The 144179-nt window shown below is 47.5% G+C and overlaps 1 protein-coding gene across 2 annotated transcripts; it reads left to right on the forward strand.

The window, feature by feature from the left end:
• Positions 1-24296: 24296 nt before the first annotated feature.
• Positions 24297-89130, forward strand: Nuak1 (NUAK family kinase 1). 2 transcript variants are annotated; one of them, XM_051206247.1, is made up of 7 exons: positions 24297-25151; positions 53485-53605; positions 70590-70741; positions 72390-72455; positions 83930-84049; positions 84253-84385; positions 87950-89130. In XM_051206247.1, exons 1-7 carry the CDS (start codon positions 24909-24911, stop codon positions 89101-89103), a joined length of 1989 nt encoding a protein of 662 aa, XP_051062204.1. In that variant the 5' UTR covers positions 24297-24908; the 3' UTR covers positions 89104-89130. The 2 variants fall into 2 exon arrangements, with proteins under 2 accessions (XP_051062204.1, XP_051062205.1); XM_051206248.1 differs by lacking the exon at positions 53485-53605 and having other exon boundaries at positions 25002-25151.
• The last annotated feature ends 55049 nt before the right edge of the window (positions 89131-144179 follow it).

The raw sequence follows: 144179 nt of genomic DNA on the forward strand, positions 1-144179 counted from the left end.
TTAGTTTGCTTGTTTAAAGATGGAATGGAATGTAGGAGAGTTAAGAGAAGGAAAAATGGGAAGTGGACTGGAAGTTACAGCTGTTGTGGTCTGGTCCGAACAGAGTAAAGACAAGGGTTCTACGGAGCAGAGAGTAAGACGAGGGTTCTACCGAGCCTCCTGTGACCATTTTTCTCTGCCTCTGTGTATCGGTTTCCTTATGTGTCAAATGACAGGGTTTTAAGCCAGGATGCCTTTGAGGATGTGTCCTAGTGATCCTCCTGTTCCTCCTGGGTCTCACTTCCCCAATGACTCACACACCCAGCTGCAGCCCAGTTCTTGCCTCTGGACTGTGAGTCAGGTACCCTCCCCTCAGGGTGATGGTGTGGATGCTGGTTGGTGCTGGAGTAACGTTTGAGGGTGTGGGCACCTCCGACATTCTGAACGCTTTTTGTTTGCTTCACTGTCTGTGTTGAGGCAGGGTCTCATGTAGCCCGGGCTGGCCTCAAACTTTCGATGTAGCTGAGGTTGGCCTTCAACTCCTGACCCTCATGCGTCCCTCTCCCAAGCGCTTGGATTACAGGGGAGACTTCTAAACGGTGCTTTGTAGGAAGAACAGGCCCTGAATCTCTCCATTACGCTTCCCAGTGGTTGTCTCGTTCGGCTTAGTCTGGGCCTTCGGATGCTAGGTCAGTGTCTTTTCCTTCCACAGGGCAGGAGACGCACACAGGTACCCTTTAAAGAGAACCCTCTTTTGTCTCCCTGTCTGCCTCGTGTATGCTCACCATTAAGTAAGCGTGGATGCCGCCGAGGCCTGCCAAGCGCAGGGGTCCTGGGATGGTGGCTCTGATAACGGTAGTGACTAATGGACAGTTATCACTGTGACCTCAAGCGCATTACAACATACAGCGTGCTGAAGGAGGAGTTCCGTTCCGAGTGGAGCGCAGCAGGAAGGGGCATGGTCTTGTTACCCTGACTGGCGGGGTAACAACTCATCGTTGGAAGCCACCATCTTTGGCCTTCCTAGACAGTGCATCTGGAGCAATTTCCTGAGGTTTCAAGGCAAGGCATCACGAAGTTGGGGCTCCCATGACAGGCGTTTATTTTCCTATAGTTCCTGAGGTTGGGAGCCAGTGATTGGGGGTGTTGGCAGGCCTGTTCTGAGCGCCGCCGAGATTGTGGTCTGTCCAAGGCCTCCCTCCTTAGATTGTGTGTGGCTATTTCTCTCTGTGGCTTTAATCTTCCCTTTGTATGCAGGGTTTGCATTCTGACAAAGACATTGGTCATAGGGCATTAAGGGTGTATCTTGATGACTGCATGCTAACTTAATTACATCTGCAAATGACCCTGTTTTCAAATAAAGCCATGTTCTGAGGCCCTATGCGTTAGGATTTCTGCCTATATATTTTTGGAGCACATTGCAGCTGGTATGAGCCTTGCAAATAGACACTTGCCTGGACACCTAGATCGGCTTTCAGGACTGGCAGGCTCTGTAGCTGCCAGCTTCCAGCTCTTAATGCAAATTGTGTGATGTTTGTGAGCCCCTTCCCAGGGGTGAGTGCACAGCCTTGAATGCGGGCAACACATGTGGGCCACCATGACTTCGGGACACTTCCACATTGCCACCTAGCTCCTCCTCTATGCATCCCGGCTTCTACTCCTGCTCAGTTGGTGCTGATCCTGAGGCCAGTCTCAATAACTCAAAGTCAGCTTCAAGTTGACTTCCTGGACACGTCACAGAGAATCCAGAGCTGAGGAGAACCGTGTGCACCCAATACCACCAATCAGCTTAGGGATGCAGACTACGTACACCTGGCTTGTGGTGTGGGCAAGAAGGAAGTCCCGCCTTCCAGTGGCTGCTATTCTCGGGCTGTTCCTGCTTCAGAGCCTGCACCCCCAGGGATGCAAGGAGCCTACTGAGGGTAATTTTCCAGATCTCCAGATTCTGTGGACACGGCACAATACATGGCCCCACCGCGAGTGTGTCGGATATCACTAAAACAGACTTCCTTGTGGATTTTACCCAGAATGTTGGGAAGTGGCGTTACAGGCGCTGAGCCTGGCTTGCGGTTGGCGTTTGGGGTGCACGGTGCTACGTCATCTCTTCCCGCCTCTGGCCTTTAGCGTCGCCAGGCTATCTGAAGTTCCCTTTTTTCTGCCTGTTCTATAAAGTTGCTCGAGGCCAAATTAAGCCCAGATGAGGACCTAAGAAAGGTCAACAGTGCTGTCCAAACCCAAGGTGTCCTTATCATGAATGTCTTTGACATTAAAAGACTGTTTTGGTCCCAGGTTGTGTGCAGCTGAGGCTTGACAGATGCTGCTCCAAATGCTCCCAGGGGCCTCTTAACCAGGGATTTCCCACTGAATGCAGCTTTCTTTCAAAAGTTTTGTTTTGAAACCAGAGAACCAGTGAGGAGCCTGGGCTAATCCTAGACTCAGGTATGTGAGACTCACCAGCAGAGTGCAGGGCAGACCTTTTATCCCAAGCCTGAACTTTTGGCTGACCTTGGAGGAAGTAGCTGCTCAGTCTCCAACACAGCTGGCCACAACAGACCACATGCAAGAGGCAGGCTTGTTGCACCTTCCAGAAGTACTGGACCGAGCTGAGCTAACTCCTAGTCGTTGTCTTGATACGTCTTTGGGAGGGGAAGTAGTAGGCATGGGGTGGAGGAGAGGGGAAGTAAAGGACAGAGTCATAGCAAGATTGGATTTGGAGGGAACTTTATCCATCTGTTCCAACCCTCCCTGATGCTAATCATGGTACAAGGCCCAGAGAGGTCTAGGGGCTCACAAACATCACACAGCTCAACTCCAAAGTGAGCAAAGGACTTCGGACCTCTCAGCCCCTTGGGCTGCATCTTACTGCTTAGAGGCTGTCAATTGCAGCCATTGAATGGTTTTTGTCAGAGCTGGAGACAGGGTGGGAAGGTTGAACCCAATTTCACACCTCAGGAACGGGAGTCCTCCCTCTGGTGTGGCTAGGTCTTTGGTAGACAGGCTGATTCCCAGCTGGCACAAAGGGAAGTGGCCTGGATACCCCTAACAGAAGTGCAAGAGCAAGTTGTAGCCAGTCTTACCACCAGAGTTAGGGTGAGACCCTGGACCCTGACAGCCCCCGAGAAGCCAGGTTTGGCCACCCACCCTCCACAGTCCAAGTAAAGATGTAATTACTGCTGAAAAGCAGGAAAAGAGACTTTATTCAATGTGGCCATGTTAGCTAGAGGAACAGAGGTCCAGTGGACCCTGCCCAGTCCACCGTTAGTGTCCTGAAAGAGGCTTATGTTTAAACGGGGTAAGAGGTAGGCACAGCTCTTCTGAACTGTTCAAGGCGTAGCCAGTGTCCAGGATCCAGAGTGTCCTGCACAGTGTCCTGACAGATGTCAGAACGGAAAAAGCTCTTTCCTGGAGAGGAGATCCTCCTGTGGTTGGCACCAGGCTTCTGGTCTGTTCCTTCACCCGTCATGAGAGTCCCAGGAAATTCCAATTTCATGGGAGCTGTTGCTTCAGTAGTCTGGTAGCCAAAGGGAAGGACACAGTGTCTCTCTGGAATCTCTTCATTTTGTCAGGACGGTCACAGTCCGCAGACTTCCCCAACCTAGAGAGTGGATCCCTCCATGAAAATTCTACTTTGGGATGACCCTCTAAAATCTGGAAAAAAAATTACTGGGCATGCAGCTGAACTCTGTGGGCAGCTAGTGTTCTGTAGAGCTGATGTTGCCTGGAGAGACATTTGCCCCTCTTGCCAGAAGCCCTTGGCCTGACTTCTAACTTGGCCCAGGCAGCCTGGATAGACCAGATAACCTCAACCTTTCATCTCACTCCTCTTATAGATGAGCGACTGGACTGGCAGGCTCGTCCCTCTAGAACTCAGAAGCTGGGGAGCAAGGGCCCAGGCAGAGGACATTCTTCAGGCCATTTCTGGGGTATAGATGGTCCCAAGCAAAGGCATGGCTCTGCTGTGTTGGCCAGTTGGGGAGGGTCTTTGCAAAAAGAGGTGGGGGTGGGGCTCTGTTCCTGATGTGGATCGAAGGGAGGGGAGAAACAGTACTCACTGATCCCTAACTGTGTCCTCAACCTCCTCACCAAGGAGTCAACATGCATTGAAACAAGAACATTAGAAAAAAAAAAAAAAAAACCACAAAAAACAAAACAAAACAAAAAACAAAAAAAGCTCATGATTATCACAGAAAATAGAGAAATTTCTAAAGAAATTAAAACCAAGCTCCTGGAAACTTGCTCAGAGCTAACTGCTGTAACTGTTCGACATGTGCCTTCCAGTATTTAGTATTTCCTGTGCCGTGTTTGAGCCTCTTGAGGGCATGGGCAGGGTGGGTTCAGTCAAAGAGGAGCGATGACCGGCCCTGTGAAGTTAAAGACCGGATGTTAGGAAAACAGAGGGTTCGTTTTGGAGAAGCTGTGGCTACAAGGGCAGAATGCGTGGCTATGAAGGGACCCACAGACTGCTGGCAAGATGGTATGAACCTCCCTCTGCTCCTTGCTAGAGCTTCCCATTGCCACACCCAGCTGGAAGCCAGAGGTCAGTGGAGCTCAGGATGGGAGGGACAGCCCACAGCGGTCACCTCTGGGGCAAGAGACTTGGGTCGGGGTAGGGAATGTCACATGACAAGTCTTTTTCTCCTGGGAGAAAGGAGTGAGTGAGGAGTCAGAGCAGGCCAAGCTGCAAGAAAATGAAAGGTCAGAAATGAGAAAACTCCTTCCAGTCCATTTTATCTGTGTGTCTGTCATCTTCTATCTGTTTATCTACATTTCTATCTATCTATCTGTCTGTCTGTCTCTCTCTATCATCTATTTACCTGTCATCATCTGTCTACTGATAGACATTCAATACATCTCTATCATCTACCTACCAAATATCTGCCAATTATTTATCATCCATCTATCTATCATCTATCTATCTGTCTTTTCTGTCATCACTTATTATATATCTATTATCTGTCTATCATATCTACCCATATACCTATATATCTACCATCTGTCTACCCTATATTTATCACCTATCTACTTTACCCACCATCCAGCTGCCTATCATCCATCCATCCGTCCATCTGTCCGTCCGTCTGTCTGTCTGCCTGTCTGTCTGTCTTGGCCTATCATGTTATCTCTCTCTCTGAATCCTGGGAGACAATCAGAACCAAGGTAGATTAATAAGTGCAGGTGTAGAAACGAACCAAGAAGGTTTGAACTGAGTGCTAAGGGGTCACTCACCACTCATGCCAGGTTCAATGGATGATTTCCTTCTAAGGCTGCTCTGTTTTCTCATGTCACAATGTGATTCATGGTGCTTAGGAGATTTAGACGAGTAAATAATAGTATTAGAAATGCTACCTGTCACACAGCAGGCAGCTGCGTCAACAAGGCATCTTGAAGAGACTGGTGAATATGTAGGTAATACTCTCTGATGGAGAAAAAGAGCCAGGCCCTATGCCCGTGGTGGGGGCAGGGGAGGGGTCTGCTTGTCCCTCACTTCTGGTGTTGGCTCACCTCAGCTTAGATTCAATAAGTAGTCTCCCTCTTCAAGCCAGGAAGTGGCCTTCTAGAGAGTTTTTTGGGGGAATTTTCTTTTCCAGTCCAGCCTTTGGGAAGAAAATCCTCCAGGAAAGGAAGGAGTGATTCTCACATACTCTGGCAGGCAGGAAGGAGCTGTTTACCTTGCCCAGGCCCAGAAAGGAGGGAAGGGGGAGGGGATGGAGCAAGGGGAGGAGGGATGGAGGAAGAAGAGGGGATAGAGGAAGGGGAGGAGGGATGGAGGAAGAGGGGGAGGATGGAGGAAGGGAAGGAGGGATGGAGGAAAGGGAGGAGGGATGGAGGAAGGGGAGGAGGGTTGGAGGAAGGGGAGGAGGGATGGAGAAGGGGAGGAGGGACCACCAAAGGGAATATTGTGTTAGTGACACAATGAGCAGCTGCCCAGACTGAGTGCTCACTCCCAGACCCTTCTCACTTCCCAGACAACCTGCTGACTGAACAGCTGGGTCACTTAATGGGACCAGCCAGGCCTGCTCAGATCCTTCTCTGCCCTGCCTGGATGTGCACTGGGGCAAATCTTATAAAAAGGTCCAATTTCCACAGCTGAAAAATTGGAATAACATTCCTCACTTGGGTTTAGCAAATTTAAATGACTAATGTCCCTGTGGGGTTGTGGGGGAGCCTGGCAGGAAATGTGGAAGAGGGATGTGGCCAGGACAGGCTGAACCAAGGAACCCAGAAATGGCCACATCTATAAGTGGCCAATAAGGAAGGACAACAATCCAGACATAACTAATCATGTGCAGAATGAAAAATAAAGCTACAGGGACTTACCATTTCACACCCATTAGGATTGTTATCATTACAACAACAACAACAACAAAAACAAAAACAGAGAAATAAAGGTGTTAATGAAGACACAGAGGAATCAGACCCTCTGTGCACTGTTGGTGGGCCGTTAAAATAGTGTAGCCACTGCAGAAAATAGGGTTATGGGTCTCAGAAAACACACACACACAAAAAAAAAAAAAAAAAAAAAAAAAAAAAAACAACAACAGAACAAAAAACAAAAACAAAAAGCAAACAAACAAACAAAAACCAGAATTACCACATGATGCACAACTCTAACTTTGGGGTATGAATGTATCCCAGCAATGACAGCAGCAGCCAGAAGAGACATTCACACACATAGGCATAGCAGTATTGCTCACAGTAGACAAAACTTAGAAATAACCTAAATGCTTATGGGCAGATGGATGGATGGATGGACAGACAGACAGCCGGACTGATAAACAAGATACAGTCCATATAAATGCTGTGGTTAAAAAGTAGGGGATTCTGACTGCTACAATGTGGGTGAAACTTGAAGTTGTTTGTTGAAGTTGATTTGACACAAAAACATATAGTAACCAAGACCACTTATCTCAGACATGTAGGATAGTCAGATCCACAGAGACAAAAACAGAATAGCATTTGCCAGGGACCAGGGGGAGAGAGATGGAAGGTGATGATGGCCGTCCAACAATAGAATGAACACTACACCTGATACAAAATGGCTAAGATGGTAAATTTTGCTACACAAATTGTATCACTGAAAGGTGATAATACATAACAAGTAGTATGATGCTGTAATTAATGGCAGTTAGTTAATCTCGTCTTTCTATTGTACATCCTGTTTATGGACATTTCTTAGCTTTGTGTGGGACCCTTAACACATGAAAACTCAAAGCCCAGGCCCCTTGAGGGTCTGTTCCTCGGGAAGTTACATCCTATGTCTCTTCATCATTTTATTTCTGGTGTCTACCAGTAGGCCAGCTTGTTAGAAGCTTTTCAAAGAATAAATAAAAAAGGGACCTAACCCAGACAAGGCTTGTCTCTGTCCTGTTGACTCCAGGGACGTGCACCTTGGCATGCACCTTGGGGCCACTGACATGGGGTAATATAAACACAGCTGGGAGGAAGGCAATAAAGAGGCTAATAGGCTATACTATTCTCCCGCACCATCCAAAGCTCCCTTCAGCTTGTTTGGATGGCCGGGCAGGGCAAGCAGAAGCTTTGGACAGAGGGGTTGGGCTTGGTTTGGGAGGATTGCTGCAGATACAAAGTTCTAATCACTAAACAGAAAAGCAGAGCAGTGCCCTCACCAAGGTCCAGTCACTCGGGACAGGACAGACGGGCTTCGTTCCTTGTGAATGACTCAGGAGCCTTCCTGTACTGTTTTCTTCCCTGAACATTCCTTTGCTGTGTTCTAATGCTGGGCTGCAGAATAGTCACTTCCTGGTAAAGCCGGGCCACTCTCAGGTTTGAGATTGGTGTGATAATTCTTTTGGAAACTGGAATGAGAGTCCTGCTCATGTGTGGGGCTTATTTTTTTCAGTGCCGGGGCGGAGAGGTTGGTCCCTTCCCATCTTGGCAGTCAGGTGATTGACCTCTAGGATAAATAAGGGCTGAGGGGAAGAGGCAAGACTGTGTCTTCCTTGGTAAGGGCAGGGTGGGTCGTCTCAGGTATGTGTCTCTGCAAGAGTCTGTCCCCTGCCACACCCGCTTTCCTTCCTTACTGTCCCCTCCATCATGTATAAACCAGGGCTGCCTGTGCTGTTAGTGAACCCTGTAACAAAGGGTTTTAAGACACAGTGGCTAAAATTCACATCAGTCCACTCAATGTACAACACTGCATTGCTAGTTTCTGCTATCTGGGTGAGCTGCAGCTTCTGGCCTCTGGCCTCTTGTATCTGAGGTCAGCTACAAGCTGACCCAAAAGATCGGCTGCGATGCTGACTCATTTGCAGACTTGGTTGTCTGCCTGCATGTCTGCGGGGTCAAGGTCGAGGAGCACAAATGTAAAGGACAGATGTGGTGGCACAAATTTATAATCTGAGCTGGGGAGTCAGAGATGTGTGGGTCCCAGCTGCTGCTCACTGGCCAGTCAGCCTACCCTTCCTTATGAGATAAGCCCCAGGCAAATGAGAGACCCTGTCTCATAAAACCAGCTGAATTAGAGGAGTTAGTATTTATGGATGAAGTAGGAAATCGAAAGCTTTGGGTAGCTACACCCAAGTTTACCTGAGGAATATTCTAGAATATTGTTGAAATGAGCTTATTTTATTTTTCATGAGGAAGTATCTATTTATTTCTTATTTGTATAAGTGTATGCATGTTTATGCATGTGCTGGTGCATTACACACATGTGGAGGTCAGAGGACAGACTTAGCTGACTTTCCTCAGGCACTCCGAATGCTGGTTTTATGAGACAGGGTCTCTCGTTTGTCTTGGGTTTGTCTCATAAGGGTAGGCTCACTGGCCAGTGAGCTGCAGCTGGGACCCACTCATCTCTGACTCCCCACCACATCTGTCCTTTAAGCAATCCATTATGATGAGAAATAAAACGATAAACTTATGGCACCAGAACCCTGGTCTGGGCTGATGGCATACTCTCGTCTCAAAGTCCATAGCCTTGGGATTTTACTTTCTCTCCATTGTTTATCTAGTGACAGGGCTATTCAGTTTCCAGGAGGATCTGGGAAGTTAGTCTTCACTCTGAGTGGGCATTCACACAGTTAAAAATCAAGACTTCCATTTGCACAGAGAAAAGACTCAGCGTGGTGGCACACACCTTTAATCCCAGTGCTCTGGGAGGCAGAGGCAGGTGGATGTCTCTCCGTGAGTCTATGCAGGGAGTTTCAGGTCAGCCAGGGTTACACAGTGAGGCCCTGTCTTCTCATAAACAGCAGCAACCAACAACACCACACAAACAAAACAAGAAAACTGGTACAGAGAAAAGTCATGCATTTACTTTGCATGACTTTTAGACCTCTTAGAACCTCAGCTTCCTCAAGGGGTCATGGCACAAAGGGTTGGCAACAATGGCTACCCACTGGTGTTGAGATTAACTGTAACAAGGGTGCCAAGTAGTTATTATTGTAATTGTCCTCGCAGGAGCCGCAGGAGCTGAGATTATCTAGAGAGAGACTCCCTTTTGCCCTCCCTCTTGCTATGGGACTATTGAAAAGGGTGGATCCCATGGAATTGGGAATTCCCCAGGAATCTCACACTGGGCTTGGGGTGGGGGCGGTGTGGAAACCTAGCCCAAGGAGAGCTTATCTCCCAAGAAGGAATTTCACACAGTTGTGAAGGTTGTCACACATCTGTGGAGCTGAGGCAGTGACATCAAGGGCAGGGTCACACCTTGAACAGCACTGCTCAGGGAAACTCCCATCTTGTCCTCCACGGAAACCGAAATCTCAGTGCCAGAGCGACTCACTGGCTGGGTTCCTGAGCCTCTTTATTTGTCCTTCCTAACCTGGTTACACTGAATAAACCTTGTTTTTATGCTTGTACTACTTCTTGTCTATTTCATTGGCGTGTTGAATACAGGAGGCCCAGCCTAGCTGTTACAGTCGTCAGAGTCCGGGCTCCCACTCTTAACGGGTCCGGTAACATTACCACCTTTTCTGGTGGTAATAGGCATGGGTAGGTAAAAGTCCCTCGGGAGCATAACATTTCTCTATTTGTTAAAGTTATTATATTTATTTACATGTATGTACTCATGTGCCCCGCTGCCTATGGGTCCAGGTCAGACAACTTGCTGGAATCAGTTCTCCTTACACAATGTGGTGCTAGGGTTGAAACTCAGCTGACTTGGTAGCGAGTGCCTTTACCTGTGGCCAAGCCATCCCTGAGCCACGGTGCCGGTCCTGGAGTGTAACAATGGTTCCTACAAGCTGTTCTACCCTCCAGTGGCTTGGGGCACAGGAAACTGGAAAGTTGTTCACCTCTGCCTTGGATATGAGCCAGGACTGAGAACCCTCCCTGAATTCTCCTTAGCCTCTCCCTGGGTTTAAGGAGTTTCCTTTAAACTCATGAAGGGCTTCAGCTGGCGTGAGTAAAATTTAACATCTCTGGGTCCCAGTTTCCTCAGAGCTGGGGAAATACGGCGCACAGCGCGGTTGCCCAGTGTTGTAAAGATTAATGATGGCAGTGCACATGGGGGATTTACTAAGAAGCTTGTGAATAGTTGGTACCCAGTATATTACTATGATATTTGGGTTCACCACCTGATACCCTACTCAGCCTCAAACTGACTTTTGATTTCTAGCAGAAAGGTAACTCTGAGAAACTTTGTTACTTCCTTAGCCTTTTTTTCTAAGCCAGATTCCCACTTGCTTAGCAGGGCAGCTATGTGCCCAGACTCTGATCAGTCCCCACTGAGAAGTATTTACCAACCCTTGTTCTTCTGGCTGGTCTGGTCTTCCTCTTTAAACTGATAGTATGAGAGAGTGATATCTAAAACCTTGGCAGCATGTCTATGCCCATGAGGTAATAACCTAAACAATGTAAAAACAAAACAACAACACAACAACAACAAACTTAAAAAGCTAAGGAGAGGAAGATTCCTACCTACACTACATCCTTGATGTAACTGCAGAACAATTTACCTCCAGGCAGCTTCCTTCTCCTTCTATGCTAACAGTCTTTGTTTACCTGCTTATCCAGTTCCTTGAGGTTGAAAACATCCTCCTGTAATTCCTCCCCCTATTCCAGGAAAGTGCATCCCCCAGACTGTTCAAACAATGTTTGAACACTGAAAACTACTTTCCCCAAAAGTTCCCTCCCATGCACCCCTTTTCTGCTGGTTAGTTAGAACTAGATATGTTGATTTTGGAAGCCTGCATTCTGGTGTATTTGTTTTAAAAAAAAATCAGCCTTTAGCTCTTGTTTGTGTGTGATTACACTTCTGGCTGGCAACTAAGTTTAATTCATATTTACTCAGTACCAACCTGGTCAATGGTGGCCAAAGCACCAGAGGTACAGGGAAAAAGACTCAGACACGATGGTACAAAAGTTCAGCACTCAGGAGAAGGACAAGTGGATGGGCGGATGATCCCAACAAAATCAGGGAAGGACTGGGGTATGTGGGTGTATGGAGGTGCTGTGGAAGTATAATACAAATCAACCGAGGAAAAAGACATTATTGCCCACTCTGGGCTGTGTAGGTTGTGCAGACACACTCTTCACTTGAAGTCCTTGTTCATCAGTGTGAAAGTTCCCTGATACCACACAAGGATAGCTGTCTCTTCTCAGTCTCCACACTACAAGGTAGCAGTTTGGACTCTACAAGTGCACCCTCTGAAGACAGCCCAGCCATAAGAGGACAAGAAATGGGCAAGGAGGCAGAGATAGCTTGGGTGTTAGACAAGCTAGCCAGGAAAAACATAGTAGGCTTGCTTGTTTGCATATGGCCAACCACAGGGAATTCAATCACAGAAAAGAAAGTCCTCACTATATAGAGCTCAAGACCCCAGGGAAGCAGACAGCTAGAGGGCATGGGCTATGCATACCCCTCACCCACTTCCCTTGGAGATTAGAGGCGTCTTCTCTGATAAAATACTGGAGTGCAGGGTTCTTGCTAGAACCTTCCTAGTTATCAAGGACTTTGACTGCAAAAGTCAGCCCTCAGTCTGTGGGTTGGCATCAGCAGATTCAACACACCTTAGACTGAAAATGCTTAAAAATGATCTGTCCCAACCAGCTTTCTTGTTTCCTGTCTCTAAACACTGTAGTATAATGGCTTTTTCAAGTTTGATTAAGCTTTAGTAAGCAATGTACAGATGACTCAAATATATGGAGGATTGACTAGGCCTTTTTCCATAACTCACTGGAGCATGGCTCAAGGGACTCTGTTCTCTGTAGGAGGCCCTGGAACCCCGGAGAATACCAAGGGAGATTTGTGTGTCTGTGCATATTAATGAGAAGGATTTATTTAGACAGCCTAGGTAATTTTTATATTGGATGATTTCCCCCCCCAAGGTTAGAAGGTGTGTGTGTGTGTGTGTGTGTGTGTGTGTGTGTGTGTGTGTGTGTGACTGAGGGGAGGACTGGGGGTAGATCTGGGAAGATTTCATTCAATAGCTAGCCACCTTAGAGCCTACCTAGTAGCATGATTGTCACACACCTCAGATGCCTGTGGCTTTGACTCAGTGCTTTGTAAAGGGACCCTGACAAATGGCTTCTGGGGTGTTTACTGGGGTCTCTGCAGCTCCACTGTCTTGGGTATCACTCAAGAGACCAGAGACACAGTTTAGGTTGGATTCCACAAGTCCACCCTCTGAAGGCAGGCTGACTTGCACCTGTGCTACGGAATGGCTCTGACTCTGAAAGGGGTGGGGAGTCTCCTTCACCCACATCGACTTTGCAAGCCTATCTGGCTACATACCAGTTTTGCATCTTTTTGGTTAAGTCAAACATGAAATCTATCCAAATCTTCTTAAAATACAGGCCTGTCAGATGGCTCAGCAGGTAGAGGTGGTTTCTGAGCAGTGCTGGTAACATTAATTTGATCCTTGGAACCCACATAAAGGTGGATGAGAAGAACTGACTCTAGAAAGTTGTCCTGTGTCTTGCCATAACGAGCATGTGTGCCATAACAGGCATGTGTGCCATAACGAGCATTCTCCCACACATATATAATTATACACACACTACACAAACAATAAATAAGATTTTAAGACATTAAAACACGTTTCCACCTGGAGGGTGTGCTTTCACGGTGAACCAGGAAAGGGATGCTCTTGACTCCCATCTGTCATTGAAGTCCTGCCAGTGGCATATGATAAGTCTGACGATGACATTTGTTTATTGCCCGGCAAACAGAGGCTTCCAAAGAAACCAAAATGCAAGTCCTTGGGTTGAATTCCAAATTTCTATGGATGATTTAAGTTCTCTGGCCTCCACTTTGCTCATCTCCATGTTGGACACAATAATGTGTAGTTCTAACATTATCCTTTACTGCTAGTTAATCTATTCAACCATGTATCCGTGCATCTGCTCATCCAAGCATGTATGCATGCATCTATCCATCCATGTATACATGCATCCATCCATGCATGCATCCACACATCCATCCATGTATGCATCCATGCATGCATCCATTCATCCATGAACACATTCCTTCATTCACATTTAGCAAGTGGTTCTTTGAAGCCTTGATTTAAAGCACAAGAAACAACCAATAATACTGAAAGAGAAATCACTGCCTCAAAATAACAAACCCATAATAAACCTCTTATTTGAGATTTATGTTTCTCCAACCTATATTAGGTATCATTCCCATCCTCAAATAATACCATATGTATGTAGGGGACACATGCATGCTGCAGCTCTGTGGTGATCAGAGGGCAACTTTGTAGTGTCAGTTCTGTCTTTTACATGGGTTCTGGGAATCGAACTTAGGCCATCAAGCTTGTTCAGCAAGCCCTTTAACTGCTGAGTCACCTCACCAACCTGTCATTGCCGTTGGGTGGTGCAGAAACTGAGGCCCAAAGAAGTTAGGTGATTTGTCCAAGGTCACAGGAGACCTGGAGGGGAAGGATTTGACTATCAGTTTTCATGCACAGCATTCTGCCGACTCCTCCACACTGGAACATTCTTTCAACTCTACACAAACTGCAGCTGCAGGCTCAGGTGCAACGCAGTTGTGTGGTGGTCTGAGAGGCCAATAATCCCGGCATTCAAAGTGTTAAATAAAAAATTCTTACAAGAATGTATTGTATATTCAACATTCCCCAACACTTATTTTTGTCACCTCTCCCCTCCTGGCATACTTTCCCTTTGTTCCTCTGAATATATATGCATATGCATATATGACTATAGAAATGACAGAAAAATGCACGCATCTTTCTGAGAGTGGCTTAATATGACCGTCTCCATTTACACCATTTTCTTTCAAAGAACATAATTTTATTTTTCTTTATGGCTTGAAAAAAACCCACTATGTACAAGTACCACATTTTCTTTAAAGAAAATATTATTTCATTTTTTCTGTATGTGAGTGTCTACCTGAATGTATGTATGTCTGTGCACCACATGCATGCCCACAGAGGTCAGAGCAGTGCATCAGAGCCCTTGAAACTGGAGTTATGATTACACATCACACTTTGTTTATCCATTCCTCTGCTTCTGGACACTTCCATAACTTGGCTGTTGTGAACAGTGCAGCAATAACAGGGTTGTACAAGTATTGTGATATATTGACTGGGAGTCCGATGGGAGATGTCATTCTGTAAATACGTTTCTCTTATTGGTGAATGAATAAAGCCCTGTTGGCCAATAGGAAAGCAAGATAGGCGGGACTAGGAGACCAGGAGGATTCTGGAAGTAGTAAGGAGATCTAAGATGGAGGATGGAGAGAGAAGAACGCCAGCCCCTCTCTCTGGTAAGATAAGACCATGTGGAAGTACTTAGATTAATAGAAATGGGTTATTTAAGACAGATCTAGCCAATAAGAATCTAGTAACTGGCTAACAAAATTATATCTAATACAGAGTCTCTGTGTGTTATTTGGGACTGGCACAGTAGTGGGCCCAGGCTGGCAGGGGAAAACCTTACTCATATCAATCCCTGCTTATAGAAGGGGGAACGGAGGCTCTAAGAGGCTGTGCTATGGACATGATGGAGGACTTCTAGGAGACCATGACTCTACTTGTCTCTAATCTAATGGCAGACACGGGACACAGAGTCCTACATTGTTGGAGTATTTTGAGTATTTCTGATTTTATTTTTTACCACTCAACAAATCTGGTGGTTAAAGCTCTGTCTGACCCTGAAGATCAGTTAGTGATAGATGTGGCCCCCTTACTTCATATTGTTCTTTCCATCTCAACACACATGTCCTCTGAGCCTCCATCAGAAGATTTGGACATGTCCCCTCACTGTGATTGACAGATGCAGGTGCTCTGAGTCTATGCACTTCTGCTCCCAGAGCTTGGAAGCAGGCTCAGACTTACCTAAATAAGCAGACATGGCTAGATTACCATGCAATTTTGATCCTGCCTCTGAGATCTGTATTGAAACCATCAAAGATTGTTCTTACTTGATTTCTTTTCCCCTAGCTAGCAAAGAGAACACCTTTCCCAGTTAGGCAGTGAACCTTCATTCATATCAACCTTTGGATTTCTCCTGAATTCCCACCCATTTTCCTTCTGCCAGCTGCTTTCTATGGTCAGTTTTGTGCCAGGGTTCACTCAGGAAACGTGCGTGCACCAGCCATTGCCCCCCTTCAATTGGGAATTTGTGGTATAAAAAGGCTCAGCCACTGGGTGGTGCTGTGGGAAGACATTTGCCTTAGTTAAAGACTATGAAAACTCAGAATGGTGCAGGCTGGATAGCTTGTGCCGGCTACATAATCAGGGAAAGCCAGATGGATGGGACAAGGGTCTCTATCCACTATATGTCTGCAAACTCCTCAGTTGTCCCAGTCTGTCTGTCCTGGAGGGGGCTGTACCATGTGTAACCTGCAGTTTCTTCATGGTCACTATCTTCTGCGAGCTGAGTTTTGGACACTTTTCTATGACCCAGAGAGAGAGATGTTCTGTTTCAATGTCATGTGATAGAGAAATAACGGAGTCCTGACTCCACATCCCTAAGCTGAAAGACCTCAGTGTGGGCTCTCAATCTCTTTGCATATCTATGAAGAGTAGGGAAGATAAGATGATAAAGTGCCCTGTCAAATGCCACTACTAGTATTAAAAGATCACTGGTAGTAAGGTGTCCTGTGAACTGTAAATTATAAGTCCAATGGCAGTGTCAGAAACCTCCAGGAGGGCAGAGACCTATTGATTGTCTTTTTATCCCAGGCCTGACATTATGACTGCCACTACAGACACACTCACTATGGCAGACGAGTGAACAACAGGCGTGTACATAGCTCCATGCAGCAGGGGACACACGGATTGGAGCCTGGCAAATGATGGCCTCAAAGGACGACCCTGGGAGAGGGAGCTACAGAAGCAGGCCCTTGAGAAGAATCTGGGTCTTGTGCTGCATCTGCTAGGAAGCGTCTAGCACATCCCAGCCAGCTATCCCAGCCAGCTGGCTTCTGGTTAGCCTGACTCTGCTCTGTTCAGGCCATCTCAGGCCAGGGTGACTTCTCTCAGAGCAGGTGGACCAAGAGTTTTGTCATTCATCATGGGCACTCTGTTGACCGGCCTGGAATGTCCTCCTTCTCATGCCCACTTTGAAGACCTTAGTCCCTGGTGATTGTAAACACACTGGATGCAGGGCCTGACACTGAGACGCCCTGGATCTGAGTGAGTTGGGGCTGAGTGACCTGTCTCCCATGGTTAACAAATACAAACAGAAACGGCTCAGGTAAATAAATACAGGCCAGTGTGGAGCAAAGCCACGTCTGAGCCTATTTTTTCCTGACCTAGTTTTTTGTTTGTTTGGAACATAATTACTTGGGAATTGTCACTGTTTCACGTGGTGCTTATGGGTCTGGTAGGAGAATCTAATAATAAGTGTATTATGTAAATAGTAGTAACAACAACTACTATTTTGTCAATGCTTACCACGTAGCTATTATGCTCTCCATAGGCATTATCTTAATTAGTCTCATAAGGTGATTGCGACCCTATAGGGTTCTCTGAGGCCACCCCGAGGACATACTACTTCTATAGCTATTTTATGGATAGGAAATTTGAAGTTCCCCTATCTCCTGGGTCATAGAACTAGAACTCAAGCCATCCATTCATCCCTCAGTTCACTGCACCAATCATTACTGAGTTTGCAGGCACTATGAACCAGCTGCCAGAGGTTCCTGTAGAGTAATGCAGTCAAAATCTTGCTCTGTGCAGACAGGAGGGCAAACAAGCAAGGGGAACAATGTAATAATACATGGTAGGAAGAGAATAAGGGAGGGAGGGAGGAAGGGTGTGGGAATGATGGAAAGGGAGGGTGGGGATGCTGTCTTGGACAGGAGGGAACAAAAGGTGACATCTGGGGAGGCTAGGTTCCTGAGCTGAGTGGATCAGAGGGCAGAACCCAGCCGCTAATAAACCATCCAGTAGGCCAAATGGTCAGATCACAAGCCAATGAAGATCTCTCTCTCTCTCCACCCCCTTTCTCTCTTCTTTCCTCCCCCACCCCCCACTCTCGGAAACAGTTTCTCTGTGTAGCCCTGACTGCCCTGGAACTCACTCTGTAGACCTGGATGGCCTCAGATTCACAGAGATCCTCCTGCCTTGGCCTCCCAAGTGCTGGGATTAAAGGTGTGTGCCACCACCGCTGGCTCCCAATGAAGATTTCTGTGGAAATCTTTCATCTTTCCCAGGGTCCATCTTCACTTCTTTTCTTGGGTCATGCATTTCCAGGATAGGAGATAGAATATTAATTTAGGGAGGATATAAAATAAATTCATATACTCATTCTCTCCATTCAGCAACTCTTCTTCCATCTACCAATCCATACATCACTCCTATCCACCCATCCACCCACTTACCCACTCATCCATCTACCCATCCACCCATCCATCCTTCCATCCACCCACCCACTCATCCATCTACCCACTCTTCCATCCATCCATCCATCCATCCACCCATCCACCCACCCACTCATCCATGTACCCACTCATCCATCTACCCACCCACCCATCCATCCATCCATGTTTGTAAAGTAATAATGAGTCATATCTATACTCCTGCTGGAGATATGAATAAGATCTAAGTCTGTACTTTGGTGTCTAGTATCAACTAGCCACATATGGATATCGAGTCCTTCAATTGTGGCTACATGATACAACAAGTTAACGTTTTATACAATGAGCTAAAATTTTATGTAAGTTTATACAATGAGCTAAAATTTAAATGAAACCAACCAACCAACCAACCAGAAAGGAATCCTAACATTCTTCTGTTACATGAAATTTCATTGCTTAGATAGCGTCATATCCCAGCACAACCATTGAATATTCACCCTGAAATGAGCTTGGTGTACACAATCAGCTTCAGAAGACAACATAAAAAAGAATGTAAGCTATTTCATCTGTGAGCCATTTAAATACATTAAACATTTAAGCGATGTTTGGATGTGCCTGCTAATTTCGGACACGTTATTAGAATGTGTTTCTTTTGTTTCTGATGTGATGTCTGGAAGACTGGGTTCCTGATGTAGTTCACACTGCATTTCTATTGGGGGAGGGCTTTACTACACCTGCTCATTCCAAGGCAGGAGGCAGCTGGGGGCAGCCAGGCAGGCTCACAATGGGTCATTGGAATGTCATGAGCTAATGGCTATAATAGACTCTGGGACTGAATGCTCTGGGGACAGAACTAAGGGTTAGTGCAGGGTCAGAGAGCTGACATCTTCTGCCAGGTCTCTGAGATGAGCAGGGTCTTGTCATTGATAGGACAGGAGGCATTTCCCAGAATTGAGTGCAGCACGTGCAAAGACCACAAGGCCTAAGTCATGGACAAGTGTCTAGAATGCGGGGTGCCTTGGTGGGAGAGGGGATGTGGCCAAAATCAGAACTGGCAGTGGCTGTCAGCCTGAGAGAATAAGCTCCAAGTTGCTGGCGACATCCCACGGCTCCAGGGATGCCGTCCCCAGTCTCCTCTCTGCCTTTCTGCGTTCAACTCCTCTCACCCCACCCTAGATCATGCCAAGGATACTTCTGCCTTAGGGCCTTTGCTCATACCGGTCGGTTTGCCCTTAAGACTCTTCCCCTAGAATCTGAGATTATCCACTTGCTGATGTCTTTGAAGCTGGTGCTCAAATGTCACCTCAGTCAGAAAGCTCTCCCTGGTCCTCATCTCCCTTATCTGCTCCCTCTTACCCCAGGCCCCTCCAGCCTCAGTAAACCCCAGGTCCCGTTCACTGAAGCTCTCTGCAGTCCCCCCCCCCCACACACAGACTGGCACATTCAGTCTCTAGGCTTTCCGGCCGCTACTCTGGTATGCCGTGAGTCTTGTCTGCTGTGGTGTCCTCAGTGCAGGGGATTCAGCACATGTCCATTCCCCTTTTTCTTGAGAGGAGTGCTCTTATTTTCTAGTACAAAGATGAAGAAAGGGAAAGAAGGGGCATTCGACCCCTTGCCCTGCTTCGCAGCACAAGGAGCTGTGTAAGGAATGTCAGCTCTGAAGGAATGGGACTGTCAGTGCTGGAGGGCCGTATGGGTCATCTCCTGTCCCACTGACAGTCCCCAAACTCTTCGAGACAGACTTCTCTCTCTGCCTTTCAACTGCCAAGTACAGAAACCGGAGGAAAACACTAATCAGAGCCATCTGTTAGGACCCTTGTATCACTCCATTGTTTTGCAGACTTTGTGTCCCTCATTGGGAATGCTTAAGGTTAGGATTGGGTGTTGCAGATTTTTATTTTCTAGACTGTGGAATATCTACGAATTCGTGACAAAGATATCTTAAGGCTAGTACCCAAGTGAAGACATGACATCCATTTGTTTCATATAACTTTACACGTATGGCCTGATTGTGTAAACGTTTAGCTAATGTTGTACATAGAACATTCTGCTGCGGGATTCCCTCCCTGTGCCCCTGTACTAGTGACCATGAAGTCTCTGACTTTGGAATTTTGGACTCAGTAACTCGAGATCGAGTCCCTTCTCCACCCCACCTATCAGTCCATGAACAGACCATACAAAACGTACTCACAGTGGGAGGCGGCAAACATATTAAGGTCTGACTGCCCTCACTGTTTTCTGCATCAACTTATAGCTCCCGCAACCTGCTTTCTGTTGTTGTGGCAAATCCAGGAGGTCATTCACTTATTTAGGCTCACAGTTTCGGAGGTTTCATCCCCACGATGGAGACTCTCCTGTTTTGTCTTGTGTCAGGGATGCAGTGAAACGGGGAACTGCTCACGCCACGATGAATCAAGGCTGGGCAGAAGGAGAGAGAGGTCCACACCTCCTTTCCTGAGCACCCCAGTGTGGGAAAACTTCCTCACCAGGCTCCATATCTTAAAGAAGACCAGCCACCGGGCACTACACTTTTCTACACCCATCTTTCAGGGACACTTGCCCAACTCCAAGAATCCTCAACCAAAACCTTTAAAATGTCTCCACTTTGAAGATAAGGGAACAGAAACAAAGAGAGTGTGGTCCAGGACCACACTGCTCGGAGGACTTGAACATGGCTGCTTTTGATTCTGAAACCTGTGTCCCAATTGCCATGGTCATGGGCCACTTAGTATGCAGGAAGAAGTAGGGTTTCTGGTATCCATTAATGAGTACAATTTTGCTTGTATCTATTCCATATTCAAATAGCATGAGCTCTCCCGAGGTTGGTGGCTGGAGGTCAGCTGGGTGCTGGAACTGTATTTACTACTCTAGACTGGTAGCCACACTATTCTACTCCTTGTTAGCCCCAACGCTGGGCGCATAGTAGGAAGACAGTAGTACTGAAAGGATTATTATTTTATTTTATTTTGTAACATTTCAATAAAACCACTGAATACTTCTCTAATTGTATCTCTCATACAAGTAATGCTAATTAAATCAAATCTCATCACCTCTAATAAAAAGCGACATAAAGGAGAATATGATTTCTTCTGGCTCACAGTTTGAAAGGCTCCAGTCCATGGTGGTTGGGGAAGGCATGGCAGAGTTATAGCAGTAGGAGTATGTGGCTGGGATTACTCACATCTCTGGGGAGCAGGAAGCACAGATCATGTGGGACAGGACCGTGATAACTCCTCAGATCCTCCCTACTGTGTCCCAGTTCCTCCAGCTGGGCCTAACCTCCGAAAGATTTCACAGCCTCCCGAAACTGCACCAGCAGCTGGGAAACAAGCGTTCAAACATGGAGCCTATAGGTGACAGACAGTTCATTCAAACCATTTGTACATATATCAGTATAGATGTGTATGTATACATACACCACATATGTGTATATGTGCATACACATGGCTTGAATTGGACACACACAGACACACACCAGGCAGAAAGGGTTGGCAATGAGGAAATAGGAATTTCTGGTGAACAGTCTGATCTCTTCTGCCACAGTGCAGAATAAGCATGTTCTCAGGAGGCTATTTCAAAGTTGGTTGTCCATCAGTTCACAGATCCAAATGACAAATGTCATAATCTGAGGTAACTTGTCAGCCCTCACCTATCAATACAGGCCAATGACATCAACTCAGGTTAGTTGTACCATAGACAGCTTGGAGCCTTAGTTCGATGGTTTGGTTTCAAATCCTGAATTGCCCTGATACTGTTTGATAATGTGCAACACGGTCAACCTTTGTGGATATTCATTTTCTCAGTAGTGAAATGGGGATCCTAATAAGATAAATAAGACATACACACACACTCACGATTAATGATAGTTGATACCATTGTGTTTTCTGAACAAAGCTTTCTGGAGACAGCAAACATACACACTTTCTTTTAAGTTGCTTTCAAAACAATAAATGTAATAAGATCCCGTGAAGGACATTATGCTACTATAGCCTAACCCGTGAGTACAGATGTTACGACATCTGTCTAGTATCCAGCAGAGAACCAGAAGCCACACAGCAGTATGATCAAACTGCTGATAATTCCTCCCAAGTCCGCAGGGGTAGGGGAAGAGGCTTGACAGTATAATAGCCATCATTTACTGAGGATACTTCCTATCCTTTAAGACCCACACCAACCTGTGGAACATTCTGTCACCGCTGGCACTGACACAGCTGTCCCCATCACCCCAGGCAGATCACAGGAGTAACACAGAGAGGAGGAAATAATTGTTCAAGACAGTCACCATGAGTGTCAGGATGGGATTTGAACCCGGTTACTTTGGCTCCAGAACTGAGACTCTGAACCTAGGAGCCTCGGCTGGTTAGAGGGGATGTCCTGTGTAAAAGTAGACCATGTATGCCCTGCAATGGCTGAGCACATGGAGGCATTTGCCATCAAGTTTGGCACTTGCCAGCAGTTTGATCCCTGGAGGCCACACGGTGGAAGGAGAGGACTAACTACTGAAGCTATCCTCTTATGTCCACATAGGTATGCATACATGCGCACATACATCCACATACAGAGTAAGCATATGTGATTTAAAAACCCGCCATTATCAATGCTACACGAATCCAGGCTTGACAGGAGCTGCTGGGCTTGGACATGAGGGTGTGACATGCACTGTAGCTGGGTTTTACCTCTTTCCTATCTAAAGAGAGATAGCCTGGTGCCTGTGGAGCAGGGGCAGTGAGGGCTGGTCTTGGTGCTGTTGTTGCCCAGTACAGGCAAAGTTTAAAATCTTACTGATAGGATCGCCCCACGCGAAACAGTCTTGGCAGCTACCTTCCACAGCATTCACTGTGGTAGGTTCTGTCCATTCAGCACACAGGGATGGAGCCCTCGCTGCACTTACAGCAGGCTATATACCACTGTAACAGACAGACACCATGTCGCTGGCTGAGCACTGCTACTTTCCCAGTTCAGCCTTCCTGGGGGCCGCTCTGTTGGCTGTGCAGCCTCAGCTTGCCCCACCCTGTACTATTTGTCCAGGTGAGGAGGGGACATGGCAAGTTCCTCCGTAGCTGCTAACGCTTCCAGGTAGAAAAAGAGTGATCATTTTTGCACTGATGCTGTCAACCAATGCAGGTTATATGGCCACATGTAATCTCGAGGGAGTGGGTAAGTTTCCTGGGGGACAGAAGAGACCACAATGCTTGCCATTTTAATTACAATTAAACAATCTGTTTACCTGGGGACCAAACCAAACCCAAACTAAAATCAACCAGATACGTATTTTAAGAGCAACCTGAAGAAACATCAAGAGGTTAAGTCTCCCAGTCAGCTCAGTGGGGACCCAGGACTCTACCCACTCGCCACTTGTCTAGCAATCTACATGCATGTCTACAGACCGGTTCGGGGATGGGGACCGGGAGTCACTGACAGGGCTGGTGGGACCAGTAGATCGAATAAACGTGGCCTTTGAGCTTGTCTTATGTGAGTGCTCTTAAGGAAGGCACAGACTGGCAGAGGGGTAAGTAAATAAAGTTTGTAAGTAAAGTAAGTAGATGAAGTTTGGAGACAAGACTAGCCAGTGAAGAAGGGAGCAGAGGAGTGAGGGGCGGTATGAGTAGTGTATTTCATTCAGGCAGTGACTCTGGCAGCAGGGATGGGGGTAGACAGGAGTGAAGACAGGAGGAATGCGGAGGGAGGAAGAAACCCGAGGGGTGCAGACAAAGCGCCAGTGCGGCCAGGCAAACTTGCAGAACACACCAGACCCTCTCCCTGCCTTAGTCTCGAACACTGTAATTTACATGATATTACTTTAAAAATTTCCCAAGGCTTCTAAATTTTTTTTTTTCCATCTTCTTATTTTTCCTCCCTCCAACTTAGGAGAATCAGGCCAGTCTGGGTGCAGCTGGGAGGCCTTCCTGCCTGACCCTCACCTGAGATCTGGCCTTTTTAGTCAAAGGAAAATTCCCAGCGCCCGAGGGGGTCAAGAGGCTTGCTAGCGGCCTCTGGCTTGGGCAAGGAATTGCTCAGCAGGCCCAGGTCCATCCTAGAGTCACGGTTTGTCCAGCTCGGTAAGGGGCCTTCTCACTGATGCTGGGCACCTCAGGGACCCAGCTCCATCTAGGCCCCCACATCGCCTCCCGTCTTCGGCGTTTGTCCCTGCCAAGGAGCCCGGCGCCCGAGCCAAGGGCCGGGTTCCTGCTTCGATCCCGAGAGAGCCCGGTGCGGGGTCCCGCAGCATCCTTCCCGGGGACTTTCCAGGTTCCGCGGTGACCCAAGGAGGGCGCGGGCCGGAGTTGGGGGCCTGCAGGGCCCCGGCGGCGGGAGGGGACCGTGACTCACCGCCGGTAACCCAACACCGCTGGGCCTCCTTTCCCCGGCCTCCCCCAGCTCTCGCGGGCCTGGTGGCCGCCACGACACCACAACAAACATGAAGGGTGGCCCAGGAGGGTGCAGTCCTGGGCCACAACGCGCACGCCTGGGCCACCCGGGCTCCGTGCGGTGCGTAGTCGCCCCAGCGGCCTCGGGGCCCCGCCGGCTTTATCGGAGGCCGATCGGCCCAAGCCAGGGGCAGATCGCTCGCGGCAGCCGCGGAGGGTGAGTGCGGGACGCCCGGGGACGGGGACGAGCGCACCGGGGACCCCCACCCCGCGACCGTCCGACCCTCCCGGCGAGGACAAAGCGCCCTGGCCGCCGCCCGGGCCTGCGCCGCGCCGCACAAAGGCTGAACGACGACGACACGCACCCCGCCCCCTCCCTGCGCGGTGGCCCGACGCGGAGGTGGGGACACCCGGGCGCCCGCCCCGCGCTCCCCTCCCGCCCCGCCCCGTCTGCGCGTCCTCCCGGCGCGGGGGCGGGGGGCGCGGCGCCCCACATAACACTCCCCTCCCTGTGCGCGGAGCCACCCTCTCCCCTCCTTCCCGCGAACTCCACCGCCTCCGCTGACACCGCCGCCACCTCGCCGGACGCTGCGCAGATTGCCGCGCCGGGCCGGGGGGCGGTGCGCCGAGCGTGCGCGCCCGGGGCGCCAGATGTGCAGTCGCCGCCGCTAGTGACCCTGCGGCAGCCAGAGCCAGGTCGGGTTGTCTCAGCTATGCTGCGGGGGCGACCTTGAACGAATCCTGGTTTCCCTCGGCGGGGACCACTCCGAGCCCCTGTGCCGGGTCCGGTCCTGCCGTCTCCAGCCCGGCTCGCCCCGCGCTCGGACATGGAAGGGACCGCAGTGCCCGAGGCAGGGGATGGCCCTGATGTGGAGCCGGGGCCGCCGGGCTCTTTACGGGAGGCGGTGGCCGGGGCGACTGCAGCCCCAGCGGAGCCCAGGAAGCCTCACGGGGTGAAACGACATCACCACAAGCACAACTTGAAGCATCGCTATGAGCTGCAGGAGACCCTGGGCAAAGGTACCTACGGCAAAGTCAAGAGAGCCACCGAGAGGTTTTCAGGCCGAGTGGTGAGTAGGGGAAATCTCTGGGTGGTACCCGCTACCTCCGCTGTGGACCCAGTGGGGTCTGGGCACACATCACACCACCGGGGTGCCTCCTCCAAGAGGGGTCTGGGCAGAAGCCCCGCAGTCAGACTCCTCAGTTTGCTTTCGTCACCTATGACTCAGGTGTATATCTCTGGAAACACTTGTTACATCCTGTCTGCACATATTTTGGGGCTTCCCCCCCCCTTTTATCAGCTAGCAAAGTAGTGTTTAGGATTCGCAAACATTTTGCAGCTTTGGAACATGGGGTCCCCCGCAGACACACCTTCAGACCTTGCGCGAGAGAGCTCCTTATTTGTACAACTTCGAAAAGACCCATACCCTTAGTCATGAAGCTGGACTCTCTCGAGTCTTGAGTCCTGGTGCTGCCCCTGACCCCCACTTCTTTCCCATCCACCCACAATCCCACTTGTCTATCTTTGCACGGAGCGTGACCACCCTGATGTTGCTATTGCTGCAAAAGAACCAAGCTACTGAGGTTTTTGACAGTTTGCATTCTGGCCTCTGGCAAGACCGACATGGCCAGGACACGGGTGGCCATTCAGACACAGAACTGGCTGGTTTGCCTTCCAGGTCCTGGCTGTAGGGCTACTAAATCGTTCAAGGCGTCTGGCTAGCTGCCCCTGTGACAGCAAAAGCTCTGCCAGGGTACTGAGCAGTGCTTTCAGGGGCTCAGCATTGCCTGGCTTTTTTTGTCTTCCCTTTTGCAGAACAGGCCCTTGGAATCCACACTGCTTGTGGCTAGAGTTGGGTTCAAAGTGACTGACTTGCAGAAAAGGTTGGTGTGGTGTATGGCAGAAATGAGCGTGGCTCTTTGGGTTAAAGCATATCAGATGTGCACTTTTGGGGGTATTCGGGGCCCACTGTTGCTTATAAACTTAACCAGTGGCTTACAGGGGGGAGGGCGAGAGACCTGTCAGGATGTTTTGGGGTTATATTTGTGCAGAGAGTTCTGTGGAAATTGATTACAGTGGGTTAGCAAGGCTTACCTTGTAATTCTCAAGTATGTGGCCAGATGATAGCGCCCTCCCCCCAGATTCACTGTCCAGATTGACACACCATTATCACTTAAAAAAAAAGTCTGTTATCAATGAATTGGGGGATCTGCTCTGCCATACATGGGTTCTATGGCAAGTTGCAAAGCAGTTGCACAGGTGTCCTGTGCTTTCTAGGCTGAGGATTCTGAAGTGGAGAGGGTGGCAGAGGTGCTCTCAGATGACAGAAGAGCCTGGGAAGCACGCTTCATTCATGTGTTTCTCCTGAGTTGAGTAAGCAAAAAAAAAAAAAAAAAAAAAAAAAAAAAAACCCAAAACCCAAGTGTAACTTCTTGCTCCTGTTGCCTTGAAATCTGGCAAAGAATGGTGCTGGGAAGTTGGAGAGCAGGGTAATGAAAAGCAGACAGAGTTTGAGGTGCAGGTTGAAGATGTAAAAATGTGAGGGGATGAAGGGGTAAGGGTGGTGTGGGGTCTGTGGCACCCAAGTGCTTGGGAGGCTCCTTAGCTGCACCGAGTCTGTGTGGCATATGCTTGCCTGCTGAGCTCCTCGGTGGCATCCAGTCAGGCGTTCCTCTAGCTGTCTGAGCCCCAAGCTGGGTTAGACTTGCGTTGGTAGGCAGGCGCCTGCCTTCCTCTTTCGGTGGGTGTCTGGCTCTTTCTTTGCACAAAACTGAACATTCTGCCAGGATTTACCCTCATGGCCACTAGGGGGCGCCCAGAGAACGATAGAGCCTCATTCCTCTGCCGCGAGAGCAGTCTGCTGTTATTGTCTAGTTCACCCTCCCATTGTGCTATTAATTTCAGCAAAATCTCTTGTTTTATTCAAAGATTATGTAAAGGATTTTTGAGCTGGCAGTTGATACAGGCCCAGAACCGACAGTTCCCAAACTGCTTCTCTATTGGACTGTTTTCAGCTTGATCGTTGAGTTGCGTGCTAGCAAAGCCCCTCTGGTGAACAGAACAGCTTGCTTTTAACAGATAGGAGGAGAGTGGTCCTCCTGGGTGCGGCATCCTCCCCCTTCCCCCGCTGAGTGTGCTATTCACAGATGGCTGAAGAGCTCAAGTGAGAAACTGAAATTGTCAGGTGGAAAATTCCCCGCGTCTGGCTGCATAGAAAATATTGCAGGCAGCAACAAATATATTGGTCAGCATTGTGCATGCCCATTTGGTGCCTGGTGACTCAGTGTCAAGAGCAGCAAAAAATTTTGTGAGATTAGTGTGACATCCGCAACTCGCCTCGAAGCTTCTGTTGAGGAAGCTTAATTCGGCCCGCTCCATCTTTGGGTAGAATTACAGTTGATGCTTTTGATCCCTTTGAGAGCAACTCTCCAGAGGAGCAGTGTTCTGTTGATATGAACCGGGTGCTGGGTATTATTGTGAATCAACTTGTCAGGTCTGCTAGGGAAATAAGCATTTCTGCCTACAGCAGGGGTCCTGCTCACAGAAGAGAGTCATTTCTCGTAGCTTAGAACTTCCTACCTGGAAAGGCCTTCTGGGCGAGACCCAACATGGTACAGCATTCCCTTCAGTGCCGACTCAGGAGATTGCAAGCAGCTGTTTGTCTCTCTGCATGGTTCAGGCCTTTCCTTTTCTCATCCACAGCTTTAGCTTAAGCATGCCTATATGCCAGGAGCTCACGTGGCTTGAGATGATGAGCCTAACATTGGGCCAGCCTCACAGAAAGGCTCTGGCCACCATTCAGACCCTTGGCTGATCCCTTACAGCGCTGGAGATTTTGGGAAGCTGTTTAATTGTGAAGTGCCAGTTTCCTTAGCTGGAAAGCTGGATGCTGACAGCACCAACTGCTTGGACTTTTGAGGATATAAAGTCTCAAAGGGGAAGAATGAAACATTCCGGTGTTCCTTCCTGGTGGATTTTCTTTCTTATTTTCATTTATGATTGCATCTATGTTTTAAGGCCATCAGAGAGACAGTTTGCATCAGCCAATCAGCCTTGGATTTTGCAGAGAGTGGGGGAGAAGCAAGGCAGCTACTCACTTTGCCAGGGTAATTAGATTAATTAGGGAGGTGCAGACATAAGAAGGCAAGACAGTCGACTATATCCAGATAGGATCTGAATGTGTTTCTACAGTGTTGAATTTGGGCCCCATTTATTACACAACCTTTGTTTGCCTGAAGTTTTGGGCTGGCTGTTGGATGAACTTATGGGTCATCTACAGCATGCATTTTTTTGGGGGAGCCAATTCCTTGGATCTTTAAGGCACACAAAATATTGCTAAAACAAACACTATGCAACACAACAACAACAACAACAACAAATCGAACCCAAACACAATTTTTCCGGGAGTATTTGACCAAAATGAATCTTACAAGCATAAACGGTTGCCAAAAGCGATTCCCTCAGCCTGGTGATGGCAAACGGTAGATCTGAGAGCTAAATGAACAAGCTGGCTGCCAGACTAGTTTCCAGACGAGCATCACGTGCACAGTGGCTGAGGTGCTGTGGTAGACTCTAGGCTCAAGTCTAGTTTCCAGAGAATCAGAGATCTTGGCCAGTGTGTCTGCCCAACCTCTCCCAGAAATGTTAAGTGACTGAGTTTGGGTGAAGAAACCTGATTCTTGATCAGGGATGCCTGTCCTCATTTTTAAAGGACTTGTAGTGTAGCCGCAGGTGTGAGACACATCTGCAGATATTGAATGAGTTCTGTCGGATGTTGTGACTAGATATCATACTGTCTGCCATGCACATGCATCATGTTAAATATGGAGCCAGGAGTGAATAACCCCAAGGAGATTACAGCAGGCTAGACGAGGGGAGGGTATAGTCCCCAGGCCCACTGTCGTCATTCAAAGGCTGACCAGCACTATAGCTCATGGAACTTAGTTCATTAAAATGAGTTTGGTCCTGGGCAGAAGCACCTGTTTCTGTTGTTAGAACAGAAGGTGTGTGTGTGCGCGCGTGTGTGTGTATGTGTCTTGTGTATGTGCGTGAGTCTGTGAGTGAGTGTGTGTGAGTGTGTGTGAGTGAGTGTGTGAGTGTGTGCGTGCGTGTGTCTGCGTATGTGTATGAGTGAGTGAGTGAGTGTGTGTGCGCGTGTGTCTGTGTATGTGTGTGAGTGTGTGAGTGAGTGTGTTGTGTGTGTGCGTGTGTCTGTGTGTGTGAGTGTGTGTGAGTGTGTGTGTGCGTGTATGTATGTGTCTGTGTATGTGAGTGAGTATGTGTGTGCGTGCCTGAGTGTGTTGTGTGTGTGTTGTGGTGTGTGTGTTGTGTGAGTATGTGTGCATGTCCCTGTGTATATGTGGGTCTGTATGGTCATGTGGTGAACATGTGGAGACCAGAGGAAAACACTGGGTGCCATTCTTCCGTGCTGTTTGTTGTTTGAAAGTGTCTCTCATTAGCATGGTAGTGGACTAGCTGGCCAGCAAGCCCTGGGGATTTACCTGTCTCTGCCTCCCCAGTGCTGGGGTTACAAGAGCATGCCACCATGTCCAGCATGTTTTATGTGCATTCTGGGGTCAAACTCAAGTCCTCCTGCTTGTATAAGTAATGTATGGACCGAGCCACCTCCCAGCTTCCACCAGCTGATGTTTTTGACATTGTGAGGTGTGTCATGCTGAGCCTAGAACTTTACAGACATGTTCCCTCATTTAACCCTCACCTCTAAGGTGTTGAACCCTAGTTGGACCCATTTTACAGATGGAGAAAATGTCCTATTAGTGGGTAATGAGTTGAGTGTCTGTCTAGGTGGAAACCCATTGCTGCTAGAGGAATTAAGAACCTTCCTTATGTCACACAGTGGTGACTCTGGATAGTCCACTCTGCCGGTGTTGTCGGCTGTGGCCAGATTCTTTTTTGAGGTGGGCTCTTGCTGTAGTTTAGGAAGGGAAAACAGAGGCAGGTCCATGGCAACCAAGACTTCTAGGGTGGCCCAGAGGCAAAGCCACAGAGCAGAGGACTATCGTGGAGGGGTAGGGATCATGTCCATGACCTCAGAAAGTGCTGGAATTTGTTGGCAATGAAAGACATGGCTGCTAACAAGTGAGGGGGAGCAGGGAATCTTCAGACGAGCAGACCTGCCCTGTACACACCCTTTGCTGTTCTATTCCCTACCAGTCAAGGGGAGGGGAGGCCAAGTATTGCTGAAGCTGTCTACGAGTCTGGGTTTCAGAAGCCTGAGACCTGGTGACATCTCAGGGCGGGTGATATCAGATTTGTGCTGAGTAGGGTGGGATGCAGATTGAGACTATAACAGTAGATAGAAGTAGCAGTTAATACTTCTGTAGTGTTGGAGAGTGTGCCAGGTACGTACTAATGGACTGGACTTCCCCGAACATCTTATCATCTTATCATCCCATTTTCCAGAAGAAGGAATTGAGGTTTGGTGAGGTTATCCACCTTGTACAGGGACACATAAGCAGCAAAGCCAGTGTCTGCACCCAGAGACCTTGATCGTAATTCTTGGAGGTCAGCGGAGCTGGATGCAGGTCACAGATGGGCTCTGTGCTTGGGGGTTTGGGATGCTGGTCTGGAGCGGGGAGGGTTTCCCGAGAATCGAGGTGTGAAGAGCTGGAAGCACCTTGGGAAAGAGATGGACTGAGGATGGCAAGATGCTGCTTCTTGGACCCAAAGTGCATGTTAACGACTCGGACCAAGGAGCTCTTCACCTGGACATGTACTGCATTCTTTTCCCCCGAAGAGCCTGTTCCTGAATCCCTGGGGGTGGGAGTGGGCTTCCAGGGGTGGACAAGTTTACTTTCTTAGTCTATAGTGAATAAAACACCCACAGTGTGCCAGGATTTCTGGATCCCCTCCTTCTTAGTTTGTTGCAAGAGGTAAGCAGCTCAGCCGAGGTTCCTTGTCTGTGTTACACCCTGCCTAACTGCCTTGAACCCATCTCGTGTTGCCACCCACCAGAGATGCCTTGCTGAGGGCCAAGCATGAAGCAGGCCTCCAACTGAGATCTGCGGGTTGGAGCTGAGAGGAATAAGTCTAGCTAGGGAATATCAGAAGGGAGGTGTAGTGACTGAAACTTATCTACCCTCCCTGACCCGAGGAACATTTACATTAGTTGGCAAGGAAACAAGATGCTGGAGATGAATGGATGAGCAGAGCGATGTCTGCAAAGACGCAGACCTTCCCTGCACAAATTCCTTTGCCGTTACATTTGCTCATGCGCTCGTCAGGGAGAGACGTCTACCCAGGGTTTGCCGGGTTCCTGGCTTTGGCTTCCTGTCCTCAGTGGCTCCACAGTCAGACAGTAGAGTTCTCATTCATCTTTCCCACATGAAAGTCTCGGAGCGTCTGTAAGTTATGATTTGTGAAGTATCTGCTTTAGGGCAGGATGCATTCATCATTGTGCGGGTCCATACGACACTGGCAAGTGCAGAGGAGGGGTTGGGCCAGATCACCCACCCGTGAGTGGAGTCTGGCTGAATTGATAAAATTCCCTGGAAACAGCCCAGGAGCAGCCAGATGTTGGCTGCGTGGTGAGATTCTTCAGTAAACTTTTAACTGTATGTTCAAACCAGGGCTGGGCAGTTTCATTTCTAGGTCTACCCAGGAGAAATATAAACACATGTCTGCATAGAAATGTGTTCCCAAAGGAACAGCTAAGTGGAAGGCTCACAAATGTTCACCTCCCTGTGAGTAGATACGTGAAACGTGGTGTGTTCACTTTAGTTAGATTATTCTCATGGTCTCTTGCATAATTTTATTTACGGAGTATTTGTGGAATGTTATTCAGCAGTGAAAAGAAACAAAGGGCTTCATACACGTGGAAGCACGGAGCAACCTTGAAGACATTTCGCTAAGTGAAAGAAGCCAGTTATGAAAGACCGCCGTGCAACACATGATTCCATGTCTGCAAAATGTTCAAAGTCAGCCAGTCCATAGAGACAGAAAGATTAGCGATTGTCCGTGCTGATGGTAGAGCTAGCAGTAAATGGAAAGTGGCTGCTAACCGGGTATGTTTATTTTGGGGGGTGGTCACGACAGTATTTTACAATTGTGATGATGATTGCATGGCTTTGAGATTAGACTACAACCCCCTGAATTGTGTCCTTTAGAATGAGTTAACTGAAGGACATGCGGATCGTATTTCAAGAAAGCTGTTACTTGAAAAATGTGGGACTTTGGGTCAAGGAGTGGTGATGACTGGGGAAGGCCCTGTCTGTCAGCCGTCCACGATGTCGAACCTGAAGTCTTAGGAGACTCCCATTTTGTGTAAGAAGCGGAGAGTGGCATCCCACTTGCCTTGGAATGCGCGCACACACACACACACACATCTTGGAAATAGACTTTGCATCCACATCTCATCCCAAACCTTGACAGCAAGGTGATAGGTCACTATATTTTAGCTTCTGCTTCCCTCTTTTTCCTCAGGAGCTCATGATGGCTCTTATCCAGTGGCCCGTTGAGAGGATTCAATGAGATGATGTAGCTAAGTCTACTTAATGCCTGGTATGGTAATTGTCATGCATGCATCTAGGGTTATCGGAAGTCTGAAAGACATCTTCTGTTCCCTTGTCCGCCTTGTGCCTACAGGGTACACATATCCATCTTGGCGAAACCCAGGTGGTAGCTACAGCTGTTCTCCACACTTACCAGCTGGCATGCTCCCCTGCTCTTTCGGACATAGAACTCATGGACCTCTCTTCCTTCCCACTTAGCAATCACCCGGAGTGATTGCATGTGTGCTCAAAATGGGCCCAACGCTGTGGGGGACATTTCAGAGGAGACTGTGGCATCTCATGCCGCTGATGTACCCAGAATTTAGAATATAGCAAGTAATTCAGCTGAAATAGCCAGACTGTAAAATCAAGGGGTTGTGTAAGAAACCAGGCAGTGGAGTAGACAGGACCCAGGTGCACATCTACTTGCTTTTCAGTAGCTGCAGGCTCCTGGGAGAGGTTAGCAAAAGTACTTCCCAGTACCTCATCTTTAGAATCAACCATAGAAGGATTTGGAAGCTTCTGCTGCAGAACCTGCTGTACAGCAGGACGTTAGACACATCAGCTGTAGTTTCATTACTGATAAGGTCTGTTGAAGCTTTGTGTCAAAAGTGGGCTGAGCTGGAATGGTGGCTCACACCTCCAATCCTGTGGTTTGTGACAGTAGGATCTTCAAAGTGCTATTACTTGGGAGAGACTGTTGTGGAGGACCTGAGGCCCGACTCGGCTCTCTGTTAAAATCCTTCCATGTGGGACTCGGTTCAGCATCATTTGTATTTGCCATGGCCATCGAGATTCCTTCATTGTCCCTCTGTCCCAGCTCAGCCTTGTCTCCTCCAAGCACGTAGGCTGGACTTTTGTGTGTGCAGCCCCTCCTGTTCATCAGCCACTAGGGGAAGGAATGGCTGCTGTCTCACTGGTGGTGTGAGCGTGGTGGGTCCTCAGTGCACGAATGAGCCCACAGCTCCTGTAGGGAGAGCGTATCAACAGTCCCGACAAGCGCAAGTCCAGGAAGGCCAGGGGCAGCAGGAAGTTCCCCTCTCCCCACCAAGCACGGCGTGGACCAGCTAAGCCTGCAGCATGGCTCTCCTTTATGCTGCCGTGTGGTTGGGAAGAGGAGGCGGAACCCTCCACAACCTGTTTCCTTGGCATTAGGTACTCACTTCTTGGGAGCTCTGCACCCTCCTTGCCTGGACCACTCCCTGTGCCCCATCTGAGCATCCCTGCTGACTGCAGGCTCTACATGCACGAGTCATCTCTGAGGTTTCCAAACCATCTCCTCAGGTTGTAAATTAAGCACTTTGGAGCTGTAAACTGGCTGGACTGTGGAGTTAGTATGTCCGGGGGAAAAAAATACCACCATGTTCTGCCTGTTCGGCTTGAGAGAAGAATCTCACTCCATTACTTTCATTGGTGACACTGAGACAGAGGAGGCTGCGGTAGAATTTATTAGCTCCTTTCCTGAACTCAGTGGCTCAACTTCTATCCCTCCGGATGACAGTTCAGAAAAGAAACTCCATACCTTCAGTGGTCCTCTCTCCAAACCTGCCTGTGCCAGGCTGAGACCAACAGTGTGGCTCAAGGACCATGGGGGCATTTAAAACTTGTTTTCTAAATAGTTAACAAATTTTACGTGTGTGGGTGTCTGCATGCATGTGTATCTGTGTACCACATGTGTGAAGTACCAGTAGATGCCTGAAGAGGGCGTTGAGTCCTCCTGGAACCGGAGTTACAGACAACTGTGAGCCTTCCTGTGTGTGATGAGAACTAACCCATATCTTTTGGAAGCGTAGCCAGTGTGCTCTTAACTGTTGAACCACCGCCTCAGCTCCCATGGAGATCTTTGACTGCAGCGAGCTAGAATGTGTCCTGGCTGGTTGTCACTGTGCTATGCCTTGGGACCAGGATGGTGACAGGGAGGCAGGTGATCTCATTTGTGAATAAGAAATGCTCTTTGTGGCCTGGAGAGTTAGCTGCACTTTCTTCACCTGTGGGAATAGCCATGAAGGTCAAGGAGATGAATGTGGAGTTCTGAGAGACATCTGTGGCCCTACTGAGTGTCTGGTGTTACTTTTGGGTGGGATGCTCTCGGGGAACAAACGATAAGGTCCCAGTGGCCTCCACACCTTTGGCAGCCAGCACACGATTCATAGTCGGTACCCTAGTGCTCAGAGCCTTTGCTTTGCCTGTAAATTGAGGGGTGGCCACAGAACGACCTCAGGGTACCTCCTGCGCTTGGGAGGAGAAGCTCTGAGATTGCGTGAATGTGATTGGTGAATGTAGCCTGCAGCTGGGCTGCTGGTGGGAGCTCTGCGTGGTGGAGGAAGGAAGTGTAGTTCAGTTCTCAGCGCCCCCCACAGAACCTCCAGCTGCCTCACAGCTGTCCTGTTTCTCAGTAGGTCTAGAGTACCGGGTCCAGGACGTGTCTTTTTCACTCCCCCAGTGTGACGAGATGGCCGGAGTGGGGCCCACTTCTCTGTTGACAGAAGGATTCGCATCTGCTGAGAGTGGTGTCCGACTCGTAAGAATGGACTGCGATTCCTTGGGGTTCTGGGAAGCCAGGAAAGAAGGTCACTCTTGTTTATGTTCTGGGGTCTTTGGTTTGAGCTAGCTAGACCGGAGGATGGTGACTGCGCTGCTCTTGGCTTTGTGTCTGAGCATGTAGACACTTGTCATTGTTGGCTTGATTTGGGGTGTGGGACATTGGGTGTTCTGGAGAGCTTGACTTCTTGGTTTCTGGTGGCGCATAGGAAAGGAGGTGAGATGCCCAGGCCCGAGGGAGACATCCTCTCTCTGGGGCAAAGGGTGTTCCTGGTCACCCTGAGAAGCAAAGGGATGGCACCAGTCATTGCTGCCCATCTCTTGTTTGTCGGTGCCTGGCCAGCGTCGCCACACTCTTGCCACAAAGGACACTTAGATCCAGGCCACACCGCTTATCACCTGGATCACTTGGATGTGAGAAAGCAACCCGTGTCCATCTGAGCTCTAAATGGTGAGTTGCTGCTACTGCTGCTGCCCAAGAAGGACCAGGAATGCCTGCCATTTCTTTTTCCTGTGGCAAGTCTCTCGCAGGTAGCTGGTTAATAAGGATTTATTGTGTCCCCCTCCTGGGCACTGGGGAGGAGTAGGTAGGGAGAAAGATAGGCCCAACGTAGCTCACTCAACCTCTTGATTGCAGAACGTGTGTCTAACCCTCGCTATTTCTAGATCTGTATCTTTACGCTCCATCCTGATTTGTCCATCTTGCTAGTCCATCTAAAAAGACTGATTCCTGGATGTCAGGGTGATCTGGCTGCAACATGTGTAGGTCACCAGGGTTGATTTGGATGATCTGGCAGGCTAGGTGGGTGTCCCCTTCCTCCCTCACCTCTCCGTGTGTGCGTCCCTCCCGAAGCTGCGTGCTTGGCCAAAGAAGATGACCTTCTCCGAATAGAGGAGGACCAGTCTTCGGTCATGGGTATACGAGTAGCTGCCCTTCCCTGCTAGAACCTCCAAACAAGCTCTCAAGAAGACTGGTCCCTGTGTTTTTAAATGTAACCTCTCAGACTTTCATCATTTCCCATGAAATACCCATTGTGCATCCTTGTCTTCTTCAATGGTGGTGGAAAGAGAAGCTTGCATGGGACCTCTAAGCAGCTAGTGTCCCTCTGGTGCTTCTTACAGACTTGAAGTAAATAGACTGTCTCTAGCTCATGGGTGGTGGGAGAAGAGGCTAATAGCAACAAGTTTGTCTGGGGAGTTCTGAGCCCAGGCATAAATGCATTTGCCCTAAGTGAAGCACTCACTCTGGTGGGCATAACCCTACCCTGAGGCTTCTTGGGAGGATCCTGTGGAGCACTCAGGGCTGGAGAATCCTGTGGAGCACTCTGGCTGGGCAGGCAGGCTGGCGGAGGGTGTTCTGGAGAGGAGTTTGGTGGACATTTCACTGAGTGGCAGCCATGGTTTTGCAGACAGACTGCCTTTCCTTCCCTCCCTCTGTCCCTCCCTCCTTTCTTCCTTTTCTTTTTTCCTTTGAGTATGTGTGTGGGAGGGGGAGGTTGCTAGGATGGGCCCAGCCCTGTGCAGACTAGGCTTTCTCTCTTCCACTGAGCAATACCAGCCCTTGATTTACCTGGTCTTGCTTTCTTGCCTTTGTGACTGTCTTAGTCACAAAGATGTGGAGGCTTAGAGGAAATGACCACCGATGGCTTTCCCAAAGTCAGATCTGGGATTCTAAGTTGAAGCCATCATGAATTAAGGGGGATCTGGTGGCGTTTGTGAAGGGCCTGAAGTGGCAGACACTGTTTGGGGCCACAGTGGGACGCTGATGATCGATTAGATGATGCTTAAATGGACGGACGGGTTTCTGCTCCCATGGAGCTTACAGTCTAGCCTTTTCCAAGGGCTGCGTGTTGTGGGTCTTTTATCTTGTCCACATATTACATCAAAGCAGCAGGAGCCAGAGTCCCTCTGCTCACCCCTTCCCTGTAAGACACACCCCACTGCACAGAGCCTTTCACCAGCCTCATCGCCCCATGTAGCTGCGAGGCTAAGAAATACAGAACCCTGAGTGCATGAGTGATTGCAATACCTACTCTGCTAATGAAATCTCAAAGCCAGACCTAGTGGAGCTGGCCTATAATCCCAGCCATTTGAGAGACTGAGAGGCAGGGGGATGGTAAACTCAAGGCCTCCCTGGACAAATTCAGTGAAACCTTGTCTCAAAAAGTACAGGAAAAGGCTAATGTGGCTCAGTGTTAGATCGCTTGCCTAGCATGTGCCAAGCCTTCAATCCCCAGCACTGGGGGAGAAATTCCAGGATATAAGTGTTCTGGAGTTAAGTGAAGCCTAAGAATAAAAGAATTAGGCTGTGTAAGCCCCTTTTCCCAGGAAAATACTATTTCTGAAAGTTTTAAAAAATGACTTTTATTTGCTTTGAAAACCGCTGTTTTTATAAATCAAGAAACTGGGGTTTCTTGTTGCTGCTAGCAGGGGGAGGAGGGTCTGAGGCAGGGAGGGAGGAGGGTCTGAGGCAGGGAGGGAGGAGGGTCTGAGGCAGGGAGGGAGGAGGGTCTGAGGCAGGGCTTTTCACTGCAAACCACAAACAAAAGAAAACAAAAGCACAATTAAAAACAAAAACCCAACGCCACCCCTGGCTTCAAGTAGGAAAAATAATTGTTTCTTAAAACAGTTCACGAAGGAAAAAAAAATATAACAAATATTTAACATTTCTCTGGGGGCAGCATTGCCTGACATTCCTTTTAGCCCCCGATGAGCTCTAACTTTATGAAATGTTTGGATCGGAGGAATTTAAGAGGCTTGCGTTTGTGCTTAAGTGTAACGTGAAGAAATCTCATAAACGCTGCCAGGCGTCCTGGACCCAGTGGGATGTGCTTGCCACGGGACACCAGTGGAGTGATGGGAGAAAGGGATCCCTGTCAGCGTTGGCTGACACCGGTGTGTCTGCAGCTCAGTCGCTGGGGCTTGGCTGGGCTGCCTACCACTTCCAACTGAGCAGGTTCCTCACACTGCACCGGGCTGTGCCGCTTCAGGGTCACCTGAGCCCAGGCACATGCGGGCATCTGGTAATTGGGTGAGAGGCACTGGATAGCATGGGGTGGGCTGTACACCCCTTGCTCACAGTACCTGCTGCCTGTCCCCACCCCATGCTGGTTTTAACCTTTCATCCGCCATAGACCAGCACTGTCAAATAGGGACACCTGTGGTTATTAAAGTTAATTACCATGAAACCAGGTGAAAGAGTCAGTTTCTTGATTGCCCAGGCCACATTTTAAGTGGCTGGGAGCCCCGTGTGCCTGGAGTTTACCACTGGGGAGAGCACGACAGATCAATCCCGCTGACCCAGGAAGTTCTGTTTGGCAGTGTGATGCTCTGTATAGTTTAACTTGGAGGTAGGGGAGGCTGCGCCTCCTCCCGACATCTCTCGGTGCCTCCCTGCAAACACCTCTTCCATTGTTATGCTGCACCCCCCCCCCCACCATGTCTAGATGGGAGCCCGGGGAATACCATAGACTGAGCTTTACCATGAATGAGAAAGTGTAGTATCACCATTGTTTGGCGTAAGCATGGAACCTTCCAAAGAATGAAATACTTCTAGGGTTGCCACTGACTGGCACTAGCTGATATTTTTAACTATGTCCTGTGTGTCAGGCAAGCCTCTGGAGATGCAGGGATGAGGTTCTTAGGTCAGGGTGCTTATGTAATCCAGTGACTTTAAATGTGGAGGGACAAGGTAGTCTTCCATGATGCCTCTGACACCCCCCCCCAGCCCCCGCTCCTGCTGCCAAGAATCTGATTAGTAGGATTGGGGTGGCCTCTGGGGCTTCAGTAGAATTTGCAAGTTAATCAGGAAACTCAGGGGCAGGAAGGGAAGGGAGCCCACTACAGTTGGCACTTCAAGAACCAAGTCTCGACAGTGAAGTATTGTCTGGGGACACACTACACTGGTTTCTTTCTGATGTCGTCTTTTATGACAAGCAGAGTGGGCAGGGACCCTCGGGTCTTGTCCTGGGATAGAAGCCTGTGATCTCTTGTTATCCTACCATGATGTGGTAATAGCAACAACTACGGAAGAGCAATTGCATACCGGTGACATTCCAAACATGCTACATCACCGACTTGCATTCACCCTCACGGGCACCTTAAGAGATGCACCCCATTGTCCCTCCTGTTTGACAGATGGACAAGCTGGGACAGAGGAGAGGGATGCTTTTGTTCACCCTTGTACGGCTTCCAAGTGGATCTGAATCCTGCCCACCTGCCCACGTCTGGATTGCTGCGAGTCCCCACAGGTCTTCTGTCTCTGTACCTGAGGAGTATAAATAATCCACTCAGAGATATTCCTGTAGGCCTACTGTGTGCAAGCCCTGTTTAATGCACAGGGGTATAACGTATACATAGCTTGATAAAGACTGAGCATATATGACCCCAGGTCATCGTGCCCCACTGGAGTGGAGAACACCAGTTGTATGCAGCGTGGGATTGCAGAGCCTTGGGGTCTGCACCCCTGAAGCTGTCCCCATCTAGGCCTGCTCACACTGGGGCCTTGCTCCTAGCGGAATGAGCCTCCCATATTGTTGCTCCTGGTATGGACATGTTTTCTCCATAGGGACCTGGTTGTCCAAGCCATGCATCCCACAGGGCCTGGGCTGAGACCTTTTGCCCTGTTGCATCATAGGCTGCCCGTAACTCGGCAGCTGGCTTGTTTTCTTTCTAGGCCCCAGTTGTAGTGACCTTTGCCTGTCTGTTTATTTCAGGGAAATAATTCCATCCGGCAAGTATTGATTCCCTGGGGGCTGCAGAGGCATGTCTGGAGGGACTTCTTTTAGTGGGGTGGCCTGAAATGGCCTCTCAGAAGAGGTGACAGCTGCTTCCTTTCGCTCAGCTCCCTGTCACTTTGCCCTCTGACATGTCCCTCTAAGGCTTAGCGTTTGAAGCCTGATGGTGATGTTCTTAGAAATATGTCTGCGTAGCTCTATGTGTCAGCAGCGTTGATAAGAATGCCCATGTGCATGCTTGGAGCATATACAGTGCTGTATGTATGTGGGCCTGGGCATTTTCCATAGCGTAAGCTCATTGCAGTGACAGTTGTGAGCATAAGTCCAAAGTCAGCTTCTTAGCCTTGCAAGGGGGAAGTTATGCTTGCGCAACAATTCCCCGGCCTTGGAGAATGCTGTGTTTCCTGATGTAGGGACTGCAGGGTTGGGGGCTGTTGACCTGGCTGGGTGTCAACCAAGCAAAGTGAGTGAGAAGAAGCAGCCTTACAGCCCCTGAGCATTCAGTCTGCCCTGAGCTGCAGGAAGGGAATGCAGGACCTGGCCCATCGGTTGTTTAATGTGGAAAGAGGAATGAGTTATAATAAGAGTTCTGGGTGCCTGTGTGTTTTCCCAAGTGGACAAAGACCACTCACTGAACAGTTCTCTTAAAAACTGCAGGCATGTCTCGAGATCTTTGTCAGAGCAGCTCCCCCCCCCCCAGAGCCCCTTCTTTAATGCCTTCAGTTCACTTCTAAGTGTCCCTCAGTAGTGTTCAGTAATCTTCATGAGTGCTCTTTATAGTGTGTCTGTCGTCTCTATCAGCTTTGAGTCCCCTTGTGTGACCTGTTTGAAGGATAAAACTCTCCTGTTCTCATAGCAAAAGAAACAGCCTGCTCAACTCCCGAGTATTCAAGAGACAGAGGAGTGAAAGATTAAAGCTAGTTGATCTGTCTCAAAACTCTCTCTCTCTCTCTCTCTCTCTCTCTCTCTCTCTCTCTCTCTCTCTCTTTCTCTCTCTCTGTGCATACATGTGAATGTTGATGTTAGGTGCCTTCCTGTGAGTGTAATGTCTGTGCTTGTGAGTGCAGGTATCCAGGCGCTGGAGCTGCCTGACACAGGGACTGGGATCCAAGCTCGGGTCTTCTGCAAAAGCAGTGTGTGCTCTCAACTGCTGAGTCGTCTTTGCATGCCCATCCTTATATTTTTGAGACAGTGTCTCTTGCTGAACCTAGAACTCACGGACTAAGGGACTAGGCTAGGCTGCCTGACCAGCAGCCCCTGGATCCTCCTGCCTCCTCATGGACAGTCATGGGGCTTCAGATGCAAGCTTCTGTGTCCTGCTTTTTATGTGGGTGCTGGGGATCTGAACTCATGTCTTCATGTGGCAAGAACTTCATGTCTCCATCCCTGTAGTTGCCATGTACCCATTTTGATTCTGTCAGAGAGGTTGTTTCTGATTTGATGTGTCCAGCTGCACTACATACTTGCTGTGACTAAACTTTTTGGAATTACTTTAACATGAAAACTCTGCATGGCTGTCTGCAGGGGCCCAGTGCATGGGTCCTGGGGCATTTCTTTGAGTGGCTTTTCTGGTGGGTGTGGTCCATTCTTATATCGGTTCTAAGAGTGAATCTAGTGAAGTTTGCTTTTGAATCACTGGATGAGCCAATGTGTGGGAAACAGGGTTCCTGGGGTCGTCACCTGGTTAGCATGTGACTGACTGGGTCTCAACTCAAGTCACATGCATGTTCTATTTTCTACCTGTGTCTTAGATTGTGGGTTACGGGGTAAGTGGTTTGGGAATAAAGGAGCCTTGGTTGTTTGGAAGATTGAAACCAGAAAAAATAGTCCTTCCCTATTTCAATCATTTAGGTTGCTCAAGTGACAGAATTTTGTACAGCTGTTGTTTTGAGGGGGTAAGAAGCAGCATTTGGCCTTTTAAGCAGGCCAGACCAGTCCCCGTTGAAACATCAGTCTTAGGTTAACTGTGAGACGGCCTCAGAAACACACTTGAAAGCAACTCACATTGCTATCTGTACATAGCTTACGTTTTATGGCCTGCTTCGAGCCTAGCTCTTGGGAAGGGTTGTCTTATTTACTTCTTCGTCTTTTCTGCAGATGCGGTGCTCACATCAGAGGCAGGCTGGCTTCAGATGTCTGCTCCAGGATGTTTTAGCTGAACTGTAGGAGTCCATTAAACAAATGTACGAGTTTGAGGGAAGAGAAAGCCATGTCTCAAACCAAATGTTTGACATGGAGAACATCTGGGGAACATTGGTATTTGTATGTATGGTACATCAGAAAGCAGCTTGGTGGGGCTCCCCTGGGATGTCCCCAGCCCCTGGTGGCTGGGTTTGACAGTTCTGCTGGGAGGGCCCCGTTCTTATGAAGCATTGCCAGGAAGACGCTGCTCCAGGAGGAGAATCTCTGCAGCTCCACACTCGGAAGTGTGGAAGTGTCCCGGCTAGCTCAGCTCCCCGACCAGATCACCACCACTCATGAACCGTTGGATAGCTGAGCTATCCCTTGAACCCTAGTCTCCACGGAAGAGAAGTGTAATAATGCCAGCACCTTTCCTGGGAGCGTGGAGGGAGGGGAGAGGAAGTTAGGAGAAAGAGAAGGGAGCTTCTTGTTCAGCTGATCTGAACAAGGGGGAGCTCATGGACCCCAGTCAAATAGCTGGGAAACCAGCATAGGACCGGCCCAGACCCCTTGAATATGTGGGTGTTAGTTAGGAGGCCTGGGCAGTCTATGGAGCCTCTAGTAATGGATCGGTATTTATCCCTAGTGTACCACAGCCCATTCTAACAGAGACTGATCTGGAGTCCATCTCAATAGAGAGCGAGTGAGTAGAAGCCACCCGCAGGGAAGGTGTGGGTCCTGTCTTGTGGAAGTGAACCGATGTTTTGTCTAGAGTAGTTTCCCCACAGTTGCTTGCTGGGGGAATGGGATCATTGCCACACAATGGAACTTTCTCCAGGCCCCCTTTCTGATTGTGCTTGTGCCCACCCGCCTGCCTTGGGCAGATGGACACTGGAAAGGGCTGCCCGTGGGCGTGGGTGTTAAGATGGAAGTGGCTTAACCATGAGTGGGGACAGGGCTTCAGCGGGTCGGTCCTGTGCGGAGATTCTGACCAAGCTCACGTACCAGCCACCTACTCCTTGCTAGGGACTGTACCAATCACAGGGTGGCTGTGATCAGGGTTTAAGAATATGGCTCCTGGGCTTAGTGAGATACATTTCTGCTTGTTACCAGCAGTTCCTTACCCTCCCTCAGGCTTCATTTACATTCACTGAGAAAGCATAATAATGTTGTTTCAAGATGTTAATGAGTGAGAGGCTGAGCGAATTAACAGAATGGTACCCGGGACCAGGCATCTTCTAAGAGCTTGATGACTATTAGGATTACTGTGAGTCACACCTCTCCAAGTGTGCTCTCTCCATTGGAAAGATGGGAAGTTCACAGACATTGATTTGGAGCAACTGGGGGTTTAGCACCTCAGAGCCATATAACAGAGGTCTCAGTGACAGGTGGTTGCAGTTGGGGTTGGTAGAATGGGGTGACCCACTGAAACAGCTTTCTATGTTTTAACCTGTCTTTTAAAATTCTTAGAGTGCATCTGAACAGTCCGTCTTTGTATGGACTATGCATTGGGTACTTGCTCCATCGTGGATGTGCTGTGATTTGGTTTGGATGGCTTTGGAGTGAATAGAATGTGTGAATATTGGTGAGGGAGGCGATGGGAGGGGACCCAGGTGTCCAACATAGGACCGTGCCTCAAGATCGATTCACAATTCTTGGCAAGATGGAAAAGTTAGCAGATGATAGGGTGTGGAAGGGTCCTGGCAGAGAAAAAGACAGGCACAGACCTCTGGAGAGATATGATCACCCTGTCCCACCCAGACCATTCCTAGAGTCCCTAGGATGATCACAGATCCCCTCCTCAATTTTCTCCAGAATGGGATGGGAAAGCGTGGATGTAGTATTGGCTCAGCCTCCACTGAGTGAAGCTTCAGGATATGCCTGCCCAAGAGGAGTACATTCCATGGGGGTCACAGTGTTGTTGCTGGGGACTGTTTGTAGCCAGAAGGGTTGCTGCCACAAGCATCCTTGGGTAGGCCTATGGAGTGATAATTAGGGAATGAGTAGCCTGAGGACCTTCTGTAAGGGGTATGAGTGGGATCAGTCTATTCATTGGAACAGTGGGCAGCAAGGGCTTCCTTTTGCAAGGAAAAAGAAGACTCTTGACTCCCTATCCCTGTGTATTATGGCCTTGCACACCATAACTATGATTCGTAACTTCTCCTAATAGCAGGAATTCTGTCGGGGTAAAAATAACTTCCGACAGATCTTTCCCTTATTTATCATTAAGATCATCCATGACAAAGATAGAAAATAAAGCTCTACTGGAAGCCTTTACCTGTCATGTCCTCCACCGCGTCCCCCACATTATAGCGTCTGTAACTAACTTGCTCATCTGGCTACTCTGTCTGCATCCACATCAAGACATGGCCCACGCTCTGCTGTAGCTCTGGGGCACACACATCCCCTTAAGCAGTCCTCCGCTTCTGTGTGTTTATGAATTGTTACGTATTTATCAGTCCCCTGTTGTGTTTCACCATCTTAAGAATCTAACGGCTTTGTTCAGACCCCCAGCCAAAGAGGGCTCAGTGGACCAATTTCCTTTCTCTTTGGGAACTAAACTTGGCCGCTGAGGTCTTTTGTGTCCTTTGCTCGTTGTTTCCAAGGTCAGTGATTCGCTGCAACCTGAAGTTAATATTTAAAACAGCGTTTGCAGAGAATGAAGCATGATGGGACCCCCCCTCCCTCCCAGCATGCTTCATGTCTAATAGCAAATCAGGCCTCAGAAATTGGAGCAAGGTTTTCACACAACTAAAATAAAAGCAATATTGCTTCCACAGCTCTGTTGACATCGCCCTGGCTGTCATCCTGTACCAGGCTGTGAAACAACTCATGGTGCTTAGGCAGAGCTGTCATTTTTTTCTCAATTTATTAATAACGCAAAAGTCCACAATGGGAGCCTGTCAGTTTCTAGGCCATGACTCCCTGCTCAGGCTGTTAGTCCCTCTCTTGTATATTACTGTTAAGTTTGGGAGCCTGGGCTTACACTTTCACTACCCTGGGACTCAGTTTACTTCCCTGTTCTAGTAGGGAGGTAGGCATGGACCATCCTACCATCCTTCCGGCTTTCATATCTACCTGTGATGCCGTGGTTACTCTATACTTTTCCCCTACTCCATCCTGTAAACAGCCTGGTATGATTCCCATCCTGGCCTCCTCAGGTTAGACCTGAGGTCAGCCTCATTTTCAGAGGACACAGAGCTCGTGACCCTAGGATGTCCCCAGCAAGTTCCTGGAAGTACCGAGGGGCCTGAGTACTGATGCTGGCTCCATAAATACAAGTTACCCAGCCTTGCTACTGAAGGCCTTCTATAAAGAGTGGCAGGAGATTAGAGATTGGGGTGGAGGTCTTCCAGCTTATAGGCTAGCCCAGCCTCGGGCTCATCCCTTCTACCTCTTCTCAGGACAGTTGCCACCTTGGAGAAAACCAGCTACACCTCCTGGGCTGGGGACATGGATTAGTGGGTATGAGAGTGTTTGCTGTGCAAGCATGAGAAACTGAGTTTGGATCCCCAGAACTCCTCTAAAAGGCTGGGTGGGTGTGAGGGTCCACCTTCAATCCCAGCACACGGCAGGCAGAGACCGGATCTTCAGAATAAGCAAACTAGACTAGCTAATGCCGTGGACTCTGGGTTCAGGGGAGAGACCCTGCCTCGATATATGTGATAGAGACTAACCAAGAAAGACAGTGGCAACCTCTGGCCTCCACATGCATGTGAGTACACATATCAGGTACCCACCCCATGTGCCCCCCCCCCCATAAGCATGGGTACTCACCACACACGTGCACCAAAAATAAATCAACTGCACTGAGGCATTGTGCTCTGGTGTGTTTGGCTTTCAGAAGTGTGCACAGCTGAAAGTAGACAGCAGTTTGGTGATTCTAGGCACAGCTCCTGGCCTTGCATCTGGAGTGCCTGAGTTAGCATCTCAGCTAACCAGCAGGTTTTTAAGGCCTCAGGCCATGTGCAGACCATGAGACACCCATCCGCTTGGACTCCTGTGGCCTTGCGTCATCCACAGGCTCACTTTGAGCCAGGACAAGTGAGATGTTTCTTGGCAGCAAAGTTTTCATATGCTGTGGGGGGGGGGGTAAATTATTCTGGGCCGCTGGCTTCCTGCAGGAAGCAGGCTCACTTTTAATTGCCCTCTATATACACGGGCAGCTCATTACCTCTGTCAGTCACTTAGTGTGTAATATGACCACTGTGTCATATAGCTACAGAATAATAAGAGGCATCAGGGTCGGTCGGTGGCTTTGGTTTAAGGTGGTAATTCTCAAACCTCAGACTATAGTAAATCACCTGAGGTTTACTTTGGCGTAGTGGGTTCCAGGTTAGCCATGGTGGTATTTAGACCTTGTCTCAAAACAAACGAGGACCTCCTTCCTCACCTTCCTCTCACCCGTAGGGGCATCCCCTGCACAGTCACTGTTGACAGACACTGTTGATCACTCAAGACTGCTTTGCCGTGTGATCCCTTCTCCTGTTGGTTCTTGTCAGGTCAGCCGTGGTCACTAGCTTGCACTTATAAACCTCGATGCAAGGCATGCAATACAAGGAGTGTAAACCTGCTCTGAGATTTCTTAAGTCCTCGATTCCCCTTCCTACAACATTGGCACTGCAGTGAGGGCATCCTCCTCGGCGCAGCCCTGGAAGGGGGGAGGTGGGTGGGGTGGGCACAGGAGAGTGCGGAATTGCTGAGTGGATAAAGACGCTCTCAGTAATTGTCCTGAGCTGGCCCAGGCCAGAGAGACCAGACCTTTGGTGTTTACATCTGGAGCTAGAACACATTGTTTTTCATAGTAGAAAAGAATTGAAATCATCTGAGGAATCCTCTTGTTTCTAACGAGAGTTTTAGAAAATGCAAGGCTGAGACAGGCCATTGAGGGCTGTGGTTCAGAACTTCTTGCAGCAGTGGGCTGCCTTAGGGCACACACATATGACTCTTGGCTTTCTCCCACCCCTTGTCTATAAAAACACCCATGTAGGAACGTGAATAAACAGGCCAGGGAGGGAGATGGAGGAGACACCTGCCCTGAGGCGGAGCTGGCACAGGCCCTTGTGTGGCCTGTTGAATCCTGGCAGCTTGCTGCTCTGCAGAGTGGAGGGTCACTGAATTGATTAGGGTTTGGGTTGCAACATAGGCTTCTGGGTGGCATTATCTTGATCCAGGCAAAGACTTTCTGAACAAAGGCTCTCTGGTGAGCAGCGGGATCTTGTGTGTGTGTGTGTGTGTGTGTGTGTGGCCCATATGGAACATGGCTTTGCTCTGAAGTCTGTCCTGGTGTGAGAGTCATCGACACTGGCTGTGCCACAGGGCCCTGAACCCTGGATGTGCCGCAGGGCCCAGGACACTCAGACGCTGGCTGTCCCCAGGGCCCCGACACTCAGTTAATGGCCGTCCGCAGGGCCCCAGACACTCAGACGCTGGCCCTGCTACAGGGCTGCTGCTCCCCTGCTGTGGACCCTGACTTGTTGGTAAGAAGACTGTGGTCATGAAGCTGCCTCTGATCCAGTGTGGAACATGACAGGTGTGAGGTCACAACTTGTAAATGGCAGAGGGGCTGCCTACTGGCTTTCTGGGATTAGATGTACTTTTGGTCTAAGTGATGTTTATGACCAATCTCCTTCTGTGAGGCTCACTCCCCCAGGGTTTCTTCAGAAACCTCACTCCAAAGGACTTCCCGATCTTGCTGGCCTTGGAGTGTTGGAGACACAGGGATTCTTCAACACTGTCATTTGCCATGGCAGTTCAAGGTGGAGTCTCTGTCCCATCTGGCCCTGCAAGCCTTTAGTTTTGAGTAAGCACACAGAGGCTTGGATCAATTATAAACTGCTTAGCCAATAGCTCAGGCTTCTTATTGACTGGCGCTCTCTTAATTATAAACCCATTTCTATTAATCTGTGTACCTCCACATGGTCTTGGCTCACTGGAGATAACCCAGTGCCCTACCTTCCAGGTAGCTACATGGCGACTCCCTCTGGCCATTGCTTCCCTGCCTTTCCTCTTCCCCTTTCTCCTAGTCTGGTATTCCCACCTGTACTTCCGGCCTGGCTACTGGCCAATCAGCATTTATTCATAGCCCGATAAGAGAAACATATTCACATCATACAGAAGAATGACTCCCATCAGTCAATGGGCTTTTTTATTTTTTTAATTTTCTTTTTGTTTCTATGTTTTGAGAATGGGTTTCACAGTATAGCCCTGACTGGCCTGGAGCTCTGTGTACATCAGGCTGGCCTTTACCTCACAGGGACCCCACCTGCCTCTGCTGTGCTGGGATTAAATCTGTTCACCATACCTGGCCCTTACCAGTGTTCATCTTACCTGTATCCACAGGCTCAGGAGTCAGCATTCTCCAGGATCAGGGTCTGGTTGTAAAGTGATGATGTAGTTAGGACCAAATGAAATACGGTCAGTGGATGTCAGTTATTGCTCTCACTAGGTGGTAAAGGCCGGTATCCTAGTCACCCAGGAGGCTGAGGCAGGCAGATCGAAAGTTTAAGGCTGGTGTGACCTACATACCTATTTCCAGGCCAGTCTGGGCAACTCAGGGAGACCCTGTAAATAAATGAATAAATAAATAAAGGAAGAGGGGTGGGTGTGCTGCTCAATTAGAGCGCTTACCTAGTATGCACAAGGCCTCCAGTTTGATCTGCAATACTGGAAAAAAAATACTGACAGTTATTGCAAATGTTGATATGTCAGGGCAACGACAAGCAGTCGTGGCTGGCTCCTGAACAGTAGTCCCTCGAATAACATGACTGCATCACTGAGCTGCTTGATACAAATCCAGAATCCCAGGCCCTACCCCTTACTTCTAGATTTAGAATAGGAGAGGTGCTGCTTTAGGATAGTCTCTCCAGGCCAGTATTGGGTAGTATGTGTGAAATCATTTCTACAAGGGGACTGCCACCTTGGTTAGAGCAGTGTCGCTCATGCCCCTGAGCAGTGTCTGCTGAACACTGGCATCCTTTCCATGGCCTCTCTGGAAATGTATTTAAATTTCGACCTGTGTCTGTCACTGTATGAGGATGGAGAGGGATGCGTGGGGGCATGTGGGGAACCACCTGCATTGACCTGCTGTGGCTGATGACACCTGGAGTGAGCGTGACTCAGGACTTGCATCACCGCATCCTTCAGCCAGGCCTGGCCTATAAACACTACCATTCGGGGAACAGATGTTCAAGCTCTTTAACCCCATCCACAGGTGAGCTGCGAGGTCTGACGCCTGTGCAAACTGGTCTCTGCTTTCTTTCCTCTGCCCTTACCTTGCTTGTCACCAGGCTTTCGGCAAGGAACAGCCACCTTGGAAAGGGTGTCCCGCAGCCTGCAGGGCAGGTGGTTTGTGGTGATTAGTCAATGAAAGAAACTCTGCCATCTCCTAAGAGAAGACTGAGCCTGTTTACCGAGAGATGGGACTTGGCTGGGCTGAGTGTGCCTCTGACAGTGAGCAGCCAGCACAGGGCAGAACTGTCATCTCCACAGCCAAGCCTGCTGCTACTGCATAAGGTTTCTACATTAAACTATAGGTGGCCTTATTTAAAAGCAGACTGTTTTATAAGTCACATGGTGCCGTCTAGACGGGGGAACATTTATGAACGTGGCTGTGGTGTGTCAGACACACGCACCTGAGCCTCTTGCCCTAAGCTCACCCTCTTCCTGTGCTGGGATGAAGTGGGCCTGGGGCGTGGTGAGATGTCTGATTTAAGACATCTGGTCATCCGCGCTAAGCCTCTGCTTCTCCCCACGACCCTTTGTAGACCCGTGAGTTGAGAAACTGGGGAGATGGGGATTCCTGTGTAATGCCACACATGGCTGCAGCTGCATAGTCCTTAGGTGGCTTGGCTATAAGAGGCGTGACATCCTTTTCCTTGCATTTTTTTTTCTCATTGCCTGTGCATCTCCACCACTCCTCGCCTTGACAGCACGGTGGACGTGTCCTCCTGCATGTGTAGCCTAGTCAGGGGCAGACGCTCAAAAGGAATTAACAGTGACAAATCGTGAGGCTGAGGTCACGGGCACTGACATTGCATTTCCTTGTTTAGCTGGTCGGCATTTTTCAAGAAGGAAATTGGGGTGACCCCTGGGTTGCTTTATGGGTTCAGGTTGTTTAGCTCCCTATCTGGTGTGACTCTGAGGATGCAGATACCAACTGTACTAACGATCAGCTATCCCAAGCTTTCCAACTTAGGTGTCGTTCTAGCGCAAGACCATAGTGCTGTCCAGGCTTGCCTTCACTTTGAGGAAAACAAACATTGTCTCCACACTTAAGACCTCTACTTGCTGTGTCTTGAGGAGCCAGGATGAATTCAAGTTTGCTTGAGGAAGGAAGGAAGGTTCTACTTATAGGACACTGACGGAGTAAAAGTGACTTGACATTTGCTGAGCAGTTTACCCGGTCCAGGCATGTCTGAAGCATCTCACATGCAGATTCTGCTGCTCCCTCACAAACGGATGAGGAAGCTGGAGCATGGGGAGGTCACATAACCTGCTCAAGACCACACAGCTGGAGGATGGTTTTAGCCAGGTCACCAAGCCATGGTTCTAACCTTTACCCCGTAACATCTGTGTATTAGCTCAGTTTATCCTTCAGCGTCTTGAGGCAGACACCCATGTAAGGGCTGTGGCTCTGGGTCTACATCTTTTACACCATTTAAAAAATGCCCTTTTTTGGCTGTCTGGGTCCTACACAAGCAGGCCTAGTATGCAGCAAACAAGCAAAGGAAGAGAACACAGTTGTTAGCTAACATCCTGCAGACGATGGAGCGGGATGGGCCTAGACTAGGGCGAGCGATGTTACTGTGCCAGCTGGAGGGGGACATAGGAACTAACACGAGAAGGCTGCCCAGATCCACAGCACACAGAGCCCTTCACGGTGTCTGTCTTCAGATGCTCAGTGAATGCTGACTCTTGGGATTGCTGTGACCGTTTTCTTGCTTTGCTGTTAACTGGCTGGCACACTGTAGAAGACTCGTCCCTGCAGTGGAACCCAGCATCTGCCTTAGCGGTCACACTGCGCCTGTGGGTGTTAGCTTTTGTTTTCCCCTGGTTTCCCACCACCACGTTTGAAATGGGAGCAGACGTGGGCCTCTGGCATTTTCAGTGGAAGATGCCCTGCAGTAGCAAAGAAGCTTTTGTTGGAGGGACAGTTGCCCTGGTCATTAACAGTTGCAGAGCCTTTTGAGTTTCTGAGGCACCAAATGGGGCTTGATTAGAATGTGGACACTTTCCTTTATGCCCAGCTGGAAGCATTGCTCTGGCAATGGCATCATGAGACCCTTGGCCTGCCCGTTGCTGGGCTCTTGCAGGGAATGGACAGAGGGCTCATTTTCTTATGCATCAGAATGTCTCCACTTCTCTGACGCTGGAAGATGAAGGAATGTATTGCTGTTGTGATTTGACGATGGGGCTTGCTTGAGGCTATGCTTAGCTCGAAGCACAAGCAGAGGGGTGGTTTCTGTCCTTGGATTGTCCTTAGTATTTGAAGGAATGTAGAAGTTGGTCCAGCAGCCTCCCACATCCTCCAGGGTCTGAGTGTGCTCACTGTCTGCTTCATCCAGGAATCAGCTCCCAGGATACAGACCTCACTCAGCCAAAAGAAAGCTTCCCAGTCATGGTTTTCCATCTGACGCAAGCAGAGGAGGCTTTTCTTGCTGCATGGTGAATGGAGTTGTCACGAGGGCCTGAGCAGCTGAGCCCGCACCGTGGCTACCAGGGCTCTTGAAGTCGGAAGGCACATTCATCTGTGAAGTTGTCTTTAACCAGCCCCAGGGTCCACCCAGGATGGGGTGCCTCTGTCCAGTGTGTTACAGACTTTCAGAGAGACCAGAGAGCAACTTCTTCATGTGCGTGTATGGGCAGCATCATCTAGTGTGTGTGCTCCCATGATTCAATAAAGAGTTTTGTTTATTCACTTATTTAGTGTGTGTGCATGCATGCGTGTGTGTGTGTGCAAGTTAGTATGCGCTCAAGTGATCATGTGTGAGTATTGCACATGTGCGTGCGTGTGCTTGCATGTATGTGAGTGCGTGTGTGCGCATGTGCTGTGTGCGTGCTCGTGTGCATCACAGTGCATGTGTGATGGTCAGAAACAGCTTCTGGGAGGTTCTTTTCACCATCCATCTTGTTTTCTGAGGCAATTGTCTCGTTTCTGCCCCTGCACTGTGTGTTCCGGGGCAGCTGGCTGTGACCTTCCTTGCATTCACTCCCAGGTACCATAGGAGTGCTGGGCAGATAGACTGTATTTGAGTCGCCCTTCCCTCCCTCCCTCCCTCCCTGTCCCTTTCTCCATCCCTCCCAAAATGTGGGTTACAGGAGTAGAACCCCCATCACCAGGCCTTAAGGCAAAGCACTTTTAACTGCTGAGCATCTCACAGGTCCAATTTCACTACCGCTTTTTAGTCTGGGGTCTAGCTGTCCCTTTCTCCTCTCTCTCTCCTTGCTTTTTTCTTTCTACCTGACGCTGCCTGCCATCTGTGCTGAGGGCCTGTTCAGGTCTCTCATGCACCAAGCTTGGGGGTTAAGGACTGGAGGGAGACACAGCAGTAGGTGAGGTCCATAGACGCGTGAAGGTAGAGGGCTGTAGAAGTGTGGATCCTGGAGAGGGACAGAGTGTGAGGAGAACCAGAGGGGGCCACTGTGCCATCTCAACCAGCTGTCCTGGAGGCTAGCAGAACCTACAATAGCAATGACTCCCCATCCTCGGTGAATCTCAAGTAGGAGTGTTTTCATTAAGGCGTGTTTTAGGCAAAAAAAAAAAAAAAAAAAAAAAAAAGTCCTTTTCCTTATTAGACTTGTGTTACTATCTGATGTCTTTTCATATGTTGAAATATGCATTGGCCCCGCCTTTTTCTACAAATTTGGATTCTCAGACACTGGCAGGGAGCTTCTGGAATTGACCGGGGGGGGGGGGGGGAGGCATAGACGGAAGCTGCCATGCCCTTTGCTTTGCCCTGATTCTTTGTAATGGAACCTGCCTGGGAAGGGAGGAGGATGCAGGAATGGTTTAACGTCTAGGAAGATGTGTGAGCGAAGCCTGCATTCGGTCTTCAGAATGAGGGCGAAGGGCCTGAACTGGCTTTGGGACTGGCCACACTGTGAGTTTTGTTTGTTTTAAAGTCATCACTGCGGTGTTACAGTGAAGTAAATGCTTAGAATTTCACTTCCCATTATCATAATTGGCCTGTAAAGCCACCTACCTTTGTCCCCTCTCTTATCCCCAGAGGGTCAAGACTCCTAGAATAAATGAATGATGCCTGGTCAAACAGCCACTGCTTAACGAAGAAGATCCAAACCCCAGGCTGTTTATAAATGAAAGGCATGCAGGGGTCGCTGTGGGGCTCTGTTGTGGGGGTCGCTGTCGGGCTCTGTTGAGGTGGTTGTCAGCTTGGCCAACGAGCAACAACTGTATTTTCCACGCCACCCCCAACAATGGCTGATTTGTGTCTGTTTAGTTCTTTGAGTAACATTTCATTTCCTGACTTTATAGGTCGCTATAAAATCCATCCGTAAGGACAAAATTAAGGATGAACTAGACATGGTTCACATCAGACGAGAAATTGAGATCATGTCATCTCTCAGCCATCCTCATATCATCAGTATTTATGAAGGTCAGTAACCCTTTCCCTATTCCTGTACTAGTTAGTTACCATTCACACACTACAGGAGCCTGGCCACTCCTGTAGTAGTTACCATTTCATACACCATGGGGGCCTGGCCAAGACTGAGGTAATGGCCCTTCTGGGCAGGAGCCAAATGCTTTGCTTCATGATATAAAAATAGCCAAGTGTTATCTCTTACTGGCTTACCTTGAATGCAGCCAGATTAATGTAGGGCAGGGCAGCTCATTGAAGCATCTCTGGTTGCTGCCTCCTTCCTTCTTCCCAGATGCTTAGCTTTGGCTGTTGCTAAGTAACCTGTCTTGTTGAAAGCCAGTATGCTAAGAGAAAAAAAAAAAAAAAAAAAAAAAAAAAAAAAAAAGGCTGCTTGCTCAGTGACCTACAGTAACAGTGGATACATTGTCAATGTCATTGTCATTCCTCAAACTGATGGCCACGTTCTGATGAAGAGGTCCCCCAGGTCATTCTCTGTGAGTTGGACATAAATGGACAGGGTCCGCAGAGGTGTCCCAAATGCGGTCCAGCTTGTAGCTGGTGTTTATAAAGCGTGGGTCATGGAAAAACCTGTAAAACTCTGAACTTCAGCTTAGCTTTGGCCCTTCACAGGAAGAAATAGAATGTCTGAGTCTCCTCTTCATGCTCTGTAAAGGCATTACACACACTGCGACTGTGGCTTACAGCCGAGATTGCAGTACAAACACAGTTAAGGAACAACTCTCCTCTCACAGTTTGACAAATAGTTCTTAGCTCATTTCTCTCTGTTTGTGAGGTTTTATTCAGGGTTAGATCACACTGCTCCAGTTATTCTTTAGCTGGCTTTTATATTGTGTATCCCTGGGTCAAATCAAGATTTCCCATAAAGACATTTTACAAGGCTTTATAATATTTCATTTAGGGGCATGCCATGATTTATTGAGTCTAACTTCTTTTGCCAGACATTACTGTTACTCCAGATTTCTGGTTGTTATAAACAGGGTTTTATGGACCTCCCATTTATATATTCGTGTCTGATTATTTTCTTACGAAAAATTTTGGTGCTTTTAAACTTAATGAGTCCAGAGTTTCCCCAATACACATATATATGTGAATAAAATGTATTTTATTTTAAGATCTATTTTAGTATATTTAGTGTATTTGTATATAGATATATATTAAAATAGGAAAGTATGTATTTATGTATATTGATTCTTTTTGAGATAGGGTCTTTCTATGTAGCCTTAGCCTATCTGTAGCTCATAGAAATCCTCCTGCCTCTGCCTCCTGAGGGTGGTTATTAAAGGTGTGCACCATCACCTTAGCCTCCCCAGAATATCTTTAAATATGTGGTTAAGTCAGAAAAATTAATTTTGTTAAAAAATGAACTTCCTTTTCATTTATGGCTCATGAAGATGTATCAGGTAAAGGATGCAAGATGGCGGCCCCAGATCTCTAGTTATCCTTCATCTGTGTCCTTCATCTTTTCTCCTGGGAGTCAACATGAGGCTTTTGTTTGTTTGTTTAATTTCCTCCAGACTTGGGTTTAAAAGTTTTTAATTTTTAATTATGTGATTATTATTATGTGAAAACAGTACCCGTGGAGGCCAGAGGAAGCTGACAGATGCCCTGGAGATGGTGTGAGCCGCCTGACTGGGTGCTTAGAATCAGACTTGGGTCCTCTGCAGAACAGAGTGCTTTCTAACCCTCTGAGCTATCTATCTATTGCCTGAGGATCTGTTTTTCTTTTTTTAAACAGAAAACTTTGCTTATTCAATCACACATTAATTTTACAAACATCTCTCTGGTGGCTTTTGAAGTACAGTGTCAGCAGCCTCTGAGTCATTTAGAGATGAGAAGAAATGAGTCGCAGGCCTTTGTCTGGGACTACAGGATGGGACACTCTGGGTGCAGACCAGGCTAGGCAGCTTGCAATTCAGCAAGCGTGAGGACTGTTGGCTGTCTTCATGCAGTGTTAAGAGGACCACATACGTAGCAATGGAGTAGACATGTATCATAACAAGAAACTACAAGGCCACATGAGCGAAGTGTTACCTGCAGGCTGAGGAGCAAGCAGCTCTGGGGTGGAATACTTTCCCGATGCGTGAGACCTTGAGCTTGATTTTTGTTTTCTAATTATTGTGTAGTTGGTTAAGTAGTATATAGTGGGAGCACAGAGGCTTTAGTGATAGAAACTTTCGTGCAAATGTGGGATGTTCTAGCCTAGCTGACTCTTAAAGATTTTTCAAGAGAAAGGTTAGGTAAAAATAGAAATCCACTTTTAAAAACAAATCTGAACTTACCTGGTGAAAGAGGGATTTCTGGGTATTCCTAGTGAGTGGATACATAAATGTGGGTAAGAGTGAATTTCTTAACTTTTTGAGGGGTTTGCTCTGAGTGGGTCCGTTACCATGGAAACCCGAAAACCAAAGTTAAGGGTTTCCTCTGTAGTGTGGACTAGGCTGAGTCCTGTAGTATGTGGACACGGCCTGACCTTGTGCATTGCCCTGATGGCTCTGTAGCCAATGCCGCTTGACCTTTGCTTTCCTGAACTTTGGCAGAGGAGGGTTTGGCAGCAGAGGGTGTAGGGAAGAAGGCCGTGCACATCTGTCTGGGGGATCGTGTGCAGATCTCCTGCCACTCACAGAATGAGAGGGAATCTTCTGGAAACTGAAGGATGACAGGCCAACTGGGAACCATGTGGATGTGTTCATTTGCTCAGCCCATTGCCTTAGGGGCTATTTGGATGTTAGCTAAGTGAGTAGGTGCTTAAAAAAAAAGCACTTACCAGTTCATTCTTGCAGTAAGGACCATTAGAATCATCCCATTCACAAATTAGTGGTTGTGTGTACATATTATGTGCATGCACACACACAGACACACACACACACACACACACACACACACACAAAGATACTCACCAGCTTCAGCGTGTTAAAACAATACTGTGTCTAACTCTGCGTGTTTAGTGATGGAGTTCTCCTGAGGGGAAGGAACTCCATGTTTAGCATGAATGGTTGGGTTAGAGCTATATGGTCCCAGAGGAAAATAGCATGGTTAAGTACCCACTGTGTCCAAGCACACAGTGCTCGGCCCTTAAAACACAAGAACACAAGTGTGAAGGGAACACTCCCCTCCTTCTCAGAGCTGATGTGCAAGAAGGGGTGATGGCCTGTCTCGCTGGCTGAGTGAAGTTTGACCACCCATGAGTCCTGCATGGAGGAGGGTCTAAGCCCTGGGGCAGGGAGTGGGGGGTGTGGGGGGGGGAGGAGCTAGGCTTTCCAGTGTGTGACTGTGTGTGTGTGACTGTATGTGTGTGAGTGTGTGTGAGGGCATGTGTGTGTGAGGGCATGTGTGTGAGTGCAGATGTGGAAGTGTGTGTAAGTGCATGTGTGTGTGAGGGCATGTGTGTGAGTGCAGATGTGTGTGTTTAAGTGTGTGTGTGAGTGAATTGTGAGTGTGTGTGTGTGTGAATGAATTGTGTGAATGAATTGTGAGTGTGTGTGAGAGTGAATTGTGAGTATGTGTGTGAGTGAATTGTGTGTGTGTGTGTGTGTGTACATGTGGAGGTTAAAGGACAACCTGTGCATGCTCCTCAGGTGCCTCCCACATTTTGTTTGAGAGAGGGTCTCCATGGTCTGGGACTTCACCAAGCAGTCAGTGAGCCCCGGAAGCTGCCTAATTCTGTCTCCTCCCTCGACACCTCTGGGATATGCAGACATGCAGTCTTCTATCTGCCTTTTTAATATGGGTTCTCAGGACTCAAACAAAAGTCCTCATGCTTGGGAGTCAAGCCCTTCACTAACCAAGTCATCTCCCCAGCCCTATCAAAATGTGTTTAACTTAGGGCAATATATTATATAAAATATATGTAATCTATTATACATATTAATATATAAAGTGCAGTGACAGAGATAAATAAGAATCGTAAACATACCTCTTGGATGGCAAATTTGGCTTAGAGACAAAATTCATTTCCCGAAGACATGCCTCTTAATGAGTAGAGAGGATTGGACTTTGGAACTCAGACAGTGACACTGAGTGACCATATATATGGTGGTCTGTGGGGACCCTTGTTGAGGGATAGCATTGCTCCTGTGAGATGCAGAGAATTCTGGCTTCACAGAGGGCTGTCTTCCGCATCCTATAGCACAAATTCCAGCTGTGTGGGTATGTTAGACGCTGCTGCTTCTGCCCATGTCTTAAGAAGAAGCCTGTAGCCCACACCTGTCGGCTCGCAGGGCCCGTGTTTTCTAAGCTGTGTACCCTCAGGCCCATGAGTGACTTTACTGAATGGCCTCTGCTATTCACCAGATCTCAAACTTAATTCCTTCCAAACGTGTCGGCCCAGAAGCAGACTCTGGGGTGAACTGTCCTGTTGACCCTGTGGTGAGGATGATTTGCCCTCAAATTTGTCAAGTCTGTGTAGACACAAACCATCACTGGCTTCTGCTAAGCTAGTGTGTGTGGGGTGGGTGGGGGGAGGGTGGGTAACCTGATCAGGAGCAAAGAGAGAAATCTCAGGCAGCATCTCAGGGTGGACCCCTGCTTCCCACTCACAGGAATTCCATTCTCTCAGCAGGGAGGCAATTGACAATATGGAAAACCAGCAGAAAAGGAAGTATAGGAGCTTTCAACTTGGTCGCCTAGAATGGAAGAGATAAGACCAGATTTTGTCTGTGGTTCTGATTTCAGGTCTGAGTTCAGACATCAAAGGCAGGTTGCCTCACCCCACTTCCCCTTTGAAAGCCCAGGAAACCCATCCACCAGCCCTCAGGAGACTAACATCTCTATTGCACAGCACATGTTGTGTCCCATCTGGCATTCGGAAGCGAAAAGGGGGGCCCTAGAGAAGATGCAGCCTGGGCCTTCACTTGTGTTTGGGGTTCTGGAAATCTCTCTTCCTGGCTAGATCTGACTGTGTCTCTTTATTGGCTCTTTTTTATGTTAGGTGAGGGGGGTCCTGGCTTCCTGCAACACGCAGAAATATTTACTTTGGTATCCATTACTTATGATCACTCGCTTGAGTAGGAATGTTTAAAACGTGATCTTTAAACTCAGGAAAAGAAGAAGGGAAACAGACACGCTCTTCTTCGATGAGCGTGTCTGTCTCCCGCGCTGCCTCGCGAGCTCTGTGCCTTGAGAAGATGTAGGAGCTCGTGTTCTCAAACATCTTCGCGTTATGAGTTCAAGTTGCTGCCCTTGAAACGTTCTTCCCATAGGCTCTTACATTATTTATTACCTGTCCTCACTCCATTGTGGCCAGGGAATTAAGGTAGAAACTCAAAGCAGCTGTGACATCCATAGTCCGGAGAAGAGAGACAATGGAAACATGGACACTTGTGTATGCTTAGCGCTCTTCCATTGCTTGCTCAGCCCAAAGCACAAGGAAGGCGCTGTCCAAGGTGGGTGGCTCTGCCCGCACTGCCCGTTAAGGTAAAGAAGACAGCTCCCACAGACAAACCCAAAGAGCAGCCTCATGTGGAAAATCCTAGTTGAGGCTCTTTCAGGTGATTCTACTGAGTAGAAGGCAAAGCCATTTCTCCACTCTCCACTCCCCACCTCCCGGGTGTGTATGTGTGTGCGCGCTATTTGCCTAGGGGTGTGCGCAGGTGGATGCTGTGTGTGTGTGTGTGTGTGTGTGCATGCTATGTGCTCATGGGTGTGTGCAGGTGGATGCTGTGTGTGTGCATGTGTGCTATGTGCAGACAAATGCTCGTTATTGGTATATATACATATATTAATATCTATCTGTCTGTCTGTCTGTCTGTCTATGTATGTTTCTTTCTCAGTCACTTGGTTTGAGTCCTAAGGACCAGTGCAATATGCACTCTGTCAAGTGGGCTATCTCCCAGCCCCAAGTAAGTATCCTTCGTAAGAGCTATCTGTCATGGGATTCGGGTAGATCCTTGTAGAATGGGATATCTCTTTTGCTCCCTTTTGAAAAAAAAATTCTATTCCAGAAATCCTAATCAGCAAAGGAGAAATGAAGACGCATGTCTGTGGAGAAGGCCGTAGCCCACATTGGGCACCACAGACCCCCCCCCACCTGTGGTCAGGGCCAGGGGCATTTTCAGAATTCAGCAGAGGTTCAGGCCTCAGAGAATGCTGCTGCCTATCCCCTGAGAAGCGAAGGTAGTTCCTTGGAGTGTGAGAAGACCCTGGTTGACTGCCTGATGATTTATCTGAGTGGTGATCTCAAAGGGTGTTCCAGAACCAGTGAAATTAGCATCAGCTGGGTCTGCCTAGTCCCTCAGTCAGAAACTCTGGCCTGATCTGCCATCTGTTCAAAAGCAGGCTGCCTGGAGTTTGCTGTATCTTCAAGTGTGAGAGCCACTGTTAAGAATGGGACTGAGTTTCTTATGTTGGTTACTTGCGAAGACTAATGCTGGAAGCACCTCGTACTTTGCAAGCTTTTGTGTGCTTGTCCAGGGGTCTTGAGAGACAAGATATGAAAGCAGGTCCTGCCGGATGGGTCTTGATTTGGGCTCCCCAAAAGGCAGAGAGATGGTTGTGTTGATCCTGTACCATTTATTTATTTGAGTAGTATTCTTTTTGCTCATCAAAAATGTGTTCCAAGTACTGTCTTGGTAGGGCAAGTGTGGAAATGACCAGTGTTGGGTCTGACTAAGCCCTAGGAAGCTGAGCCTCCTTATCTATAGAATACAGTGGGACATCATGCAAAGGAATAGAACTGCTAGGCATGTGTTGGTATCTGCTTAATACATGCTAAAGAGTATTACTTTTTATTTTATTGCATGTATAGCATGTGTGTGTTTGCATTTGTGTAGGAATGTGTGTGTGTGAGTGTGTATGTGTGTAAGCCCAAGATGTTGGTCTCCCTTGATTGATCTTACATATTGAGGTGGGGTCTCTCACTTGAACTTGGTACTCTGATACAGGTAGTCTCTTTAGCCATCTTTCTCGGGGAGATCCTATTTCTAGCTCTTTTATGCAGGGAGTCCACGTGGGACTCATGTCCATTTGGCTTTTATGCGGTTCTGGGATTCAAATTCCAGTCCTGCTTAAGTGGCAGGCAGTTTACCCACGCAGCTGAGTCTTCATCCTAATTATCGTGGATCTGAAAAGGGCATGTCTTTTCGTCCTGATTATTAGGGAATGATATCTTAAGGTGAGTGTGAGATGTCCTTTCTGGTTGGAGTAGACACTTATTGGGGTAGTGTTGAGTATCAGCACAGTAGGCTGAGACCATATTTCCCAGGTCCCTGATTGGCATATTAGGTGCACATGGACACCCCTGGCTCTTGTGACACTAATATCCGCACCTCAGTCCCAAGGCAATTCTTTGGGTGGGATTCATAAGCCATTTGGGCCATTTTTTGCATTTTTTGAACTTAGCAAAGCAGTGTGTTAGGCTTTTTTTTTTTTTTTTTTTTTTTTTTTTTTACTCTTTTGAAGCCATGGCCAATTGCTGGGTATTGATTTAATATGCCTCTCCACCACCAGCTTCACAAGTTCCCAGTGAAATCCTTGCAGCCTGGATCACGTACATGGCCCTCCTCCATTGCTAAGTCCCCAAGGGCTCTCCTCACTTTTAACTGTAGGGGTGAGCGCCTTAGCTGTGTGTCAGCACAACCACATTTTAAATGAGTTTCCTGTTAAATTAGCTCTCTAACCTTCAAGTGTATTATTTTCATTTGATTACACCCAAGTAATTTTTTTTTTTTCTAGAGACTGGAGACTAGAAATAAAACAAACGAAAAAAACTAATGTTTCTGCCTGCTTGACTTGCCTCGCCCTCCTGAGTTTCCTAGAATTCAATATTTTCTAGTGCTTTAAATAATGCCACTTGTACTTAAAGCTGATTTTTTTAAAAAAATGAATAAATAAAACTATATTGTTTTTAATGTAGAGTCTTTTGAGATGAACTGGGGTCACTTAATCATTTGCTTAGACCATCAATATCACGCATTTAGGAAGGAAGGCTCACGGAACTCCGAGAGTGGCCTTTTGCATGGCTACTGAAGGAAGATTGGGGAACCTCTGATTTCTGTCCAGGCATTTTTATTGGGGATTTGTGCTTCTCTGCACCACTCCATCCATTATGACATACCTCATGCAGTAACCTGTTATTTGTGGTACCAACCTCACTGGACATTGAGTAGCACTAGAGACCGAAACAGAGATCCCCGGTTAAGAGAGCCGGGCTTGGGAATGAGAGATAGTTCAATGGTTACGAGCATTTCCCACTCTTGCCAAGGACTGGAGTTGGTTCCCACAATCTCTATCCAGTAGTTCATAACATTCTATAATCCTAACTCCAGATCTGATACCCTTTTCTCATGCCAGCAAGTACCCACACTCATAAGCTCATATCCATACATAGATAGATACTCACACAAATATTTTATAATGAATATCTTTCAGGAAGGAAGAAAACTGCACTTAAATCTTGCAGGGGCCCAATGGAGTCTGATGTCTGTACACGTACAAGTGAATTCACTGTCTTCATCATTGTCCTCTTACCCCCTCCCATCCTTCCTCTCTCTTCACACACACACACACACACTCACTCACTCACTCACCACCCCCAACACCTCCACCACCACATCAGAAATGGGTGAAGCCTTCCTGTACAGATCTGTGAACCTGGCTCTCATCCGGGTCCATCTTTGTCTCTTCTTACACCATGAGACTTGCTGCCCATTGTAGCAGCTGGCACTGCCTCGTGTTCCAACAGTTGTGTGCCGTCATAATCTTTACAAGGAGGCCCCAGTGGAGAGTGACAAGGTACTCTGGAGGATGGCTCAGCCATACACAGTGGGTCACTCATTAGCTACACCAGAGGGTAGGTGATAAGTACTATCTTGGCTTCTCTTCCTTGGCCAGATGATTGGGAGTGAGCCAAGCCCCCACAGCAAAGCCTCCTGTGGAGGTTTGTGGAAGAGGAACCAAGGTTGTCATTTTTGGAGTCAGGGTAGCATGCTTGTTTAAGGAAACTGACTATGCCAATCTCAGGTGGTTGTGAGAGTTCAGATCTGTTATCAGGGATATGCTGACACTTCTCATAGTGACTGGTTCTCTTTCTCTCTTTCTCTCTCTCTCTCTCTCTCTCTCTCTCTCTCTCTCTCTCTCTCTCTCTCTCTGGTGTATGTGTGTGTGTGTGTGTGTGTCACAGCAATAGAAGAGATTACCAGTATGATGAGTTTGATGGAACCCATTCCATCTTGGAGCTCCACCGAGTGAGACCCTTCTTCTTCATCCTAGCCTTGTGCTCTGATCTCCTAGAATTTGGTAGTTGGCCCCCACAGCATTTATAACCCTGGCATAAGGGCAAAATTCTTAGTGATCCTTCAGCATCTCCTCTTGCTCTGGTAGTGCCCATATCTTGCTTTTCTCTAGTTGTTGGACTTTTTGAGATTAGGTCTCTCTTAACTTACTAGCCTCTCTCCCCAGTGTCCAGAGAGTCAGGGTTGTAGGCATCCACGACCACACCCAGTTACAGTATCATCCATTTTCCCTGCGTTCCTGAAGTCTACCTCTGGCAATGGGTGGCCAGCCAGGGCATGGTTCTCCTTAAGCATCCCAGCCAACAGCCAGAATGAGTGTTGGTGTATTGTGAGACAGACGTGTGTGAACCAAAAAGCCTTCCATTGTCCAAACTGGGAAGTGCCAGCCTGTGACTCAGCTCTGACCACCCCATTGACAATGGGAGCTAGTGGTGCAGCTGGATTTTCTCATCGCTGTAGGGGGCTTCCAGACATCACAGGACTGTTTTGTGAAAGCCTGGAGCCCCTGAGCTATTTACAATTTAGTTCTTGTGAATACACTTTTGAAGAACTGATGCTACAATGACTCGATGACTAATTAGGTGGCAGCCTGTTCTTTCAAGAAAGGATTCTTGTGTTTCTGAAATAAGAAGCAGACTAGGGGTTTCCATGAGAATCTTCCTTGTCTTTAATAAAAGTGAGTCCCCTTCCAGTGGAAAGGTACTTCTGTCAGTTAGAGGACATCAGTAAAAACTCGGTTGCTGTCCGGTGTGAGTAGAGGTACCTTGGACAGATAGAACCAAACCATGGAGAGAACTCTGGCCAGTCCTCTATGCCCTGTTCCTAGTCTTTAAAACCAACAATCTAATTTTCCTCCCTCAGTCCATATGAATCCGAAAGCTTTCTTTCATCTCCACAGAAAGAAATTCTTCATTTTCTAGAACCATCCACCCCACCTAGAGCATCCTGTAAATTGATTCCTAGTCCACTCTCCTGCTAAAAGGCCTAGTGTATTTGGTTTAACAGTGGCCAGTGAAGGGTTAAAAATCCCAGGGTCACCTGAGTCCTCAGTGTTTCTTCTAAGCCAGAATTTTTTTTTTAATTTAAATTAGAAACAAGCTTTTTTTTTTTTTTTTAAACATGTCAATCCCAGTTCCCCCTCCCTCCCCAGAATGTTGTTTTTACGTTATGTACTTTCCAAAGCTATACAAGTTGTGTTATTACCCTTAGGGGCTCAGAAGGAAATCCTTAAGGGTCTTGAAATTAATTAGCCCAGTTGTGAAAGCCAGACAATCCGAAGTCAGACATGAACTGTCAGAGTGCACATCTGATAAAATTCACTTAATGTGGAGAAGCAGCTGTTACTATAGCAACCGACCCCCTCCCCACTCTCTCCCTTGAAATAGAAATAAACAGAAAACAAGAAAAGCAATCCGAGTTGGTTTCTTGGAAGAAACAAGACTGACGGAAGAAAGGGGAAGTGCCCAGGTTTTCTGTGGTTGCCAAAACAACAGCAATAGTACCTAATTAAAGCAAACCCTGGTCCTTCGGCGTGTGGGGTTTCATGCCTGTTTTCTCTGGGAATCTTTGCAGAATCATTTGGATCTGCATCGCTGATCCTTCTCTCTGGTCCTCTGGACACTAAAATATCTGATCCATCCATAGTTTGGCTCATGGCTTATTTGGTAGGCTCTGTTCATTTCCAAGGAGGACACAGCTCCTCGAAGGCAAAGACTATACCTTGTATTGTTTTGTCCGCTTTAACACATAGGAGAATGCTCAGACAGCTACTTCATGGGCTGATAAAGGGTGTCCATAAAAAGCTGTGAGTTGGACTCCATCACAGAGAAACTTGGCCAAGTATGGTGCCAGAAGAGAGAATGAATAGAGGGAGGCTCACAATAAAACCGTGAGTAAGTTAGTTTTCAGTCACACACACACACACACACAAAGCCTTCTTGAGGTATCTGCCCAACAACAGTGTTTGTAGATATGCATCAGAAGATGTGTGCTCTGCACGCATGTTCCCAGCAGGGCGGGCCAGACAGACGCTCAGTTAGTCAAATGTATTTGTTCTTGTAGGAGACCTAGGTCCAGGTCCCATCAGACATGGTGGATCATAACCACCCATAACTCTGCTGGTGGCTTCCTCTCGCCTCTGAGGGCAGCTGGCACAAACCTGGTGAATATAATACATGTGGGCAAAATACTCATATACATCAAAAATAAAGTCAACCGATACAACAACAAAATAATAATAATAAATTATCCCAGCACCTCTACTTATAAGGATCCGCAGCTGGAACTGGTTCAATGTTTGTTTATCTGAAGTAGAATGGATAAACCACACAGTACCCTGCATGGTAGAAAAGTCACAGCAGCAAGGATGAAGACTCTGCAATGACACAGAACAGTGAGAATTAGTCTCACATACAGTATTTAGGGTTGTTGAAGTTACACACAAGAATATATCTTACATGACCCATTGTTTTAGACCTTCAAAAGAAGAAAACTCCCACGCCTGATTGGCTTATATTTATTTTATTTTATTTATTTACATTATGTGACTTCTCTGTCTGCACGTACACTTGCACTCCAGAAGAGGGCACCGGATCTTATTATAGATAGTTGTGAGCCACCATGTGGTTGCTGGGAATTGAACTCAGGATCTCTAGAAGAGCAGCCAGTGCTCTTAAGTGCTGAGCCATCTCTCCAACCCCCATGATATTGGTTTATTTATAATCCCTGGGAGATGGTTAGTGACAGGACACAGTGGGATGAATGAAGGGTGCTGTCAGTGTTATTCCTTGGCGGGGTAATGGTTCCCCAGTAATGAAATGGGTTAGCAGTGACGCAGGTTGGGCATCCCTGATTCAAGAAATCTGAATTCTGAGATGCTTCAAACGCACTCAGGGTTTTGAGCACCAATGTGATAGACTACACATTGAAATTGTTTTATGCCCACACTTACTAAAAAATATTGGGCAGGGTTATTGTTTTAACTCGGGATGATGGACACCGTGGGAGGGAAGGGTTTATTTCAGCTCCTGTTGCAGTCTATCATGGAGGGAAGGGTTTATTTCAGCTAACCTGATACAGTCCATCATGGAGGGAAGCTAGGACGGGAACCTACTTGGAGGCAGACCTGCAGTGGAGGCCATGGAGGGGTGCTTTTCACTGGCTTGCTCTCAGGCTGTCATCAACTGCTTTCCTTACACATCCCAGGACTACCTTCCCAGGTGGCCCCGCCCACAGTGGACTGTGCCTTCTCTATCAGTGGACAAGAAAATGCCCCCTAGACAGGCTCACAGACCAATATGATGAAGGCAATTGCTTGGCTGGTGTCTCTTGAGTTTGTGCCAATTAATCAGCACAATTCACCTTCAGCCTGTTTGTATGAGACATATATGAAATACAAATAAACTCTGTGTTTAGATTGGGGTCCCTCAAGGTATATCATTTTGTATATACAAATATTCTAAAATACAAGAAAGCCATGCCTTTGGTGCCAGGCTGCTGGTCCCTGGACCGGTCTCACAGGATGCTTGTCACCAGTCGGTGCTGAGTGTGGCATGTGCTCACTGGTGGAGAGGTAGAGACACGGTGTGACGGAAGGAGAGGAAGTGAGTTTTGAACTGCCTCTCAGGTTCAGGGCTCCTGACGCCCCTCTGGCCTTCAGTTCACTCTCTTGTTGTCTTGGCAATGTTCTCCCACCTGCTTGGCTGCCTGGGAGCTTCTCAGGGGTATTCGCCACCTTGGTGTCCCCTTCACAGCCCTCTTCCTGCTTCTTGTTCCCTGGGACCTTCAAGAGGCCGTAGCAGTACTGTTGGCTGCTTACCCACGCTGTTTGTTCCAGCAGGCCTGTCCTCTCCCTCTCTCGGTGGCGTCGTCTTAAGTATGATCTACATAGTAGGTGCTTTATGCTGCTTTGTCGATTTACAGAGAGCCAGGCTGGGCACCTCAGGGTCCTGGCACAGTGGTGTGGGCTGATTCAGGCTGAGCTAAGTTTCTATTCAGGGCCTGCAGTTTCCTGGTAGGCCTGGCATGTCAAGGGCTGCAGTTTTCCTTACCATTGGGGAGCCACCGCGCTTCTGGGTAAAACTGTCTGGCCAAGAGACACAGGCTTTCATTTTTGAGAAAGGAAACCCTTCCCAAGTGATGGAAAATAAGCTTTTGCTTAGTGACTAATAACATAAACACAGACGAGATTTCTGGGCTTATAAATAACCAGCTGTAAGAGTGCCCAAGGGAAGCAGCCCATTCTGTGAGAAGGATGGTCACGAGTATTCCTCTGTGTAAGGAGCCTCAGGTCCAGGGTGCAGAAACTTGTCATTCCTTTCTCAGTGCCAGTTCCCAAGACCTTACCTTAGCTGTTATGAGGCCTGGGCTATTCTGGAAAAGGAATAGCTGTTTTGGAAGAGCTGCCCAAGAGACAGGTGAACAAGTTCTCCAGGTGGGAACCAGGCACAGGGCTGAGTCAGCTTCCAGATCCTGTCCTCCACATTCTCTCAGGGTCATTGCTTGATGAGAGCCAGGCAGGAGGATTGGTGTGTCCGGATGGTGACAGAGGCTGAGCTTGGAGCCTGCGCGCTGATCCAGCAATTCTGTTCCAGCCCTGCTTGCCCTCTCTGGAATCATGGTGACTATTCTGAACCTTGCTTTACCAGGCGTCCCCCTCTATACAATAGGAAGGTTTAAGGACCACACCCATGTGACATCATTCACACAAAATGCCCTTTAGTACAGGGCTGGCACGTAGGTAGTAGGCCTACAGTCCCTGGAGCTGTTGTTAAGAAAGAACTCAAGAGGCTTCAGTAGCCTCCTTGACCAGTCATTATACTCTCCAATGCAGAATTCTCTTTAGCTCATCCAAAGTGAGATTTGAGCCCGGCCTATAAACTTGGCCTGCCTCGTATTGAGGGTGCAGACGGTGTCCCAGAGCCAGGCCTAGCCCCATGGGGTATCTATGACTTCGCCAACCGGGCATAACAAGGGTGTGTGTGGTTTTACTGAGGTACCATCATACCTCAGTGTTTCCTGTACTGTGTCCAGTGTTTCCTGTACTGTGCCTAGAGCCCTTCCTCTGGATGTGTGTAGAAACATGGAGGTGTCCTGGTTCGCCTTCGGAACCTGAGATAACAATCTGCTGCCCAAGGGCAGCTTAGCCCAGGCTGGGGCATTTTTCAAATGTTTCCTCCGTTTAGACACCAAGTCTTTTCCCCAACACCTTGCAGGATCTGTGCTCCAGGAAGGAGGACTAGGCTGGTTTTCTGCTTCTCGGCCATTCGATAGTGGGATGATGGAAAATGGTCAGAAGCCAGCGAGGATGGAGCTGTGGTGGGCTGAGAATTGTGGGGGGAGCCGGAGCATGCCAGAAGTTAGTGAGAAGTCTGTCACGCAGAGCGCTGTTGTAGTATGCAGGTGAAAAGGGAGGAGGCAGCCTCTGGGATAGTCCTGCCTGTGGGAGCCGCGCCCGTTCTTCAGGTGACAGCCTAGTCTCCTTCAGCACTGCTCCCAAGTCTGCGGTGAGAGGTCCTTGTTTATTCTATGTGTCAAAGCGCTTAACTCCTTCCTTCCTTCTTCCCGTCTTAAAAAAACAAAAATTAGGAAGCCTTCCGCCTCTGCTGCGAATGTCACTCCTTCGTTTTTTGCAGCTCGAACCATGTACCCTGCGGCCACCTTCCGCCTCCCCAGAACTTATGGTTAATGAAAAGTGCACTCCAGGCTGAAATCCTGGTAGGAGCCAAAGTGGCTGGGTACAGAGAGGCCAGCAGACGCCCAGGCAGCCAGTGTTATCTGGCTGTACCCTTTCCTCTCCCGACTTCCTACCTCCTTCCCATTCATTTTATCAGAGAGGGTTGGCTGGACTGGAAGGAGCCAGAAAGGAACTGGTGGGGAGGGTGACCTTCTAGCAGCCAGTGACAAGGTTTGGGAGGACATGGGACCAATTCAACCCAGTTGCTCATTGCATGTGTGTTTTGGTGCCGGGGGCCCAATGATATTAAAATAAAACAGTATCAGCCAGTGTTACCGAGAGCTAAGCATCTACCATCCTGTTATCAATACATTCTCCCAACAGTTCTAAGAAATGCTTTCTGATTTCACTCACATTTTACATTTGGTGTAATGGAGGCAGACAAGGTAACTAGGGGTCCCACAGCCATCAAGAACAAAATCCTGGGTTCTCTCAGCCCAAGCTCAGAGTCCGGGCAGAGAAAAAATGGATATATAACCAGGAAGTAAACTGTCACGGGCAAGTATGGGCCGGGATGAAAGAAGCCCATCTGTGATTCCCAGATAAACATGAGCACAGGCTGGAGGGATGAATTCCTGGCCAGGACAGGGAGGGGTGGCGGGGGCAGGGAGGTGTGAGCAGCAGCTTGTGTGTCAATGTAAGAAATCCAAGTGACAGCTCTGGGTTGCTGGACGTTGAGGTGGGCTGGGAACAGTTGAAGCTGACCAGGTGGAGGTGGGCAGAGGCAGGGTCCGGACCCTCTGTGTATTCTAGGAAGGATGCCCTCTAGATGCGTGTCGTTAGTCATGTCTTCACTTTAAGGGCTTCTTACGTGAGTGGGGTGACTGAGCGGTGCCGAGGACACAGAGACGATGTCTCTCCTCCTTGGCCCTTTCTCTTCTGCATCTGTGTTGGCCTCTGGTGTCTCCAGGTTTGGTCATAACAGCTGGAGAACGTCATCTGGGGAGCGAGCCTTGACAAACGTCTTAGAAAAAGACACCTTTGGTAGGAGGAGGCTGGGACAGAGGGGCTGGAGCCAGGGCTAGAGACGCCCAGACCCAGAGGACAGCAGGGGTCCTGACTGCATTCCAGGGTTGGCTCGGTGACTCCCTAGTCATGCCAGGAGCCACCACTAAGTGGTTCAGCTCAGCTCTTGAGGAAGCCTCCTCCAGCGGATGCACAGCAGATCTCCACCCCATCTTGGGAGCATTACCTGAGGGTTCACTCACAGCTCCCATAGGCTTCCTCTTTCAGATGGTAAAATTTCACATATTCCCTGGTGGTGGTTTGACTAAGTGAAACAGGTACAAGCAGGTCCGTCGGGCTGCGGTGTGGTGATGTGACAAACGGGAAGGGAAATGGTTCTGAGCACAGAGATAACAGATGGGGGCCAGAGAGGCTTTGCCAGCGATGTGGTACCCAGTCTGCATCAGACGGTTGATGAGTGGTTCTGTGTTGTGTCTGTGAAGTGTGTGTGTGAGTACATGTGAGCTGAGTTGTGGGGGGGGGGTCAGTGGACAACCTCTGGAGTCAGACCTCACGTTCCACCTTGTGTCCAGCAGTGTCTGATTTGGTGCAGTGTGAGCCAGCTTGGCTCATGTAGCTCCTGGGGACCCTGAGTCTCCACCTCCCACTCCCCTTGTAGAGCTCTTGTATTTGCCTGCTACCCGGTTTCTAGGGTTTCGAGCTCAGGTCCTCACATCTGGGCACAACTGTCTCCGCAGTCCTGTCCTGTGCTTGTGTTGTTAACTCTCCTCTATGCACTCCACAGAGAACTAGGCAGGGGTGTGGGGGAGGGGAGGACCGGTGAGAAACGACCTTGTTAATGGGAGTGGGGTCTGCAAAAAAGATCCGGGTATGTTTCTCTCAACTGTACTAGGCAGGGACAGAGTGAAGCTACCGTTGTCCCAAGTCCTCCTAAGTTGAATGCACAGATCTGTGACCTCCACCCCCATCTGGCTCAGTGACATCTCCATGGTCCTCCTAATTAGTCCTGCTGGCTCACAGTGTGTGTTTGTTTTCCTCCCCTCCCCCACAGTGTTTGAGAACAAAGATAAGATTGTGATCATCATGGAATATGCCAGCAAAGGAGAGCTGTACGATTACATCAGCGAGCGCAGACGCCTCAGCGAGAGGGAGACCAGGCACTTCTTCAGGCAGATCGTGTCTGCCGTGCACTATTGCCACAAGGTACGGCAGGGTTTGGCACCTTGGCTGTGGATGGCCTTCTGATGCCTCCTGACACATCTAATATCATAAAAGCCTTGTTCGTTCATTGTGACTTGCGTGGAGAATTTACCGAGTAGAGGGAGAAAAATCCCCCTAGTCAAATGCCATGTGTGATGTGTAGTGTAGTTGTGTTCATTTGTGCACATGCGCACAGAGGTCACTGTCAAGAGTCCTGCTCAGTTACATCCCGCCTTAATTTTAGAGGCAGGGTCTCTCACTGAACCTGGAGCTCACCAGTTCTACTGGACTGGCTTGCTAGTGAGCCCTCAAGATCTGCTTGCCTCTGCATGTCGGTGCTAGGGCTATAGATATGCACCCCACAACCTTTGGTTGACTTCTGTGGACATGAGAGACACTCGTGATCAGACGTATCCTCAAGTGACACCGGAAAGCACCACAGAGGGCACTTCCGTTATCTGGATTGTGTGAACGTGTGGCTCCTGTATGAATGGGACGTCCTTAGACTCATTCCATCTTCTGTCAGCCAGGAATGTGACCATGTGAACCGAACTTCTCTTGGTACTTAATTAAATGGAACCGGCTTGCCTGTTCTCTGTGTCTCTTCTCCAGGAGACCTGGTTTCTCAGTCACCTTCTCAGAGCTTGGATTAGCAAAAGCAATAGTTGTCTCTTTCCAGATAGTGATTGTGGAGATGTTAGAAGCTGTCACATAGGAAGGAAAACTGATTACAAAGAACCAACTGTAGTCATGTAGTTTGCCCAACACAGCAGCTTCCTCCGAGGGAAGCCATTTCTGCAGAGTGATGTCGGGGACCACTCCCCATCACATCCCCCAAGCATTTCTTTCTCCCAACCTACCCATCCCGGGAGACTAGCACAGGCCAGGCATTCCTGCTGGGCAGAGCCACACCCCCAGTCCTTTGGTATCCTCTTCCCTTTAAGCTGGCTGGCTGCTCTGAAGTTCAGCTTTCAGCATGGCTAGCGCTTGCCTGAATGAAAAGGGCACGCAGTATGACAGTCCCCAGTGGCTCTGGTCTCATTGGCATGTAACCACATCTCCCTTTTCATCAGCTCTGACTCCTGCAGAGTGGAGAGAGGAACTTTCAAGTCTTTCCAGCTGGCTGCTTAGGAAGTATCCCAGACAAAGCTTAGGAGACTGGGTCAGGCCTCTTTCCAGCATGAGGGATGTAGGCAGGCAGGCAGACAGACAGACATGCAGGCAGGCTGTCCCTGAAGCCCTATGCTCTCCGTCCCCAGCTGAGATGTCTGCTGTTTCCCAGGATCCCCACCTCAGACAGGGTCTGCATCGCCTGGGATTATATTGCTCTCACACAGCGGAATTACATTCCCACAAAGACTCCCCCTGCCGCTTTACAGGCTCTGGGGGAGAATGGATTCCAGTCATTTTTCCTTTAACCACACAGCAAGTGACTAATGCTCCCCTGTCACTGGACGCTGTCTGGGGAGAGTCCTGACAGGGGAGCAGGCCTGAAGGATGGAGCTGAAGACCACCGGGGCCGGTGCATTTCTTTCATCTGTCAGACTGTCCCTTCCGCGTCTCCCCCACCCTCCACCCCCCACGCCCCAGCTTTCTTGCTGTCTGTCATCCACCTGCTCCTGATCAGTTCTATCCTGTTTTCTTATTGCAGAACGGCGTGGTCCACCGGGACTTGAAGCTGGAGAATATACTGCTTGATGACAACTGCAATATTAAGGTAAAGCTCAGACAAGGCCTGGGTATTGCCGGTGGGTGTGGCAGGTGGGTGTGGCTTCCCATAGGGCCGGTTCTGAGGCAGCCACTCCCTCTGCTGGCAGGCGGGCTCTGGGAAAAACTCCCAGTAGTCAGCTTATTCAAACAGTTTAATTCAGCCAGCAGGCATTAAGGAATCCCCTCCAGCCTACCCAACTGTCCCCTTTCCTCTAGGACAGCAACTGACACATGGTCTCTGCCCTTGGGAAGCCCACAATCTGGAATTCTCCACACAAAAGCATTTCAGTTCCCATTTGCTTAATATTCCCATAAACCCCTCTTTCAGGCAGCATATGAGATGGGCAGCACTTATTTTATACCTCACATACACAGAGAGAAACTGAGGCACAGATAAATCGGCTAACACTAGTGGTTAGTTATGAAGGCTGTAGTCTGATCCCTGACAGTCCAAGTTCCTGTCACTATGCAGATATGATAAAAGGGCCCCAAAGTTATTTTAAACCTAGACGCCTTCTCCAGCCCACCCCCCTGTTTTGGCTTTTGAGGTAGGGCGTTATGTAACCCGGGCTGATCTCAAAGTTGCTTTGTAGCTAAGGATGACCTTGAACTGACTCTTCCTCTCTCTGTTCCCCAAGTGTGGAGGGTTGGGGATGATTAGGGTTAGGGTACAGGCAAACAGCTTACACCCAACTTAGAAGCCTTTCCTTGGCCACCTCTCCATGACTTCCCACTCTGCTCCTTCCTTCTCATTCTCTCACATTAGAACCAGCTATGGAATTGAGAGCTGGATAAAATGATGGTAGTATTTATTCAGAAAGAGTGGCTTGGGGGCTGGAGAGATGGCCCAGCAATTAAGAACACCTGCTGCTCATCCACCCTTTAGTTCCTAGCACCCACCTGTAATTCTAGCTCAGGGGATCGCACACCCACTTCTGGCTTCCGTGGACACCTGCACTCACACGTGCATAGGTCTGCGTGCCAGACACATGTAGCATGTACATACACATAATTAGACATAAAGATCAATCTTTAAAAAAGAAAGGGCGAGCGATGGAGTTCACTTTCTTTCTGGCTGCTGCTAAAGCTGGAGAAAGCTCTGCGGGGTTCGAGGGCCTCCCGGGGAGCACTCTGGATGTCCTTTAGACCACGACTGCAGAATAAGCAAACACCATTTCAAATAAACGAGCTTGCTGTATGGGTTTATGAAATGGACTCAGTACTCCCAGCCCTGCAGGGGCCCTCCAATTGGACACTGGTGACGTGGATGGCTCGTCCCTGGTCTCCAGATAAGGCGTAGGAACAATCTCACACCTTCTGTTATTATTGCTGCTGTCTGTCTTTGGCTGCGTGATGGAACAACATCCTTGCTTGGAAGGATGGAGCTGTTTTAGGTTTGGACTCTGTTTGTAGAACATGACAGTCCACCATTGGTCACCATTGTCCTTTGACAGTCCTTGAAAGACTCAACTCCATGACCTCCTACTCAACAGGCCTCAGTCACAGATAGAGTCTGTTGAAGCCGTCCTCCGTAGGAACAGGAAATGAAATCTCAAGGGCTCTTGTCCTTTTTGGCAAGTGCTGGATTATTCTGGAAGGAACACTGACGGGTCAAGTTAAACAATTGTGGACTGGGGTATGTTTGGTGGTGGACTACTTGCCAACTGGCTATTAAGCCCTGGGTTCAGGCCTCAGTATTGAAAGGGCGGGGTTTGGGGCAGGGGGTGGTGGTGGTGGTGGTGGTGGTAGTGGAAGAGAAACAACTTGTGGGCTATGGTGTTTCCTAGCTCTGTGACATTGGAAAAACCCGGAACCCAGTTTCTTCAGTCATAAAATAGGGAATAGTTACAGCTGCAGACTTTCCAAGGTTTTCTCTATGTTCAGATTTAAGCTGTTGGAAACACTACGATGCAGATGAGTCTGGGCAGGGGTATTCTGTGTGGAGTTGGAAGCCTAGGTTTGTGCTGCAGCTCTGCCTCTTGATGGCAGGGTTTTGGATACAACCCTCACCCACTGAACTTAGTTTCTCCTGTGAAGAGTAGGGAGGCTAGGTCCAAATCTAGGGTTTATTTGTTCATTATCTTCAATGAATTTTTCTGAGAGTTTCTGTGGGTCAGTTGTAGGCATCGCTAACAAATGTGAAAAACGGTAGCTAAAAATACAGTCAAAGAAGACAGCACTTAACTGTGTTCATCCCGAGATGGCCCCTGGAGGAGGAATTGCATGGAAAGCCAGCTGCTGGGAAAGTGGCTTCTAGGGAGTGGTGGCTGAACCCTGCTGAGATTGTCGCCTTGCCTTCTAAGGGGTTCCTACCATCCATTGATCTCGGAGACTCTGTCCATATTCTTCCTACCACCTGTCACCCAGAGCCCTCAGAACTAAATGTAGTCTTTCCAAGGTCTGGAATGTGAGCCTCCCTCTTGGGAGTTGGGTTCTGTGGTACAATATGACCTCTTGGTCCCGTGGTGTAGTCCCAGAAGTGATAAGACGCATAGCTTCCTGTGGAGTCATATAATTCCCTAGTAGAGGAGAAGAATGGCTAGAATTCAGAAAGTAATTGTAGAGGGGACAGCAGCTTGCAAGACAGCCCCTTGGCAAATGCAGTGGAGCAGTGACTATGGGGTGGACTCCTGGGGACCAGGTTTTCAGCCTGGGATCCTATGTTTGTGTAGTCATTAGCACAGCACATGAAGTACTTTACAAAATTCAAGTTTTGTCCTGTATTTCTTTTTGTCTTTTCCTTAGGAATCTCTGCTTCTGCTCCTGGCAATTCCCAGGGTAGAAACACACACACACACACACACACACACACACACACACACGCACATACACATGCACACACATGCATAGGTACACATATACACACATACGAACACATATACACACATACACATGCACACACATACACACACATACACATGCACACACATGCATAGGTACACACATACACACACATACGAACACATACACACACATATATACGCATACACACATACATACACATACACACACACACATACACATACACACACACACATACACATACACACATACATACACATACACACACACATACACATACACACATATACACACATACATACACATACACACACCAAACAAGTAAAATCTTTTCTTTTTAAAAGCCATCATTTACCGTTTTCTCCATTGTTCAAAGAATTCAACGGCTGAGGGCCGTTTACCAACCCAGAACATCTAAGGGATGTGCTTGAGATGGAGCCATGAGTAATCTGTTGTGTCTTTTGTGTTCCTGGACCATCTGATGGTGCCTGGCATATGTAGGCATTTAGAACTGTTTGCTATGGGGGCAGAGGAGTTAGGATTAGAACTCACATGTTTGACTGCTAGGCAAACTCTCTCATAGTCTCATACCCACTTTCAAGGTTTTATGAGAATGTGTTTTGGCTGGTGATGATCTGTCTTCTGGCTGTACAGCCCTACTCCTCCTGACTCAGCAGTTTGCAGAAGCATATTTAGAAAGGACACTTGCTGACAAAAGCAGTCAGACACATGGCCACAAGCTGGCCTCTGTGTGAATGAGAGGCCATCGATGCTTGGGCCTAGGGGGACCATGGGTACAAATGTGTTAGCAACCAAACAGATGTGAGTGGCCAAGTCTTCATGTGTGTATGTGGGTTGTCACACTGTGGGTCCACATCTCCTGTGTTTAAGGAAGCTGAATGGCAGCCCAGGAGATGCTTCTGGTTTAAACTTGTTAGCCGTTGCTGCAGTTTTGGAGTGATTGGTGTGAGCTGTGTGACCTGTTCCTCATCCCTCCTGTGCCTGACAACGATTTGCAAAGAGCACATCTGGTTTTGGAAATTATTTATCTGGCCACGGCAAGAGGGTGCGGTTTCTAAAAATATTCATGCAGTCCAACAGCAGAAGAATGACTGCAATGCAGTGCTCCGGATTGCATTCCGGCCTCTGTGGAAGCATGGATTAAAATAGCACCCAGCCCAGCGTTAATTTGCAATTAATAAAAGCAGGCCAGATTCACATCCCACTCTTTGGGAGAATGGGATGCTGACAATTCCCATAGAAGGCTCCTGCAAAAGTGCCTCCCCGGAAGAGGGCCCGGCACCAGGGTCAGCTGACTTCCCCGGAAGAGGGCTGGGAATCTGCTGAGCCCTCTCTCAGAGCTCAGGGTAGAGGAGCAGAGGGGAGATGGTTGGCTGCCCCTGTGGCAATGAAGTATGGCTACTGTGGATAAGAAGCTTTGAATGGCAAGGGACAGGATGAGATAGGAATCTTGGCAGCTTAGTAAGATGGCACTAGGGATCACAGACCTCCCGGCTTTGCTCAGACAAAGCATGAGAACTTTGTACTCTTGCACTAACCAGGTCCGTTTGCTCGTTGTGTGTGCACACGTGTGTATATGTGTGGCATGTTTATAACAGTGGCCGCTGCTACCTGCCATCGCTCATCTATTCCTTCAGGAGCTGAGTATCTGCTGTAGGCAGTATTTCTTTGATCATTAAAATACTTACCAAGTGTCAAATACTAGATCTTTAGTCTTGTGATGGGTGTTGGGGAATTTAATGCTGAGTCAGATAGCCAGGCCCCTTTTGTGTCACAGCTCAGAGTCTGGCAATCTGAACTAGCAGTGATAACCAGCCACCAGATGTTAAGAAGATGAAGATGATAAGGCTCTTCCTGGAGTGGACTTGGGATTTCAGCTGGGGCTGAGAGCAATAAACGAAGGAATGCATGGTGCAGTTGTCCAGCAAAGGAAATCAGGTCAGGATGAGGATGGAGCCAGGCGGTGCTGCTCAGTGAGCTTGGTCCAGGAAGTTTCCTTTGCATTGCACGTGGACTCCTCAAATCTACAGAGCTTCCTCTGGCTTTCTGGCCATGGGACACGTTCTTCCCTCTCTCTGGAATGCCCTTTCCACTCCTTGTTGTGTGTCTGTCCTTTAGGGTCCTCCTCCAGAAAGTTCCTCTTATCCCTTGGCAGGCCAGGTGCTCCCACGCCATGTGGACACACTAAACAGGAAGAGGTGAATCTGTGTGGCCTGGTGGAGCAGAGAGCCCTTGTGGAGGAAATGATAACAGATCTGGGTCCCATGGTGCTGAGCTTGCAGAGGAGAGAGGACGCCACTGAACTCGTGCTGGAAGCCAGAGCCCTGGGCCAGACCTTCCGTGTGTCATTTCATTTGTTCTTTACAATGTCCTCACTGGAGTGGGCTGCCTGCCTCATTTTGGCAGGAAGGGAGATCCCTATAGCTAATCAGGAACGAGACTGGCTACAAACCTCTCCCACTCCACTAGGTTCTACCCTTTATTGCCAACCTCAAGATTTGCCCTCTGTCTGAGGATCCTTTCACTTCCTCTTGCTAGAGTGCTGTTGACTATCAGACAGCTTTCCCCGAGAGAGGATTCTCCAAATGCTGGTCGTGGCTAGTGACCAGGCCAATGGAGTCACTGTGCACAGAGCAGCCATCCAGGATACTAGAATTGTATGCAGCTAGGTGGTATTAGCTTGCATTAGCTTCCTTTGCAAGGTGACCCTAGCCACACCCCCTATTAAGCGTTTCCCAGATTGTTCCTGGTTGGCTATTTCTGGTCTCAAGACCATGTGAGCTTAAATCTGAAGATGGGAGCCTTCCACCTCCCCCCGCCGCCCCCCGCTCCTTGTTCTGCTCACTGCCTTCCTTACAACTGCACAGGAAAGTGGCTGTCCTGGGTGAAGCCACAGTAATTAACTCCGAGGCCGGAAAGGAGCGATGATGGCCTGTTCCTTCCTGCGTGGAATTACTATCCCCCTGGAGTCATGGGAAGTCCATTTCCTGGGAGCAATAACTCCCTTTGACATGGAGTTTAATAGCCAGGATGGCTCTGTGCACACACTCCCCAGGCAAGCCACTTGCCTCAGTTTCTTGGTCTGCCGGGAGGGAATAGTAGTGAGACCTTTCTCCAAGGGTTGTTGGGTGAGCTGTCTGCAGAGGTTTCTATAGGGCTCCTGCACTGTGCCTGGCTCGCAACATCGCAGCTGCTGTGATCATTGCAATTCTTTCCCACTGAGTGTGATTTTCTTAGCCCTGGTTATTGCTATTGTAGATCCGTTTCCTAGCAGAGACAGCCGAGCTCAGAGACACAGAAGTGTCACATCTCTGTTACTGAACGGCTGCTATATGGTAGGCGTGGGGTTTGCACCTGCCACGTGTCTGTTAATTTGGTTTTTCAACGGCTCTTCCTAGTAGGCCATGGTGTCAGCGTCAGCCACATTTTATAGACGAAGAGTCTCAGGCTCAGGAGGGCTGGACGTACAGGTGGAGCCCTGTGGTTCTCATTACAATGCAGTTTTCCATTGGGCGGGCCTGAGGCAGGGCCTGGGAGTCTGCTTTCTAAGATGCTCCGAGTGATGCTGATGATATTGGGTCAAGGACCGGGTAAGGGTAGTGCTAGACAGACTGGCATGCTCAGAACTGGGAAGGGATGGAGCAGGCGCTGGAACTAGAGTATTTCAGCTTTTCCCTATGCTTTCCACACTGGGGCTGCCTCTCCCATACATGGGTGAAGGTCTTATCTCTTGCTCTGAGTTGGCACTGGCTCTTTGGGCTTTCCTTTCCATTCTGAGCTGGCTTCTAGCTGCTAATGGAGATGGCTGTGACTTACAATCTCCAGCTTTTGTAACAACTCTATAGGCAAGCATTCTGAATCCATTTTGCAGACAGACAAATGGTGTGGTGTGGCTACTTATTGCCTAGTAATGACAAGGTCAAAGTTCAAACCCAGTTGTTGTGACTCAAACCTCTGATCTTTGAGTGCAGGGCACTTCCTCTACTGCGTTCCTAAGGAGCCTCGTCACAAGCTTCCTTTATTAGCAGTTTAAGTCAACCAGCTGGTACCTCCTTTTCCATCAACTGAACTTGTCATTCGTAGTGACCCTGGGGTTAATTCTTTTTCATGGTGGCAAAAAAAAAAAAAAAAAAAAAAAAAAAAAAAATTGCAGAATGTAACCTAAAACCTACTGTACCTACTGTACTTGGGGGTGCAGCACAGAGGCAAGAAGCACCCAGCTGTAGACCACAGCCCTCCTCTGTACCTCCCTGCACCACTTCCGCTTGGGTTTCCTGCTTCTCTTTCCGCCAGCGGCCGTCACTACCATTCTACATTCTGTGTCTATGAATGTGTCTACTCTAGAGGCCGTGTATAAATAGAATCAGACAATGAGTGTCTTTCTGTTGCCTGGCTTATTTCAAACTGCACTTGTCTTCAGGGCTCACCTGCGGTGAGGCGGGGTTAACCCTGCTGACATGTGAGTGATCCTCCCCCCTAATTTATCTCTTTCAATTGATTTTCCCTTAGCAGGGCACACCTCTAGAGAGGATGGATAGGCACAATGGACAGCCACAAATCAAACTCATGAGCTTTACCTTCTCTGATGCCTTTCATGGTGGGAGCTGAGCTGCAGGAGGTAGTGTGACCTTAGAGCATGGTTCTGATCCACCGTGGGACAGGGCAACAGTTTAGCACCAGCAGTAACAACAAAAACAAACAAACAGCCCCTCCTAAATAGAGAGGCATCTTTTCCCAAAGTTCAACAATGTATCAGCAAAGAGAGCTGGGGCGGGGCTGCCGAGCCCAAGGTGTGATGAAGATGCTGCTGATGCTGGCCAAGGACCAGATAGGAGTAGGGCCAGCTAACTGACATTGCCTCTGTTAGTTAGAGATGGTAAGAGATGGAGTTGATGGGTGGAAACGTCCTTTTACAGAGTTACAGAGTTACAGCTGGAGAGACCCCTTGTACCTTGTTGCTTTTCTTTGTGATCGTCTACAAATCTTCTTAGGAGCCCGGACCCTCAGCCACCTCATTTCTTGCCATTCGGGCCTCTTCTACATGGTGATCATCAGTTCTAAGACATGATAGTTTTTTGGCATGGTTATGCTTACATTTAACCCTCACACATTTCGGTTCTTCCCTGCACGCTTTCTTGTGTGTTTTGATTTTCTCTGGTTGCTAGTGTTTGTATTTAGTTTGAGTCTTTTGGTAGAGTGGTATGTATTTACAAAGGAGGTCTTAAGTAACAATGTTGGATGAAAACTAGTACCGGGACCCAAAGGAAAGCTTGAGTGAAAATGATAGAAACAATAGCAGTGTTTCATTGTTGTTTGATGTTGGCCACTGCCCCTGGCTCCGAACCTAAGGCCAGCGGTTGTCTCTGGTAAATGTGCAGATGCTTTAATTGGCTCACCACCTCCTGACTCATGTCAAAGGAGAGAATGACTTCTTCATTTTGTTATTCAAGTAATATACTTGTGTGACTGCTCAGCTGTGGGAACTTCTGCTCCTTTCTTATTGACAGCTCCTAGTGTCACAGTAAATACTGTCTCAGGTGTCCTGAAATCAACCATCTATCAGGATTTAAAGGCGAATGTGCCACTGCTGTTGTACACACTTTATATGTGCTTTATGCCATGAAATTGTCATGACACCACCGGGGGGCAGGGAAGATTCTTACTTCCATTTTACAGGTGAGAGAACAGAGATTTCTAAGGAGGTTCACACCCAGTGGTGTCTCCCCACTTAGAAATAGTTAACATAAGCTCCATGTGGCTTTATAAATCCTAGATCTGAGTGGCTCAGGGTCTGAGAATGCTGTGTGTGTGTGTTGATTAATATTGCTTTTCCGTCCAAGTCCAAGAACACGGCTAATCTAGATTTCTATTAATCTTGTGTCCGCAGTAATGACAGTTTTACGGGGAGGCTGATAAGCGCCAGTCTTCAAGGGTGGGAGTAGGCTGAAATGTAAACACACTCCTCTCAGAGTGCCTGCCTGGCAAGCAGAGATGCCCAGGCGGCGTGAAAGCTCCTGGGGCGGGCAATTGTGTGCATGTGCAATGGGTGCGTTCACACTCCTGTTTGAAAGCTCCCGTGTGCCCCAGACAGTGTTGGCACTGCTGAGTGCATTGGCCTGTGCTGTGGCTGAGTAGAGCTGCAGCTGTAGCCCAAGGGAGGTTGAAGCCTCAGGCCCCTTGGAATCTCCAGAGCTGAAGCTGACCTGTTCTGATTGACAGGACGCACTTTGTAAAGCTTCCCACGGACGTCCTGCAAGCCAGTCAGGGGCCTTGATAAATAAGCAAGTGGAATTCGGAGCAGTTAAGTGCAATCTGAGCCCCAAGGATGCCTTTTCTAAGGGTGGTTATGCACAGCTGCTTTGAGTGCCTTTCCATTCATCCAAGGATGACTTTTTTTTTAAGGCTTATTTGAGGGGCTTCATTCAAAAAAGCATCTGTGGCATTCGGCCCCAGAGGCTCCCTGGGCATGTGGCTGGCTCATCCAGCATGTTGCTAACACTTGAGTGTCATGGGACACACAAGGGCTCTAACTTGCAAGGCTGGCTGAGACTTAAGAAACCCACAGACTTTCGCTAGCGCAGTGTGGTTCTAGGGCCCGAAGTGTGAGAGGCACACATGCACACGGCTGCCCGTGCTTGCATATCTTCAGATGAATAACTCGAACTCCCTACACCAGTCTCCTTGTTCAAGAGGAGTTCTTAAAATGTTGTGTAAACTTGCTGTGACAAAAAAAAAAAAAATTGACCATTTCTGAGTGCTTAAAAAAAATTTAAGTAGAATACAAGTATTGGGTATCCTTATACCATTTGGCATAAAGTGTATTCATATTTTTATAAATACAGTTTTTGATAGAATTGGATTAGATGGATAATTGGGAGTTTTCAATAAGTGGTAATTGGGATCATTATTATTTTATGAAACTGTTATCTTCATATGCTTTTCAGAATAGAGTACCTGTACCAGTGATGAGTGTTTCTTGGCCACGGGCAGCTGCTACGAGGGTGATACAAAAATGTGGGCCTTGCTACAGGGGACTCAGGTCTGGTAGAGAAGGCAGACATGTATATTTGTGTAGTATTACAGCTGCATATATGTGTGTGAACATATGTTGTATATATGCAGGTGTAAATGCATTGCACTAAACTCTTTACAATACCACAGAAATGAGGCTGGATCAAACATTTGCACTGAACCTGCCTGCTAGGGAGGAGTTGTGTGTTCCGTCACATCTCAACGGATGGTTTTCTCTTCCTCTCACAGTAAGCCTGTGAGACAGGAAGGTGGTGCTTCTGGTGGTGTGCCCAGCTCCGAGCTGTTTCAATAACCTCCACATCACACGGATGGCCGCTGGTGGCGTTTAGGCTGAAATGTAATGAGCTGCAATTTGAATCTCATCCTGAGTCATATGCACGAATAATGCAGAAAGGTGGTGGTGTCGGCTGCATCAGTCAGGCCTTTCTGCAGCGTGACATGCATAACTGTGGGCGCAGTGAAATGAAGTTACTCACTAGCCCCTCCCCATCCTTAGTCAGGAGTGGTGGCATACCTGTAGTCCCAGCAAGTCAAGGCTGAAACAGGAGAGTCACAGCTTCCAGTTCTGCCTAGGATACAAAGTTAGAAGCCCATTCTGAGAAACTTATTAAGCTCCTGTCCTCAGTTGATAATAACAAAAGGACTAAGGTCTTGTGTTTAGTCCCTAGTGCTACAGGAAAGGGAAAAGGTGAGGGTTGGCGAATGTAGCTCAGTGGTAGAGTGCTTACCTAGCATGCACACCCAAGGCCCTAGGCCCAGTCCTCAATATAGCAAACAAAAACAATTCCAAATCCTGCTCCCTCTTACCTGAGATTTCACTGTCCATGGCTTTAATTACCCAGTATAACACAACCAATAGTATTATATGAAGCGCTACCAAAATAATTTATATGTTTTAAATTGTGTGCCATTCTAAATAGTGTGATATAGTCTTGTACCATCTATCTTGACAGGAAATGAATCATCTGTTTGTCCAGGGTTTCCACGTTGTATATGCTACCCACCCAGCTGTCACTTACGAGTTGTCCCTCTTACTGTTGCAATGCCTGTGTTCAGATGACCTTGTTTTACCTAATCATAGCACAAAGTACAGGGGCAATGGTGCTCTTTGTTAATTTTATTTCAGTATATCATTATAATTGTTCCATTTTATTATCATATGTTATTGCTAATCCTTTACTGTTTTGATTTATAAATTATCCTGGACATGCATGCATAGAGAAAAACCATAGCAGATGTAGGGGTTTTAAAGTTTGAAGCATCCCTTTCCAACTTTGGAATATGCTGCGTAGATAAGGCTGAGCCTGCGCATTAATGCTTATTTGGAATGCCAAGTGGTGACTTTTGTGGTAGCTGTCGTTGGGATGCTGTAGTTTACATGTGAAATGCCAGACTTGCGTGTTTGAACACTTGGGGAGAAAGTGGATCACTAAGGACCTTGAAGTTCTGTAGTTTAGCCCTAGTGGTATTGGTGCAGTGGGCAGCATTGACTGTTTGATGCAGACCAGGGCTAGAGAGACAGTAGTGGCCCATGTGTCCTCATCTGCTCTGGATGGTTCCAGTCAGCTGGCAGACACTGGCGGCTTTATGCTAACAGATCTCTATGGATCTTGCTTCTCTCTTCAGATTGCTGACTTTGGGCTTTCCAACCTGTACCAGAAGGACAAGTACTTGCAGACGTTTTGTGGGAGTCCACTTTATGCATCTCCTGAGATTGTCAATGGGAGGCCTTACCGAGGGCCAGAGGTGAGCAGAGTGCAGGTGTTGGGGATGGGAAGGGAGGAGGGAGAGGGAGGAGAGAGAGTGCTGTCCTTTGAAGGCTGTGGGAACCTGCCTTCCAGGTGCTAGATCCATGTCCTTGGGGTGGCTGTTCACAATGCCGGTGCTTTGGAAAGGCACCTGGGGTCTGCATCCCAGCTCCTATGTGTCCTGTCTTCTCTGTGTTCCAGGTGGACAGCTGGGCCTTGGGTGTCCTGCTTTACACTCTCATTTATGGAACGATGCCCTTCGATGGCTTTGATCACAAAAACCTCATCCGACAGATCAGCAGTGGAGAATACCGGGAGCCCACGCAGCCCTCAGGTGCGCGTCCTGTGGAGATCGGGGGTCGAGGGGAGAGCGCTTGGTTTATCTGTCCCGGGTCACACACACTTTCTCGATTTACAGGGCATCTCTTGCTGTCCCCCATTTTTCTTTCATAACAGTTCCTGGAAAAACTGGCTTTTTAGGGTTGCCAAACTGCCCCAGGGAGATGTGCAGAGCAGCTCAGGAGCCCTTCTTGCTTTTACATTATGTATAAATGTGGCAAGCCAGTTCTCCGCCATAAATTAAAGCATTGGAAAGGCTTTCTATTCTCTGAGGTCCCTCACAAGCCATGTAGACACAAATCCACTCCCGTAATGGTAAGGGCCACAAGGGTGGCTCTAGTCTGTGTTCTGTCTTGTCAGGCCCTGCCACCCTTCAGCCCCAAATAAGCACACAGAGACATATTATTAAATTGTTGGCCAAAGGCTTAGGCTTTTTATTAGCTAGCTCTGCCTTAATTATTAACCCATTCCTTATTAATCTGTGTATTGCCATGGCTGTGGCTTACCTATAATCCGGCAGGTGGCCACTGCTCTGATATCTTCAACACTGTGTCCACTGCCTGGGCTCTGGCTCATGGACACTGTTAATAGCGTTTCTTCTTGCACAGAAATCATGCTGTACCCTAAAACAAACCTATCCACTTAGACCACCACCATGGCCTCTTATCTGTCCGTCCTTTGGATGGGGTAGCATACTTCTGGTCTCAGTTGGGGTCTCTGTACCTTTCAGCCTTCTGGGAGTTGGGTTTGCTGCTGGGGCTGTGTGTCTATCCTAGTTTGGGTTTTTTATTGCTGTGAAGAGACAAGACCATTATAAAGAAAATATTTAATTGAGGGAGGCTCGGTTACAGTTCCAGAGGTCCATTATGATCATGAAGGGGAGCATGGCGGTGTGCAGGCAGGCGCGGTGCTGGAGCCCAGAGTGCTGCATCTTGCAGGCAATGGGAAGTCAACTGATTGTCACACTGAGTGAAGTTTGAGAAGAGAGACCTTGATCACTCTTCCACAGTGATGCACTTCCTCCAAGGAGACCACACCTACTCCAACAAGGCCACTCCCTTTGGGGGCCATGCCTCTTGAGATGCTTCCTGATGGCTGGTCATCCCAGAACAGAGCCTGGATCCCTTACTTGGCAGCTAGGGGCTCTAAAGAGGGATGGGGTGTCAGGAATGCCTATTATTTGTGCTTAGCAACTAGGCTGTGTTCCCAATAGGATATTTTCCTTAGTCAAAGCAACCAGGGTCAAAAGTTCTACGTCTTCGTGGGAGAGCACCAGGTGTGTACAAGAGTATGAATGGGTGGCCAGCACAGAATGTGGTTAATATTTGTATACATTACATTCCATGTACACACAACTATTTTTAATTATTCACAGTTGTTTTATAAAATTGTTACAAACACAAAATGAATGAATATTGAACCATTCCTTGATTCTAGGGGAATCTTAGCTTTAAGTCTCTAAGCCTGGCATTTTTGTCTTTATCAGTATGTAACATTTTTGGGTATATTTATGTATTTTTGACCTATTAACCTCAAATTCAGTGGCCAATGGCACTTTTACTTACGTCTGAACAAAGTTTATCTGCCATACATAATTTTTCCTGAAGGTTCATCATGATCTTTTTGCATTTGAGGACAGTAGACAGAATTTGTGCCTTATGTGTATATGGATGTGGGGGGCGTTTAAATGACAGACTTCTAGCAGGAAGAACAAAAATGTGACAAATCCAGCACTAAACACACAGAGAAAGGGCTGCTTATTTACAGCCTGAGAGCAGCAGCCAGAGGGCCAAGCATGCCTGCCCAGAGCCCTGGGACCTCACTGCAGCCAGAGGGCCAAGCATGCCTGCCCAGAGCCCTGGGACCTCACTGCAGCCAGAGGGCCAAGCATGCCTGCCCAGAGCCCTGGGACCTCACTGCAGCCAGAGGGCCAAGCATGCCTGCCCAGAGCCCTGGGACCTCACTGCAGCCAGAGGGCCAAGCATGCCTGCCCAGAGCCCTGGGACCTCACTGCAGCCAGAGGCCCAAGCATGCCTGCCCAGAGCCCTGGGACCTCACTGCAGCCAGAGGGCCAAGCATGCCTGCCCAGAGCCCTGGGACCTCACTGCAGCCAGAGGCCCAAGCATGCCTGCCCAGAGCCCTGGGACCTCACTGCAGCCAGAGGCCCAAGCATGCCTGCCCAGAGCCCTGGGACCTCACTGCTCTGTGGACACAATGTGCCCGCAAAAAGAGCTGTAGGAATTGACTCGTAACTTGCAAGCAAGTGTAGGTCAATTTGTCAATGTAGAAAGATGAGGACTAACATGTGTGGATAGGTAGGTAAGTGGTAGAAAGTTGATGCCGAGGAGGAGGAGGAAAGACAGACAGACAGATGTGACTTCTGTGGTGTTGGTCTTTAATCACTAACTGGTACCAGCAATCTTTCTGGCACCTTGGTAAACTTCCCTGCACCTTGTTAAGAGTTCAGGAAACTCTTGGTCATCCTGTCCCTACTCAGGAGTGACCATCAGATCACTCTGTCCCCATTGCTAGGCCCTGCCAGCCTTTTATCTGAGGGGAGGAGGCAGCCTCCCAGGGTATAACTCAATGCCAGGGGAGGGTCAGGGCACAGCTTGCTCCTGAAAGTTAATCAGCTCTGAGGTTGGCTCATGTGTCTTCCTCAGCATCATGGAGTTCTTTACCCTGTATCTCTGGCAGCAGGATCTACAAAGGGACTTTTTTTTTCCTATTAAGAAAGGCTATGGCCACCTGGGTAGCAGATAAAGATCAGCTGTCATTTGGTGGGTACCAATAGGACTTACAGGAGGTGAGCTCACTGGGTGTGGCCCTCAGGTCCTGGGGCTAGCCATTCAGATAGCTGCTCTCCCTGCCCAGGTGTATCCACTTGGCACAGGTGAACCGCTCTCCATCCTCAGCCTCCAGCAACCTTTCCCAGGTGACTTAGGACTGCGTGGTTAGAAGTACCTACCCTTGGAAGGCTTCTGGCAAGCACCTGCTTTCTGTTTTGCTACAGTGGCACCAAGAATGAGTTTGAATTCTTTCCCAGTCACCTGGCCTTTTATACTTGATGCCCATGTGGGGTGACAGGGAGGTCACTAGTTCCAGACATTTCTGGACGTGTGGGAAAAGCAGACCATAGCTAGTGTAGTCAAGAAGACGTTTGATCCTAAGAACTCACCCCCAAAACACCTGGCATGGCAATGTGCAATTAAGACCCCGCTGTTGGTGAGTTATAATGGATGGGCCCCTGGGGTTTGCTGGCCAGCCAGCCAGGCCTACTCAGTGCGGAGACCCTGTTTTAAAAGGATTGGTGGGTTTGAGGGAGGTTTCCAGAAGTTGTCCTGTGGCCCCCACATACACACAGATGTAGGTACTGCTCCGTGGCTTGTGGTCCTGAGCCTTGGGTAGGTTTGCATAAAGACTTTGGCTTCCTGCTTCAGCGTGAGGCTGAAACACTCCATTTATTCCTTCTCTCTGCCTGCCTGTGCGAGTCTCTCTAACCGTTCACGGGAAGTCACCCTGCCATAGTAGCTTGATTCTTTCTGTCTTTCACCCTTAGATGCTCGAGGACTCATTCGGTGGATGCTGATGGTAAACCCTGATCGCAGGGCCACCATCGAGGACATCGCCAACCACTGGTGGGTGAACTGGGGTTATAAGAGCAGCGTCTGTGACTGTGACGCCCTCCCTGACTCCGACTCCCCGCTCTTGGCGCGGATCATCGATTGGCACCATCGTTCCACCGGGCTGCAGGCTGAGGCTGAAGCCAAGATGAAGGGTCTGGCCAAACCTGGAGCCTCTGAGGTTGTGCTGGAGCGGCAGCGGTCGCTGAAGAAGTCCAAGAAAGAGAATGACTTTCCCCCGTCTGGCCAGGACTCCGTTCCTGAAAGCCCATCCAAGCTGAGCTCCAAGAGGCCCAAGGGCATCTTGAAGAAGCGAAGCAACAGTGAGCATCGCTCACACAGCACTGGCTTCATCGAAGGCATTGTGGGCCCTACCTTACCATCTCCTTTCAAAATGGAGCAAGATTTGTGCCGGACTGGTATTCCGCTCCCCAGCTCCCCTGAGGCAGATTTGTCAGGGAAGCTGAGCCTCAAACAGTCAGCCACGATGCCCAAGAAAGGCATCTTGAAAAAGACCCAGCAGAGAGAATCTGGTTACTATTCATCCCCAGAGCGCAGCGAGTCTTCAGAGCTGCTGGACGGTAATGACATCATCGCCGGCAGTGGCCTCTCTTCCCCTCCCCCAGACGCAGCCAGGGGAACTTCCCACAGCCTGTCCTGCCGGAGGAAGGGCATCTTGAAACACAGCAGCAGGTACTCGGATGGTGCCACAGACCCTGCCATCGCCGGCTCCGAAATGCCCACACTGGAATCCTTGTCGCCCCCTGGTGTCCCCCCTGAGGGCATCTCTCGGAGCTACAGCCGCCCATCCAGTGTCATTAGTGACGACAGTGTTCTGTCCAGCGACTCCTTTGACTTGTTAGATCTGCAGGAGAATCGTCCGGCCCGCCAGCGCATCCGCAGCTGCGTCTCAGCTGAGAACTTCCTCCAGCTTCAGGACTTTGAGACGCCACACAGCCGGCCCAGGCCCCAGTACCTGAAGCGGTACCGGAACCGGCTCGCAGACAGTAGCTTCTCCCTCCTCACTGATATGGATGATGTGACTCAGGTGTATAAGAAAGCGCTGGAGATCTGCAGCAAGCTCAACTAGCCCTGCAGGGTGCAGAGCATGGGATGGGGTGGGGTGGGTCTAAGAGAGGAGGGTAACTCAGCTTCAGGCTGGTTACCTCTTTGCTGGCCGTGGCAGAGGACTGGAAAAGGACTAATAACTGGTAAGGTCTGGCCCGGCCAGTGTTTGAAGTCTTGAGTCAGCACCTAAAAGGGATGGAAAAGGTTCTTTACCAGTTCTGCCAGCTGCCAGTCAGAGTGTGGGTCCTAACTGGCATTCCTGTATGGCATCTCACATCGGATGGCTCTCCAGGGAAGGTGGTGTCCAGCATGAGGTGGGAGGGGTCATTATGGAGAAGGGGGGGGGTGTTTCCCTAGATGTCACCTAGGCATTTCTGGCAGAGGGGCAAGAAGACCGAGAACATCTGCTTTGGATGAATTTCTTAGCAAGCCTGGTCTGACTACATAGATACTAGTAAGATTCCAGCACGCTGAGCTTGAGTTGGTGCTCAGTTAGCATCTGTACTGCGTGCTGATTTGAGTAGCCTAGGCACAATATGGGTGCGGTAAACGTGTACCAGTAACTACCCATTGGGTCAGCAATGTCGGGGACAGCATGGCTATCAGGACTAAGCCCTGGGAGTTGGGTCACAGCACCCTGCTGTGTCTGCTGACTCCTTCATGGCCCAGCATGGCGTTTGTTCATTTGCTCTCGAACTTTGAGTAGAAAGACCAGGGGGACTTTCTTTAGACAGCAGATGCTTTGAGCTCTGCTGAGGACGTAGTCAGGCGCTGGTAAGTTTTGGGCTGGTAAGGTCTGCTTCCTCTTTTCTGCTTTGTTCTTTGACATCACCTGAAGATGGGCCAGGAGAAAGATGGAAGTATGAGAGGCCAGGGCATCGTGAATGACAGGGCAAAGAGCCGCTGAGGTCTTTGCACGGTTCGATGGAAGGTGAGGCACGCTAGCAAGGGGCAACTTATCACTTTCTTGAATGTCTCAGTATTCACTGGAATGCTGCCTCTTGGCTTCTCGCCTGCATGAATGCTTTAATTGGATGTGATACTATCCCGGGCCTGCAGAGGATTAATGGCTCAGCCGCTGGCCGCATCCATCCACAAGTGTGGAACCTTAATAGTAGATGGGTTGCTTCTAGGGAGCTAGTGCGTAGGCGGGTACGTGGATGGGGAAAGTGTGGTTCTATAGAAGGTTCTTGTCTCCTATAACCTAAATGTTCTGTCTCATGGTTCTGATCTCTTGCACTTAGGGAGAAAACATGTCTGCTCGTCCCTGGAACAAATTGTTGAAAGGGTGTTGAGGAGAAGCTTAGGGACATTGCTTTAGGAGTTATCCAGATGGCTCTGGAGGAGGGAGAACAGAGGTATGATAGGACGCTTGAAAATGGTCAAGCTAATCTCTCAACACTAAAATTACAGGTGATGTCATTCCCACAGTGGGCATCCTGGGGACTCTGGGGCTGAAATGGTCTTTGGGGGCTGGCTTAGACGAACGAGAAGCCCTATTCTAAGGAGCTGCCTTCTGATAGCCTCTCAGAGAAGGGGTGGAGGAGGACGAACCTTGGTGAGTCTTAGGAACAGCAGTTGTCAGAAAGATGTTGACTTGTCTTTCTGGAGACTTTTGCATCTCTCTGCCACTCACTCACTCTGGTGTTTAGGCCCGTGCTTTCCTTCGGCTTGAGCTGAGCAGAATATTGTGGGAAGCTGCTTGGATTCCTTTCTTTCAGCTCCACCGTCTTCCTGAATTCTCGTAGGGGCTGAAAGGGAGAGGAATCTATAGGTAGAGAATTGGGTTTGAGGGTTTGGGGGTGCATAGAGGGCAGCATGCAGCATCCAGTCCCCCATCTCTTTGCCTCCTGCTTCTACACTGCTGGCCGATGAGCGTGGATCTGGTCTCAGGTACACCACACATTACTGGCTGGCTGGATGTGTGTGTCTGTTTAGGATTTCCCATCATCCTAAGGACTCCATTAGGAAAACCATTCTCTGCCTTCTCTCTTCCTGGTCAGCACCCTCCATGGAAAAGCAAATCTTTCCCACCCATTCCTGGGAAGACACTGCTGTTAGCTCTGGAGGTCTCAGGCCGGAAATGGTGTGAGAACTGCTTCCTGCATTTGGAGGCTGTTTTCCCAAGGCCATGCTCAGTTCTGCTGACAGTTCCGTCCCTGCAAGGAAAAGAGGTAGAGTAGAGGAGAGCCCTAAAAAAGCAGCTTCCCAATTAAGTCCTGTTGCCTATCAACCCATCCCCAGCCAAAGAAGGTATGCTTGATCCATTTCCATGGAGTCACTATCGAGAGACACTTGATGACCACCGGATGGGCAGAATGGGAGACGGCTGGCTGTCAGTCAGCCTTCCTGCTCTTCCCTGTGCTCTGGGGCCCTTCTTTCCTTGTCCTGTTTACACATCTGCCAAGGGGTGGAGTTGTGCTTCGTTTTACAGGTAAATCTCAAGGCACAATCAGTTGTTAGGAAAGTGCTTTAAGACCTTGGCAACACGACAATGCTAAATTCCCTCTGGATTCCGTCTCTGTTGCCAGGTGCTCTTTACGGAATGAGCACTCTGCAGGGTGAAAGTCAGGCATGCTTTGCCCAGGTCTGCTGTCTTGAGCACAAATGTGAATGAATGATGATGGGATTGACTGCTTGCTGCCAAACTGGAAATGTTCTGTGGGGATTTACTGGCATGGAATCATTCCTAGGAAGAAGAAGAAGAAAAAGAAAAAAAAAAAAAAAAAAAAGAGTGAGAAAACTTGACTGCACATTTTTTTTTAAATCCATGTTGTGACTTTTATTTAATTTCTATATTTTTTTGGTAATAAAAGTTGACTTTAATTTGAATTTGTCTTTTTTATTTATTGGTCTAAAAGGCATTTCAAAGGTATTATAATAATATATTGGTGTAATTTAATTGGTGCAGCATGGCTTTACGGCTCCAGTCAAAGCTGGTTTTCACTTATTTGACTGGTTTGAGAACAGCCTACAGGGAAAAGGAAAAGAAAAGCTGGCTAATTACCCAAAGTGTTCATTTTCCATTGGAATCTGATTTTTGTCATTTTTGTTTCTGTTTTTATTTTTAAATTAAATAAATGGTAATGAACTGAACCAGGGTCTGTTTTGCTGGTTGTTTCTCCTTTAGTGAATGACACAGTGGATGCAGGTGCCAGAAGCCCACCCATGCTGGTGGAAGCCCCCCCCCCCCGGGGGTGTGCCTTGAAGTGCATTGGAACTAAGGCCTGCAATGGGGCCTGAGGGAACTGTGCTTGTTTTTCTCTGTCTCCAAGCATGTGGGTACATGCATGTGTGTGTGCCTGCATGGGTGCGTGCATATGAAACAGTCCTCTTGAGAGCAAGTGTGTGTACATGTGTGTGCTTGCGCGCATGCGGGTGTGTGTGTGTGCGTGTACGTGTGTGTGTGTGTGTGTGTGTGTGTGTGTGTGTGTGTGTGCGTGTGCATGTGCATGCTCTCTTAAGAGCTACCTCACTCTGTTGAAGCGGGCACTCTCTCTGGCCTGGGGATTGTCAGGTAGCTAAAGCTGACCGGCCAGTGAGCCTCAAGGCTCTGCCTGTCACAGCTGTGTTTGTTGCGTTCATCACCAGAAATGTGACTTTGCAGAGAGATGGCTGGTACACTCTTTTCCAATGGCATGGGAGGAGTTCAGGTATGGCTGTCACCTTTATAGTTCTTGCTGATTACCCAGCCCCCGGTCCCTGTGTGCCCCCCCACAGCATTAGTTTGTGAGAAACTGGTAACAGTTACCATCTGTGATGGAGATGATGCCAAGGGCCAACAGCTGTGCTATCCCCTCTCCTCAGCAGCTTCCCAAAGGTACCCTCCCCACTCCAGTTTCACGAAAACTGCTAACCCGGGGCCAAAGTCAGCCGGCTGCTGCTTTCTAGTAGGGTAGGCCACTGCCCTGTCTTCCATGACAAACACTACCCCTGGGCCCCTACCTTACAGCAGTTTGGCTAACCATTTTCAAGTCCAGCCCAGAACTAGAATTCTTTCCACTGCAGCCAGGATCATAAGGTGTGCTGGTTTGAATGAAAAATTGCCCTAACTGGCTCATAACGTTGGAATGTTGGGTCCCCAGTGGAACTATTTGGGGAATATTAGGAGGCATGCCTCGTTGGAGCAGGTGTGTCCCTAGGGTTGGGCTTTAAGATGTCACATGCCCATACCTGGCCCAGTTCTGCTCTCTACTTGCAATATTTGGATCAGACTTCAACGTTCAGCCAGCGCTCAGGCATCACGCCTGCCTTCCTGCCACCGCATTCCCCACCACGGTGATCATGGACTTAACCCTCTGAAACTGTGTGCAAGCCCTCAGTGAAATGCTTCCTTCTATAAGCTGACTTGGCCATGGTGTTGCATCACAGTAGTAGAAGAGTAAGGAAGATGAGAGGCAATGGTGCATTCTAAATCTGACAGGTAGAAGGACCCATGATACCCAGCACCCATTCAGTTTAGTTAGTAAAGTCCTATCCAATAAAATACAGGTTGCTCAGCTACACTTGAATTCCAGGTTATGTTTTTAAAAACATAGTCATGGCCCAAATATCTCATGGGACACACACTTAAAATTATCCTGGTGTTTATTTGGAGTTCAAATTTCCCTCGGAATCCTGTACTGTTGGTCAGAGCTGAAGCTTTCGCTGGTCAGGAGTGAGTATACGTTCTCATTTCTCTGTAAAGCCAGGCTCTTCTTGTATGGAATGGCATTCTATACTGAAGTGAATGTCATTGGATATGGCCAGGATCTAAGAACTCCTCAACTGTCTAATGGCTTGCCTTGTTTATTTATTTATTTATTAAATATTGTGTACTTGTATATATCATGCACATGTTTGTGTGTATGTGTGGAGACCCGAGGATAATCTTGATGCCTCAAGCACCACCCTCCTTAGATTTTTTTTGAGACAAAGACCTATTGCTTGCCCGAGGCTCTCTAGTTAGACTAAGCTGCTGGCTAGTGACCCCCAGGGGTCCTCCTGTGTCCACCTCCCCAAGGCTGAGATTACAAACATGTCATCAGCACCTGGCTTTTTTTCAGCGTGGATTCTGCGCTTTGAATTTAGGTCCTCTATTTGCAAGATAAGCATTATAGCACCTGAGCCACCTCTGTAGTCTCTAATGACTTTATTGATGGCATTTTCACCTATCTCTGACAACTGTAGAGGACTGAGAAAATTCTTATATCGAGTATGAAACTCCATGGGAAGCAACAGACACTCAGACACTTCTTTAGGGAGCAACATTCATTGATTCATTGGCTTTTTATTCATCTCTTCTTCGTTTAAGACTTTTTTTTTTTTTTTATAATACTGTGGTTATTTTAGCAATACCTAGGGTATGAAGGATGGATGGGAACACAGACTACTGCTTCATATGCTAATGGTTAATATTAGCTGTAATTTATTTTAATGGGGCATTTTCATGCAGTGTATTTGCCCAACTGAGACTTGATTCTCCCTGCAGTCCCTGCCTCCATTAACAGATGGCTGACATTGCAGAAGGAGGGGCTAAGTTGAAATTTACTTAAAGTTGAACCTTTTGGAAATATGTAAGTCTGTACTCACATGAAGGAACAGATGTGCATGGCTTAGAGACTGGAGCGAATGTGACATAAACAGGCTATTGAGGAAATGCAGGGTGACCACAGGGAGATGCCAGCTATCCTGGGTTACATAAAACCTTGCAGAAGAAGAAATAAAGAGCTAGCCAGTCTGAGTGAGAACATTTATATTTATTCCAGGACAGGGGACTGTAGATGACACAAAGGCCCTGGGCTCTTCAAAAACATTAAAGAGTTGATTTCTGGCCCATTGGCATAGGATAATCGTGGGCTAGGCGGTATAGTGTTTGTTTAAACATGTGTGTCCACATTCTAACAAGGACTGGCTATGATCACTTAAGACTTTGTATTTCCTTAATTACAAATGACTGTCCCTTCGACAGGTGGTCCCCAGACATGACACACGCTGTGATGTGCAATTTTAAACCAGAATATGTTTCTGCTGCAGAAATTGACGGCCACTGACTGAAATTTATGGAAAAGATGTTTTTAATCCACAGGATAGTGCAGCACTCTGGGCATAGAAATGTGATGGCTGCGATGTTCTGTGTAAAGCGGGGTCTGCACAGCCAGGTTTTCCTGTTACTAGACCTGCCCTTTGCCAGCACAGCTGCTTCCAACAGAGAATGATGCAAGAAGTTAGCAGTTACTTTTGTCTTCAGATTCCAACAGTTACTTTCCTCTTGATGAAAAAGTGCACTGCCCATGTATTTGAACTCTCTACAGTGGTGGCCCAATGTTTGGCACAACAATTTAAGAAGGGAACTGTGTATTTTATCTCAGGGTTCTGGTCAGTCATCAGTTGTAGTGGAGAGAGTCTTGACACATGGTAGACAGGAAGCAGAGAGGATTGAAAGGGACCAGGGACTGGGGATAACCATCAAAGGCGTGCCTCCCATTGACCTATTTCCTCTTGCTAGGCCCACCTCTGGAAGTTTCTACCACCTCCCCAAATACTGCCATCAGCTGGAGGATAGTCATTCAACACAAGACAAGCCTGCAGAGGCAGGGTGAGGGTGGCATTTAATATTCAAATCACACCAGCATCTCTCTCAAACTAGGAATATTCGTTGTGTCTTGGCTGGCTAGTTCCTTGGTCCATTCTCTTCTCCTTTAGTTTCTGAGTTAAGTCTGGATAAGCTATGTTCTGCTGAAGTAGCCGGCAGCCCCTGACATGCCATTAGAGCTCCCTCTCTGGCCAGCACAGGTTGGGCTAAGACTCTTGCATCCTCTGGCTTTGACATCCCAGGCTTCTTCATTCCTGACTATACAAATGAGAGAGACCAGGGGTGAGAACCTGTAAATATCAGGCCTGGATACAGCATATAAGCTTTGGGCCCACATCCCATTGGTCAGATTTCAGTCACCTGACCCCAGCCTGCCATCAGGCTGGGTCAGTATCTAGTGGTTTAAAAGTAGAGAGTAAAACGGGGTCAGATGAACTCTTGGCAACATTTCCATCACCTCTTATTTCTGCTTCCTACGAGGAGCCCCCAGCAAGAAGGAAAAGCATGATAACAAACAAGAAATTATGGAGTAGTCTGTGTTCTCATACTTCATAGCTATCATCTTTTAATGCTTCTCATGGCCCCTTATCTCCATTATCACAGAGGAGGACACTGTTTTGGAAGAAATGTAGTGACTTGCCTAAGTTACCCAACTGTGAAATATGTAGCTGCATTCAAACCTGGGCCTGGCTGCCTAGCTTCTGAGCTGGCTCCATTTGCTCTGAGGCTCACAATGACCCTACTGAAACTCAGACTCCTTCCCATCTTATTCATGTACACAGTATTCCCCTGAAGGAGCTCAGTAGACATCAACAGGAAGGAAGACACAGGCCAAGGTCAATGTATTGGTCAAACAAACATGAAGAAGATGGCAACCCTGTCCAGTTCCCCATTGATGGCAAACTCTAGAATATCCAGTATCAACAGATGGGAAACATAGGATGAGTCATGTGCCTCAACTCTTCTAGTGTGGAATGGGATAGAGGGATTCGCCTTTCTCTTCACTGAGTGGCCCCAAAAAGAGTGGCAATTGGAGTCCCTCATTGTCCAGGTGCGACTCACGGCTGTCAGCACACACGTACAAACAGGGTTCCATGTGCTCTTTCTGGTGTTGCTGGGCCACAGGAAGTCCCTGGAGCCTTGTAGAGGTCCCAGAGCTCATAGCAAGCTGCCTGGAGTCATGTAGAAATCCAGGATGCTGGGCCATGTGCTTCACAGACCTGCCTGGGGTCAGGCACTGCCAAAGGAATGTCTGTCATACCGACATCAGGACAGAGTATGTCTTCAAAGCCATGGGGTAGGATGGGAGGCAGCACAGGCAACCCCTCAAGTCATACCTTACTGTCAGATGAAACTGGGCCTGGAGGACACTGCATTTTAGAGGCAGCTAAACAAAAGAGGGGCTTCAAAAATAGCTGCTCCAAGAATGTTCTGCACATTGGAATTTGTGAAACACTGAAGCTAAAAACCATCTGATTCAGCAATGCCTAGGGCATTCCAGAAGCTTCAGCCATCAGGCTTTGGAGGCCAGACAGAGCATGTGTGCAGAGCTGAAAGCCAGATGCGGAACTCGGTTTGCCAGCTGGTTTGCTCCAAAGAGGTCCTGGTGTGGGTTCAATCCCTGTGAAGCACAGATGGCCTCTAGCAGTGGGCCCAGCCTGAACTGGCTTCTCAGACACATATGATGATGAGGTAAAGAGGCGGGAAATGAACTCCTTTTCTAGAGAAACAACCAGTAAGCACACACTCAGGTCATTTGGGGTGAAATTCAGACAGGTGGATCATGTTTCCCATGAGGCTGAGTTGTCTTCTTACAGAAAAGAGGATCCCAGAGTGAACAGACCAAAGAACCAAGTCAGCGCTGAGGATCCAGTGCAGTCACACATCATTGGGGTTCCACCTGAGGTCTTCCGGGCCTTGGGCTTTCCACTCTGACCGATTGCCAATGGTCTTGCTTTGTACTAATCGCCAACTATAGTGCTCACAGCCAACCTCTGGAGCCACGGCGCTCTGTTCCTGTCCACTCCCCACCCGCCAAACCGTGTATCTGCTTTTTCTCGGCCTTGAACTTTTGCCTTGCCTTTGTTTTTAGCCTCATGCCCATTCCTTGAATGCCATCACAATGTGACTTCTTTAGCATGAACCTTGAAGCGGTCGGTGTCTCTTGTTGGCACTGGACAACATTTTTTGTTCTCATCCTTTCAAACTCAAGCCATGTGACTCACATAGATGTCAATGCTGAAACAAGAGCTCTTAAGCCTACTGTCTGTGACCTTAATCTTTTGTTTACCCTTTATTGACTCCGTTTCCTCATGTGCAAAGAGAGGGGCTACACTGTGACAGCGACGTTCGAATTATACCCTGTTAACAAGAATCAAGAAGAAACCTTTGCGGAAAACTGGGGAGTTCACCTATTTCTGTGGTGCAACTATTTCTATCACGGCCAATTTCAGGATGACACCAAACAGATACAAAAGGCTCTGGAAATCTGAAAATGGGCTATTGCATTTGAGCCTTCCTGCCATTGTGTTGGTCTCCACAAATGCCAGGCACATGCGTTAGGGGTATAGTATAGTGGCCCTCCAAAGTACAAAGTTTTCCAAGTGATAAAAACACATGGAAAAATAGCTACACCGAGCTGTTTGGGTTTTCAGTGCTTGGATATATTGGCTATGCTTCCTAGCACTGTTCACTCTTGTTTCTAGAATCATTAGGCTGCTTTTGTCAAGAAACACATCTTTCTCTGCTTTGTTAATTGATTCATTTATTGAACACTCATTGCATGCACTGCTGCGTGCGCATGTGGCAGCAAACAGAATGGTCAAGCCAGTTCTAAAACCTTTGCTATGATACTGAGATTGAGCCAAATCCCTTCAGACTGTTTCTGAACTAAAAGGATAGCATTTAGACCTTTGTTAGGTCTGTACACCTTCTTTTAGACTGAGCATACTCCCTTATCTCCCAAGACTGCTGAGCAGGGTTTTGTTTTTTGTTGTTGTAATTGGTTTACAAATTTGGCAAGTATTTTCCTTGAATTTATTAAGCTAACTGTGATCTTTCTTCTTTACTGTCTTAACATGGTGAGAGTCTTGTTTGACTTTCAAATGTTAAGCCAACCTTGCATTCCTATCATAATTTGCACCTTATCCATGTTATATTGTTCTTTCTCTGTATATAAGAATTTTGAATTGCTGAAATTTTGGTGTCAATGTGAATGGCCTCTCCCTCCACATGCTACTACCATCCTTCATCCTTTCCAAGGCCAATGACATCCCTCAACCCTGAGTCAGAATACACCCTCCCTGCCTTCAGCTGCGTCTGCCAGGCCTTTGTTTTTGTTTTAGCTCACAACAATGAGATAAATAATACTCCATTGAAGCCTCTTGATCTTGGAGTGTCCTTCATGCAGAAGAGTTCATATTCAGAGTTTAATTTCATCACCCAACACAGGACTAGTTAGATTCTGGCTTCTTGGGTTACTTTGGGAAAGTTATCTGTTTCAAGGAATTAGTCGGCAGCATCTTTTGGTGGGCTATTTGTTCCTAAGCGCTCCCAGTATCCATCTTTTAGTCTTAGTTTGTGTGTCTTCTAGATCTCCTGCCCTTCCTGTTTTCCCGATACTTCATCAATTTTATTTAATTTTTTCAAAGGATAAAGTTTTGGATATGTCTCTTTAAATCCTGTTTTGTGATTTTTTTGGGGGGAGGAGGTGACTCCCATTTTAGTCATTTCCCCCACTTACTTTAGGTTTAATTTGCCTTTTTTTGCTTCAGAGTTTTAGAAGCTTAAATCATGACTTTAGATTCTTTATTCTTTTCACATATTAACAATGAAAACTGTGTATTTTGGTGAATAACTGCTAATACCACACATGTGGTATTGACCAAACTTGTTAATACTCTCCCTGATTGGGTTATTTATAGTTATATAGCCTAATTTTTAAAATTTAGTATTTGTTTTTTCCCCAGATAACTTCTGTTTCTAATTTTAAACTCAGTTTGGCTGTAGTCAGAGAACATACTGATAGGGGATATCCTTCTGTATGCTGTGGATATATGTTTCTTTTATTGATTGATAAATAAAACTCTTTCGGCCAATGGACAGGCAGGATATAGCCAGGCAAGAAATATAGGCAGGGCTGCCTGACTAGGAGAATGCTGGGAAGCAGAAGACAGAGAATGGGTCTCAAGGAAGACACTAATCAGCTGCCGAGGAATCAAGAAACCCAGGCACCGCCAGTAAGCTAGAAATGGGTTAACAATTAAGAGAGAGCTAGCCAATAAGAAGCCTGAGCCATTGGCCAAACAGTTTATGAGTAATACAAACCTGTCTGTGTTTATTTGGGACTGAAGGACTCTAGGATGGGGCAGGACAGAAACATTTAATTTTCGGTCTTTCTACCTTCACAGAAACTAGTGTAATGCTTACTATCTGGACTAGCTTGGGGACTTTCCATGTACAGTAGATTCATGTAATTTTGTATTGATTGTTTTACTTAATGTTGATGAAATCAAGATGGCTGACAGCACTGTTTAGAACTCCTATCACTTTGCAAATTTTGGCCTAGTCTCTCAACACACAAAACAACTTCTCGAAGCCCCTATTCCTGTGGACTTGTCCATTTCTGCTTTTGTTTAATCGTAATTTTTCTGTATGTGTTCTGAAGCTCATTTGTTATGTGCATAATTTATCATGTTCGCGTTGCCTTGTTGACATAAGAACATCAACATTATAAAATATCCTTCTTTCCCTAATATTACTAGGATCAAATTAAATAATAATACAGCCACTCTAGCGCTTAGTGTTAGACCATCTTTTTTATTTTTTTATTTATGTTTGATCTGAGTTTTTATGTTTAGAACAGGATTGTATAGATGGTACCTATTTGGGCATTGGCATTGCTTTTGATCCATCTGAAAATTTGGTCATTTGATTTAAAAATGGAGGGGATAATACTGGCGATGAAAGGTTTAAGCATGAATAAGGGTAGGAGGAACACAAAGGGAGAGGAGGGGGTGGGTGTAGGCTAACCCAAACTAAGAATGTATGAAAACTCTATTGAGTTACATTCCATAATAAAAGAGGAGTTTGAACACAGGTACCTTGCATGGGCAGGCAATGCTTCCTCCAGAAGAAACGGATTATTAAATTCTAGATCTCACCAAGTTGACAATTGAGATTAACAAAAGGCTGCAGGCAGGGCCACCTGTCCCTGCAAATGACATCAGTGAGTAAGAATGGAGAACAATGCAGGCTTCTTAGGAAATGGATGAAAGGGATGCTGATGGAGGGGAAGTTATGAATTCAAGTCATGTAGTCAGTGAGCACACAGCCTGCATTTGAACTTGGGCCTCCCAACTTCAGCGTTTCTGGTCCCAATTTTACCCTGTCATCCAAGCACACCGAGTCGCTTGCTATGACCAAATGGTTCTTGTCTTCATTACTGCTGCCATCAATTAAGCATTCTGCATGTGCAACCCCTCCACAGAGCATTAGGGCTTGTGTCCAAGGCCATTCGGATTCTTTGTGTGTCATCCAGACATTTGCTGCCAACTTTGGGAATGATCTCTTCCCCATTGTGGTCGGCTGATTGGAATGGAAGTCAACAAAGAAATCAGGCCAGCTACTGCCTGGAAGACCATGACATGACTAACAAAGCCATGGAGACATTCTCTTAAAGCTCTGTGCAACATCTGGACAACCTAGCTGCAAAGAAAGGAAGGAAGGAAGGGCTTTTAAGGAGAAACAAGAATCAAATGATGGTCTGTTGCGAGGTTCGTTGCTCCTGGAATGAGCAGGCTTGGAATTAGTGCTAGCTATGCTGATGAAATCACTGCATTTCCTGCCTTCCTATTTTTTTATTTCTAAGGCTGTAGATAATAATTAGATAAAGCTGAAATGGCAGAAATGTCTCACATATGTTTTCTGATGTGTGGAATAGTGTTCTTGGCTCATTAGGGTGATTCAGTTTCAGGTTGGGGGTAGGGTGAGGGGATAGAGGTCAGTAGCCTCTAACATCAGAACACAGTCTACTCCTTTAGCCTTTATTCACGCTACAGTAAGAGAACTTAATAACAGCTTTGGAAGCATAAGTCCAAAGTTAAGTCCAAAGACTTAACCCTCACTGCTCTCCCATTTGAGAGCGATAATGTTTCTCTGTCTGCCCACTGAGGTCTGCATAACGTAATGAGGACTTTGACACCTCCGTTAATGGTGTCTCTTTTCCTCCGGGTGTACTAAGACACTTAGCTCTCTCCTTTGGGGATTGCTGGGATTGATGCTGAGCGCCATTTCATTGGTTAGGATCCCAAGGCCTATTTGATGCCTCCTCCTGGTCCATTTGAGTGTGCGTGTATGAGGCAGGCAGGGAAGAGGGCTTCATACCGGCAGAACTTCAGTTTCCTTGTAACAGCGCTTACTTACTGGATATATATTATATCCCCATTTAGTTCTGTGGTGATGGAAACGGGCTGTTTTATTCTTTTAATCATGTTTTTGTAGTTATGTATCGTGCCCATAGCTGTATTGTTCCTCCCAGGGCAGCACGATGCTTGTGGTGGGAGGGACATCATCTGGCCCCATGACCTTCTATACCACAGCAGAGCGGTCTTCACCATCTTGAGTTTCTCTGTCTCATGGATTCATATTTGGCCTAAGAGTTCATTAATGCCAAGACCCAAACAGGGCTGATCAGTGACATTTGAATGAAGTAGGGGTACCAGGGGAGAGACTAACTTTTGCCCCCTCCTTTTCCCTCTTCTTCCTTATCCCTTTTTTCTTTCCTTTCTTTCTTTCTTTTTTTTCTTTAAATTTCCATGAGAATGAGGTCAATCTTGAGATATTTCTGGTGGCAGATTTTTATCTACAAGTGCCGAACAAAAGAGATGAGATAAATGTGAAGCCCAGAGGACAGCATGTAGTGCAGCCTTGTCTCCTGAGTCCCTGTCCCTAAAGCAAGCCCTGGGCTTCCTAGTACACAGGGATTCAATGTGTTGTATTTGGTTGTCTGTCACCTGCAACGGATGGATTCTTAACTGATATTGTTTCTGAACACAACAACTCAGTGGTGATCAAGGCAAGCTTGGCTTCTGATCACATCCTGTCCATGGTCCAAGAGGAACATCACTGGCTGTACCAGTCAACGTTCTTAGCCTCAAATATTTGGAGAAAAATTCTGGGTCCTTCCAACAGAAAGAGGAATGTGTAAGGGTCATTATAAACAGAGCCTTGCAGCAGGACAAGCCATTGATTCTATATGCATAGAACCAACATACAACTAATCAGGTGGAGACCTCAGGGCCAGCGCTATTGGTCACAAACTTTGTTCCAGGAACTGCCATCATGTGGTGCTGAGGATGGAAAATTAGTGATGCACATTAATCAGGGCTGCCTCTGAAAGCTGGCCTTCCTAGAATAGACTTTATGTAGGATCTGAACTCCTGTCAGGGTTAGGTAAGGGCTTGTCTGATTAGAGTAGATTTGGGCATGTGTCTGTACTCCTGTGACAAAGTTTCCATAGGAACCTCTACCTACTTCTTTAGATATGGGAAAGACATTGAAAAGGTCTGCATAGGATGGAAACCATGATGTTAAGTGTATAAGGGAAGGCTAAATTAAAGACCACAGTATCACGAACAAGGACATGGCACATGGAGACATGACTTGAGCAAGGTTTATCAGGAAGCCTCTGTGGCATTGTTTTCCCAGGAGACCAGGCAACCAAGTGGGAGCTTGTCTTCAAGCTGGGTTCAGGCTTGGGTCCTTCCTAAAGATGGCTCACTATGTTTGTGAAAATGATACAATCTAAAATGCTCCTGGTCTCAAGCATTTTGAATAGGGGACACTGAAGTTGTAACCTTGTTATTACAGATGAGGGAACCAGGGTTCAAAGAAGTCACCTGGATAACTAGTCTAAAATCACACAATTAAGTGGCAAATCCAGGCAGCAGCTCTCTCCTCTTGACTGACACTGTACCCCCTCTCTCCCAGCTTTGGCCAGATTTGTTAGATTCTGAGAAGATGTCTTCAGGACTATGTGCTCAGATGGCAATGTGGCTTTTACTTCATGCCAAGCATAGCACGGAATTAAGCATTTTACTCACAACAGGGCTGCTAGTATACATTACATATTGCATTCTGCATGTATTCAGAACCTCAGAGCAGCCCAGTAACTAGCAAGGTCTATGGGATTTCACACCCCATGGTCTTTCTAAGACCTTCTAAGGAAGAGAGGCCTGAGGAGTGTGTTTGCAAGGAACAGCAGAGACTGCAGGTTGTGGTGCTCTTCTTGGGCTGGGAAGCATAAGGCATGTGGGCAGGAAGCCCAGGATGCCATCTGGAGTCTCATAATGTCACTGAGATGCTTTATCGCTGCAAATGAGGACAGCAGCAGGCCCGTGCAGGGCTGTAGACTCACACGGATGCATCTAGCCTGTGCCTTGGAAGTTAAAGCTGGGGCGGATGATTGCACAGCAGATGGGAACTTGGGTTCGTGTGCTTGGCACGGAGGCAGCCAGACTCTGACTCCCACTGCAGGCTGTCAGTAGGGATGCTCTTCTCGGGTACTTTCCACCCTCTGGCTTCCTCCTCTCTCCTGTGCTTTCCCTTTTCACTCACGCTTCCATTTTCTCAAAATCCCTCTGCCTCTCTGCTGGGCGTGGGGGTGACTCTATTTCAGCGATCCTAGGCATCAACTATTGCAGCCTAGTTGACAGCTCACTCAGTGATCACAGAGGCCAAAGGGCAAGGACTTGGGGCCTCAAGTCCTACACTCTCAAGGAGAATGAATTCTGCCAATAACTCACTGAGCTTAAGAGCGAGTTCTATCTCAGACCCTCCAGAAGTGAATGTAGTGGTGTGATGGTTAGCTTTCATTGTTGTTGTTGACTTTGTTTGGTTTTGTTTTTGACTTGTCATGCTAGAGTCATCTGGGAAGAGAGAATGTCAGTTGAGGAATGAATTGCTTCCATCTGATTGGCCTGTGGGCAAGTCTGTGGGGCATTTTTTTCTTCTTCTTGAGATTGACATGGGAATGTCTAGTTCCTTGGTGTGAATAATAAAGGTAGGGGAGCAAGCTGTGAGGAACAAGCTAGTAGGCAGCACCCTGCTTCTGTTCCTGCCACCAGGTTCTCAGCCTGAGTTCCTTCCCTCCGTGTCCTTCATGATGGACTGACTGCCAGCTGTAAGACGAAATAACCCTTCCTTTCCCACATTGCTTTTGGTCATGATGTCTATCACAGCAACAGGAAGCAACTTGACTTTGGCTTTATGAGATGCTGAGCAGAGGATTTAGTCACATGGGGTTAAACTTGTGAACTACAGAACTGTGAGAGGTGTGTGTGTGTCTGTCTGTCTGTCTGTGTATGTATGTGCATACCATGGCACACATGTCAGCTTTTGAGTTAGTTATCTCCTTCCACTGTAGGTTTCAGGGATTGAATTTAACTGCAGGCCCACGCGGCAAGCATGCTTGCTTGCTGAGCAGTGTCGGCTCCAATGAGTGGTAGTTAAAGCATTTGCGTTTGTAGCACTTGGTTCTGGCAGTCCTATGGCTTCTTTATACACATAGAGGACTAATAGGGAGGGTCATTAGCAGGTGCTGGCAACTGTTGCTGCTCAGACACTAAGTCTTTCAGACTGTTGCATGCAGCATGGCCTTCAAATGCAGGAAACATGCGACAACTCTTAATTATGTAAGCAGAAATGAAAGGAAACGAGATGTTCTCTCACCTACCCGGGATTTTATTTAGATGCACAGAAGACTCATCACAGCCGTGGGCGAGTCAGGGAGCCTGCCTGGTACACTTGGTTATCACCTCGTTTAGCATCCTTGACCCACCTTCCTGTTTACATCATATCCCTTCTCAGCCAGGCAAGAAAGAAAGAGCAAAATATGCCCCAGTTTGGAACTTATTGCTGAATCAGACTTCCAGAGGCAATCTGATGCGGGCCAATAGGGAAGGGGAAAGGGTGTCACCAGTCTAGAGTGAGGGTTAAGCTTCAGTAAGGAAACCCCAATTACAAAATATTTGGGGGACGAGCCTCATTATTGCAAGGCGACAGAAGGCAGATGAGGGCTAGCTAAACAGATGTTATCTTTGGTGGATACATCTCTGCCCCCGTTTGCCTTTCTGTCTACCCCTCCCCCTCTCCTCTCTCTCTCTATCTCCCTCACTCCACCATGAGGTGAATGTGGAGCCAGGTGGCCACATATTGAAATGAGCCAAATAAATGACCCCCTCCCCCACCGCTGCCACCTTTAAGTTGTCTTTCTCGGGGTTCCTTGTTTGCAAGGATGATAAAGCTGATGAGCACATTGCATCTTTTAAGATGTACTCAATCCTAGGCAAGATATTTTGTTTACACCACTCATCTGATCCTAACAACGGCCCTAGGAGATGGGGGCTGTTTATCCTCCTGTTACCATGGGAGAAACAGATACATAGCCAGAGACCCAGCAAGTTCAAGGTCATGTGGCTGGGAATTTGCATGCATGCTGACAGTTAGACTCCAGAGTTGGCCCTACTTGCTGTATTTTAAAGCTTGGGGGAAAGTGCTCTACAGGGAGAGGGTCAAACTCTTCCTTTCTTCTCTCTCTCTCTTTCTTTCTTCCTTCCTTCCTCTCAGTTTTTTGAATTTCACTCTGTATGTAGCTTAGGCTAGACTACAACTCAGACTCTTTCTGCCACAGCCTCCCAAGTACTAGGATGGCAGCCATGTATCACCACCAGGCCCACCACTGACTTTTTTTGTCTGTTTGATTTGTTTTTTGTTTTTTATTGAGAAAAGTTAGTTTAGTCTTGCCAGTCATAATCAAATGCAATTTATAGCTGATACACATCTATGTATTATGGAAATAAAAGAAACCCAGCCTATGGTCTTTTCAGACTTCATTTAAAACTCAAGAACTAGGTGAAACCTTAGCAATTACTGAAATCTATTATCCGTCTGATTCCTTTTTCAAAGTGGGAGACAGAGTAAGCCCTCCCTCCTCTATCAGAGCCAGAAGAGAGGCGAATACCCCCTTAGCGGTTGTGTTATTTGCACGCTCAGTGTGGATGAGATGCACGTTTATCCATGTCTGCTAACCAAGGGAAGCAGAGCTGTCATTTTAGCAATCTAACAGGCAACCGTAGCTATCTCGGCACGGATTTAACTGGTGATCTTATTAGGAATGCTTCTTTGTTTTGCATGTGGGTGCTGTGTCTTTAAATCATATTCCTGGGACTCTGTGCATGTCTAGTTTGCTCCTTGTGCTGTGAGGCATTGCACAGGCTGCATATGTTAGGTCTAACTTACTTACTTCTCTAGCATTTCCCATCATCACGGGGAGAATGAATGTCTCTGGCATGTAAATCCAGGAGGACATGTGCATATTTGATTCGCTGACAGATGTCTTGAAATGCCTGCAATTGTCCTTCCACTAACATGGCACAAAATTTCTGGCTTTGAATTTACTTATTTTCCAGTTAAGGGAATGAGACATTTGATGGGGTCACACAGTAAGGCGGTGAGATCTGGGATTCAGAACTGGTCCCTCAAGTCCATCGTAATTGCTCTAGTCATTGCTGACTAATGTTTGTCTGAAATGTGCCAAGTGTGTGCTCCCTACACAGCAAGATGGGTGATGGATCCTGAAAGAGGTCAGGGAATGGAAGTGTGAAACGGAGGCCATCAGTGCAAATGTCAGGTCTTCCTTTTGCTTCCATTTGTACACGTCATGGAGGCTGTGTGTTCTGGACACGTCTGCCCTTCTCGCTTTGCCCACCTCTGGCTTGCTCCAGATCCCACACCTGGTCACAAGCACACTTTTATGACTCTTGGTGGGAGAGTTTCTAAATCTGAAAATGTCAGGCAGCCATCTGTTCCGCTAAGTTGTGCTCTGCAAAGTTCAGTGTGCACAGAGTCGGTGACAAGCACCCGTCTGCCTCAGGTGCTGTCCTCGGGGCTAGTTCTGATGAGTAGCCAGGGTTTGAGACGGAGTCCAGCTTGTCCCCCACACTTGTGTGCCTTTGTTGAAAGCAGCTAGGTTGGCGAGACTGGAGCAAGGCCACACACTCCTCAGTCTGTTCATTCATCTCTGTACATGTTTTCAGACATTGTCTTCACAACAAAGTATTTGCCAAGTAATACTTTTCTTTTCATGCTAAGTATGATTCAGATATCTAAATATATTAATTACATAACAGAGTCATACTTTAGAGATTTCTATGGTGGCTCTTATAGCCAGCCGGTGGAGATTCTAGTTGGCAAATGTTATAAAACAGAGTGGAATAGTTGGTGTTAGGATCAACGTCAGAAACCTCAGAATCCATATTTATGGCTCTTTATGTATGATTCTCTATGTATACCCCTTTGGGGACCAATACCTTCAGGAGATATCGAAATCTGTGGATGCTTAGGTCCCACGCATAGACAGTGGCTTGGTACGGACTGGAGATATGTGGCTCAGTGGGTAAGGTACTTATTGCACAGTGTAGGCACCTGACTTAGAGTCACAGAACACGAGTCAAAAATAACAGGTGTGACTGCACACGCTTGTAATTCAGGGCTGGGGAGGGCGGGTGGAGACTCCTCCTTTGGGGCTTGCCTGCCAGCCACTCCAGCCTACTTAGTAAATACCAGCCCAGTGTCCTAAAAACAAGGTGGGTGGCAGCAGAGGTTGTTCCCTGGTCTCTACATGCGTGCACAAACATGCCCATGTGCCTTTGCACACACAGGAGCATACACACACCAGACATAAAATAAAAACGCCAACTCGTACATCTTCCTAAAGACAACCTGCTCAGTCTGTGCAATGCTACTTGCATGTGGTCAGGACTGACCGTTTAGCACTGGATAACCAGTTGGTGCACTCTTCCTTGGGGAAGGCTTTCTGCCACTGTGAGCATCCTAACTTGCCTGTGGTGCTTTGTGGAGGGTCCAGGCCTTGTAGACTTCCCCATCTACTTTTGCATGTTTATTGACGTCTTCTTCCAGCTCGTGTTCAGACCGTCATGTGAGTGAGACTTTACGTTATAGTCTCGAAAAATAATGGGCTAGCTATTAAAACATGAAATGGCACAGTATTTGCATTTAACGTATGACTCATTCTTCCATGCTCTAAATCATCACTAGATTGTTTATAATACCCAACTCAATGCAAATACCATGAAAATCATTATTCAAAATTTAATGTTATTCTCATAGTAAGGATAAGGAAAAGGCCAGAACTTCTTCATCAGTTTGAACATAATCTTTTTTTTTATTATTATTTTCCCCACACCCCAACTTTTTCCAGAAATTTCTTTACTGTACCCAATGATGATTATCCAATAAAGCTTCAGTTGACAGAAACACAAAGTTTCTGTCATTATATTACAGTCATTATATTAACCTTGTTCCTTTTCCATGGGGACAAAATAAATCATACTCATAAAATGTCTAGAACATGATAGCTACTCAAAAAACTACAGCAATGAGCAAAGTCCAATCTCCTCAACATGGTCCACAAGTCCCATGTGGGCTGGCTAATCCCACCTTCCTATCCTGTCTCTCATGCTCTCCCTATACACAACACAAAGGCCTGGAATATCCTTTCTTTCTCTTCTTGCCCAGCTATTCCCCATCCAAAGCCTTTGAAACTGATGCTACCTCTCCCCGCAAACCTTCTTCCTCAGTAGTTGGCATAGGGTTTCCCCTCTCATCTCTGGGGATGTGTTTTCCTTCATTTCTCATTTGTTAAGTTCACCCAAAGTCCTACCTCATTTTACCTCTTTTGCATCCATCACACACAACTATCTGATTTAAAAAAGAAAAACACGGTCGGACTCTTTAGCCCAGGCATAAACTCACGGTCCTCCTACCTCCACTTCCTGAATGCTGGGATCTCAGTGTAATAATGACCTGGGATGGAGGTTCCAAATGCACAGGAACACCATCTTTGTAGCTGGTACCTTGAAGACGCTCGACATTTCCCAAAGGAGAGTGATGATGGAGTCGGTGGTGTGGGAGATGAGGAGAACTCATTGATCGTCTCCTTCTCAGGCTTCGGCATTATTTTCTTTTCCAGCTTGCTTCATCTTCAGAGTTCTCCCGTCCCCCAGGTCATGCAGGAGCCATTGGTGGAGCCGTAGAGAGCCTGCTGTGTCCCCTGGGAGACAGAGCCTGTGAGAGATGATGGCCTGTAGCAGTGGAGTCACTCTGGCTCAAGGCCCTGGACTCTGGGCAAGGCTATGGAAGCTGTGCAGCCAGGACCTGTTACAATCGCTTTTAATCAAGTTGGCCAAGAGCGTTACAAATGCGTGTTCATTAGCCATCCATCAGTTACCCTGCAGGACTGCACCTGTGTCCAAGAAGAACACTTACATTTTGTGGGTCTGAAATGGTCTCCAGTCTTGCACATCCGGCTCCATCTGCTTTGTTCGCTGTATAAACACCAAAGAACAAAATGTCAGTGCAACCCTGGCCCTTCCTGAGTTCTGGGAGAGGACAGGAGTAGATGAGGGGCATATGTTCACCAGATCAACCCAGCAGGCTTGGAGTTCTCCAGGCAGGATGGCAGCTATAGCTCTCCCGAGAGTGTTCTTGCTTAAACAGCTGGTATTATCACTGGACATGGCACAGATGTGGCAAGTCATTTACCATTATGCTAGAAGCTTCTTGACAGGACTTGTGCAGCTTTGATGTTGTTACAAGTCATCTAGAGGTGATTGGAAATATTGCAAGTTATGGGAAAACATTGAAGCGATGTGTGAGGGGCTTGAAACCTTCTGGTGTCAAGGATGAGCTGAAATTCTGTTTTCTGATATTTGTAACCACCCTGCGAAGGACACGAAGCAACACATACAAAAACAGATAGTATTCAGTCACACAAAATGAAGACATTCTTCTGCATTTTACTTTCTTTTTATTTATTCTTTGAAAAATTTTATACATGTACATAGTTCATTTTTTAAAAATATTTACTTATGCTTATGTATGTGTCTGTGTGAGTGAATGCTACATGTGTATGGGTGCTCACAGAGGCCAGAGGAGGACGTCTAATACCTTGTAGCTGGAGTTCTAGGCAGCTGTGAGCTGCCCAATGTAGGTGTTGGGAACTGAATTTGGGTCCTCTGGAATAGCAGCAAATGTTCTCAACTGCTGAGGTGTTCTCCAGTTCTTACAATGTATCTTGAGCATAACCACCCCTCATTTTTTGATGGAATGATATCCCTTCCAGGTTACTAGTGTAACTGACCCATCTTTCCACAAATACTGATGCAGAACTATATTTAGTACATTTTTAATAAACACATAAGTGTAAGGTTCTAAACAAATGAATCGCTGAGTCCTTGGTTGGACACGGATCACACAAGCAGTGATAATTGCTGTCCAGCCTCACCAGTGGCAGGGGCTAGCTCTTTCTCTGCCTAAACCCTAAAAATGCAGACTTGCAGGTGTCATCAGCCTGCAAATCTGAACCCAAGCCCCTGGGATGAGAATGTTCTTTTGTTAGATAGCTGTCAATCAATTCCTTGTAGACCGCTGTGTTGTGACACAGTTGTAAGGATGTCAAAAGATGCAATATTTCTAACATAACAACAGCATTGTAAAACTTATTAAGCAAATAACAAAGGACCCTCATGTTGTAGCTCATGAATTTAAACAAAAGAAAAAGATAGAAAACCATTTGTGATCCTACTACCCAGAATTAATCAGGGCTGATTTTCTAGGACTTTTGAAATCAAACACACACACACACACACACACACACACACACACACACACACACTATAGACATACACATACAATATACATTGATATATGTAGACAACACGGTATCAAGCTAATCCAGATAATTGCAATATCAATATTTACAGGACTTCCCCATACATGTATTACTCTAGTGTGTTTATATGTTATCACACACTTAAGCTTCATCACAACCCTAGGAGGCTCAGAAACGAGGGTCAGTTATGAGATAGGAATTACTATTATTATCCCCCAATTTAAAGATGGAGACACCAAGTCTCAGAGACGCTAAGTTGGGTGACAGCATTGAGCTGTAGCAGAATAACTACTTGAACCTAGTCAGTTTGATTCCAAACAATTTTTTTTTTTAACAACAGACAAGAAAATCTTTTTATTTTTCTATAGTGGTAGGCACCAAGTTTCCATCGCACCACAGTGCATTTAAACCAAGGCAGTTTTCTGAGTTTAAATCTAGTTAATTATAAACAAAGTAAAATGGCCACACCAGATTAGCGCCTACCGCAACCACTGCACTGCAAATCGATTGCCTTTGTGAAGACTGCCTCCAAATAGTGCCTCCTGTTACGAGTAAAGTTTTTCCTGCAGGTCTAGTCCCACCGCCACACCAACCCCAAATAATGCACAGAGACGCTGTATTAGATATAAATGCTGTTGGCCAGTTCCTTGCTTCTTATTGGCTAGCTCTGTCTTAAATATTAACCCATTTCTATTAATCTAAGTACTTCCACGTGGTCTTATCTTACTGGAGAGAGGGGCTGGCGTTCTTTTCTCTCTGTCCTCCATCTTGGATCTCCTCCCTACTACTTCCTCTCTCCTTGTCTCCTAGTCCCGCCTATCTTGTTTTCCTATTGGCCAACAGTGCTTTATTCATTAACCAATAAGAGAAACATATGTACAGAATGGTATCTCCCATAGTTCTAAGGCGTTTGGCTTTCTGAATTCAACTCATAACCACTCACAATCAACATTCTCCCAACTGGACCTTCCTGATCCCTCAGAGGAAGAGCAAGGAAAGAGATACCTTGATAGAGGGAGCCGTTGTGGACTTAACGAGAAACCTGGCACTAGGGAAATTCCCAGGAACCCACAAGGATGACCCCAATTAAGAATCTAAGCAACAGCGGAGAGGCTGCCTTAAAGGCCCTTCCTCTCTAATGAGATTGATGACTACCTTAAATGCCATCCTAGAGCCTTTATCCAGTAGCTGATGGAAGCAGAAGCAGAGATTTCACGGTTAAGCACTGAGCTGAACTCCTGGAACCCAGTTGTATTTTATATATAGATACATGTAATTTGGAATAAAAAAAAACCCCACAATATTCCCTATTTTTAAGGCCTCTTGAAAAGTAAGGCTTCCCCAAACATCTTCAGTGTGACTTTCCCTTCCTCCTTTGAAGTCCCCTTGCTCCTCGCATTGATATCACTTCTATCCTGTCATTCCTTTCTCTAGTACCTGGTTCCCACCGGCCTATGCCCCTCCCACACAGCTCCTTTTTATTTTCCTTGATCCTATGGTTTCTCCAGGTTATAAATTCACATTTGACGATTGTGTGCTAGGAACTACAGATGAGCAAGAACAGTGGCAATCACCTTTCTGGGTCTGGGTCCCCCCCACCCCCATAGAGTGAGATAGCTCGGTCTACTCACCCGCAATTTTCATGATTCCACTAGAGCCAAATAGTGTATACACACCACATTTTCATGATGAGCTCTTCGGTACAAGGACATCTAGGTTGTTTCCGTTTCCTAGCCAGTGCGAGCAGGGGAGCAGTGCCCATGGCTGAGCAAGTATCTGTGGAGTAGGATGTCCAATCAGTCTCTGGTATTTATCACCAAATTTCTCCAGGAAGTCTGGGCTGAGCTCTCAGTCGGGAAGACAGTATTTTTCAAGGCTGGGATTGTGCCTTATCATTTTTGCTTATTATGATGTGGTTGGCTCCTATTAGGGGTGCAATACATACCAGTGTAGAACACACTTTTCTCATCGTACTTCATTTTTAAAAAGCACAATTGTGTGTAAAATATTGCATGGGATATACTTAAATTGAAAAAAAATCTTTTTCGTTTGTTTGAAATTCAAATTTAAGTAGACGTCCTGTATTGCATTTTTATTTCCATAGCAGTACAGCCTCTATGTATTTGCACCACAAGAATGGAAGCCATCCGTCTTGTGACTCCAGTGCAATTACTGCCGTCACTCAGGACTGTCACTAGCTGGAGACTTGGTATGGAGCAATCTTTTCCCAGAAAACCCAATCAGTCTTTTAATTCAGTCTACATCTGCAGTTTCAGGCAGCTACCATTTGTTTATTTGATCACTGACATCAGCTCTGATCTCCACAACCAAGAAGGCTCTCAAGTTATGGCTAAGGTTACTGAAATATGACAGGTAGCTCACCATCCTAGGTTATGTGGAGGTGGGATTACACTCAGAGCAGGTTGGTTGCTCCTGACTCCTGCTTTTGGCTGCCCTGGAAGCCTGGGAGAGGGCTGAGATGGGTGTAACACTGGGGTTGTTGTTGTTTTGTTTGTTTGCTTGCTCGCTTTTGCTTTTGTTTTGTCTATCACTTCTTTCTAGAATTCCTACTGTGTATCCTGGTGGAGAGAAATACCAACTCTCTATGCTTTTGATGCTTGCATTTAATAGGCAGGACCAACAATAACTGAACAAATAATTGTTTATAGTAGAACAAAGTCAGATAAGAGAACAGGATAGAAAATTGACATCTGGGTGAGCCACTTTTAGGAGAAGTCAGCCTTGACTGGGTTTGGGGAAGAGCCCCTGCTGCTAAAATTCCTTCCCAGGGGAGACATAAACAGCTTCTACTCCTTCTCCTATAGTCCCTAAGACAAAGATATGCATGATTGCACCAAAGCTCACCTTAGTTTATCTGGCTTCCCCACAGAGCAAAGATGAGGGGTCACTTTCAGGAGTGTGGATCCATCCAGGCATAAAGCTAGAGCTCCCATCCCATGTTGTGGCCCCTCCAGCCCCACCCCCAAGGCCACATGCAATGAAGACAGGGCTATAGACCAACCCCTGCCCTTGAAATACTGCCATTATCAGTGATGCATGAGGATGCACCTTGGAACAGAGAGATTTTTTTTTTTTTTTTTTTTTTTTTTTTTAGGAACCAGAGTGATGGCTCCCATCCATAACAGGGATAATGAGGTCTTCCTCAGGCCACCTCTCAGAACCAGAGTAGAGACAACCAGCCAGACTATTGCTTGGCCAGGACTGTTTAACAGACCCTTTTGCACCTGAAGCTCGTGTCAGCACCTCAAAGATGATCTGGGGCCCTTTGATTGATTCTCATCAGCATTGTTTGCCTCTTTAATTGGCACACTGGGATGGGTGTTTGAGCCTTGCTTGTGGAAGCTGCTGGAGCTGGGGGATTTTACCCTAAATCTCTAGTTAGAATTGTTGACTTTAGGTTGGCCTCCTAGATCCAGCTTCCTTCCAGTTCCTTGACTCCTCCTTGACCCTGTTTGTGAGGCGACACAGAGCAGAGAGCGTGAGCAGGACCTCCAAGCAGATTTGCGCAAGTCTGCCATCTACAAGCTTTGAGACTGGGCCACTTGGAAACCCCTCTGTGCCTCAGTTCCCTCAGCTGGAAAACTGGGACCATTATTAATTTATCGTAAGGATTAAATGTGGACTCATTTGTGGAAACTCCTAGAGCATCTCCCAGCACATTGGAACTCTGGGTTAACTAGCTCAGCTTCCGGCAAGGGTTTCAGCGAGCCCCATTGTGTATGGTACTCACTCATCTCCCCGTTTCTCAGCTACAGTCTCCAGAATGGAGGCTCCAGCTGGATGTAGTGGGGTGTAGGGCTTTCCAGAACAAGCTCCTCACTGGTAGTGCGTAGATTTATTATTCTTATGAAAATAGACATTGTTATCTATTTCACGGGCAGCAGGAGATGGAAGCTTCTAGGCATTGCATATGAGCAATAGGCTGAGGCCGGAATTCTGTATGTCTTGGCCCCCATTCTGCAAGGTCAAGGTTGGGACTGTGTTGGAGATGGAGCCAGGTGTATTCTGGGGGTTATGTAGGCCTGGGGGAAGCATCATAGCTCTTGCAAAACAGAAGAGCTCATGGCCAAATGACACTGTTCAGGGTAGAGGAGATCCAGGCTGTATACCATCTCTGTTTGCCACAGCTCTGTGACTTTGTGTTAGCTGCTTTATCTCTCTGGGTCCCATTCTCTGTATTCACAAAACATGACCTTATGCAAGATAGTTACCTTCATTAGGCTGTTACTAATGTCAGTGTGGCGATGTATTTAAAGGTAACCACGTATTTTCAGGGCCTGGTTATACTGTGGGTGCTTGTCAGTAGTCACAATCTTTGTGACTAAGTCCTGTTATTATGGTCAAGGCAGGTGTTATTGTGTGTGTGCGCGCACACACATGTGTGTACATGTTCATCTGTGAGGGTGCCCATATACCAGAGAGCATTTGGAGTCAGAGGATAAACCCATGTGTCTGTCCTCACTTCCCGCCATGTTCAAGGCAGAGCTTTTCTTGAACAGAACCATCATCACCCACTGTTACCCACTGGTAGGGACAGAGCGACCATCACCCACTGCTACCCACTGCTAAGGGACAGAGCCACCATCACCCACTGTCACCCACTGCTAGGGGACAGAGCCACCATCACCCACTGCTACCCACTGCTAGGGGACAGAGCCACCATCACCCACTGCTACCCACTGCTAAGGGACAGAGCCACCATTGCCCACTGCTACCCACTGCTAAGGGACAGAGCCACCATCACCCACTATTACCCACTGCTAGGGGACAGAGCCACTATCACCCACTGTTACCCACTGCTAGGGGACAGAGCCACCATCACCCACTGTCATCCACTGCTAGGGGACAGAGCCACCATCACCCACTGCTACCCACTGCTAAGGGACAGAGCCTCCATTGCCCATTGGCCACACTGCTGCTGAATGTGACAACTGTGGAGTGTGTTTTTGTTTTTATATTGAACTTTAATACATCTGTCTTAGCGTTTCAAATGGCAGGGATCAATTAACTAATTTTGCCATTGCAAATGAGCAGTTTTATCAATATCATGAATCGGTGGATCTTTCCTCCCTCCCCTCTTCTCCTGTTGAGCCTTAGCTTTTAATGGCTGAGCCACCTGTCCAGCCCTTCCCTTGCTTCTTGCAATGGGACTGGATGCCTGTACCATGAAGCCTGTCGCTGTTTACTGAGCTGTTTCTGAACTCCCTTCCATGCATGCATTTGCAGGCTTAATTGAATCATGCACCTCTCTGTCCTATTGCTCTGACCTTGAGCCAGCTCTATACTGGCAAAGAGTGACGACTGCTCAAATAACACAATCTCTGAATAAGGCAAATTACAGCAATGCATGTCTTACCGCACGATTCTGGTAAAGCTTTTCAATATACTGCTGAATCTGATCTATTCCTGTGTTCTTGGGGTTTTGAATTAGTGTAGTAAAGGTAAGGAAGGTCTTTTATGTGTATGTATTTTATATGTGTCCACCTGTGGGAACACTGAGCAAGTTCTAATGTCTTTCCATTGGATCATGTGTCTTTTCTATGGAATTTATATAGATGTCAGTGACAGATTTTATTCCAGCTGTTAACCGCAGGACACCGACAAGAGGTTATAGACTGAAAGGAAACAAAACTTTAGATGTGGATCATGGAAGAAATTTCTGGAATCTGAAGATTTTATGAATCAGGAGTTGGCATTTGGATGGCACAGCTCAGTGGAGACATTCAGGTGTTCATTCCAGAGTCAGCGTGCAAGATTTGAGAATGTCTTGCAAAGCTAAAGTCCACAGTATATGAATATGGATATGTGTCTTTATACAGGACAGCTGCATGTGTATGCATGAGAGTGTAGTTTGTATGAACATGCATATAACATGCGAGTTGATGTGTGTATGAATCTGTGTGTTTTGGGTGAGGAAAGTTGCATGTGTACTAAAGACATTTCTGCCTTATTACAGAGCTGGCCAGGACACTGTAGGGATCTCTTCAGCCTTCCTGAGTGTGCTGGTTTGTATGAGAATGGACTCATGGGTTTATGCATTTGAATATGTGGTCCCCATCTGGTGGAACTATTTGGAAGGATTGGGAGGTGTGTCACCGGCCATGGGCTTTATGGTTTCAAAATGACTCATGCAATTCCCAGTGCTTTCTTTCTGCCTGGAGGTTGAAGATCAAGATGTACGCTTTCAACTGTCCCTTCGCTCCGCCACCATAGATGCAACCCTCTGAAACTGCAAGACAAATTAAACACGTTCTCTTGTAAGTTGACTGGGTGCTGGTGTTTTACCACAGCAAGCGACAGTAGCTAAGACAATGGGTCTGGGGTTTGTGGCCAGAAGCCAAGGTGAGATACAACTAGGAAAGATGGAAGTAGATCTGACAGTATGGTTTTGAGAAAGCAACTCTTGTAAAAGTCTCTGACTCAGTCCTTCCAGATAAAACAACGTAGAGAAGCCAGCCCTGCCCTGCCCCCTCTCTTGCTCTCAGACTATGTTCAGGTCTGTGAAAGCCACAGATGGAAACTGAAGGGAACACCGTCCAGCTCCAGCTTCATGCTTCCAACCTGGGCAGGTGACGAAGGCAGTGTTGTAATGTATCTGCTTCGTTTGCTCTGGGATTTCAAGCAACACATGGGGACGCGTCTTTGAGGAGCTGTGGCCATTGGTCACAAGCCCCAGGGCTTAGACACTCTTCAGATCCAGGCAGAAATCGTTCTATTGAGTCTGTGCATATAGGTGCTGGCTCCGCCCATCTTAGACTTCCCTTGACAGGAGCCAAGGCCCATCAGATTCCAGAGGACTTCACTTACTGAAGCCATCCCTCAGGGTCTCTCAATGTTCCCTCTGATAATTATTTTCAATTTGCAAATTTGACCATGCATACAGCAAAGCTGCCTCAACCATCTTCTACAATTAGTATGTGGGTGTGTGTAACATATTCTGGGTATGCATAGCATGCTGTGTTGGTCTGCTCTGCAGTAAATATGAGGCCATGTGTAATATCCTGTGTGTGTCTACACAGCGTGCTGTGTGGGTCTGCGAAGTCACTGTGTGGGTCTGCAGAAAAGATCCACACACATTGCGGCCGAGCAGCTGAACACTGGAGAGCCAGGAGACCAGGTCAGCAAAGATTTTCTGGGCACGGTGTCTTCATAGGACAGCGATAAGTGAACATCAGTGTCTTCTAAGGACACTTATTTCATTGGAGCAGCCTCCCTACCTTACTTTTTAAGATTTGTTTATTTTTATGTGCGTTGCCATTTTGCCTGCATGTATGTCTGCAGCCCAGACATCTCCCACTGAGTTCCACTGCCTGACTTGCAGTACTTGGGCTACAGGCGGATTATGGGACACACTCAGACCACAGCAGTGACAGCAGTGATTTTTATAGGAACAGTGTTTTGCTTTTCCTCAAAGAGGGAGCCCCAGATTGTGTGAGCTTCAGACCTCCCTTTTTACTGATTCAGAGACACAGGACCCTTTTTCTAAGCAGCTGAGTGAGTGTCTGTGAGCAATCAGGAAGGAAAGGTCACAATGGCCCTACCTTCATGTCACTCTGGGGATCCTTCTTGGCTCTAAACACAGAACCAGCAGCCCAGAGTGACAACCTGACCTGGGTGCCTCTCAGGAATGAGTCTAGTATCCATTAACAAGCCTGGTTATTTTATGGACCAATTAACTAGGGAAGCCATGGAGGGGAAATTCTGACATTGTGAAGGTCTGCTTCTCTCTGTCTGTTCTCCCTCCTCTACCCTGGGACCCTGCCACTGTTTAACACATAAGCCAATTTGGCTTTCACAAGGGCAGTTTGATCATTTGACTATTGCCTGGCTCTTGGTCAAACCACAGGGGAGCCCACTAGCCAGTGATTAAATCTGGGCGGTGATTATAATGGTTTTATGTGAGTTGGGCCTCTGTTTATGGCCCCGCTGCTATTAGAGTGCAGTGTTGTTGTAAGCTTCATCGACATAATCATGAGAAACAAGAGAAACGCTGGACCAATGGGGTTGGCTATTCAGCCCATGCATCTTTCCTTGATCATTGCTAGTGTTGTGAAAGTTGGGAAGAGAGGCGAGGAGATGAGCCATTGCGTCTTTCTGTTAGGCACTGCATTTTGAAGCAGCCAGAAAGCCAGTGTTGCTAGAACACCGATGTATCCAGAGTAATCACAGAGAATGAAGGAAATGGCCCTTGGTCACATAGGACACCGTGAACGTGGTGTCTGCTGGAGAGATGCTTGGTGGTGGCATTGGTGGTGTGGTATTTGGACAAACACGTCTAGAACCTGTGGGGCTTTCTGTCCTGTTTTTGATCCCAAAGTCCCACTATGGGAACTGTCCCCAGGCAGCTCCCAGGTGGCTCTCCTTGACAGGAGGAAGCTCTAGCATACAGGCACCAGGAGACATTGTTTCTTTGAACAAAACAATTATTAAGATTGTTCTTATGGGGGAAAAGGCAATGGTTCATTAAAGCACTTGCTGCAATAGCATAAGGACCTAGGTTTGAACCCAAGGCCCACATCAAACAGGGTGCAGTGGCATGTGTCCACAGCTATAGCATTGGTGGGTGGACATGGGTGGACTGCAGGGTCTTATTGGTCAGCCAGTGCTGTGTGAAATGTTTTTGTTTTTCTTAGCTATTTGGGTGGCCCACCACCCAGCTCCCAAATAATGCACACATGGAGGCTTATTCTTGTTAAGAATGTCTGGTCTTAGCTTGGCTTATTTCTCACCAGCTTTTCTTAAATTATCCTATCGACCTTTTGCCTCTGGGCTTTTCCTGTTCACTTACTTCGGTAAAATCTTACTCTTTTTCCATGGCTTGTTGTGTGGTCGGGTGGCTGCATGGCTGGGTGTCTGTGTGGCTGAGTGTCTGTGTGTCGGTGTGTCTGGGTGTCTGTGTCTGTGTGGCTGGGTATCTGTGTGGCCAGGTGGCTGTGTGGCCAGGTGTCTGCGTGTCTGTGTGTCTGTCTGTCTGGGTGTCTGTGTGTCTGTCTGGGTGTCTGTCTGTGTGTCTGTGTGTCTGTGTGTCTGTCTGGGTGTCTGTGTGTCTGGGTGTCTGTGTGTCTGTCTGTGTGTCTGTGTGTCTGTGTGTCTGTGTGTCTGTCTGTGTGTCTGTGTGTCTATCTGTGTGTCTGTGTGTCTGTCTGTGTGTCTGTGTGTCTATCTGGGTGTCTGTGTGTCTGTCTGGGTGTCTGTGTGTCTGTCTGTGTGTCTGGGTGGCTGGCCCCTGGTGTCCTCTCCTTGTTCCCTTGCTGCTCTTTTTCTTCTGCACCATCCTTCTCTTCCTCCTCCTCTTCCTCCTCCTCATTTCTCCTTCTGTTTATACTCTCTGCCCCACCTATCCCTGCTCCTGCCTTGCTATTGGACGTTCAGCTCTTTATTAGGACCAACAGGTGTTTTAGACAGGCCAAGAATCACAGCTTCATAGAATTAAACAAATACAGCAGCAATGAAAGTCACACACCTTAAAAATGATATTCCCCAACACGCCAGCCTAGCCAATAGATGAGCTTTGGGTTTAGTGAGAAATCCTGTCTCAAAAAATGAGGTACATGGTAGTAGAGGAAGGAACTCAGTATCAACTGCCGGGGAGCATGCACACGTTACACACACATAAACACACACATGCACAATGCACTCATATATGTATCTATACCACATGCACACATGTACATGTCCACACATTCAAAGATTGTCTGGGGGAGAAGTAAATGCCTTTGTGACTGTCCACTTTCTGTTGCTGCCACAGAGTACTGAAGCTGGCATCTTTGTGAATAGAGTCCACCCAGGCTCTTGCATCCGGAGGCTGTGAAGTCCAAGAGTACAGCACGAGCATCTGTCAGAGTCTGATGAGGTTCTCAAGTCAGTTCCACATGGCAATGAAGTTAGCAACTGTGAAAAAGGCAAAAATAACTAGGGATGGGCTGGTTGTGCAACAGCTCACTCTCTAGGAACTGGACCCGTTCACACGGACTGCGAGCTCACTCTGAAGAGATGATGTTGGTCCCTTCGTGAGGGTGGAGCCTCACACCCAGACACCTCCCACTGAGCTCTATCTCCTGCCACTAGGACTAAACATGGACTACGGGGGCATCCTCGAACCACAGCAGTGATTTTGCTCTTTTGCAACTTTATGAGCATGGTGCAGCTTCCTGAGGCAGCTGACTCTGCTCTCCTGAGTAGGGCACAATTCTGGCCATGCTTTCCCTTCGCCACCTGTGTCCCTCAGCCAAGACCTTGCCTCTGTCTGCTCAACTTCCATCCTAGTCTATGGCATTATCCCTTGCTGCTTTCTGTCTTTCTTATCCTGAGCCTTATGGATGCAAGTTGCTTATTTGGGAACAGAAATGTATGAGAAAAGAACAGGAGACAAGGAGGGACGAGGCCAGTAGGGTGAAGTAGTATGAAGGTCCATGGACAACTACAGTTTAATGTTATTCTGGGCTCTGGGATCCAGCACAGCACACCCTCCAGGGTTACACCGCCCTAGGGCAGAGTGGCCTTCTTCCCTTGTCTCTGGTGAAAACATTCCAAAGGTTCTAAATCTGGAAGTTGGGAGTCTGGTGCCCAAGATGCCATGGGACGGTCACCGTAAGAATGCAGTATTAATCCAGTCTCTGTTCATGTTTCCTCTCACACAGACCAGCAGGCCCCTGCGGAGACATTGTCGGCAAGTTCCCAACTACCAGACACCTTGGTACCAGGATTTTTCACCTGGGAAGTGAGTTTACATCAGAGTGGGTGTGGGCATAATACACTCTGGCCTTGACTTCCCCGACTCTCTGAGCCCAGCTGTGCACTTGCTGTGAAATGGTCCCAAGCCCAGACCAGGCTCCTAGGTTCTGAATTGTCCCTTCCGAGGTCAGGCCATACTGTCCTTCTCACTGGGGTCACAAGTCTCCTCGGACCCCCCACCCTTCTGTTGTTTCTCTGTATCTCTCTCCAGGGCATTCATAGTTAATAGCTGTCCTAGTGAACGCCATACTCCACCCCACACCACACCCCTTGACCACCCCTTACTATGCAAATATCACCCAATGATATTTTAATATGATGAGAAAGTAAGTTACAGTTTGCGGAAAGCCTGGCTATGGAATCCATGGGCTCCATGTGGTGCTGTGTGGGTTCACAGAAAAATGTTGACTGTAGAGGATCACAGATTAATTCAAAAGCACAGCGTGCAATGGATCTCGGGTGCTCCAGGTAATGCTTGCCCGTGTTGCGTTTTTTCACGGCAGCTTTGGGCTGTGCTTGTCATTTCTGTCGGTTGACAGCCTATGCTTGGAAGTAGAGCTCTTTTTCTTCCTGGTTCTGGGTGCTGCCCCCTTTGTGAATCAGTTTTGGCTCCGATGAAGCCTGTAAAATGCATTCAACCCAACAAGGCATATTACTGCATTGAAAAGCACACAATGATTTATTTCCTGGTTTAAAACAATGATTTTATTATCTATTCTCATGCCTTTGGAGGGAGAATTTTGGGAAGGACTATGTGTTTTTTTATGTAGTCATAACCTGACCATTGAAAGGCTAGGGTTGGTGAGGGCTGTGTGGGCATCTCTCGTGTGCTCTCTGCAGTCATAGAATCATTTAGTTTGGTCTCTGGGTAGCAACTAGCTTCAGATTTCTTCCAGCAAGATGGCCTAGGGAAGTTGATTGCTTGTGGGTGGTTTGGAGATGCAGAGTGAGTTATCACAGTGGGCAGGATGTTTTTGAACTGCCTTTTAGGAAATGCTCTCGGACATCACATGCTTCTACTTCTGCATACTCCACTAGCTGAAATAGTCAGGAATGTGAACCCATATTTAGAAAAGGGGAATGAATCCCCATGGCTTGAAGCTGTGGCAACATTCCTGAAAAGCACTTGAGATGGGACATAATTGTAGCCATTATTTTTGTTGTTGTTGAGTGTTGAATCTTCCTCCTACCGCTGGGGAGCTTACATAGGTCAAGAGATAGAGAATGAATGTAGACAGTGTTGATACTAAATGGAGTGTGTTATACTTCAACAGTGTAAAGAAGATGAGATGTGTAGGTCCAAGTCCAAGTAGGAAGATCAAGAGTTTAAGGGTAGCCTGGGCTACATAGTGATCCAGACTAGCCTTGGTTATAGAGTTAGACTCCATATCAAAAATAAAACAAAACACAAGCAAACAAGAACTCACTAGCAAATGATTATGAGTAAATAAGGAGCCAAGAAGAGAGCAGAGTAATATGTTTCAAAGATCCCTGGGGCATTTGATGGATGGTGGGCTAGAGAATGTAGGAAGGCTCAAGGGGCAAGGAGGAGTCACCTCTGAATTTGGAGTTGGATTCGTATTGCTGAGCTCACTGATACCCTCCAAGGGTGAGATGGATCACAGTGGATTCACTGGAAAGCAGGTACATCCAGCTGTGCAGAACCTCTATATGGGAATGTTCCATATAAGATGCTCTGAGTGCTAAGACAGCCACAGAAGGGCCGGGCTATAGGGCAGAGTAATAATAACCCGAATAAGGAGGCTGGCACAGTGCAGTCTGCCAAGCTTGCCTGGGTCTCACAAGTGCCTGGAATACTTTTTTTAGACAAACAAACCCCCAGGATCCACCCCAAGCTGTCTGCACTAGGTTTTTCAAAGGAGGGGTCTGGGAAGCCTTTTAAATACATGTCACAGGTATATATGATCAAAGGAGGCTGGAAACACTGGGGATCAAGTGATGGCATGACTGGGCCTTGCCTGACATGAAAAGCCTCATCCACATGCCCAGGGGGCGGGGAACTGTCACCCTGGGTTAAGAGCTTGGACTCTGCAGTTAAGCAATCTCTGTGTGGATTTGGGCTCTGTTGCTATCTACTGTGTGACCTGGGGAATGCCAACTTCTCTCAATGTAGGTTCTCCTATGTAAAATGGGAATGGCGACTGTCTTATATAAAGACACCAGCATACATGTATGCACACATTTTAAAGCCAGTTTCCCCACAATTGACATTGAGCTCGACACCATGATGGTTTAAATGTAATCTCTCCCCAGGGGATCGTGTCTTTCGGAGCCCATGGAGATGGAGCCTGGGTGGCAGAGGGAGGTCACTAGGGGTGGGCCTTTGAGGGTTACTGCCCACCCCTGGTTCTAGTGCCCTCTCTGATTTCTGATATGTCACCATATCCATCATCGCTACGCACACTGCTGCCACTGTGGACTGAGTCACTTTGCCATGCGCTTTCTTAACAGTGATGGACTGCAAACTTTTTACACTTTCCTCCCTTACATTGCCTCTGTTTGTCACAGCGACACAAAAACAGCTAACGCAGACCATGGTTGCAGAGATCAAACCTAGCCATTATGGTTCGTGCTTGGTTGCAGAGATCAAACTCAGCCATTGTGGTTCGTAAGCCTCTAGAACTGGATTGTAGAAGGAATGAGAAGGGATTGGAGATATGGGCTGGGGAAGCCCAGGACTGTTGTGATCTTTGCTTAACAATGAGTGACTCCGGTGGGCATGGAAGACCAGACTGCTGAAATAAAATTCGGGTAGTGAATGTCTGACTCATGAGGTTTCGGAAGGGAATAAGAACCCGGTAGGGAACTGGACATGCTAGTCCATCACAGGACTCACTGTGCTCCGTGTATGTTCTGAACACTTGATCGAGGCTGGATTAAAAAGAAGAAGGATAATTTACATAAGCGGGAGACATTTCACAACGGCACAGTGCCCAGCCTGTAGCATGGCTATTGCTGGCTCTTTCTTGCTGGGTTTACAGCGAGAATCCAGAGCTAAAAGCAGAAGAGAAAGATCTAAGGAACATGCAGTTTGGGAGCATGAGTGGATTTAAACCTGTGCACAAAGCAAGTGCAGACATCATAACCTCAGCTGTTCAACAGATGAGCGGCGTTAACAGGATTCAACCCATCTTACGCCAGGATGGTAGGGAAGGTGCCAGGAAGACAAGGGTCCAGGGAGTGAAAATGCAATCGCTGGAAAGACGTTCATTTCAAAAGAATTGCTGGGATGCTTTGCGTGATTAGGGATGCTTGAGGAACTGCTTTCCAGGTTTGGCCACACAGGCATTCAGAGACTGCCATGGTCCAAGGGGGCCTGGCTGCTTTCCAAACTGGCAGCAAAACATGATGTCATCCATGTGGTGCTGGTTTATTCAGGCATGCAGACAAGGGTTTGAAAAAAGCAGAGTGTGCAGTCGGGCAGTGGGTAGCGGGACTGGATTGCTGGGAGAGAGTCCCTGAACAGGATCTGTGTGGAACCAGGGGTGGAACCTGCATTGCCATGGAAACACCATGATGTTGGAGATGCATGTGGGATGCCTGCAGGGGAACACTTTAGACCCCAAGTAGAGCCAGTCTCCAAGAAAGGTCATGTGTGCTGCAGGCAGCAGGGCTGTAGGGCGGGGCTGCCCAAGCCTGTTAAAGCTCACATCATGACACTGTGTGCCCCAGATGCTGGACACAGAGCTACGGGATTTGATGGTTTCCCTGCTGGGATTTAGCTTTGCTTTGGTCCGACCTTTCCATGTGATTCTTCTTTTTGGAATACACCACTGTGTATTGGACTTACTTTCCTACGATATATTGGATGTTTACTGGGGCTCACAGAGCAGAGTTTGCCTTGAGTCTCAAGAGATACTTTGAACTTTGGCTTCTTAAGTCGATGAGAGCTCTTGAGATTTTGACTGAGCGCACTTTGGTTTGCATTATGAAACACTGATGAGCCTGTAGAGAACGGAATGTTTTGGTCTTAATAAAAATATTCCCCAAAGGCTCAAGTTTCGAATGCTCACCTCCCAACTTGTGGTGCTGACGGGGGGTGCTCTAGAACCTTTTGGAGGTTGGGCCTGGCTTCAAAACGGGGATCCTAGGGACAGATCTTTGAAGGTTTTAGCCAAGTACCACATTCTCCTGTCCGGTCTGCTTCCTGGGTCATTCCCCTGCCAGCCACTGCCACCCTGTTTCCCCCATCGCGTCTTCGCCTCTGTGGTGAGTGAAGGCCCTTTCACACCATGAGCCAAAGTAAATCTCTCCTCACTTTCTTTTTCACTCAGGAATTTTGGGCACAGACAAGTGAAGGAGACAAACAGAGACAGCAGGTATAAATGTTCGGAGTCAGGTGACAGCCACCTGGAACCAGCCTCAAACTCCAGGGGGAAAGGACAACGTCCTCAACAAGGCTGTCCTTAGTAGCTGAGTCACGATTGCCAGAACCACCACAGCCACTCACCCGGGTTTGCTAACTAGCCACGGCGGTTCGCAGCACCCAGAACACTGCACTTTCAGTGACCATGTCCTGGATATTATTATGCACTTATAATAAATACGATATGATATAGTGTAAGGTCTGCAGGGCTCCTCAGCACAGAAGCCTCTGCCCATGGAGTCAGGGTATCTGTTCACCAACCAGGAAGCTCCACCAGCTGTGCAGTTTTTGCTGAGGTATTGTGGCAGGCAATGTTCAGTGGGGGGAAAACCTACTACGAAAACAAAATAACACACACACACACACGGTATGAAATTTACCATTTCAACCACTTTTTAAAAAAATTGTGTGTATTGTGGGGGTGGGTGCCATGTAAATGTGGATACCCGAGGGGGCTGCAGATCTTCTGCAGCTAGAGTCACAGGCTGTTGTGAGTCAGGTGGTATCTGTCCCAATCCTTCCTCATCTATTTGGAAATGTCGGGGATGGCTGCAAACTGGAGTCCTTTCTCTCGAAGGCGCCACCGCTCAACACTGCTGTGTCAGGGTTGAGTTCCAGCACATGGACTTGGGGGACAGTCTTAGCCTAGCAGCTGTCCCATGCACAGTGGGTTGCTGAGTATCATCTCTGCCCCTCAGCCTCCTAGGTCCCCAGATTGTTTCCCATCCTGCAGAACTGAAAGTCTGCATCCGCTAAGTCCCTTTCTCCAGTCCCAGCAGCCACGGATGGACTTCATTTCCTGAGAATTTGCCTCCTCTAGGTGCCTTATGGAAGTAGATTATACAATGCTAGTCTTCTTATGGCCAACTACTTCACTTAGTCTGACATCCCCAAGGTTCATCCACAGTGCAGCTCTGCATGGCTGGCAGAATGGCATTGCATGCATGGCTCACTTTTTGTCCAGCTAGTTATCTGCCACTGAGTCCTGGGTGGCTTTTGCTTTTCGATGCTGGAAGTCATGTTGCTATGGACACAGGTAGGGAAATCTCTCCAAGAGCCTGGTCTCAATCCTTTCAATGCTACCTAGGAGCGGATCTGCTGGGTCCTGTGGCGGCTCCATTTCCAGTTTTCTGAAGAACGTCCACACTGTTTCCAATAGCTGCTGGCCTTTTCTCAGTCCCACCAACAGACAGTGCTGTTTTGCTGTTTTTCAAAAGAAAATAAGGGTGTTTATTTTAATGAATGAAAAGAATTCTTTCTTCTCCCTCTCCGACTTCCTTTGACCTAAACAACAATGAGGATGTCATCTAGGTTAAGGTTTTCCTTGACTCCCTACAGAGTAAACGATCTTCCCATGACACATCCCCTCCACCCATGTCACAATTCTCAGGCCTTCCTGGCATCTCCTGCTGGTCTGCCGGTCTTCCCCAGTGTGCATCGTGAGGGGAGACTTGATCTGCCTCTTTCCCTGTTGGTCCTTGGGTCCTGTTGGCTGGTGCACAGTAGGTGCTAACTAAGTTCTTGCTGATGAGAGAGGCTGAAGAACCCCACCCCCCAGCCCTTTCCATCCCTTCCTTCACTCGCTGTTTATGCCGTTAAGCAGCCTACTAGAGAAAAGGGCACAGATGATGGAAACATGAAGGGAAAAAGATGTGGAGATTTTTGTGCAAATGAATTCACCACATTCTTTAGGAGCCTGTGAAAATCCGGCAGACAGAAAGGAGTCTGTGAGTGGGTGTAGGATGATGAGCGTAACCATGGATGGACATTTGTTTTTAGGAGAGGGGAGAGAGGTGAGGGGTGACTATGTCCACTTGGACAAAAGAGTAGTCTTTCAATTGGAAGTGTTTCTCTTTTCCTATAAAAGGCTTAATTGATTGGTTGGGAGAGGATTTTTATCTCTTGGAAAAGAAAATTCCACTGTGTTGACATGAGCAACAGAGCTGTCTGTGAAAGGAAGCAGAGCTGTGTAGGTTAAATCCTCAAGGAGTTCAGCCTGGACCTTATGTGCTAGGAGAATTCCTGGACGTGGGAGGGTTGAGTCTTTTGTGCACTCTTTCAAGACGTTTGTTTTGTAGTTGTTGTAGATCTGTAGGAAAGATGTTACAGAATGCCAAGATTTCCTGACTACTCTTCACCTACGTTTCCACAGGTCAACTTTTTGCTGCACCCTCTTGCCGTTCCCCGTACACACCATCATGTCGTTCTGAGATGCTTGACAAGACATGTGTCCTGTTACCACTCAACTCTTCAGTGGTGAGGCAGAGGAGGTCACACTCGGCTGATAAAATTTGTCTTGAAAGCTTAAAGACCTGAGTTGGACCCTAGAATCCAGGTAAAAAGTTGGGTGTGGTAGCGTGGGCTTGCTATCCCAGCACTAGTGAAGCAGAAACAACTGGATTTCTAGAACTTTCTGGCAGACCAGCCTAACCTAACCAGTGTGCTTCAGGTCCCAGTGAGAGAGAGCCCACTCCTCCCCCGAGAGGGTGGGTAGTTACTGAAAGTTCTTCTCTGGTCTCCATCCTCACATGGATGCATGGATGAGTGCGCGCGCTCACACACACACACACACACACACACACACACACACACACACACACACGTTGATAGTTCAGGGTACATTTCCCTAAGGACAATGCATCCTCTTATTATGTTCAAAATTAGGTGATTTATTCCTGTATAAATTATCTAGCTCATAGATATTAGTCAAAATTTGACAGTGATTTTAACAAACACAACCAAGAGAGCTTCCTCTGGGTTCTGGATGTGTTCAGGATCACATGTTGCACTTACGGGGGGTCTGGAAGTGTCCAGGATCATGTGTTGGACTTACTGTGACATCTCTCTAGTTTCTTTCCATATGGAACTGTCCCCAGACTTTGTGGTCATGACTCTGACATCTTTCCAGAGTATGTGACAGTGTGTTTCAGAATAGATTCCAATTGTGTTTTCTTAAACAGTTGTGTGCCCCTTAGTGACATGTTTTTGGCTTTTTGTTGTTGTTGTTTGTAATACGTGGTTTGTGGGTTAGTGTGAATATCGTGTGGTAAATGACATAAATTGAGGTGATGATATTTACTAGAAGCCTAGGCTGGGGACTGAAGTCCATTCATATTTCCATTTGTTTTCTTTTTATTTTAAGCTGATTTTTGTTAAAAACAAAAGACAGGGGTGGGGAGACAGCTCAGGACTTGCCACTGAAGTGTGAGGCCCTGGGTTTGAACTCGTAGAAGTCACATTAAGTCAGACACAATAGCATGCCTTTGTAATCCCTGTGCTCCTACAGTGAGAAGGAGAAGCCAAGGAAGCTCACTGGGTAGCTGGTCTGGAACACACAGTGGTAAACAAGGACCCTGTCTCAAATAATACAGAAGGCAAGGGCCACAGCTAAGGCTGTGTGCACATGCTATGGTACACATATGCCTCCATCTCATAGATAGAGTCATGTACACATCTCGTGTCTCTCTCTCTCTCTCTCTCCCTGCCCCCCCCCCCCCCCCCCCCGCCACAACCTTACACATTACTAGACCTGTACAGGATCTAGATATTGCCAATGTCCTTCCCCACCCCACCCCCACAAACACACATATTGTCTCCTGGAAGGCCTTCAGGTCTCACCCACATGGAGGCGTCCCCTCCCATGAGCACAGTCTTTTCCTGGAGTACCTGTTGCAGGGACTGATTTGGCCTGTCTCACAGTTGACTTTTCTTTGGATACTAACAAGAATTATACTCCAAAGCAATGAGTGGAACGATAGCACACTCATAAGTTGGCGTAGTTCATTGCACACTGAGCGTAACTACACTGCTCTGTTGTATGTGTGGGGCTCGTTTACACCCAAACCACCAAGATATCTGAGCAATGTGTTGGTGGGTCATGATGTTAGGGTGTTCCAGGTGAGAGGGAGTTTTCAGCCGTTAGAATCTGGTTATTGTTCGCCAACTGTTCTCTTAGGAGACTCAGCACACCACTGTGTTTAGACTCGGGGAACATAACAAAAATGCTGCTGCCTCATGCCTGCCTTCCAAAAGACCGTCACTTCGATGGGCTTAATATTCAAGAGTGGCTAGGACCCCAGACTTTGGCAGTCATCTGTTCACCTATCTGAGACTTTACCTCTGCGCCGGTTTCCTGTTGCTGTTACACAACACTCCGCAGAACGCTTGAGAGGAAGTGTTGGCTTTGGCTCGGGGTTTCAGAGGTTGGAAACCATAGTCTTGGCACCATCGGTTCTGAGTCCATTGGGAGAGAACATCATGATGGCGAAAGCACGTGTGGCCCACATGGGCAGGAAGCAGAGAGCGAGGAAGGGACCAGGGTTCAGCTACAACCCCAGGCACAAGCTTACATCCTCCTATTAGGCCCCCTTTCCTAAGGGTTCCAGAATCTCACAAACAGCTCCACCACCTGGGGAGCAAGGGCACAGTACATAAGCCTGTGGGGGATGTAACAGATTCATCTGCAGTAAAATGTACTTAGGTGCAGGGAAGTTGAAAGGTGTCTCCGAGTCACACTGGCTGGGGTCCAACCCCGTGACTGCCTCTCAAGTTGCCTGCCCACTCCTTAAAATCACATGCTGGGAAGTCTGTAAGGACAATAGGGTATGTAAGAAAAGCAGAGAGGAAACAGTAAATAGCATTTGCTTTCAACTTCCCTTTCCTCTGAGTTTCTTATTCTTGAGACCAAGAAGGTTTCACTTGATACGGACGTGACAAGGAATACTGACTGATATTTCTGAGTCTCAGGGACTTCTGAGAGATGAAGTCAACATTGGGCTGTGTGTAGGGGTTGGGGAAGCCAGGGAAGGAAGGCAGCTCAGCATTTGCTCTTGACTAATGGGAGGTTCCTGGGCCTTCATGGATGCCCAGTTGCGGTATGGCTTGCCCCAGGGCGAGGAGATCCTGAAGCCCTTGTACTGGGTTTGGGAGGGCCCTCATGGATTATGCCTTCCCATCTTTATACCATTTTCCTCAGACTTTCATTTGAAAACTATTCTCACTAACTGAGGGGACACAGGGGAGCGGTAAGAGTATGGGCGCCTTGAGGTTAGAATGTGCAATACAGGACAGGTGCAAGAAATAGTTGTGGATGAGCGAAGGTCATCGGTTATCTTCCAGGGATAGTACCGCCTCAGCATCACACCCTCCACTCAGCCTGGCTGACAGCTATGGAGTCATGGGCATAGTATTCCTTGTGTGAAGGCAGCGTTTGTGAGCCAGGTTAGGGGGACCCTGGCAGCCCCTTGAGCTGTATAAGTTGCATTGAGACAGAACATGCGTACCTTTACATATATTTTCTGAAGAAGAAATTCTCAGTTTTCATCAAGTCCTCAAAATGTTCTGTTACTTTAGATAGATAGATAGATAGATAGAGAGAGATCTGTGAAGGTCAGATGGAGGAGAAGAAAGAGAAAGGAAAAAAGGAGAGCTACAGAGATGGCATTCACTCAGAAGTTACACATGGTGTTGCTAAGAAACCATTCATTGACTTTTTAAATTATAGACATCTTCTTCTTAACCACAAATAAATAGATCTTGTATCTGTCTAATGAGGACAAACACAGTTGAGTGTTGGGAAGGAGTAGGGCTGGACGGTGTGTGTGGGTACTGGAGAGGTGGGGCTGGGCTTTCTGGGGACTGTAGAGATTTGGAATGTGGTCAACTGCACATGCAGGTTAATAGTGATAATTTATAATGAAATAACAAATACAGCATACTATAATTGCCAGCATTGACACTCTTAGGCTTTGGGGCTATTATTAACTAAATAAAAGTTACTTGAATCTGAGCACTATGGTACCATAAAAGTAGATCCCATGACCAAGATGACTACTAACTGATGAGAAGGTAGCTAGTATATACAGCATAGACACGCTGCTCAGAAGATAATTCATGTCTCTGGATGAATGCAATGGGCAGTATAAGATTTCACCAGATTACCCAGAATGACATACAGCTTCATAACTTGCGTCATTAGAAGTAAAAATTTGGGTCTGGAGAGATGACTTCACCCAGAGGTCCCAGGTTTAGTGCCCAGAGCCCATACGGTGGCTCACAACCCTCTGTAGCTTCAGTTCCAGGAGAACTGATGCCCTCTTCTGAATCTACACACACTGGGCATGCAAGTGGTTCATGTACACATGCAGGCAAATCCCCCACACTTACAAAATAAATCTTACAAACATTGTGATTGCAAATGAGTGGACCTTTTTGGTTGTTCCCTTGGAGTGTCTTCTTTCTCAACCCATTTCACCACCCTGGTCACCCTCATGGAATAGCACCTTTAGGATTGATTGCCTCTCTGACCATGCAGTCTGTGCTTTGCACAAGAGTGTCTAGCCCAAGGGGTGTGAGACCCAGAGCACGGACAGGGCTTGACCGGTCTTAGGCTTAGCTATGTGTTTGTCTGGATTGATCAGCTCAGAGAAGAGACACGGGTTTGGAATTTGCACAGAAGTTCCAGTGGGCCACCAAAGCTTGTATCCTTGTGTCTCATGAGTCAACAGTCAACTCTTTAGATGGACAGTTCTTTGGCATCGTACAACTTCACAGCACAGCCACTGAGCGGCCTTTCTAGCATCCCTTCTAAAATACAGGGAGTTGAAACCTGAGCTGGTGGAGGGGAGTGCAATTTCCATCATCATTGTTTAAGAATAATAGGCTCTCCACCAGATTGCATCCATACAGCTTAGCATCTGAACCCTACTTTACTTATCTCTAACTGGACATCCTATGGCTCTCCATGAGCCATAGGATGCAGCAAGAACATTTATAACAAAAGCACCACACAGCAGAGACCCCTGGCAGAGCTCACAATCATTCTCAATTCAAATTCTCCCCTGAAGCGCTTGCCAGCTCGGTTAATGTGTAAGCTCTACTCTGAAACTGTCGGTGCTAATGACAATGGTGTCGCATGATTATTTCTGGAAAACCCCTAGAGCCATATCTTTGAGTTATTCATGTCCTGACTGGTTTCTCTAAGTTTTGTAACCTAACTCCACGGGGATCTAAACTGACACACAAAGGGCGTTCAGCATCTGCTTTTCTGTGAGTGTTTACCAGAGCTGTTGTTTTGACGATTTAAACAGCGTCTACTCGACAAAGACACACTTTTCCTTAATGAGAGGATGCCATTCCGGCAATGTCTCTTTATAAGTCCTCATGGGGATGCTCTCTGACACTTCTGTGGAAAAGAGCAGAGAGCCGAGGACAGGGCAAACATGAGGGGCTGAGTGAGGAGTTGCTGAACACATGGATAGCCAGGCGTGACCCTGTGTGAATCTGTAACCTCAGCACTCTCCAGCGAGATGTGGGGTGGAGACAGGAGGACCCCTCAGAGCACATGAGCCTGCAGCCTCGTGGCCACAGTGGTGAACACCAAAGAGACCTTGTCTCAAACAAAGTGGGGGCTAAGTTGTCCTCTGACCCCTCCCTCCAACACATACATTGTGACATGCATATGCCTGCACCCACACTCATGAACAAAACGATGTGTAGAGCAACTCAGGAAGACACCTGAAATTTACCCGTGGCCTACACACACACACACACACACACACACACGCGCGCATACACATGTCTTTATATACACGCATGCACATGTGCACACATATGTATGTACACACATACACTGCATGCACACATAAAAATAGAACAAAAATCTTTTTTAAAAATGAAGTTTATTGGTTAAGAACAAGGGCCCAAGGAGTCGTAGATATAAAATTACCATTTCTGGAGGGGTCTAACTGTTAGAAATGGCCAGACCCGTGTTCAAATCCCACCTCTACCTTGGCTTTTCTGCTTCAGCCTCACTTCCCTTGGCAGTAGGATGTGGCTAGCAGTTCTTACTTCCTTGCACTGACAAAAGGCTCAAATAAAGAGAATAATGTGGGGGCAAAGAGTCAGTGCCCACCACGTGATCACCATGGCTCTGATTATTAGGTGGACAGCGGAGAGGCGTGACTGGTAGTTTCTGGATGCTGAAAGCTATTTGGGGCAGTCACCCAGATGAGTTAGGAAACCAGCTAGCTTTAGCTCAAAACCCAACTCTGTCAAACTCCCATGTGTGGGCCTCATCAACATGCAGTTTCACCTCGGCTCAAGCTTCTTCCTAGATAAGAAGAGTCTCCACATTTTGAAGGGAGCCAACATTTATAATGAAAGAATAAAGCTCAGAGTTTGGTCTCCCTGGCCGAGAGTCTCCATGTGCTCCCCTGCATTGTCCTTGGGATCTCTGGGACACTGGAGTAGTTCGGAAGATGGAATGCCACCTTTAGGGCTGCCTTGCACCAGAAATCCTTTCTAGAAAGACAGCTCCTGGCATCTCAGGACTTGCAGGACCATTGCTGCTACCAAGGCAGAAGGCCTGTGGTACAAGGAGCTGGCCAGGCAGAATCCAACATGGTGGCAAAAGCTTTGAAGCTATCTCTATGACTTCTTCTCTCTGTGGGGATCAGGCAGGTTACCTAAAGGAGCCCTTTCACTTTGTGAATGAATTCAGCTATGGATGCTTACAGAGTTAAAGTGGGATCCAATAAGATAACAAGCACAAACCATTACAGCCTAGTGAAATACACAGAGGTCATTTTTACTAGCCTGCCAAGAGCCACACGGTTCTATGCCTGGTAGGAATTAGGTGTATATCAGATACTGCACCTGCTATTCTGGCCCGGAACGGTGTAGTCTGTGGTGCTTGGTAGTTCTGTGGTGGGCGTTATCCATCTCAAATGCACACGTCTAGGTTAAGTCATCACAGTTCATTTCTTGTGGTGGAACTGAATATTGGTGTAGGCAGTTTACGGAGAGGTTTAGCTTGTGATTCTGGTCTCTGGGAAATCTACAATAGAGCCAACATCTGGCCAGCGCCTCTAAAAATATTTCTTTTAGCTTTGGGGATTATAATGCAATTACATAATTTCCTCCTTCCTGTTCTCTCTCAAAACCTTTCTATACACCCTTCCTTGCTCTCCTTCAGATCTACTGGGTAGAGCCTTTGTCCTGCTTTGCTCATGAAAATAGAGCAAGTGGGTATGAAGGGTTGAGGCGTGCATGTGCTGGACTCAATTCTTCTTGCCGGGAAACCTGTTACCCCAATAACTACCCTTTCTCCCCAACAATAGCGCCCTTGTGATTTAGCCATTTCTCACGGGTTTACTTCCACATAATGCTATAGTAACAGTGAAATTTCAACATGAATTTTAGAGAGTGCATTTAAGTCAGAGCAATATCTATCTCTTTAACATTCAAGGAGACACCAGATTAAGAACCCATTTTTAAAAGATTTACTTATGTTTTGTGTATATATATACACACACACACACGTGAGTGTGTGTGTGTGTGTGTGCGCACGCGCGTGTGCGTGTATGTGTGTGTGAGCCACAGGTGCCAGAAGAGGGTGTTGAGTCCCCTGGAGCTGGAGTTACAGGTTGTGAGCCATCCAGCAGAGGTGCTGGGAGCTGAACTGGAGTCCTCTGGAAGCGCAGCAAGCACTCTTAGCCACTGAGCCATTTTCCAGCCCCCTCCCCTGTAGTTTCTTTACTCATGCAACATTCAAGTTGCAATGAAGCTTGCAAATAAATCGAAAATATGAGGAACAATAAGATTGTCCCTCTGAAAGGGAGATGCGGAGCCAGGCAGATCCTCCTGGCCATGTCTGTTTGAATTGCCTGTCTCTCTGGCATCATTTGTCATGTGTTTCCTGAGTGTGTTAGTCTGTTGTTGTCACTCTGTGAGTGTGTTAGGCGGCTTTCATTTGTTCCTCTGTGAGTGTATTAGATTGCAGTTGTCTGTTTGTTCCATGTGTTTGTTGCAAAAGTGCCCTGTGAAGCTCGTAGCTCTACACTGTGCTTGGAGTACGAGACGGAAATGACACAGCTCCTAAGATCCTAAGTTCTAATTTAGTGACAGTGAGGAGACAGTCAAGAGAATTCATCTAATACACCAGCATCTTGTGGAATAGACAGATGTGTAAATGGGATGTCAGTGTTCAGAGGCTGCCAGGGGCTTGCAGACAGACAGATCTGACCTCAGGTCCTGGTTCCATCCTTAACCAAGTGGTGACTTTGCCAAGTTACTTAACGAGTGAAAGTTCTGTGTGGAATCATGTGTGTCGGACATTGGCCAGGGTCCTACTTAAAAAGGGATACCCTAGGGGGCGTAGAGAGGCATGGCTGGGAGCCGTTATGATCAACATTAATATCATTATCACACATACTTACAGTCCCCTTTGTGTGGGGCATGTGTGCATATTTCTACCCCTTGTATTCATGCTTTTGGGCATTTCACTTGTCATTCTATGTTGTGATGTGATCAGGGATAGTCATTAAGCCACCCACTTACTGTATAGATTGTACTGAATGTCCTGGTCACTGGAGTACGGTGGTGAGTAATTAGCCCTCAAAATCAAGGTCTTTTCTCTCATGGGACTTAGCTTTTGGAGAGATAAATACAAAATACACACTATCATAGCAGGCGATGCTAAAGAGATACATCATGAAAAGAAGGGACTTTTTCTTTTGTGTGATCCAGGTTATTTTATTCTGGATTTAGCCCCTTTGCTCTGAACAGAACTGTGATGGAGCAGTTTGCTCAAGTCAAGTCTGTCTTTGTTTGGTTGTTTTTTCTTCCTATTTTAATATGAACCAAAAAGGCACATCTATGAAGACATTTCAGTATCAACACCAAATGTCTCCAGTTCGCCCAAGAAGCATAGGGGCCAGTGTGGCTAGAGCATGAGAAGCTGGGACCAGAATGGACCAAAACAGAGGTAACAGAGTCTGTTATGATGCTAGAATAGTGATGCATGATCATATGACCTGCGGATTGGTCAAATGCATGCCCTCTGTTGCTACAACCCCTTGTCTGGCCCAGACTCACAGGTTTGGGTTAGATCAGCTCAGACAACTACCAGTGCTGGAAGCAGGGAAGTTAAGCCAGATATACCTGAGCCAGCAGAGCCTAGCTGTATACATGCTGACTGGTCCCTTTGGTTAGAGCAGGGATATGTCTAATTAGGCTGATTTATTGAACTATTCAGCATCTATCAGATAATCTTCATTTTACCATTATTTATGGCTTACTGAGACTTGGCAGTGAGTTGCCTGACATAAAGAATAGCCTGGGGCTGAGGTGGGTCCAAGGTGAAGCAGGGTAACCCTCAGAACTCCCTCAGTTGGCACGAGGGAGGATGGTCTATGAGGGAAGGTGATGACATTTCTAAGGAGTGTTTAGCCAGTTGTCACTGTGAGCATTCCTTCCACACCTTAACCTCACTCTCTTCCCAGCTTCCTTCCCATTTTTTCCCTGAGGATTAGCTCTCCCAGCTGATAGGCATTTCGTTTTGTCACAGCAAGCCTGTCCATCCATCTCCGAGTATACAGCCTGGTATGTCATCTTATTTTTATGAACTTGGAGGAAAGGGTGTTAACATGGAGGCCTGAGGAAGTAGGAAGACCTTTTGGTCTCATGAAGAAGACTAGAAGTTTCTTGCATTCTCTTTGGCTGGGGGTGTAGCTGAAAAGCAAGGGTTTCAAGTCTGGCTGCACCAAAGTGGGAGGTGGGGGTCTGAACAGAAGTCTGAGGTATCCCCTCGGGATGGCTGAGAAGGCCCATGGTGTCTAGACTCCCTCCCAGAGATCTGAATGGGGGAGGAGCTCTTGGGAGACCACACTGCTTTGTCCTGGACCTAGCTGCCCCAGAAGCACAAGTTTAGGATGGACCAGCCCAGAGAGCCAGTGGTGCTGGAAGTAGGCAAGCTAAGCATATAGTTCCGAGCCATCGTGGGCACATAGGATTTCATACATTCAGCACAGTCACTATTACTCCCTGTTCCCCTGAAGCTCTGGTTTTTCAGGGAAGAGCTTAAGCTGCTTGGACAGAAAGACTTCCTCCTTTTCTTGCTGGGTGGCTTTAAGGTGTGGAAGCAAGCAGCAGGGTGTCTGGCAAAGCTATGGGTGGGCTGAGGGCCAAGGATAACGAAGGTATCATTGGGTCAGCATTCTGCATGAACATCTACCCTGGTTCCTCTTTAAACCCCCAGATCCCACTGTCCTCAAGCCAGGAGGGCTGGCTTGTAACACTGCCATCACTTGTGCTTACCGGAGGAGCAGAAGGCCAAGGAATTGCCTCCTCCATAGCTCTACAGACACTCAAGGGTACAGAAGGCAGAGGGACAGAAGACTCGCTGGTCTAATCTTGGAGTTGGGTCTTCCAGCTCAGGGCTCACGCCTTAGCAGGAGGCTGCAGGAAACAGCTGGATTTTATAATGGGAAAAGAGGGAATGGGAAATTCAGTTTGGAGGCTTAGGGAAAAAGGAAACTGACCTCCCACAGTGTAATGGTCTAGGCATAGCTCCCAGATCCAGACCGACTGGACATTATTCAATAGCCTGACCCAGATGCTGCAGTTTTCCATGGGTGGGAAGGGTGCAGAGGGAGCTGTTGGCTTTTAGGATCTTGACCTAGTAGTTGGGAGCCTGAGAATCTGCTTAGCTTGCTAGGCAGGGTCTGTCGTTCCTGGTCAACCTATAGATATGCTTATCATGGCTGTCTGGTGATCTGTGGTCATTCATTTATAGAAAGACCATTGGAGAAATGGGGTATATTAATTACTTTTCCTATTGCTATTATAAAACCTTTGACTGATGCAACTTAAAGAAGGAAGGGTTTATTTTGGCTTACAGTTCAAGGGAGATTTTTCCAGTATGGCAGAGAAGGAACAGTAGCAGATATTGATGCAGCTGTACCGACAGTCAGGAAGGAGAGAGGGGAGGCAGCTATACATCTTCCCATGAGCATCTACCCTGTTCATCTGGCAAGGATCTACCTCCCAAAGGCCCCACAGTTGTTCTAAAAAGCACCAAGTATTCAAACACACAAGCCTACGAAGGAATATTTCACATTCAAACTATAGCACAGGGTAAGGTCATGGTCAACTGTTGCTAAAGCATATTCAAGGACAGGCCATGGAGAAAAGCCGGTTTTAAGGACAGAGCAGCATATTCCTATTCGTTCCCTGTGTCTGCACTGAATATCAGTCCATTCTGTTTCTGTCTCTCTCTGCTCCATACTGACAGGTCTACTAATGGATAGGAGAGGAACAGAGAAGGAGAGGAAGGTCCAAGAAGCATTCTATATATTTTCATGATGCATACACTCCTGACACCTCTTTAAAACACAGCCATCAAATCAATCCAAGGGGAATATGGAGCTTCTCTCTCATATATAACCAGTTCCCATGAAGTCAAGTTAATAGCATGACTCTGGATATGACCCAATCTCACGGCTGTATCTTCAAGTATTTTTTTTTTACTATGACCTATATACTTATATAAAGGTGAAACAACCCTTTGACAAAGCTATGCTTATCCATGCCACCTACAACGAATTATGATACATTCTTCTGCTACATCAAATTTTATATTCCTTTTAAAAGTCCCGTCTGACTGGAGGAGTCTGCTTAGAAATCACAGTGGTCTCAACAGCTTCCTGGAGAGTGGCTTGACTTTCAGTGCCACAAACACCAGTCACAGCCATGTCTTCACTGTTGCCCACCTAGCACCGACCAAGAGGATCATGGGAGCAAGAGTTCATACCCAGATTACTACTGAAAGTAATTACAGTATGTTGATCTAAAGAGAAATTCAAATGGTGACTGACTTCACTCATCTGCTTCTCTTCATGTTCTTTCTGCTTCCAGAAATGCCTTGCTAGCTCCTCCATCCCCAAACTGCCCATCTCCCAAGGCTTGCCTCTTCCAGTCATTCTGCCCTGACTGTCTTTGCCTGCTCTGGACTCTTAAACATTAGACTCTTTTGCTTATCTGGCATGCCATTGTGCCTGGCCAGCCAGACCCGAATCCCCGATTGCTATGTATTTCCTGTAGTTGACCTCCTTTACAGACACTGTCTAGCTTTACACACTATATAGAGCCATGCTTGTGAAGGGGTCTTCTGGTCCCTGGCAACCGACCAAGTCTTGGATAATCAAAGTCTTTCTTGATCTGAAGTTTGTCTACATTCTTGCTCTTGAGTCCAGAGATACAGTCTTAGTAATGCATGCCTGGGTTGGCTTGATGCCTAGTTTTCCATCCAGTCTTGATGTATGCCTCTTGTGCAAACATGTCTGTTCACTAAAAACTCTCACTGGCTCTTCTGGTACAACCACCTCAGCCTATACTATCTAGAGTTAGTTTGAATTTCTCTTAGTATTGTACACCTATGTGATACAGCATATGAAGGAATTTCATGTGTGCCAGCCATTCTTTTTCAAATGAACTTTCCTATCATTAAAATTACCCCTCCTACTCTGTGCCATCACCAGCTCCCTATCATCTCAGCCATGCCTGGGAGTTGGCCAGGGTCGTTCCCTTTACTTCATGGACCCGTACATCAATTTCTTATGTAATCTAAGTGCCTACTGGACATTATGCTAATTGCTGGATGTAGTGCTGTGAGTGAGACAAATAGTCTTGTTTTCTTTGAATGTATATTCCAGCACAGTAAACACCCCCCCACACAGTTGCAGATGGAGATACGGATAGTAAAGGAAATGAGCCGCCTCTCTGCCTGTGGGTGTAGGGCAGGTCTATTTTGCACTAGGCGCTCCAGAAAGGCCTCTCTGACAAAGCTTGGGTCCAAAGGGTCTGGGGAAATAAGTCAGTGAATGAAAGGATCTCAGTAGCAAATATTTAAGGGGGGGGTCTGTTTACATTTTAGGTTGGTCATTCACGAAAGCAAGTGGACAGTGGATTGTTAGGGGCAAAACATGAATTTACGGGGAGCCAGTTAAGAGGCTCTTAGTATTGTATAGGCAATTGTTTATGATAGCTTTCATAAATGGACAGGCTGGGCACCTGTATTGGCAGTGAAAAGCAACAGGGTATGGTACTGGATTGGATGCTATGCAGGGCTGGGGTGGTGGTTAGGGTGACATGGAACCAGCCTAAGCAACAGGAGAATGACCTCAGCAACGGGGTGGATGGTGGAACTGTCAATCAAGTGAGTGAACTGAGCTCCCAATGGGGCAGCTGTGAACACTCGAGAACTTTGGTTGTCAGCTCCATGGGCATGTGCGGAGCCTGACTCTGGGTCTGATGTTCTGCTTAAGAATTTGGTCTTTGGGTATGTGGTTCTGTGAGTGAAATCTGACTGGATACTCGAGTGTGAGAATGAGCTGAATACTCTGCCTGTGCCTCCTCGGGCCTGGTCACCTCACTCTCTGCCTGTGCAGGGATCGTCACGTCATTTTGTATACTTTCGATATACTCAAATAACAAATTTGGGGAGAGGTATGATACATGTTTTTCAACAAAATACAAAGTGAGTAAAAGGTAAGAGCGTTGTGTCTGTGACTGACTGGATAGGAACACTAACAACCCCAAGAGGTCACGCTTTCGGTTCAGTGAGACACAAGGAAGTAGGTGAAGACCTCTGGGTGAACATAACAAGCAGTGCATCTCACAGTCTTTCTTGAGCCGTAAATGAAGGCGTAGGTGGAGGAGAAGGGAAGGGCAGCCTGTAACTCTTTCCATTCATCAGTACCTGTGCTAAGAACATCATCACACTCGGGGGATGGAAGCAAGAAGGTCATGGGTTCAAGGACAGCCTAGATTACATGATTCCCTGTACCAAACCTTCCCATCGGTCAAACAAACCCAATGAAGAAACAAAATAAAATTAACTGACTGAGTTTTGAGCAAAATTTCTACTGTTCTTGGAGGAAATGAAAACAAAATATACATATATATGCATACGTACTCACACATACTCATAATACCTACATGTAACTGTGCCATCTTGATGATTCTTTATATGAGTTGAGTGCTCTCACGTTTACATTTAAAACTGACACTGTGCTATACAAAAAGGAATGATAAAATTCAGGCTAGTAACTTCCATTTTAAAAACCTTTTTCTTTACATATAACGACATTGGAGAGCAAATAAGACTAAAACTGTGGGAGGAAGGGACAAGACTCATGTTTTAAGTATTTTAATGACTCCCTCCGTGCATTTTTACAGAAGAGCTACACGTTCGTTTTGTGCCAGATCCTTCCAATCATAAACAGGTTCTGGGTAGCTGGCTGGTCAAGGAGATAGGCCTAGAGTTCCGAGTCTTACTCCCTGAACCGTGGTGTGATGTTCTCAGAGGTCTATACCCTTCAGTCCTCCTGCTCTGAGGGAGCGCCTCCACCTTGGTCTGTAAGGAGGGTTGGCAGGATCAGAAAGTGTAGAGGTGACTGCAGAAAGAGTTCCAGGAGCAAAGACTTCAAGGCCAAGGAGAGACCAGAGAGATAGGAGATGGCCAGGAAGTGAGGAGGGGTCACATCCAAGTAATACAAAATGTGGCCTTTCCCTGTGTGTAAAGAGAGGACAAAAGTCCTGCCTGACTACTGGTGCTGAGGAAGAAAAGCCTGCAAAATGCTACCTGGCCAAGAAAATAGAAAGAATGCTCTCTACCCAAGTCCCCTTATGATGACGTCGGTGGAGGCGTGGTCTACAGGACTGTGCTACTGGGACAGGGTTCACGTCCAGGGCCTTGGTGCAGTGTCTGGTTATCCCTAAACCCATCCTACTCCAGCTCTAATCAGTAGTTGCTACAATGTCCTCCAGATAATGTCAAAAGGCAAATAACTTCCCAGAGTGGGACAATTTCTGTGGGGGCAGAAGTAACTCCAGGATATCTCTAAGGACTAATCCGCCATGTGATCAGAATCAGGCTAATGAAACATGACAAGAAATGATCTAATGATACCTGCTAGATCAACTGGTATCTAAGATTGTAAAAAGGCAGACTTCTACGGCGCTTCGTAAACTAGCCTGGGGGCTCTCCTGTAAATGCTTTCCCAGGATATGCCAGGGAGGTGGCCTTTGGACAATGGCCAGTCTGGCGGGGCAAAGTGAACATTTTACTGCCTCAGGACAGGCAAGATGTTTGTGGTCAGTCGTCACAACCGTGTTACAAATGAACCCACCTGCTATTGTGCCTGTGCATGGTGTCTTTCCATGTTAATGTGCAGCTTGGTTATGTGACATGTTCTGGCCCATAAGGTGTCAGAACTCAGCACACACTCAGAGACGGTGTGCTTACGCCCTGGGGCTTGCTCTCATGGCACCCAGCCTTCCCAGATCTCTCTGTCCATCCTCCCGTCTATGCAGAGCTGTGGGAGTGAGTCCAGGAGACACCAGCAGAGGAAGCACAGAGCCAACCCACGGACTGTGGGAAGTCAACCTCTGGTGGTTTTCAGCTGTGCAGCTCCCGGGCAAACGAGAACAAACACAGTATCTTATTCATGCTTGCTAATCTGCAACGGGACATGCTACCTCCACCCTTTTTTGTGACAGGTAGTTTATTCTCACAGCCTTCCAGGTAAGTTGAATATCACTTTGCATTTAATTTTAATTACAAGAGTGGGAGAAACTCTTCCTCGTGTCTGATTATCCACATTCTTGTAGAAGTCGTAATCAAAGTCAAGGAGATGCGGTGGCTTGCAAAAGGCTCCGCACAAGCAAGCACGCTTTGGAGGTTAACGCTGTGGTACTATTAATAATTCATGACTTTCGATGTTTATTGAATTGATTTGCCATTTGTCAGCAGCTGAGAGCTTTGCATACTCTACAGTACTTTCAACTTTG

Source organism: Phodopus roborovskii, unplaced genomic scaffold (assembly GCF_943737965.1).
Source record: "Phodopus roborovskii unplaced genomic scaffold, PHOROB, whole genome shotgun sequence".
In the NCBI taxonomy this organism is placed as follows: Eukaryota; Metazoa; Chordata; class Mammalia; order Rodentia; family Cricetidae; genus Phodopus; species Phodopus roborovskii.

Coding starts and splice junctions, on each gene's coding strand:
- Nuak1 (XM_051206247.1), top strand. CDS start 24,909: ATGGAAGGGACCGCAGTGCCCGAGGCAGGGGATGGCCCTGATGTGGAG. Junction 25,152..53,484: donor AGAGGTTTTCAGGCCGAGTG/GTGAGTAGGGGA, acceptor CTGACTTTATAG/GTCGCTATAAAATCCATCCG. Junction 70,742..72,389: donor CCGTGCACTATTGCCACAAG/GTACGGCAGGGT, acceptor TTCTTATTGCAG/AACGGCGTGGTCCACCGGGA.